Source organism: Armigeres subalbatus, chromosome 3 (genome assembly GCF_024139115.2).
Source record: "Armigeres subalbatus isolate Guangzhou_Male chromosome 3, GZ_Asu_2, whole genome shotgun sequence".
NCBI lineage: Eukaryota > Metazoa > Arthropoda > Insecta > Diptera > Culicidae > Armigeres > Armigeres subalbatus.
This window is the reverse complement of record NC_085141.1, coordinates 172501677-172621382: the sequence shown is the minus strand read 5'-3', so window position 1 is coordinate 172621382 and position 119706 is coordinate 172501677. Positions and strand designations below refer to the sequence as shown.

The following is a 119706-nucleotide window of genomic DNA, read 5'->3' as shown; positions in this document are numbered from 1 at the left end:
TTAAGACGGTTCTTGAAAACAGATGCAAAGATGTTCTAGTCAAAAAGCCAGTACACTTTGTTGAAATCTGTGGTTATTGCAGTGATGGGTTCGTTGAGTCCATAGTATGTTTTCCGAAAATCAGTTCGCAATGGATCTCTCGGTCGTATAGTAACAGATGGAGCGTTATAGTTCAGTTTTTCTAGGATGTACGGAGCATCAACCACAGCTAACAATAGTTTCCCAGCAACAAGTGCTCTACTGGACGCTCGTCGATCTTGTTTCATACGAGGGCAAATTTGCAATGTCATTCCACGGTAGTAATCTTAAGGTGGTTATACAACAAAGCCACAAATCAGCCATCTTGGAAACCACGTGTTTTTTCTAGTGATTTTTCAAGAGCACGAATTGAGAGAACCACAACACCCATGGGGATGAAACATCCGTAGATCGTTTGCTTACTTATGCTAATCAATCGACTTTAATTTCAGCATTGTGCGAAAATTATCACGCTAGATTTGAACTGTTGATAATAGGAGTATCAAACAGTGTGGTGAATTTAAAATTCACCACATGGCTTGATTGTATAATCACCTTAAAGCATATTTTGTGAACTTTGCTTGAATGGCTTCAATTCGCCTTATATAGATATCAGCATATCCTAGGGTAACCATATAAATTTTTTCCAAAGGAGGACAATTCACCCAAATCGTAGCGAAAAGGGAGGATGAGATTTTTGGAGCTTTGCGCACTAATGTTTATTGGAAAAAGTTAGTATTTTTACATATGGGATGTTTTCGGGATTTGAGCATGAAAACAAAAATCTCGGCCCCATTTAAAATAGACGGGCAAAAATCCGGCGGACACCCTTAATGGTAAGATTTTAGCTTCAACTAATTTTAAAACCAACAGTGAACAGAATTTTAACAAGAACATTGCATACAATTCTCAAAATTTCTCAAAAGATAACTGACCGAACACAAGATGCTTAGTAAATCAGTAATATTTTTTCTCTTGAATGCCATTGAGAATCACAATTTAAGGCATGTGAATGAGAATGATATCGTTAACTGTTTCAACAAGTTCTTAGCCGAAGAAATTTGAAACTGTTGAGATTTAGACTAAAGAAACTCAACTCAGATTTGTTCAGATTTCTATTCCATTCTAGGCATGGCATAGTAGCTGCTCTTTGCCGCACATATTCAAGAAACATACCGTGCGGTGCGTTCCAAATGCAATTCGGTGGGTGTTTGCTCGTAGAAAATTTTGGGAAGCATTTGCATTTTTCCTAATCCATTTTTCCCAATTCCGATTCTTTTGTTATCTTCGACACCTGTGTTACTGTAACTCAAGCATTGAATTTCCGATATTAACATTGATTTTATTCAAAAACCTAAAGGAAAATATTAAAAAGCAAAAAAAAAAAAACAAATGTGTGCAACGATTAATTTGCGAATGGATCTATGTCGCAGTATTGTTTATTAAACTAGAATGACTACAGAAAAAATTTATAAATTCAACTTTATATTTAAAAACATCTAAAAAGGAGGACATTTTACCGCAAAAGGAGGACATTTGAATTTTAATGAAAAAGGAGGACATGTCCTCCTTTAGGATACCATATGGTCACCCTAGCATATCCCAAGTAACATTTCAGGTTTAATTCCGCTCTATAAGTGTGAGATATGACGAAGTGACCCTCTCTAGATAACCGCTATAAGCCTGTTAAGGCTGTGAACTATTCCACCGATTCGTTTAACTTTTAGTTAAAATTTGACACTTCGATGGTTATTTTCCCATCGTGGTTAAAATTTTACTCCAAAGCCGACCCATTTGAGTTTTGACAGATTAATAGTTATTCGGAGCGAAATGGATTTGGCGCCAATTTTCTCGCGAGCAAAGTTTAACTATTGAACTGTCAAATCTAACCATGCTCCGGAGCAGGGTTATTTTTAACCACGGCGAAATAACCATCGAACTGTCAAATTTTAACTAAAAGTTAAACGAATCGGTGGAATGGTTCACAGCCTAAAAGAGTATTTAGAAATCCTTTATAAATAAACCACCTGCAAAAAAGGGAATTTGGCTGCGGCAGCTGTCAGAAACCTTGCTTTGAAAAAAAGGGAAACAAAACTTTGCAGAAAAATAATAACAACATAAAATGTTGATGAAAATCATGAGGATGACTACTAAATAACTTTATTTTCGGATTGTTTTACAATGTGCTTCCATTGGGATGATGTGCGCGTTCAATTTTATGGTGAAAACTAGGAAAAAAGTAAGATTGAACACCACGCGCTCTCAAAATAATGTAGTTTAAGCCATTATATTTATAATAATTGTAGCAGCAATAACCCTAATCTCCCTTGAATATATTGATATTTCTCCCCAATATATTTCTAATGAAAATCAATGATCAAAAAAGTGTTTTACGCGGTGAAAACATTACCTAATCATGCATGTCAGTGATAAATTTTACCGACTTGAAAATGCTTCTCCATTTTCAATATGGCCACCATAAATTTCGATTAGTAAAATGTTTCTCTTATTAAACACCTTTATAAACTCTTTGCAATGCAAATATTCTTATTGGGGTTACTCATTTCACCACGTTACGACCAAAAATTTTGGTTTTGAAAATAGGATTTATCACGCTCTCCATCACAACTGTAGAGTCGCTCATACGGTCAATAGGCTTTTGACGTTTGAAGCTTTTTAAGCATATTTATGAGAGGTTTATTGATAGCAATAAGATCGACAATAAAACTGCTATTATAAATTGCTATAAGAATTAAATAACTCCAAGAAGCTTGGAAATTGTTACTTGGGATGGGCACCAAACCACACTTGCAGCTTCGAGCGTGCACAGATAGAAAAAGTTGTTGAAATTTACACGAAAGTAATGCACATAAAGGGAATGCCAAAAAGAGCGTAAATTTAAACGATATTATCATCTGAATGTATGCAATTTGTATTGCATTATGTCACTTTTTATACGAATAAGTGTCATAATGCTATGTAAATTGCATACATTTAGGGCGAACTATTTGAGAAAGATCCATGTACGCCCAAAATAGTGTAATTTTCCACGTCTTTATTGTTTACGCGCTGATTACTTTTCATTATTTTTTTCTGTGTGGAACGAACGAAGGAATAGTACAGATTAATATCCAGAAGTACTCCAAGGTCTTTGACGACTGTAACCCGTTCAATTTGTGTTCTGCATATTTCGTAATCCCATACAATAGGTAATTTTTTCCGGTTTAACGATAAAACTGAACATTTTTGAGCGCTTATGGTCATGCGGTTTCTATACGAGCTCGGTGGTCTAGTGGCTACCGCTTCTGCCTTATAAGCAGGAGGTCGTGGGTTCAATTCCAGGCTCGTCCCTTTCCTACTTTGTATTTTTATCTTAGTTCTTTCCGTGTTTCACGTTCTACCAAAACGATTCCTACTGTTATAACCTTCCACACAATCCCAAAACCTACCGTGGCACCTATGAGAGGTCGTAGAGTTTTCTGCATCTTTCTTAAGTAGGTGTGCGGTGCACAACGTCACAAATGGGAACGGGAAATGGATTCTTCCTTCCGGGGGTGCAGTCAAAATGTTGCTACTGGCCAACACTCAACAGGCCAGAGAACAACATGTAATCCATGTGCAAGGCGAACCGATATCCACAAAAGATTACCGGAAGGGTCTTATAGTGGATCGGCTCGCTGGGACACAATGTTGTCTCTTGTTGAGGCTCCAGCAGCGGGATCTTGACTGAGGAAAGCAACAGATTGTCCGTGTGCAGTCGAAACGGTGTCCACATTAGATTACCACTGGTGGGGTCTAATGTGGATCGTATCGAAGGGACAATTCTTGACTGTTGCTTCCTCCTTGGCTTCCTTCGACGATGCTCCGATGAGCGGCAGAACGGGTGGACTGTATGGCAGTGGATCAGCAGCAGCGATCGGCTCTCCGGCAGCAGCGCAGTGGAATCTGGATCGGGAGGTGCTTCTGGTAGAAAAAACTCCGGGTTTCGCTTTTCCTCTAGGTATTTATTCCGTAGCGACAAAATACAAAATCAAAATTCACTGCGCAGCAGCGGCTTTTTTATACATGGTTTGCTTGTTTGTGTGTGTGTCAATTGACACCTAATAAGCTCCACCCATTACGATGGCAACCCCAAAAAAAGAAAAAAAAACCTAACCTGGTGGATGAAGCTTGCATTGGACATGACATACAGGGAAGAGGCAAGACGGTGTTTACAGTTATTTTTCATTTTGGGAATAGGGGAAAAGGGCTATAGCAATGTATGGCTATTGGATTTTACAAATTATTAGGGGTAATGGTTTCAAATCACGTATGGGAAATTTACAAAAACAATACAAAAAAAAATAAACATAAATTACACGTTCGGAACCGAACATTCTCCCCCCGGGCTGATATGTGGATCTGCAGGTGCGAGAGCTTTATCGTTTTCATCAATTGGAAGAGGTGCTAGTCTAGAGACTGAGCGACGGTATACCCCGGTAGATGTTTTTACGTCTACCACCCTTATCACCGAATCATTGCCAGGATACACTTTCAAAATCTTACCCAATTTCCAAGACTGAGGGGAAGATTGTCTTTCTTTATCAGGACAATAAGCCAGAGAACTACATTTGGAGATCCTTTAACCCATTTTGAGCGAGCTTGTAATGTGTTCAGGTACTCATTTGACCAACGTTTCCAAAACTTTTCACGGAGAGACTGGAGATACTTCCAACGGGTCAAATGATTTACAGGAGTTCCTTCAAGAGTAGGTTCTGGAACAGCGACCAATTCTCTGCCGATTAGAAAATGTCCAGGGGTTAAGGCAGACGGTTCATGGGGATCCAAAGAGTTGGCGAAAAGAGGACGTGAATTTAGCACTGCTTCAATTTGGGTGAGCACAGTGTAAAACTCTTCGTACGTAAGACAGGCGTTGGACAGAACCTTTTTTAAATGGGTTTTTGTGCTCTTCACCCCAGCCTCCCACAAACCCCCAAAATTTGGCGAACGAGGTGGGATGAATTTCCAGACAATTTCACGGGCACAGCAAAAGTCGTTGATTTTTCCTTTGGCTTGATCATCACGGAACATCAAATATAAGTCGTGGAGCTCTGACTTTGCTCCAGCAAAGTTTGTGCCATGGTCGGAATGGATTTCGTCTACTAGACCACGACGGCTAACGAATCTTTGTAGAGCTGCTACAAAGGCCGCGGATGACAGGTCGGATACTAATTCTAAATGTATGGCCTTGGTCACGAAACATATAAAAATGCAAATATAGGCCTTTACTCGTACGAACTTCCGAAAACCTACCCTTATGAATACTGGTCCGGCAAAATCCACGCCGGTTCGGGAAAACGGTGCAGCTGGAACTACACGTGCTTCGGGTAGACGTCCCATTACGGGCTGCAGACAACGAGGGTTGGATCGGAAACAGGTAACGCACTTTCTCAACACCTTGCGAATGGTTGATTTGGCGTTAATCAACCAAAATTTTTGACGCATGAGCGACATTAGTCCGGATGGTCCTAGGTGGAGATTTTCCAAATGCATATCACGTATAAGCATTTCAGAAACATGGCTTTTGTTCGGTAACAAGATTTGGTGTCGAGCATCATACGGCAAGCGAGAGTTTTCTAGTCTTCCTCCTACTCTCAGCAAGCCATCTACCAATACAGGATCTAGTGCTGCTAAACGACGGCTGGGCTTTCCCAAGGAAATTAAGTCAAATTCATCGGACAATTCAAGGCGTTGACACAATCCAACAATAGCAATCAGCGATTTGCGCAATTCAGATACTGTCAAATGGTTATGACATACTCGATCTGCGCGATTGAGTCTGCAGTTGTTCGCAAAACGTAAAACATAACCAACAACTCTCTGTAGTTTTCGGAATGAACCAAAGGTTTCGAGAAAAGGAACGTCTTGTAGAACAACTGGAACACAGGTAGTCGGTAACATCGGAATCATGTTCGGTACTTCTGACTCTGGTAACGAGTCTGGAACGGCGACATCATATTGGTATAGGTTCAAAAAGGGTGGTCCGTTCCACCACAGACTATTCATCGCAAGACTCTGAGGCAACTGCCCTCTAGATACCACATCTGCCGGGTTGTCTTCGGAACGGACATACGACCAAACGCAATCATTGGTGGATGAATTGATCTCCGTCACACGATTGCGGACAAAAACATCGAGTTGGCTGGCGGGCTTTTGTAACCAAGCGAGTACAATTTGGCTGTCAGACCACAAACAGATACGCTGAATGTCAATCTTCAACGATAATACACACTTGGGAACCAATCTGGACAACAATAAGGCGGCACACAACTCCATTTTGGGAATTGTCAATGGCTTAAGTGGGGCAATCCTTGACTTGCTGCAGAGTAGCGAAACTTTAACATCAGTGCTAGAAACAACTCTCACGTAAATAACTGCTCCATAAGCACGACTGGAAGCGTCGGCAAAACCATGTATTTCGATACATTCAGCGTCCACCAATCCAACGAAGCGAGGAATTATTATCATTTCAACGTACTTCAAGGATTGTCTAAACGTAAGCCAAGACTGCAGAATATCACCTTCCAAGCGGTCGTCCCATCCTACTTCATCCTTCCATAAACGTTGCATGATCTCCTTCGCTAGGACGATCACGGGAGCAACCATTCCTAACGGATCAAACAACCGAGCGATTTCAGAGAGTACGATACGTTTGGTTGGCGGTGTCAAAAGTTGGAATGGCAATCCACAATGAAAGCGGAAGGAATCGGCATCAGGATCCCATAGTAGGCCTAGAGTTTTATGACTTTGTTCACATCAGAATTTTCAAATTCCAAATACTTCTCCCGGTCTTCCTCAGCGACGGTGTCCAGGATGGTTGCATCGCTTGCACACCATTTATGAACCGAAACCTCCTGACATCATCAAATTCGTCAAGTCAGAACGAAGCTGAATAGCTTGGTCGATGGTATCTGCTCCTGTTACCACGTCATCTACGTAGACGTCTTCTTCTACGATCCTTGACGCTATTGGGAAACGCTGGGATTCATCTCGGGCAAGTTGTACCAATGTTCGAGTAGCCAAATACGGGGCGCTGGCAGTCCCGTAGGTCACGGTTGTCAATTCGAGGATCTGGAGTGGGTCATTGGGATTATCCCTCGAAAAAATTCTCTGTAGACTGGAATGCTTCTCATCAACACGAATTCGTCTATACATTTTGGAAATGTCGGCTGTTATTGCGAAGCGATGTTTACGGAATCGAAGAATTATGGAAAACAGGTCATCCTGAACAGTGCGACCGATCATTAGGACATTATTTAGAGATGGTCCTGTTGTTCGTGCCGAGGCGTCAAAAACAACTCTTAAACGGGTGGTGGAACTGCTTGGTTTTAGGACTGCGTGATGGGGCAAGTAGTGAACCAACTTTCCAGGGGGGACGTCAAAATCGGAAACTTGCTTACAATGGGACAAATCCTTGTACTCATTAATGAAGTCAGTGTACGCATTCTTCAACTCAGCATTTTTGGATAATCGTTGCTCTAGCATGTGAAATCGTTTCAAAGCTAACGTTCGGTTGGTTCCAAGCTCGCTTACTGATTCCTTCAACGGTAGTTGGACAGTGTAGGTTCCATCCAGGTTACGAATGGTAGTGGAATTGAAGATTTGCTCACAATTCTGCTCCTCCTTGGACACGGCATCGACAGACTCAACAGCCTCAACAGACCAAAACTTCTCCATACATTCTGATAATGGCCGTAGACTGGCTGTATAGCAATGCTGATTATCATCCACATCGTCAGCACCACCAGCAACAACCCACCCCAATCTGGTTTCCTTAAGAATGGGTAGCCTGTTGCCTAGCATCAACTGTCCGGGCAGCATCAAATGGAAGAACAGTTTAACTCCAATCAATAATTGGATTTCACCTGGGATATGGAAGGTAGGATCGGCAAGCAACAAACCAGAGGGAATTTTCCATGATCGAGGATCCAATTTTTGACCAGGGAGGGTACTTGTCACCACATCGGTGACCAAACACTCGATTTGAGCTTGGTAGTTCATACAACGGGAACGGAATGTAAGTGTTGTTTTCTTATCAAGTACCGATCTTTTACCGGCTGCTCCAAATACTTGCACATGGGTGGGTAACTGGCTGATTCCCAAACCTTCCACAAAGGAACGGGAAACTAGATGTGGTTGGGAACCACAATCGAGGAATGCGCGACAAGGGTGGGTATTTCCATGGCAGTCAAGGACATCAACCATGGCCGTGAGCAAAAGCGTGCCATCGGAACGAGAAACCTTATGTACGGGATTGGACAAGGACGAAACACTTTCAACAGTGGGCGGAACATGAGTACTTCCAACAATTTGGGTGGGTTCAGGTTTGGATCTTGGCGACTCAACAACGGGCTTTGGATTTGGTTTGGCAAACTTGGGCTCATGAAGTAGTGTATTGTGTCTGCTTTGACACTCCTGGCAAGATTTTGTCGAAGGGCATTTTGAGGCAATATGGCCTTTCCTCAGGCAATTGAAACAAATATTAAGCTCTCTTACCTTGATTCTACGCTGGGGTACCGTCAGGGATAGGAACTTGTCGCACTTGAAATTGGGGTGGCTCGCACTGCAGATCTCACACATTGTCTCACTATTAGTTACCGGTGTAACCATAGCGAACGATCTCGCCGGTGGGGGCTTCGGGATGGATTTCAGGCTGGACTCCTTAGCTGATGTCGGTCTCGGATGGCTTGCTTCACAACGCTCCAACAACGAACATCGTTCCTTCAGATACTGCACGGTGTCTTCGTATGTCGGAATTTCCTTATGGGGAATGGTGGCTTCCCACTGCTTCCTCGTCTCGGGATCGAAAGCATCGGACAGAACGACGACGACAAACCTTTCAGAAACGCCTTCCAAATCCTGCTTCAAAAGCTTCAATCCCTCGACGTGGCGGGTTACTTCGTTCAGCAGCTCCCTCAGCTGCTTGGAACATTCCTTGCTCATCCGCTTTAGGCTCAGCAACCCATGGATGTGAGCATCGACTGCCTTCCTCTCGTCCTCCAAAATGTCAAGCAGCAGCGCCCAGGCGTGGGTGAAGTTGCCTTCGCTAAGTGTTTTCGGGTCGAGAATCTTGGCAGCTGAGCCTCCCGCCAATGCTCTCTCAAGGTGGTGTAGCTTCACTGCGTTGGAATCCTTCGATCGGGCCATGATATCCGAAAATATTTGTTTGAATCGTGGCCAGTTTTCCGGCTTCCCATCAAAGGAGGGGATGGGAAGCGGAAGCGGTTGCTGCTGAACAACAATCTGCAACTGCTGAGCACCTGAAGGTTGGACGGGAGTGACTTGCGGGGTTGCGGATTCAATTAAAGCTTCCACCATCGTTGCGGTTTCCATATGATGGTTCTCAAACTGGATGTACGTTGCGTCATTGTCGTCTAGCTTCTCCGGTGATAGCATTGCGGTGATTTGGTGATGAAAATTGAGGTACTCCTGGAAGTGAGACTCCAAATTCCTCACATACACCCTCAGCTTGGCGAGGGTAAATTGAACGACACCGGCTTCTTCGACACCTTCAACTGCTTTCCGGATCCTGGTCACCTTGGCCTTCGCTTGGCCACGGAGGTGCACAAGTGTTTTCAACTCCGCCATTTTGTCGTTAGCACTTTTCTGGGGCGTGTGCTTCAACGACATTGATGCACCACACACTCACTTCACTACTTTACTGTCTCTATCTATCTTCGCCCCAAGCGGGCACACACAACTATACTGTCTTGGCCGAAACTTGTTCGGACGTGTTTCAATTTTCACTTCACTCGCGCGGACTGTACTTTTCGGAACGCGAACGATGCCGATCGGATGGTCGGCTCACGACGGAAATACTACCAGAGCCAAAATGGGGAATTCCTACTGCAGCTGCAAGGCACCGATGCTGCTATCCGGGTCGATTTGGACCAAACAATGTGCGGTGCACAACGTCACAAATGGGAACGGGAAATGGATTCTTTCTTCCGGGGGTGCAGTCAAAATGTTGCTACTGGCCAACACTCAACAGGCCAGAGAACAACATGTAATCCATGTGCAAGGCGAACCGATATCCACAAAAGATTACCGGAAGGGTCTTATAGTGGATCGGCTCGCTGGGACACAATGTTGTCTCTTGTTGAGGCTCCAGCAGCGGGATCTTGACTGAGGAAAGCAACAGATTGTCCGTGTGCAGTCGAAACGGTGTCCACATTAGATTACCACTGGTGGGGTCTAATGTGGATCGTATCGAAGGGACAATTCTTGACTGTTGCTTCCTCCTTGGCTTCCTCCGACGATGCTCCGATGAGCGGCAGAACGGGTGGACTGTATGGCAGTGGATCAGCAGCAGCGATCGGCTCTCCGGCAGCGGCGCAGTGGAATCTGGATCGAGAGATGCTTCTGGTAGTAAAAACTCCGGGTTTCGCTTTTCCTCTAGATATTTATTCCGTAGCGAAAAAATACAAAATCAAAATTCACTGCACAGCAGCGGCTTTTTTATACATGGTTTGCTTGTTTGTGTGTGTGTCAATTGACACCTAATAAGCTCCACCCATTACGATGGCAACGCCAACAAAAGAAAACAAAAACCTAACCTGGTGGATGAAGCTTGCATTGGACATGACATACAGGGAAGAGGCAAGACGGTGTTTACAGTTATTTTTCATTTTGGGAATAGGGGGAAAAGGGCTATAGCAATGTATGGCTATTGGATTTTACAAATTATTAGGGGGTAATGGTTTCAAATCACGTATGGGAAATTTACAAAAACAATACAAAAAAAAATAAACATAAATTACACGTTCGGAACCGAACAGTAGGTGTCCAACAAACTATCCTTCCCCTTCCTCAGCATTCGCAAGGACGTGGCCAGGACAGATCTCGACTATTGGAAAGTGCATTGCTCCCATCTAAGGGCGAAGCCAGAGTAAACGCGACGTGCGATGCGACGAATATATCTGTGGTAACGAATGAAAAGTGATGCAACTCTCATACAATAGTCTTGGCTTGTACCACCTACGAATTTGTGCGAAATGCTCAATGCTAATGCTAATGCTTATGATCATGCGGTTTCTTAGACACCAATTCTGAAACAGATCAATCATGTGCTGCAGCTCAATACAATCTTCCATTTTACGAACGGCAATAAACATTTTTAGATCATCTGCATAAGCAATGCGAAATCCAGCTGGAAGTAAGCAGCATACATCGTTGATAAATATTGAAAATAGTAACGGTCCAAGGTTACTAACTTGAGGTACCCCTGAGCGGTTAGTAAAGTACCGTCAACTGGGGGGAAGCTGATCATTTTTGAGACAAAACATGCAATAACAATGTGTGTTTACATTTTAAATCGAAACAAATATTTTCAAAACATGTACTGCTATACGTTGCAATAATCAACAACTTTAGTTTTCTGAAATGCATTCGCATTTATTAAAATAAATTAAATTATCACACATTTTTTGAGTAATCTGGTTTGGGGTGAAGTTGATCAAGACAGCTCTACTAAAATCATTATGACCTAGTAGTCAAAATACACTAGGTTATTTGTATGAATGTTGAATTTACTACGTAAAGAAGTCTACGAAGTGAATATTTGAAACGAAAATAGCGTCATTTATGACTATCTCTCTCTTTTTTCCACAAAATACATTTTCATGATTATAATCGAAAAACTCGGATTTCTACCTAGCGGTAATATTACTTGAACGGAGAATATTGTTGACTACCGTTTCATAAAAAAAATTGGCACTTTTGACTGACACATCAAATGATCATCTTCACCTCAATGATCATCTTCCCCCCAGTTGACGGTACTCCGATTGTGTTGCGCAAATTTTAACAGATAACCGACGTTCAGTCAGATACGAGTCAAGCCAGCGTGTCTTGATGGAGCTCCCAGGCGATCGAATTTAGAGAACAGGATAACATGATCAACTCGATCAAATGCAGCTTTAAGATCAGTGTAAACTGTGTCCACTTGATTACCCTCTTCGATATTTATCAGACAGTGAGTCGTAAACTGCACAAGGTTGGTATCAATCGAACGACCAGGAAAATCCAGGCCATGCTGATCCGGAGAGTTGTATACAGCACAGAGTGAAGTAATACTTCTGTAGTTATACGCGTTTCGTTTATCTCCTTTTTTGAATACAGGAAACATATAGGACTCCTTCCATTTTGTCGGAAATTTCGATTAAACGATTGACCTGTTACATATGATGGTGAGTGGAGTACAAAGTGCCATCGCGCATTTTTTCAACACTATTGATGGTATACCGTCAGGACCAAGAGCCGGCGAAGATTTCAATTAAGAACATCATTTTGAGAGAAAATGCATCTGCTAAAGTTAAAAACATTACGAGGGACATCAAGCAAAGCTTCATAGATTTGATCAGCAGACACCGATTCGTTTTCGAAAACTTTTTTTTAATGGCGGGGTCAATCTTGCACCAATATTTTTGGGGGATCATTAATGTTTTATAACAAATGATCAACATATCAACTTGTATGATTCAAGTCTCACGCTTAATTGAAATTTTTTCTCTCGTTAGACAAGGTCAGTACATCAGTACTGGCGGCCTGAATGCCTAGTATCAAGCCTGGGGCAACAGTCGCCGCAAGCGAAACAGCATGGAGGAAGGCCACTATACGATCATGAGCCCGTTATCCCCCACTCGGCTGAGTCGGTCTGGCGAAACTATCATCAGGTCGACTGCACTCCCTAACCATTGATACACTCACCTAAGATTTGATCCGTTTAGAAATGTCACTTGCAGGCAGTACCAACGTACTGGGTTACCTGCGCTTAGGACAAGTTGAAATCGCTTGACAAAAATGATACAGGCCAGAAAGATCCGCACTCTCCCAGACTAATTGACTAATATTCTAAAACCCATCACTTTGTCAGCTCACATAATCTTGGACAGAACATCGTCAGTTTATACGAAGCAGCCATTATCGAGCATGCTAACTACATCCATCTAACTCCTAACAACTTCTCGGAGGAGTTGGAGATCTCAGCTGGCGAATTACCGGCCTAAATAATATCATCGATAAACATGAAGGCCCTGGTCTTCGACAGCTTCCTGATTCTCTAACTAAAATATATGAGTGCTCCGTTCTTCGAGCACCTTCCGCTGATATTTTTTAATCAGTTTCTCCGTCTCAGCTACATCCCATCGTCCTGCTAAAGGCTCCCAAAAGCAGTGTTGGTAAAATCATTCATAAAACTCAATCATTGAGCGCGCCCGCGCGAACTAACTCGTTTGCGAGTTTGAAGGAATGCATCATGTCTGAGTTATTCATGCTAAAACGGATCATTTCACTCATGTCCCAAAAAAAACCATTTCGCTCTAAAAAGTGTTTAAAAACAAATAGGGGGTAATTTATTGTTTACACACGCAAGAGTATATATTGTTCTATGTGTTGAACGTTAATTTAATGTTAATTTACGAAGGAGAACAAAAGAAAGCCTGCGATGATTCAATTGGATGATTCAACTCAGCCATGATTTTTTAGGTGCTGAGTTGGGTGCGTCTTAACTCACGTTTGATTTAAATCGTTCGTGAGTTTTGATATTTTGAGTTTTTCCCAACACTGCCCAAAATTAATAGTCCCACCACATCTACTGTCATCTGCCAGAGTTTTTTGACTAGTTTGCCCTGCTAACTTAGTTCCTCATCGAATGCAGAAATGTTTAGGGGCGAGCCATCGTAGCCTTGGTCGAAGGCTGCGAGTTGTGGTTGTCCGCACTCGGGCTTGTAGCTTGGATCCGACTGGCACCGATGTAGCGTTGACAGTGAGCATGCTCCTGGAAGGTGAAAGGACCCGATGGACGTGTGGCGAGCAAATAAACTTGGAGAGTGTCGTGATCTTCCACCTTGGGTGGGGAGGTGGGGATTGATGAAATTAAAATGTTTTGGAATTGTTTTGACATGATATATATTTTTTTTGTTAAATATATTGGCTGTACATATGCACAGTACATGTTTCGAAATGGACAAATTGATATGAAATTTGCGAAAAAGAATCCACGTGTCTTGGAGGGACTCGAACCCTCAACCTCCTACTCTCTAGATAGGCTTGATTACCCCTACACAACAAGACCACTTAAAGGTCACGTTTGCGGAAAAGCCATCAGAAACCGAGTACCAACCTCTACCGCGGTTAGCTCTGTTTTGCAAATTGAATATCTTTAGGATGCTTGATTTGTCCAATCTCACATGTGCTTTACTGTTGCATATCCACAGTCAAGCGAGTGCACATTGTTTATTAAACGAGAGGATCGCACTCTATGCCCCCAACAACGGGCTGGGCGGATTTGTATAGAGTGCGAATCAATCACACTCTGCTGTGCCAAAGGCTTGCTTGGCTATAGCATTTGATAAGTTTGATTGCCCTACGCATGCGGTCGCGTGTACTCAGACGACTAATGACGGTGGAAGACTGACACTTGATTACAATTAATTTTAAATGCCTATAATGCTGCCATTTCTCAACGGATTGTCATTACATTTCTGCCCTGTGGACACAACTTGGTTGAAAAATGAATATCCGTGTTTCCTATTTTTTTTTAAATTTGGTTATTTTATTACGTAACGGTCCATAAATCCCCTCTCCCTCCTGTATAACTATAATATAAGTGTTGGTTTTCTCAACCACCCTCCCTCCCGCTCATGTGTTACGTAATTTGTGCCCAAAGCCAAACTAAAAGACTGATGCTCAAGCGTTAATTTCCTGCTATGACCGATGGTTTTAATCCATTGCAAGCTTCGTCGCCATAGTATATAAAAAAACTGCTATCCACCGCAACAATTGTCCACCTTGCAGGAGCATAACAACTGCAGAAATATACTCCTTTGAATTACTTATTGACTAAGCCACAATGTTATCAGTGGACGAGAGAATCTCCACAGATCAACTGTGTTACTTGCATGGTCGGACCCGTCTAAAGGTCGGACATGCCTGTCCACCGGTGGAGTATTTTTGTCGCACCCTCAAAACAGCCCAAGCTGCACAAGTCAAGCGAATATGGTTGCAGCAACCTAATTGTAACTGAACCTTGTCATATATAAGTTACTGTGATCTATGTGTAACATGAGTGTTGCTCGAGAGCCTGACAGGTGTTGGCTTCGTGGTCTTCGCACACCTCCGGCAGAGTTTACTACGGTCAGGTCCCTGGCAAGTATATTACTTATGGTCATAGGAGTAATACTTGTAGCATGCCTGGAGTGCTTGATGTAAGCTCATCGAAAGTACCGGGTTTTAGCACCTTCTTGGCTTCTTGGTATCTGTAATTAGGGTATCTGCTGGGGTCCGCGTGCATCTAGTACATAATCTAATTGCGGTGTCCTGGATCTCGACTTCATACTGATATTTCAGTGCCTCAACTAGTTCACCGACTTCAAGCCCTTATGTTAGTTGACTTCTACTAGGCATATGGCTTTGACATGAATCCCAGCACCTAGAACCTGTTCAGTCTTTTTTTTGTACGCAGAGCTTTTCTGTGCAATACCTCACTTCAGGACGAGAATTATGTCACCTTTCTGCGTCCTACGGATGCAGTTAACGTCTTCTTCCAGACCAGAGAGCTTTTGCACTCATCTCATGGCCTCCAGGACATTCGCATAGCTCTTTTCGTTATGGAACGTACACACGGTCAAGCAGTTTGACCAACATTGACTCCACCTCTCGTTTATTCAAACATCCATCAAGTTTTATCAACAGCGGCATGAACAATCAATTTATTCGACCAACAATATCACACACGAACGACAGAAGCGCCAACTTGAGCACCAACCATCAAAAAATATATGGGGGTTTGTGCAACTTCTCTACAAATGCTCAAACATGTTCGGCGAACCTTGACTCCACCTCCGACAACTCAAATCAAAATTAAACCATTTTAACTTTTTTCCAACCGACCCGCCAACTGTCAAATGGTTGTTCGAACAACTTCACACACGTTCAAACAAAGCAGCAACCGAAGCGTTTTCTTGGGGGCGGAGCCAATGTTCGTCAAACTGCTTGACTGGTGTGTACGTTGCATTAGCTTTGACAATATTAGGACACTTTTCAAAATTGTTCCAAAATTCCCACTACCATATTTATATTAGCATCTTTTTGATAATTTGAGGGTCCTGCCAAAATATTCGGCAATTTGGTGGCGATTTATGGGTGGCAGAAAGGCAATTCATGTTTATATGGAAATTTGCATGGAAAAAACTTAAAAATTGTTTCTTTTACAACTATTAAATCGTAATGAATTGAAATATAAATCCCCAGCCTTCCTTTTTTTGGTATCTATATATAAAGAAAACCAGCGAATACCTTTTTATTTTTTCACGAATGAATTTGTGTTGCTTTCTTTGCCACAAGACGTACACAGTAATGGAAGGTGTGGAGACTTGATCCCCGGGAATACTTGATCACCCCCTGTTTTATCGAGAATCAAAGTAGTTTTGTTCTAGCATATTTTTTAGTATTGATCATCTAAACAAATTACCTTTATGTGGTGAGTTATTGTTTGGATTGACAACCTTATTTATTCTGCAGGGCGGTTTGTATGTTTTGACCTTCCTAAAGATTTTTTTATTGGCCACCCAAAATTTGAACAACTTTTCATAACAATGACCAATCCCTTTTTTTTCCCAGCACAAAGACATAAATATGGTTAATGATCTGTACTGATAAAAATGTCAACATTCCATCAAAGTTTTAGGATATTTAGATTTGAAGCAATTGTCTCAATATGGGGACAATTGATCCCCCATTAGTCACCCATACAAAAATTTGGCGAAAAAATCTAAAAAAAATATAAAGGAGGTGTTAAATATCTTGGCTGTGCATATGCACAGCATATGTTTCGAAATGGACAAATTGATATGAAATTTGCGAAAAAGAATCCACGTGTCTTGGGGGGACTCAGACCCTCAACCTCCTACTCTCTAGAATAGGCGTGATAACCCCTACACAACAAGACCACTAAAGGTCACGTTTGCGGAAAAGCCATCAGAATCCGGTACCAACCTCCACCGCAGTTAGCTCTCTTTTTGCAAATTGAATATCTTTGGGATGCTTGATTTGTCCAATCTCCAATCAAGCATCCGAAAGATATTCAATTTGGCAAAAGAGAGCTAACCGCGGTGGAGGTTGGTACTGATTCTGATGGCTTTTTCGCAAACGTGACCTTTAAGTGGTCTTGTTGTGTAGGGGTTATCACGCCTATCTAGAGAGTAGGAGGTTGAGGGTTCGAGTCCCTCCGAGACACGTGGATTCTTTTTCGCAAATTTCATATCAATTTGTCCATTTCGAAACATATGCTGTGCATATGCACAGCCAAGATATTTAACAAAAAAATGGTTTTCGTACGGCCGAGTTGCCGAATAATATGCAATTAATTGTATAAAGGAGGTATTAGTAGATCCACAAAAGAAAATATATTTTTTTAAATTGATAATTATGGGAAATTTAATGCTTTAATATATTAGTCAATAGATAAACTAATAAATTTGCTAACAACAATGAGATAGATGTCATTTAACATCAACAATTACCGAATATTGCTTGCACCACTATGGGTACACTGTTCCTTTAGTGGCGGTAAAAATTAATTTTGGTTCCTATAGTGGTTTCTTATGAGACTCGCCACTATTGGTACAGTTGCACCACTATAGGTGCAAGGGAGTCAATTTTGTTAAGGAAAATCATTGTTTTCAATAGTTTTTCAAGCGAAATCTTAACATAAGTTGCATTTAACAGGCTATTTAAAGCACGACGCATCAACTGAAACCATCGTATAAATATGATAAATCTCATTAAAACACCACTACCTCCACTATTGGTGCTACCTCCACTAAGGGTACGGTTACCCTATATTCTCAGGCTTTTAATATTTTGTAGATTTGATAGGTTTGGTGAAGGGTTGGCAGAAAAAAAAATTTATTGCGTAGATATCATAGAAAGGGCATCAAGTCTTCCCAAATTTTAAAATTAAATGTGCTGTCGAATTCAATAACAAAAAACGTTCATGTATACACAAAGAAATTTGAAAATTCCGCGTATTGTAAAGGAAAAATATTTATAAAATCTGAGGGCACCTTTCTAATTTTATCAAAGCAAGTTCTTGCAGAGGAATCAATTTCCCCCGAATCGATTGTATATCAATAACAACAATAATTTAAGGACTGTCATGCATCAGTAAAGTTAAATTTAAATAGGTACTATATTTCTTAGAGAGTCTGTGTGGAAATCGCGTATGTTTATTTATTTTTGGCTGTGATACATCGGAAATCAGTAAAGGGGATCAAGTCTCCCCAGTCTCCCCTACTACTGAATTTAATTTCACCGGTGTGCACCTTTATTATTATTCATTACTTTTATTATTTATTCAGACTAAGGCCCGAATGGTCTCTGCAGTATATAGAAGCCGCCTCTATCCAGCTTGTTCAATATCTGCTCGTCGCCAACAACCACGTAGTCAAATTGATGATTTTTTGTAAAGTCGTGGTTTGACGAAATTATGTGCAATATTAATATCCTGGGATGCAATTTGCGTTTTATTGTGAAATGCTCTCGTACACATTATAGCACTTTTCATTAAGCTTCCCAGAAGCTGTAATTTATGTTGGGAAAGCTTTGAAAGAGCTTTTATAACATAGCAAAAATGTAATGCGATGATATTAAATGCTTCTTTATATAGCTGTATTAGTGAATAAAACAAGCCAGAACAAAGAGGAAAAAGATGCATGCAAATATTACCTACATACCGAAACTCAGTTATTAGACCGGATGGTTAGAGCAAAACAATCCGAGGGAGAAACGATGGAACCAAAATGGCAACGTGGAAAACGTGGTACCATTTGTATCGACGTTTCGCTTGTTTACAAACATAACAGCAATATTGTATACGTTATGTTATGGCATAAGCTGAATATGCTTTTAGTTGTATCTAATCATTAATAATGATAACACATATTTTTTTGCATAATATGTGTAATTACTTTTTCATTCTTTTAAGATTGTTTTTCTTTGCTCAACGCTTTTATTTTTGTTTTTGTTTTCCATTTTATCGCGATCCAGACCACGCCAAGCGGTGGACATGCGCACGAGCTGTTTGTATGAATTATTTGCACAAATTGAGTGTTGTTGTTGTTGATAAACGTGTGATTTTTTGACTGGAACACACACCATGGCGCTAGATTGCTTGACGGTGTTGGAGTTCATTCACTCGTTGAGACTGAAAATAATAACACGTTTTGCGTGGTGCAGGTGTGGTGGTGCGATAGCACGTTCGGACAAGTTCGGAATAAAAGAATATTTTATATTCATCAGAATCGTAAACATCGATGACTCGAGTCATTCATTGTCATACCATAGTCTGTGCGATTCAAAGATGGCCGTATAATGTTTGTGCTCCGCATGTGATAGCGTGGAAAGAAGCAAGCTTGAAAGTGAAAATTTTTCTCTAATTGAGTTTTAAGAACAATTAATGTGTACGACGGGCTATTAGTTGGCGTTTAGAAGTGTTATGAACCAGTTTTATGATACTCTGCTTATCCTGAACAATCATAGATCAAAAATTTGGTATCTATAAAAACATTGTTGGAAAAATATCCAATTGGAAAAATAATCCTACAGTTTTCTGTGTCCATATTTTGAAAAATAAGAACTGTGAAATTTGCCAAAACAAAACAGATCAGTGCACTTACTGGCGGAAGTGGTCGACGGGGCATCCCACCTCCGGGAGCCATATTTAAAAATAAAAACAAAGGAAATCATCTGTTTTTCCTTTGCGGGACAAGTTAAAACGTGAAACACGTTAATCTGGATGATATAATCGTGCTACTTTTTTCATCATCATCATAGTACAACACTGAGTAAGTATATATAACTAGTTAATAGTACTTCAAATACATATTACAATAATATTCGAATACGATTTCTCATCCAGGAGCAAAATATAGTCTTCTAGTTCGAGGATTCGACTACGAAAACATACGATATTTGTATTTATCTGTTTGGTAAACATACCAACAAGCGTACTAATACCCACGGGAATGTGGTTTTGGATTGAGCTGGCTGGCGATCATAACATTTCGCTAAAAACATCTACGTAACTAACATCCTAATACTAGCTGATGTCAGCAGGGCAAGATGGGTGGAATGTTTTGGTTCGTTTTATCGATTGTAATATTAGTGCCCACTCTAGGAGTGTGCTGCTACTAAAACCTAAAGCGAACCGATATTGATCTTTGTTGTGCAACGGTTGTGGTGGTGTTCATTCCAATAAATATATGCTAGATTTGCAAGATTAAAATGAAACAAGTATTGTGAGCAGCGGATTGTTGATTTGGATTGATTTTTTTTGCCGTTCGTCCACATATATGTCTAGATATCCTGCTGCAGGGAACAGGAGATGCTACAGTTTCGAGAAAAGTTTCGTGTTGAGTTACTGGAAACATTCTTGGATGATGTATGTAATGCGAGAGTTTATTATTCATTACAATCTGGATGACAACACACCCTTATCATAACAAACAAGTTGTAAATTGTAGATTTTGAACAGAATAAGAATATGTTTATTTTATAATCATATTTTATATCTTTTAAGTTTGATAGGGAAGTAACCTGTTACATCATGGGTATAGGCAACGCCCGCTGAATGTTTACAAGAGATGTCCTGGGATAATATGATGGCTTAATAAGATTTTATGTATGCAATTTTGTAGATGACAAAACCCATTTGTTTTATAAACATTACTAGAAGTAGTCGTTATAAAAAGTACTTACGAAATGTTATGTTGTCCAGAAACTCGAGCCAATGGTCGGTGCGATGGCTAAAGAGTCATATACTAAACCAGTCGCTAACGAAGCCTATGCCTCCACAATTTGCTGTTCCTTGTCGCGTTAATGCAGGGCTCGGGCATAGCCGACAATTTCTTCCGTGCTACATGTGAAAATAAAATTAGTTCTAAAAAATATCGTTTAGTAATGCGTCTACTATCGTTTCATTGAGACAGAAAGGCGGATTGCGATAAGGTGATATATTTCTCAAAGATTGGCGCTCCAATCATCGAGAAATTTCCCAAAGTCATCAACAGGGATGATCACGAAGTTAAAGGTAGTGGGCGCCCAATATTTAAAATGATTGCGCTACTTAACACTAGACACCAATTTTTTTTCGCCGAAAATTAGCAAAATTTGGCTGAATTTTGCTGAGCTGAAAGGTCAGCAATCATTTCAGCAAAAAAATATACTGAAAACATCAGCAAAGTGAACTGTCATTGTCGTTGAAAACTTTTTCCTGAATTATCAGCAAATTCAAAAAGTTTGCTGAAAATTCAGTAGATTCGGACAGTGCAGGATTTGACAGCATATTACTGATGTTATTCAGCAAAATATTGCAAATTGCTGATATCTTCAGTTTTTACCACGTGAAATATTGATGGATAAAAAGAAAACATCTTTCTTTAGGTTTTTCAATTTATTTGTCCGATAATAAGGTTATGATACATGAATCACATAAACAATTGTGTAATAAATAACTGTAAACTGCAAGTATCTTGAGTAAAAATAGTTTTCAGATGTTCGAAAACTTCAATTGGCATTATGTGACGTCCTCTTCTATTTCTTGGTATTGGCTGAAAAATATGATTATTCTTCACTAGTTCAAAGTTTGATATGAAATACTTACAGGTTTCATCGTGTATTAAAATGATAAACACTACAAAAATAATAATTACAATAATTAAAAAATAAATCACCAATAAAATGGCTACTTTTTCCTAAAGTTTGACAGCAGTGCCAGTCGATGAAAAACGCTGAACAATCAGTAGTCTAGAAAAGAATGCTGATTTTCGGTAGAGACAAATCAGTTTACTGATTTTCAATAAGTTTCAAAACTGCTGATGGCTTTTCATTAAAGCATTTTGCTGAAAAACTTTTTATGATTTTGGTGTGTAGGATTCATTTGTTCAGAAAATCGTTGTAACTAAATTTTCAAATGGCTATATCAAATTATTCAAATGGTTGTTCCTTTCGAATGGGAAACGCCGCGTGGAATCTTGTGCAAATACGCTTTTGGAAACATTACAACAGCCGCGCGGTGTATCGTATTGTCAGCACCCTTCAATATGATGTTCTAGGATCTCCGAACTGTACTGGAATTTGAATCAAATGGTCTACCGAATCAACCAAGGATTCCATGATGCCCCCAGCCGCAGTATCAACCCAATTATGTCCTCCGAGTATTTGTCTTTCACTTGCGTCTCAAATCCAGGCATTTGTCCTGAAGTTTGAGTAAAATGGTCCATCGAATCAACCAAGGCATCCATGATGCCCCCAGCCCCAGTATCAACCCAATTATGTCCTCCGAGTATTTGTCTTTCACTTGCGTCTCAAATCCAGACATATGGGATGTTGTAAGATCTCCAAATTGTCCTGGAGTTTGAATCAAATGGTCTACCGAATCAATCAAGGCTTTCATGATGTCCCATACCGCGGTATCAACCCAATTATGTCCTCCGAGTATTTATCTTTCTCTTGCGTCTCACATCCAAGCATTTGAGATGTTGTAAGATCTCCAAATTGTCCTGAAGTTTGAGTAAAATGGTCTATCGAATCAACCATATGATTATTACATATCTGCAAAGTAAACAAAGTATACACGAATGTTCACCCGAAACCTTTACACAATTTTAAACACCACAAATAGGGGCCGTACACTTATTACGTAAGCATGTTTTCTGTGTTTTTCGATCCCCCCCCCCATGTAAGATTTTTTTCATACAAAAGATTTTTTATTTATATGGCGCGTAAGATATTGACAGACGCCCCTCCCTCCATATGTGCTTACGTAATATGTGTACGGCCCCATAGTTGCTTTTATCAGGCTTCCCGGGAAAGCTGTTCTCGTTCACGATTTCCATGACTCAAAGCAGTCTATACTATCTTATGTTACCTCGAAAGCAATGAGAAGATGGTGCTTTGGGACATAATATTTACGGCATTTTTTTTATTATCCGTATTTAGAGTAAAGATCAGGTCCTTTGTTGTGCGACCGTCTACGATGCCCGCTTGATAACTTCCTACAAAGAAGACGGAAGATTATGGAAGATGATCTCGGACTTCATAGGCGACGTATGAAATGATAATAGCTCTCACACCTTGTCTTTCTCCAACCTTGTCTTTCTTGTGGATGTGTCATACGATTTTTCCTTTTCATTTCTCCGGTTAATGTTCTGTTTCCCAGATTTATACATCACTACATCAGTCTGTGTAGACAAGTGGCCAGCTATTTCGGGGCCATCTTGGTGAGTTCAACTCCAATTCCTCCCTCATAGCCGCATTTTTCAGTTTTTTTTATTAACGCGTTCATTAATTAAATTCTTCAATCGTCCGCCATTTTGTTTTTGTTGCATGGTATCAGGCTTTGCAGAAATCGCTCTCAATAGAAAAGAAAAAGGCATGCACTGTCATGATAGTCATGATAACAAATTTATTAAACTTGTATACAAGTGCGAAAAAGCAGAATCGGATGGGCAGCCCCCACAGAGAAGTGATAATTCTCGCTTTGTTCTCGCTCATGTTGTGTTGGGGACCGCACAGCCGCGTAGAAAAAGTTGAAATGCATCATCAGAACCAGTGCTCCCCGCGTTTGGAGCAAAATACCTTAGCAGTGCCATTGCCATTATGAAACACTAAGCAGTGGTATGTACCGGTACGAGAACTTAAACTATGTTATAGGTACTTAACAAACCAAGACACAATTTTATTATGTACACAGAACTACACCCCACACGCTAGTCTCTTTTCGTCGCTGTTGTCTGCGCCGATTGGTCTAAGCCCTATGCTCTATTTGATTATTAGTTGCTTGTTTTTCTAAAAACTGTCTTGCCTCTCTGATACCAACCTCCATTGTTTACGAACGTCTATTCCCCCTACATTTTAAAATAGCGTAACAGCTAAATTTTTCCTTCTGATTCTTAGTCCACATATACAGCTTTATATGTTAACGAAGATTCAGAAGGAATAAATTTTGGCTGTTACGCCCTTTTCAAATGTTGGTCTAGATTTTTGCTCAGACAACCTCGCTGGCACTTATTTAGCGACCAAACGCACGATCAGATTTGCACCTCCGGAAAGAAGCATTCGACTAAAGTTTTCACCGGAGTTTGTTACCCGATCTTTCCTCAGGTTGTTCGAACCCCGGCCGGCACTACGGGGAGGTAGGAAAGGGCGGGAGGCTTAGGACCGCTCAATGCGGTCTATTTTATTTCTTCAGGCACGAGAACTACCAATACTACAAGGTACACAACATTTTATTCCAAACACTACGTTTTAAATTATGAAAAGCATCCAAAACTCACTAATTGTATAATTTCGAAGAGTTTTTCTTATTATGCAATTCATCACAACATCGTCGCTTCCAATGGAGCAAACCACATTACAGCTTGAACAGCGGAAGAAAACATCTGCGCATGCTTATGTTTTGACTCCCAGAATTCGTGATTTTCCAGTTCAGGTCAAAACAAATAATAACCGCCCACCCAACACCCATTTCGACGCGTCATCTCGTTCTACTGCTTGGGTCGGGAAAGTTTGGGAGGAAATGCACTCGAAGAGAAATTTGCAGATAAAATAGAAAAAAATCTATTTTTAGAAATTTGAGGAAAAAGTGGTAGAAATAGGAAAAATAGAATATATATTCGTGCCATCGTATATCAACAATACACAAGTTTTTGTGTGATTTTTTTGGCGGTTGTCTTTTTAACCGTGTGTCCTAAATTTACCAAGAAAGTCCATATGCAATTTGCAGATGAATTTCATTGCATAAAAACGCAAGACAGTCAGAAAACATGCTCTAAATCCGCGATTTCTCGGTCCGACCGGAACAACTGGAAAGGTTACTTTCATGAACAGCCCACAAACGGGATTATGTTAATACAGCGCTCCTTACGAATATAATTACTTTTACCTGTCTGCTGCTGCTGGGTCACCATTCTTGTACAAGTAAATGGGAATTGCAGGTTCGAACCCCTTTCAAGTTTTGCTTCCTTTCTATGAATAAAATCGCCCCCTTGACTGGTGCGCTCTAAAGACGTGAATCCTTCTCCTGAGGTGGAGGGTAAACAGTCAAAATAGCGAAGAATAGTCGCGAAGGGGATTTCGAATTTGGGTTTATAGAACAGCCAGGTTAAGCATTGCGTTTACTTGTTGGGGTGTGGTAAGTGCAGTGGAATTTATTCAACCCCTCTGTTGATTCTAACAAGAATTCAGCTCGGAAGGGTGCCGTGATTCATTTGCTTTGTGTATCGGTATGAATTGAAAATTCGGCTTGGTCATGATTTGTGAATGGTTTAGGAGTTATATAACTTCGATGCTTTTTTTTTACTATTTTCTTATATGCGAGAGGTTGACGACCTGAGCGGAGGGTTAGTTCCAAGCTCGAACAATGCTCAGGTTGTATCAAGGCTATAAATAGCGAATCAGCTAAAATTGTTATCTTCAAGATAATGTTTTAGTTTTTAACATTGTTAATTATCACCATTCCTGGACAAGATAAGACTCCAAAAAACTGTGGAATGTCTTCGAGCTCGTCTCTCAAATTTTGGGCATTTGTGTTGCACATGTGTGATTTATTACTGTAATATGATAAATTTATAATATCTCGAGCCTAATTAAGTAACTCTAGTTTTCAATGCAATAAAGTAATTATTATAATTTAACTTCATTATAGAGATTTGCAACCCTTAGATGAACAAACAAAATAATCTTTCTAGGATAACATATTGTGGGACGAACATGTTAAGTACAATCACCTCATTTTTCTACCGCAAAATAATGACTAGAATTATTTGAATTATTGTCGGCGTAGCACTAAATTAGAATTCGCCAGTCGGAACTTCCGAACCAAACTTTGGCTGGCCCACCACTTCCCCCACACCAAGAAACTCGCACAGAGAGCTTCCTGGCAATGGACGCATCTAATTTCTAAACAAGGAAGACTAACATAGAAATACAAATAAATTTAAATGCTTAGGTATGTGTGATGAACAATTACAACAATAAGTTAATCAAGGTGTACCCAGTTCCTTTTAAGGGATCCCTATAAACACTAAAAGTATACATATACAGTTGGAAAAATGACGAAAAATTATAATAAAAGTACTTTAAGGATAGTTCATGGTTAAATGATCATTTCAAAGATATTCACATATTTAATGTTTTAGATACAGTTTCAATCTGGCTTTAAATATGTTTGTATTCGAGACTTAATTCAACTCGTTAAGTAATGTGTTGTACTTTTGAGGATCATTAAAAGTGATTCTTCTCTGTCCAAGATTAGTTTTAGCCTGGGTTCGGACTAAGTGATGTGCTTGTCGTGTATTCTGGAGTTGATTATTCAATGTTATGGGATAGTTATTATAGATGCCTGTGTTATATATTATATCATGCACATAAGTACATGTTTGAAGCTCACAAAGACCACGAATAGGAAGAATTTTATGACTTTCATTATTATATAAGCTGATAAGCAAACGAGGAAGATTGAAAACATGTTTCAAACAACGATTCTGCAATGTCTGAAGCCGTTTGAGTTTGGATTTACATGCATTGCCCCATACTATGTTCAGATACTGTAATATGAAGTGAATGCAAGCATAACAATAATTCAATAGAGCGGTCTGCGATACAAAGGACTTAACTTTCCTGATGACACCACATAATACTGATATTTTCTGCTCAACATTCGCGATGTGGTTATTCCATGAAAAGTAGGGTCCATGATAATACCAAGGTATTTGAATGCATTGACTTGTTCGATAGTTATATAATATATTGTGTTATTTTGGATAGTTTCTAAGAGTTGATTTTTTTCGTGGTGAATGAAACAACATAAATTTGGTTTTAGACAAATTAAGTGAGAGGAGATTCGTACAAAAATAATCATGAAGGATGGCAAGGTCATGCTCAATTTTTTGGACGATGACATCAGAGCACGACCCAGGAAAAAATATAGCTGTGTCATCTGCAAAGAGTCTAGGCACACCTTTTAGATTTAATCTACCAATATCGTTAACATAAATAAGGAAAAGAAGTGGCCCAATATTGCTTCCCTGAGGGACACCTACGTTTATACCTAGTTTTTTCGCCATGAATTGTTACATATTGTTTTCGATTCGATAAATAGCTGCCAACTAGCCGATTTGCAATTCCTCTGACACCATAACGCTCAAGCTTTGCTAAAAGAATGTTATGATTCAGCGTATCAAAAGCCTTTTTTAAATCTATGAACAGTCCTCCGACAACATTTTTCGCTTCAATTTGTCTGGTAACATAATCAACGAGTTCTACCACTGCTGTGGTGGTGCTACATCCACGTCGAAAACCATATTGCAACGGATCCAAAACATTGTGTTGCTCTAAAATGTTATATAATCTGTTCACGAGCAGTTTTTCGAAAAAAATTGAATTCAATTGTTTAGCGCATCTTTAGACGAATCCAGCGCAATACTTCCGAAGTTGGGTAAATTGCCCGTATCTGAAGAACAATTCAACTTCGGTATAAATAGCGTACTAAGTTTGTTCCGGATGGACAATATTATGCTCAAAAACTCGGGCAACCTGTCATCTGCAGATGCTATGCACGCTATGAAACACACATTGACACATTGAGTGGGTCAGTCAATTTACTAGTTTCTTTAATTTTCTTGTAATAAAAAAAGTGAGACAAGACAGTTTATAGTACTGATTCTGCCAGAATAATTAAAACTTTTGTAGTATACATACTTTTTTTAGTGCATGTCTTTTTACTCCATTGCCATTAAAATCAAATGACAATCGTTTTTTATTCAGATATTTCTCAAACTTATTATAAATTCACTTTAGAATTTATTAGGGGCCCTCCTTAGCCGTGCGGTAAGACGCGCAAAACCATGCTGAGGGTGGCTGGGTTCAATTCCCAGTGCCGGTCTAGACAATTTTCGGATTGGAAATTGTCTCGACTTCTCTGGGCATAAAAGTATCATCGTGTTAGCCTCATGATATACGAATGCAAAAATTGTAACTTGGCTTAGAAACCTCGCAGTTAATAACTGTGGAAGTGCTTAATGAACACTTAGCTGCGAGGCGGCTCTGTCCCAGTGTGGGGATGTAATGCCAATAAGAAGAAGAAGAAGAAGATTATGAAACCGCTATACTATACACCGTATACTTAAAACCTTCGAAAAATGGCGTACACAGACTTTCGAACTTCAAACATGTTTGTGCCTTCTCTTATGATATATATATCCGAATTAGTTTTTGTGATCTGATTTCATTGCATTTGGTATTTAGGAATCTCACCTTTACATAGAGCTCATATCAGTCAGATTGTTCAACAGAAACCAAACTTGTATCCGTTTCTTTTCTAATTGATGAGCGCACTGGATCTTGAAGATTCATGTCGTCAGCTTTGAAGCTAGCCTAAGGTTAATTGAGTTAGGTTTTTATAATTTACTCCATTTACTCCATCCACAAGTTGGAACAGGTGGGTCATCTTATAGTAAACTAACGTCTTTCCATATTCTTCCAACCATCACACATAAGTATTAACAAGAATAGACCTTGAGCATCTTGCTCCGTAACACACTACGTAAAGGTGTCTACCCAGCGTTACGAGAAATATTTTGTAGTTTGTTCGATGTTTGTAATAAACGTTAAAATTCTCAGAAAACTTCCATACAAGTTGTATGAACCAATTTTTGGCACTTACTCCACTTTGCGTTTGACCCCCTCAATTGAAAGCTCGGACAAACATAAACATATTTTTTCTCAGGCTCATTTCCCGAAACTCAAATTAAGTTAAAAGTGATGGTTGATTAATTTCCGAATAACGCTGCTCACACAACAAGATTACTTTGACATATATATTGAATTGTTTTGAAAGGTGTTTTATCGGTCTTATTGGACTGGGTGATTTTTGATATTCGAACTGTCACTTTCAAGTTTAATTTAATTTCAAATCAAGAAATTTGTTCAAAATATTTTCTGATCGAAAATTGAGAAGAAACCAAATTTTTAATTCGTATCGCTAACTGTCATTTTAAATTCATTTATCACTTGAAACCTTGGTCAAATATAGACCAACAGGACTGTGCAAAAAAAAGAGAAGAAAAGAAAAACCAGGAAACGAGATGCAGTCAAAGAAGTTCAAAGTTTTTTCGGGAATTCAAGGATTTGCTTCTAGATTTCTTTGGTGTTTTGGTCTGGAATAATTTCAGATTTTATTTCAAACTTCAATTAATTTAATCAAAAAGATTGTTTTAAATCTTTATATGTAAAAATAAAATGGTCTGTGTCCGTATTCGCATAACTAGAAACGGATGAATGGATTTTATTCATTCCTTCAGCAGATAAGTTCATTATAGTTTCCTCCGTTCTTGGAGGATTTTTGGAGTATTCCTTGTGGAGTTGCTTGGAGAATATCGAAATAAATTTCCGAAACAAGTTATTTGAGAACCTAAAGAGAAACTTATAGAAGTTTTCTTGAAGTAAATTCCGCAGAAACTCCTGAAGAAACTCAGAAAAGAAAAGGCCGGAGGTATTTTGGAAAAATTTTCAAGGGCGTAATTTGGGTGGAAGGAAATTAGGAACTTTCGGAAGGAATTTCTATAATGCTTCTGGAGATTACCGGGCGAACTTCAAATATATAATTTCCAGAGGATTTTCTAAAGAAATGACTGAAGAACTCTAAAACTATTCCTGGAGGAATGTTTTGGGAAACACCTGGAGGGATTTCCGGTTTAATTTCTGGAGGAATTCGCAATTGAATGTTCATAAGTATACCTAGAAAAACTTCCGGGATGGGTGGGAGTAGCATTAAAAAATCTTTGTGAGATTCGAAAGAAATTCAGTGAATATTTTTGGAGAGTTCTCGAAGTAATTTAGGAAGAATTCTTGGAGGAGTTTCTGGAGGAACTTCAAAGAGAATTTCAGGAGATTCCCTGAGCAAAACTGGTGGATATTCTAGAGGAATATCCGTAAAAAATCCAAGTTTCTTGAGGAATTCGCGGGTATATTTTGTAATAGCTGCTATGAAATATCTGAACTCCAGAGAAATTTTAAAAACGGTTTTTGGGGAATTACTTCAGGAGCTTCCGGAAGAATTCCTGCAGTAATCTACGGAGGAATTATCTGAGGGGCTGCCGGACGAACTCGCTTGAAAAACTTATGAAGGAATTCTTAGAGAAACTGCTGATAAAAATCTTAAAGAATCTTCCTGGAGAATTTTGTATGGAAATTTTGTAAAATTCCGGGAAGAATACTTAGAGGAACTTCCGCAGATATTTCCGGAGAATTACCTGGAGGAGCTTCCGGATGAATACCTGAATTAACTTCCAGAGGAATTGCTGGAGGAACTTCCGGAAAAATTCCTGGAGGAACTTCCGAAGGAACTCTTGGAGGAACATCCGGAGGAACTCCTGGAGGAGCTTCCGGAGGAACTCCTGAAGAAACTTCCGGAGGAACTTTCTGAGGAACTCCTGGAGGAACTTCTGGAGGAACTCTTGGAAGAACTCCTGGAGGAATTTTCGGAAGAATTTCTAAAGAAACTCCCGGGCGAATTCCTGGAATAACTTCCGGAGGAATTCCTGCAGGAACTTTCGGAAGACATCCTGAATTAACTTCCAGACAAAATCCTGAATAAACTTCCAGACGAAATCCTAAAGCAACTTCCGGACAAAATTCTGGAGGAGTTTCCAGATGAAATCCTGGAGGAACTTCCGGAAGAATTCATAAGAAATATCTTAAGGAACTTCCGGATAAAATCCTGGAGGAACTTTCGCATGAAATCCTGGAGAGACATCCGGACCAAATCTTGGAGGTACTTCTGGACGAAATCCTGGAAAGACCTCCGGACGAAATCCTGGAGAAACTTACGGACGAAGTCTTGGAGAAACTTCCGGAAGAAATCCTGGAGAAACTTCCGGGTGAAATACTGGAGGAACTTGCGGACAAAATTCTTAAGGAACTTCTGATCGAAATCTTGGAGGAGCTTCCGGATGCAATCCTGCAGGAACTTCCAGACGAAATCCTTGAGGAACTTCCGGAATAACTCCTGGATAATATCCGAAGAAATATCTGGAGAAATGTCCAGAGGAATGTCTTGATGAACTTCCTATCGAACTCGTGTGCTTTTCTTGTCACTTTTTTATGTGTTTCACGGAAAGGGTACCATCACCGCTAGGTAGATTATTCTGTTTTTTTTTTTTTATATTTCGATCTATTCATCTTATCCAATTAATTATCTTATTGGATGTGAAGTAACAATCCTGCAAATGCTCTTGATACTCTCATCAAAATGTAGCATTTTGCTTCTTGGAGCAATTGAATCTTGCATTTTGAATCTTGAATTCAATCTTAAATTTTAAGAGTTTCAGAGATACAGATTTTTGAAAAATAATGTTTCCCCATAGAGACACCGTGTAACGCAGATCTAGCTGCGTGAAACGCTTTGTCTAAACAGACTCTAAATTCATCGAGTTGGGCGACATTCTAACGCAACGTTTTGAGCGAGAGCAGACAATTCCTGCGTTCTACCAACGTTCTACCATTTCTTCTCTTGAAGCTTTTTCCGGTGGTTTTAGATACTCTTCTCCCCTAGCGTGAACAATTGCTCACATAAAATCAATAAAAAAGTTTGATCCGTGTATACTCGCCATACGTCCCCTACTACCTAAACTGCCTTCTTAGCGTAATAATGTGTGACGATGAAGGTGGAATGGTTGGTTGAGTAACAGACTTGTTTCACAAATGTTGTTCTTATTTTGATAATGTTATTGATTAGAAGTCAGCAGAAAAAAAATCAACAATGTAATAAATGCACACAATCCAATTATATTATTATATGTGATGACAAGAACCTGTTTCACATGCAGACACGCCTTTGATTCTCAGCATAGCTGGCAAAGTAATGTCATTCATGTATCATGTGGCTAGCACGAATATTTTCATGCTCCAGGGTTTCGAGAGAATTTTTCACCCAAAAATTTAGTACAGTTGCTGAGTGCTGAGCCACGGAAAGTCCCTAATTCAAACGGATGAAGAAAAACTTACGAACACAATAATTTGCTCTTAAAACATTTGTTTCATATGAAAGAGTTACTGTTACTGCTGTAAAATGTCATTGGCATTCATTTATATTATTTTCAGAAAACTTTTTTCAGAAGCCAATTCATGACGCAACGGGGAACTTATAGCGCCCAAATATTCATGTAACTTTATAAAATAGAACGTTTTTCTTTATATCTGTTGCCTGAGACATGAGAGTCAAAATGTCATTCAAATGACATTATGTCAAACAACACGTGACATTTCGAAAAGATTTCGCTTTATTGTGTTACACAGTTAAAAATTCTGAAAATTATGCGCAATGGAAATATTTGAATCGATATTGATGTGTTCAATAGCATCTACTATAAACCTAATTTTGTGCGAAATATTGAATAGTAGCAGTAATTCAATGTAATGGAAAAATGTACCGAATCGAATGTTACATAATATATGTCGTAAAACTTTCATACCGTGTAGACTTTATATTTATAGCAGCATTCTGTTGGATAAAATATAGTTATTCAGGCGTTATGTGCTTGAAGAAAATTTTGTAATGAAGAAGAAAACGAGAAAGGCAAAAAGTTCATCATCTTACTTCGGAGGCTTATATTTTGGTTTTGAACTAGATAACTGTTCTGAAAGCACACGAAACGATCTCTATTGCCGAAGGAGTGTAACCCATTTTGTTCCATGGCTATTAAATCAAATTAAATTGCTTGTGTCAGTGTTTTGCATCTCAATAAATGTAGGTTTGCGACGAATCACTGCGAAACAATGTTCCCGATTGAATCAATTAGTACAGTCAGCTTTCGGGTTACATTGCAAACACGTTTTCTTACTTCACTCTTTTATTCAACGCAAGAACTGGAACACGATTCATTTTCTTGTAACTTTTTGCGAAATTATGACGAGAACGCTGTAATTCAAGTCCATCATCGGTAAGCGATTTGTTGCTTCTAGGCTTTTATTCCCTCCCTTGTCAAAATCTACCAGACAGTTTGGGGACAACGTTTCTTCGAAAGCAGCACGGGGCGAACGACCAAGTTCATGGCCATTCGGCATCCATTACCCTCGCGTTGCAAATCGACCTGGTTAATTTTCGATCACGCTTCAGTTTTGGACTATTCTTGCTTGTTCGAATTTCATATTGGGTATTGTTACAGTCCATCAGTCATCGCGGCATGTGCATGGATGGATTATGTCTGAAAATAAACAATTTGCCGATGCTGTTGACGTAGGCAAACAACATGCGCGCAACTGAGCAGCACCACAATAACAAGCTCAAAGGAAGAGATGCGTTGGCGTTTGAGGGAATGGGATAAAGAAAAAAAATGTACAATCGGAGGGCGGCAAGGAGGTTAGTTTTCAAGGATATTGGGGCACGTGCAATTGTATTATCCTTGTCGAGCAGACATCGTCATAGGGATTCGGAAGACCCGTGGGTGGTATTCGTTAGCGGTGTTTGCCATTGATAAAGCGCGTCGCCCACGTCGATATGTAGCTGTAATGTTGTTTTGATAAATTCATAGCAATGTACGTAACGACAGTTGGGCTTCGATAACATTATGCATAGAATAATAATGAGAGGTTAAACATTATTGGATTCATGGACATTAATCCCTGTTTTCTTTTAAAATTAATGCATTACCACAATAATAAGAATTACACCCAGCGTTTTTTTATTCAAATTTTCCAGGCGCTTACAAGACACCTCGAATTTCTTAAAATCTAAAAATCTAAAAATCTAAAAATCTAAAAATCTAAAAATCTAAAAATCTAAAAATCTAAAAATCTAAAAATCTAAAAATCTAAAAATCTAAAAATCTAAAAATCTAAAAATCTAAAAATCTAAAAATCTAAAAATCTAAAAATCTAAAAATCTAAAAATCTAAAATCTAAAAATCTAAAAATCTAAAAATCTAAAAATCGTAAAATCTAAAAATCTAAAAATCTAAAAATCTAAAAATCTAAATTATTAAAAATCTAAAAATCTAAAAATCTAAAAATCTAAAAATCTAAAAATCTAAAAATCTAAAAATCTAAAAATCTAAAAATCTAAAAATCTAAAAATCTAAAAATCTAAAAATCTAAAAATCTAAAAATCTAAAAATCTAAAAATCTAAAAATCTAAAAATCTAAAAATCTAAAATCTAAAAATCTAAAAATCTAAAAATCTAAAAATCTAAAAATCTAAAATCTAAAAATCTAAAAATCTAAAAATCTAAAAATCTAAAAATCTAAAAATCTAAAAATCTTAAATCTAAAAATCTAAAAATCTAAAAATCTAAAAATCTAAAAATCTAAAAATCTAAAAATCTAAAAATCTAAAAATCTAAAAATCTAAAAATCTAAAAATCTAAAAATCTAAAAATCTAAAAATCTGAAAATCTAAGAATTTGAAATTCTAAAAATCTAAAAATCTAAAAATGTAAAAATCAAAAAATCTTAAAATCTTAAAATCTTAAAATCTTAAAATCTTAAAATCTTAAAATCTTAAAATCTTAAAATCTTAAAATCTTAAAATCTTAAAATCTTAAAATCTTAAAATCTTAAAATCTTAAAATCTTAAAATCTTAAAATCTTAAAATCTTAAAATCTTAAAATCTTAAAATCTTAAAATCTTAAAATCTTAAAATCTTAAAATCTTAAAATCTTAAAATCTTAAAATCTTAAAATCTTAAAATCTTAAAATCTTAAAATCTTAAAATCTTAAAATCTTAAAATCTTAAAATCTTAAAATCTTAAAATCTTAAAATCTTAAAATCTTAAAATCTTAAAATCTTAAAATCTTAAAATCTTAAAATCTTAAAATCTTAAAATCTTAAAATCTTAAAATCTTAAAATCTTAAAATCTTAAAATCTTAAAATCTTAAAATCTTAAAATCTTAAAATCTTAAAATCTTAAAATCTTAAAATCTTAAAATCTTAAAATCTTAAAATCTTAAAATCTTAAAATCTTAAAATCTTAAAATCTTAAAATCTTAAAATCTTAAAATCTTAAAATCTTAAAATCTTAAAATCTTAAAATCTTAAAATCTTAAAATCTTAAAATCTTAAAATCTTAAAATCTTAAAATCTTAAAATCTTAAAATCTTAAAATCTTAAAATCTTAAAATCTTAAAATCTTAAAATCTTAAAATCTTAAAATCTTAAAATCTTAAAATCTTAAAATCTTAAAATCTTAAAATCTTAAAATCTTAAAATCTTAAAATCTTAAAATCTTAAAATCTTAAAATCTTAAAATCTTAAAATCTTAAAATCTTAAAATCTTAAAATCTTAAAATCTTAAAATCTTAAAATCTTAAAATCTTAAAATCTTGAAATCTTAAAATCTTAAAATCTTAAAATTTTAAAATCTTAAAATCTTAAAATCTTAAAATCTTAAAATCTTAAAATCTTAAAATCTTAAAATCTTAAAATCTTAAAATCTTAAAATCTTAAAATCTTAAAATCTTAAAATCTTAAAATCTTAAAATCTTAAAATCTTAAAATCTTAAAATCTTAAAATCTTAAAATCTTAAAATCTTAAAATCTTAAAATCTTAAAATCTTAAAATCTTAAAATCTTAAAATCTTAAAATCTTAAAATCTTAAAATCTTAAAATCTTAAAATCTTAAAATCTTAAAATCTTAAAATCTTAAAATCTTAAAATCTTAAAATCTTAAAATCTTAAAATCTTAAAATCTTAAAATCTTAAAATCTTAAAATCTTAAAATCTTAAAATCTTAAAATCTTAAAATCTTAAAATCTTAAAATCTTAAAATCTTAAAATCTTAAAATCTTAAAATCTTAAAATCTTAAAATCTTAAAATCTTAAAATCTTAAAATCTTAAAATCTTAAAATCTTAAAATCTTAAAATCTTAAAATCTTAAAATCTTAAAATCTTAAAATCTTAAAATCTTAAAATCTTAAAATCTTAAAATCTTAAAATCTTAAAATCTTAAAATCTTAAAATCTTAAAATCTTAAAATCTTAAAATCTTAAAATCTTAAAATCTTAAAATCTTAAAATCTTAAAATCTTAAAATCTTAAAATCTTAAAATCTTAAAAATCTTAAAATCTTAAAATCTTAAAATCTTAAAATCTTAAAATCTTAAAATCTTAAAATCTTAAAATCTTAAAATCTTAAAATCTTAAAATCTTAAAATCTTAAAATCTTAAAATCTTAAAATCTTAAAATCTTAAAATCTTAAAATCTTAAAATCTTAAAATCTTAAAATCTTAAAATCTTAAAATCTTAAAATCTTAAAATCTTAAAATCATAAAATCATAAAATCATAAAATCTTAAAATCTAAAAATCTAAAAATCTAAAAATCTAAAAATCTAAAAATCTAAAATCCAAAAATTTAAAAATTTAAAAATCTAAAAATCTAAAAATCTAAAAATCTAAATATCTAAAAATCTAAAAATCTAACAATCTAAAAATCTAAAAATCTAAAAATCTAAAAATCTAAAAATCTAAAAATCTAAAAATCTAAAAATCTAAAAATCTAAAAATCTAAAAATCTAAAAATCTTAAAATCTTAAAATCTAAAAATCTTAAAATCTTAAAATCTTAAAATCTTAAAATCTTAAAATCTTAAAATCTTAAAATCTTAAAATCTTAAAATCTTAAAATCTTAAAATCTTAAAATCTTAAAATCTTAAAATCTTAAAATCTTATCTTAAAATCTTAAAATCTTAAAATCTTAAAATCTTAAAATCTTAAAATCTTAAAATCTTAAAATCTTAAAATCTTAAAATCTTAAAATCTTAAAATCTTAAAATCTTAAAATCTTAAAATCTTAAAATCTTAAAATCTTAAAATCTTAAAATCTTAAAATCTTAAAATCTTAAAATCTTAAAATCTTAAAATCTTAAAATCTTAAAATCTTAAAATCTTAAAATCTTAAAATCTTAAAATCTTAAAATCATAAAATCATAAAATCATAAAATCTTAAAATCTAAAAATCTAAAAATCTAAACATCTAAAAATCTAAAAATCTAAAATCCAAAAATTTAAAAATTTAAAAATCTAAAAATCTAAAAATCTAAAAATCTAAATATCTAAAAATCTAAAAATCTAACAATCTAAAAATCTAAAAATCTAAAAATCTAACGATCTAAAAATCTAAAAATCTAAAAATCTAAAAATCTAAAAATCTAAAAATCTAAAAATCTAAAAATCTAAAAATCTTAAAATCTTAAAATCTAAAAATCTAAAAATCTAAAAATCTAAAAATCTAAAAATCTAAAAATCTAAAAATCTAAAAATCTAAAAATCTAAAAATCTAAAAATCTAAAAAACTAAAAAACTAAAAAATCAAAAAATCAAAAAATCTAAAATTCTAAAAATCTAAAAATCTAAAAATCTAAAAATCTAAAAATCTAAAAATCTAAAAATCTAAAAATCTAAAAATCTAAAAATCTAAAAATCTAAAAATCTAAAAATCTAAAAATCTAAAAATCTAAAAATCTAAAAATCTAAAAATCTGAAGATATAAAAATCTAAAAATCTAAAAATCTAAAAATCTAAAAATCTAAAAATCTAAAAATCTAAAAATCTAAAAATCTAAAAATCTAAAAATCTAAAAATCTAAAAATCTAAAAATCTAAAAATCTAAAAATCTAAAAATCTAAAAATCGGAAATCTTAAAAATGTTAAAATTTAAAATCTAAAATCTGAAAATCTAAAAATCTAAAAATTTAAAATCTAAAATCTAAAAAATCAAAATCTAAAATCTAAAAATCTAAAATCTAAAAATCTAAAATTCAAAATCTAAAAATCTAAAAATCTAAAATCTAAAAATCTGAAAAATCTAAAAATCTAAAAATCTAAAATCTGAAAATCTAAAAATCTAAAAATCTAAAAATCTAAAATCTAAAAATTCTAAAATCTAAAAATCTAAAAATCTAAAATCTAAAAATCTAAAAATCTAAAAATCTAAAATCTAAAAATCTAAAAATCTAAAATCTAAAAATCTAAAATCTAAAAATCTAAAAAATCTAAAAATCTAAAATCTAAAAATCTAAAAATCTAAAAATCTAAAAATCTAAAATTCTAAAAATCTAAAAAACCTAAAAATCTAAAATCTAAAAATCTAAAAATCTAAAATCTAAAAATCTAAAAATTTAAAATCTAAAAATCTAAAATTAAAAATTTAAAAATCTAAAACTTTAAAAATTAAAAATTAAAAATTAAAAATCTAAAAATCTAAAAATCTAAAAATCTAAAAATCTAAAATCTAAAAATCTAAAATCTAAAAATCTAAAAATTCAAAATCTAAAAATCTAAAAATCTAAAATCTAAAAATCTAAAAATCTAAAAATCTAAAATCTAAAATCTAAAAATCTAAAAATCTAAAATCTAAAAATCTAAAAATCTAAAATTCTAAAAATCTAAAAATCTAAAATCTAAAATCTAAAATCTAAAATCTAAAATCTAATATCTAAAATCTAAAATCTAAAAATTTAAAATCTAAAATCTAAAATCTTAAAATCTTAAAATCTTAAAATCTTAAAATCTTAAAATCTTAAAATCTTAAAATCTTAAAATCTTAAAATCTTAAAATCTTAAAATCTTAAAATCTTAAAATCTTAAAATCTTAAAATCTTAAAATCTTAAAATCTTAAAATCTTAAAATCTTAAAATCTTAAAATCTTAAAATCTTAAAATCTTAAAATCTTAAAATCTTAAAATCTTAAAATCTTAAAATCTTAAAATCTTAAAATCTTAAAATCTTAAAATCTTAAAATCTTAAAATCTTAAAATCTTAAAATCTTAAAATCTTAAAATCTTAAAATCTTAAAATCTTAAAATCTTAAAATCTTAAAATCTTAAAATCTTAAAATCTTAAAATCTTAAAATCTTAAAATCTTAAAATCTTAAAATCAAAATCTTAAAATCTTAAAATCTTAAAATCTTAAAATCTTAAAATCTTAAAATCTTAAAATCTTAAAATCTTAAAATCTTAAAATCTTAAAATCTTAAAATCTTAAAATCTTAAAATCTTAAAATCTTAAAATCTTAAAATCTTAAAATCTTAAAATCTTAAAATCTTAAAATCTTAAAATCTTAAAATCTTAAAATCTTAAAATCTTAAAATCTTAAAATCTTAAAAATCTTAAAATCTTAAAATCTTAAAATCTTAAAATCTTAAAATCTTAAAATCTTAAAATCTTAAAATCTTAAAATCTTAAAATCTTAAAATCTTAAAATCTTAAAATCTTAAAATCTTAAAATCTTAAAATCTTAAAATCTTAAAATCTTAAAATCTTAAAATCTTAAAATCTTAAAATCTTAAAATCTTAAAATCTTAAAATCTTAAAATCTTAAAATCTTAAAATCTTAAAATCTTAAAATCTTAAAATCTTAAAATCTTAAAATCTTAAAATCTTAAAATCTTAAAATCTTAAAATCTTAAAATCTTAAAATCTTAAAATCTTAAAATCTTAAAAATCTTAAAATCTTAAAATCTTAAAATCTTAAAATCTTAAATTAAAATCTTAAAATTCTTAAAATCTTAAAATCTTAAAATCTTAACATCTTCAAATCTTAAAATCTTAAAATCTTAAAATCTTAAAATCTTAAAATCTTAAAATCTTAAAATCTTAAAATCTTAAAATCTTAAAATCTTAAAATCTTAAAATCTTAAAATCTTAAAATCTTAAAATCTTAAAATCTTAAAATCTTAAAATCTTAAAATCTTAAAATCTTAAAATCTTAAAATCTTAAAATCTTAAAATCTTAAAATCATAAAATCATAAAATCTTAAAATCTAAAAATCTAAAAATCTAAAAATCTAAAAATCTAAAAATCTAAAATCCAAAAATTTAAAAATTTAAAAATCTAAAAATCTAAAAATCTAAAAATCTAAATATCTAAAAATCTAAAAATCTAACAATCTAAAAATCTAAAAATCTAAAAATCTAACGATCTACAAATCTAAAAATCTAAAAATCTAAAAATCTAAAAATCTAAAAATCTAAAAATCTTAAAATCTAAAAATCTAAAAATCTAAAAATCTAAAAATCTAAAAATCTAAAAATCTAAAAATCTAAAAATCTAAAAATCTAAAAATCTAAAAATCTAAAAATCTAAAAATCTAAAAAACAAAAAAACAAAAAATTAAAAAATCAAAAATCTGAAATTCAAAAATCTAAAAATCTAAAAATCTAAAAATCTAAAATCTAAAAATCTAAAAATTTTAAAATCTTAAAATCTAAAAATCTAAAAATCTGAAAATCTAAAAATCTAAAAATCCAAAAACCTTAAAAATCAAAAACCTAAAAATCTAGAAATCTAAAATCTAAAAATCTAAAAATCTAAAAATCTAAAAATCTAAAAATCTAAAAATCTAAAAATCTAAAAATCTAAAAATCTAAAAATCTAAAAATCTAAAAATCTAAAAATCTAAAATCTAAAAATCTAAAAATCTAAAAATCTAAAAATCTAAAAATCTAAAAATCTAAAAATCTAAATTCTAAAAATCTAAAATCTAAAAATCCAAAAATTTTAAAAATCTAAAAATTTAAAAATCTAAAGATCTAAGGATCTAAGGATCTAAAAATCTAAAATTTTAAAAATTTAAAGATCTAAAAATCTTAAAATCTAAAAATCTAAAATCTAAAAATCCAAAATCTAAAAATCTAAAAATCTAAAAATCTAAAAATCTAAAAATCTAAAAATCTAAAAATCTAAAAATCTAAAAATCTAAAAATCTAAAAATCTAAAAATCTAAAAATCTAAAAATTTAAGAATCTAAAAATCTAAAAATCTAAAAATCTAAAAATCTAAAAAATCTAAAAATCTAAAAATCTAAAAATCTAAAAATCTAAAAATCTAAAAATCTAAAAATCTAAAAATCTAAAAATCTAAAAATCTAAAAATCTAAAAATCTAAAAATCTAAAAATCTAAAAATCTAAAAATCTAAAAACCTAATAATTTAAAAATCTAAAAATCTAAAAATTTAAAAATCTAAAACTTTAAAAATTTAAAAATTAAAAAACCTAAAAATCTAAATAAAAATCTAAAAATCTAAAAATCTAAATATCTAAAAATCTAAAAGTCTAAAAATCTAAAAATCTAAAAATCTAAAAATCTAAAAATCTAAAAATCTAAAAATCTAAAAATCTAAAAATCTAAAAATCCAAAAATCTAAAAATCTAAAAATCTAAAAATCCAAAAATCTCAAAATCTAAATCTAGAAATGCAAAAACCTAAAAGTCTAAGAATCTAAAAATCTAAAAATCCAAAAATCTAAAAATCTAAAAATCTAAAAATCTAAAAATCTAAAAATCTAAAAATCTAAAAATCTAAAAATCTAAAAATCTAAAAAGCAAGGTTTGGAGCAAAATCCAGCACAGTGAGCAGTGTTGGGTCTCGAGTCGTCGCCAGCGCCAGCGAACCGGAAGTCTTCTGCCAACCGGAATCGTCGGACCGACCTCGGCACTCGAACCGTCAACCTGCTGAAGAAAGAAGAAAGAAGAAGGAAGTGCTTCGGGTATGTAGGGCACCGCCAGTGCGGACGTTATCCACCACCGGAACTGTCGGACCACCTCTGCAACCCGAAGACGAAGTCGGCGCAATGCGCGAAAGCGTCCCCTGCGATAGCCGCCGGTAGTCGGGGCACCATCAGTGCGGAAGTTTCCTTCACCGGAACTGGTGGACCACCCTCGACGCCGGGGAAGTCAGGAGGATTCGAGTGAGGAAGTTTGCGGCACAACCGCCGAGGGGTCGAGACGTAGCAGTGGATCTCAGCAAGCCAGTCGGCGAACTAGCCTAAGCTAGGGGCCGGAATTTTAGAAGAAGTGCATGAGCACAGCCCCCCCCGAAGTAGTCGCAGCATCCAGTGGTCCCGGGGGGATCGAGGCAAGGAGGATAAGGGACCCGGTTTATCCGGGAGGCACATTTTTAGCAGGTCGGGAGGAGCCCATCCCTGTTCGCCTTCGAGCATAGTGTGGATGCTCGAGGTGTCTGTCGCGCAGATTTTTGATGGCCTTTAACCCTTGAAAAAAAAAAAAAAAAAAAAAAATACAGACAGACATCATTTCAATTCGTCGAGCTGAGTCGATTGGTATATAACACTATGGGTCTCCGGGCCATCTATAAAAAGTTCATTTTTGGAGCGAACATATAGCCTTTACGTATACTTTGTATACGAGAAAGGCAAAAATTAAAAACCTAAAAATCTAAAAAGATGTAAAAATACAAATAAAAAGCTAGAGAGTCCTAAATTTCAAAATAATACTACGTTTCAGCGTTTGGTAATTTGTAATTAGCCCCTGTTGCGTTTAAGTCGAGCAAAATGCATAAAAATGATTTGCTGTGCAATCTTACCAAGATACAGTATTGAATCAAATATGCTTTTCATATCTATTTTTTATTTCAATAAATTCTACGCAAAGTTGTTCTTAAGTATGTAAATTGGATACCTATCAGAATTCGATACCAATATCAACCGTCATTCTGCCACTCGCAAAATCTCCTGGAACATTCCAACCTTCTACAAGTTTAGCAAAATAACAACAGCTGCTTTCAGACTTGTGTGTTGATGTTTAGTAGCTCGATAATAGCCTACCACGCGCACCCCTCTACGATGACGTCAGCAGCCGTATGGCGTCTATGTGTTGGTTGGTGGATTGCGCGAAAACAAAATAAGAAAATAACAACTATAACCGGCGGAGCTATTTGCCAGCTTGAAATGACCAACCCTTCAACTGGGTTGCTTTCGTGAGGGTTGAACTAGAAGCAAAAACTGTGGAAAATACATCACATGAGACTTGATAACTTTTGCTTAATGATGTAGGTGATAGTTAGACTGCGCCAGCTTTAAAGAAAAACAAATTGTTTTGAAATAATTGCAGGTTTCGGTTAAGTGTGGCGGAATTACATTTATTATATTATCCACTATTCGAATTACAAAATGGAAAATATAGTTGGCTTAGTTTAAAAGAGTTATTTGTCTTTCCTTACACCCAATCAGCAACTGTTAGATTTACTAACAATTCTGCATAAGAACCTACCTAACCATGTATACGAACTGGGCATACACAAAATTGTCAGATTCTTATACAAAGCATGTAAGCTTACAAACGAATATTGCAAGAAAAGCTTGCAAAATTATAAAGTCTCATACAATATTTGTATAAGAATCAAACATTTTCGCAAATGTCCAGTTCTTATACAGATTTTGGTATAGGTTCTTATACAGAATTGTTAGAAAAACTAAATTCAATTGTGTGAATCAAATTGTCGTAGCGAACCCTCATCATAATATACTTCACTACCAAACGTATTGATTCATATACGTGATAAAAATTCCCAAAATGCATTTAAATCTCAAAAATACCATTGAACATAAATTTTCAGATATGGTTCATGAGAAAGCCTTACCGGAGAGGGATGTGTTTATAACTGACATAGAAACTACTTTATTCCTGAGCCAGTCTAGTGTCCATTTACCTAATGGTCAAAACAAGAATGACTAGAAGTTTGCTTTGCTGTTGACTACGTTTGCGATGAATGTTATGTTAGCGAAAGTGATTGAAAGATGGGAATAAATGAAAGTATAGCTCACAAAAATGGGCAAACGAGTGTGTCTAGACATTCTTGACATCTTGCATTTTTCATGGCGCTCCGATATCTAGTCTAGCTGTAGAAATTTATTATAGTGCGTTATTATCTGTTCTATTTGTCTGCGCAACTGTCATTTTCACAATGACAATAATGTTTTCCTGCATATCAGCATTGATGGTTGAGTGGTTTCTATAATATGGCTTATTACGTATTTATTTGTCGAATTAATGTTTGTTGAGTGTTAGTAAGTTCTTATGGTGAATCATAAGGCTCACAGCTCGAGAAGATACATGGTTTTCGTTAGTCAGGTTATTAAAATTACGAAATTGTTATTAATTATAAGTTATTGAAATACGAAATTGATAATAAAACTTAGCTTAATAGATAGATAGTTGCCAGCTCTAACCGGCACGTATAAGGGAGGAAATGTATATTTTAAAGCTAAAATTTGGTTGATAAATGTGAAATAATAAAAGAAATTCCAACTGTAATAGCTTTTTTATTTGAAACAGATCCAGAACGCATTTTTATGAATGCAGAATTTTCTGCAAGTAAATAAACAGATGCTATTTTCCAAGTCAATGCAAAAAATGGGAAATACCCAAACGATCTCACTCGAGAATCTCAACACATTCGAAAACGTTAGTTGTGTGCTATCCAAATAGGAGTTCTACCAACCATCAGTAAAGAGATAGAGCTCAGCGGTTCTCGTTTCGCGAAATCGAGAGCACTCTTGATTTTACTTTCTTAATAGTTTTGTTTACACATTTTTGAATCGCTCTCAATACTAATTCGTTATGCAGGTATATTTGCGGACACCACAGTACTAGTTATGTCGCACATTTTGAGTGTTGACTTGTCGTTGTGAGTAGTTGATAAGTTGTTGACTATCTTGTCTAGTCTATCGCCGACTTTGTGCCCAAGCTAATGAAAAAAGCTTTGGCTGAACACGTTGTCAGAGACTAAACATGCTGATTGTATGAATGAATAAGTGGCTTTAATGTACGGAAGGGGAGAGTGGTATGTTACGTGTCAGAAAAAATAAAAATAAAAATTTTGGAAGATTTATCAGCTACACTGTGAAATGTCACCGATATGTAATTGTAAGACGCGCGGCTACAAAGCAAGACCATGCTGAGGGTGGCTGGGTTCGATTCCCGGTGCCGGTCTAGGCAATTTTCGGATTGGAAATTGTCTCGACTTCACTGGGCATAAAAGTATCATCGTGCTAGCCTCATGATGATACAAATGCAAAAATGGTAACCAGGCTTAGAAACCTCGCAGTTAATAACTGTGGAAGTGCTTAATGAACACTAAGCTGCGAGGCGGCTCTGTCCCAGTGTGGGGATATAATGCCAATAAGAAGAAGAAGAAGATGTAATTGGATTGCTACTGTTAATTCGCTCATAACTTTTTCCAAAAAAATATTAACGATTTCGGTTTTTTTGATAAACATGTGGTGCTTAAAATACCTTATTACTTTGTTCAACAGATCATTGATCTGAAAGCAAAGTAAGGGCGAAATTACGAAAATGCCATGAAATGTCATGACATTATTAATGTCATTTGACAGTTTTGACATTTAGCTTTCACGCTTCCGATTTCAGATTAAGAGCACTGACATGTATAACAAAGTAATAGAATCCTTTAACCTTCCGGGACTCGCTTGGTCCTAGACCGCTCACGCAGTCCCGCTTCTGTAGTGAACGAGAAGCGTGCTTTTTTCGAAGGTGTTGTACTTTTTACAACGGCGCGAGTCCCCGAAGGTTATGCGTAACTTGTTAATAAAATAACGAAAAATTATATTTTGAAAAAAGTTATTAACAAGTTAGTTCCATGACACCAAAATAAACCTTTAGCGCACAAAAAAAGAATTTTAGGTTTTAACAATATAAAGTAACAGTAAGTTTGAATAAAATAGCGCTTATTTCTATGCTAAAAATATGTACATGCAAATAGATTTCAAGTTTCAACATATTTATATCTGTGTGTTAAATAAATAAATAAATGAATTACTACGTCTCAGATAATTCTCTACAGCTTCTCATGGGCGCAAATTTTGAATTGCGTTTTAATCATCCCGAAATATTCATTAAAAACAAATCGCTGTTTGATTGTACACAGTGTACTGTTAGTAAATATATTACGTCGTGGGAAAATATATTCAACAAATCATGATCATATTTCATTCTAAATATGTATTTGACCTGCTCAAAAGTGAATAGTACGTAATAAAAACCATATAATTAAATTGTTATAATTATTATCGCGTTTGAGATTTTAGAAAGAAGAAAACTACTTTTGGTTAAAATAGTTTTGGAGACGTTTTTCGATGGTTGTTTCAATGTTTCAATTTCAGTGAATACTTTATTTTTTGTTTGAATAAATTATCAACATTCATGTTTGTTTGATGTGTGGATGGTCGGAGATTCACGCTTAGTTCTTAACTTGTGCATCTACTACCTTTGTATATAACTTTCTAAATTGTGTGTATCCAAATGAGCAAACTTTTATCCAAACAGTATAAACTTCAAGCAGCAGCGGGATATCCTCCAGCACCGGACACCTCCCATTACCGGACACTTCAAAAAAAAACTTGCAGAGGTCGCTTCACCATCATATTTAGTACAAAAGGAAGCTATTAAAAAGTCCTTTACCTGCATCTAATATCAGATCCTCATATTGTAAACTTTGTATAAAAATTGAAATTGAACAAAAAATTTTACTCATGTAACAGGAACTTTGTCATATGTATTTGAACATGGTGCAATATAGTGTACGGTAATAGGGGACACTTTTCTGAAACGTGAAAAATTTTACCAAAATTAATCTTTAAAATACAATGTCGAAAAACGTGTAAAATAAAGTTTGTGTGAATCAGTAATGATCATCAGTAAACATAATCCAGCAGGTTAGAGAGTTTTTCGTGAAATGGCTTATCTGGGATATTCCTTTGAAATAAGCCGAATATCAGTTCACATCGCTTTTATGTAATGTTGACCATAGATAGTGGAATATATAGATGAGCGAAGATAAATCCTCTGTCTCCAAACGAACTGTCAAACGTGTCTCCAAACGCTCATCTATAGATTCTACTATCAATAATGTTGACCACCCCTGTTGAAAACATTCTCTTGAAAACATCCCAGAGAATCAAACTCGCCATCTCCGGATTGACAATTACACCTTTCATTGGCTTGCAAGCTCCAGGTATCCAGCAAATCAAATACTTCTTTTGCCGCATTCTCACCACACAATTTCTCCGAGTTTCTGTCGGAAATCACTACTGGAAGTCGCTCAACTTTTGTGCTGTATAAAAGTTAGTTAAACATCTAAGTTCTTTTTTTTGCAAATATATCATACGTACCTGAGCTATCTGGCAAAATTTTCCCATCCCAATGGACTACCAAGAACTTGATTTATAATTTTCTTTTTGAATAGTAGCAAAATTTCTCCTGGCTTTGCTTCGAGCTCTCCCTATTGTGGTTCTTGAAACAGCTGCTGCTATGGGGATGATAATCCTAACTGCCTGACGATCCGATATTTTATCTCGGTCCAGAGCACTTGTAACACATGACGTTAGAACAGAGTCAGTGTGGTTTTCAATTTATATTCGCTTAGGGGGACAAGATAGCACATATTCTTCATCTTTATCAACTGTCTCATAGTCATCTAAAATAAGATAATAGCCATAATTATTGCATTAGTAGTTGATAACAACTTATGACTTGCTCAACAACAACTTGCTCATTCAATATTTTACCTTCTGGAGGATCAGGCATGGGAACGTTTGGTATTTCAACGTTTTGCTCGCACCCAAATTTACAGAAAGTCAGTATGGTTAATGTTAGGAACCGTTGGCCATCTTGATCTGCCAAAAACTCCATTTTGCGTTCTGACAAAACCTTGTGTTTGTTGACAATGTTGAACAGAATATCAAGCTTGTTCATGAACTGATGATCTTTTTGTAACTGCAACTCTGTAACGATATGCTTATTCTTTTTGATCAGTAACCACTCCGAATGAGTTTTCTGCAGTGTTTCAATTATACGCTTCTTCGTTTTGGATGCTAGCTCCGCGCTAGACCATAAATCGCATAGTTCTTCAACAGTGCGGTGAAGTGCTTTGCGTAATGTTTTATACATGAATAAAAGATGATGAAACCTCGCAAAGTTGGAAGCCGGTTGAAACGAGTGATCGGCACACATTCTCCGTGTCCAATCAAATAAATGATGTCGGAGCTTCGTGTGCACGTCATTTAAACAGAATTTTATGAAAGCTGTAATACGTTCAAAAATATAATGGTCATATGGATATTATCATCTACTATTTACTTACAATATAGAAATAAAATACTTAAAAGAAAATTTGAATCGTCGCGATCCTGAATGAATTGTTTCTCATTATCTAGGAACTCAGTGAGATGTTAATGATAATGACATATTGTAAATGATTTCCAACTGGTCCATATGTTAAGCATCGGTTACTAAGGTATGTTGCTTGAAATATTTTGTTGCGTTACGCCTCGAGCGAAACCAACCCACACATATGCAGCCGAAACAGTAATAACTTTTCGAATTCGCCTCGAATCGACTTGTGGTCTTCGGCATCATCTTCATTACATCCTTTTCGACAAGTGAATTGAATTAAAGAACATTTGGATATGTTTAAGTGTGCTAAAATGGGAAAGTAAAAAAGCTTTGCAATTTCACATATATTATGAAAGATTCTCCCATGTAAACTTACAACAAGTTTAGCTTCGCCCAAATGTTAACCGATTTGGTTAAAATTTTGTCCAGAGCATCAGGCCGTCAAACAGTATGAAATAAAAAGGCAAATCAACAAAAAATTGAAAAAGGTTTTTTTTTGAGCCACCTCAATGTTCAATCACGAACTCCATTTCGTTATTTTTTGTCAAAAGTTCAAAAAAAAATCTCAAAAATGAGAAACAAGCCCATGTGTCTTCCAGTCATTTCGTTATGATAGAAAAATTTGACAGGCACTTTTTTGTCTTCAAACTTGTTCTGTAACACAGCTCAACCAGATTTTGTTCTCAACACCAAACAATGTGTGCCTGCAAATTATCCGTACAACAAGACAGGTTTTTAAATATTTTTTGGAATAAATTAAAGAACCAGCATGCATTGCATGTTATTATAATAGGGCTACATAAACCAAGCTGAATTTGTTCACATTAAAATGACCCCTGTATCCTGACCCCTGTATCCTGAACGCCTTCAATCGTGTTGGAAAAAAACACGATGGCCGCACGTTTCTATACAGATACTTTTCACACATTTTTGACGATTGTGACATGATTTCAAATGTCTCGATAATATGTTCGGTGTTTTGATGGCTGTTGATTTCAACATGGACCATACTGAATGATAAATTCAACCCAAATCGGGTGAGTAGGAAGGCAATTCCTTTTTGTTCGGAAAACCGGAAAAAAACCATTCACAAAGATTTAATTTTTTTATACATGGAATGACGCTCAGTGTTCTCAGAATATAGGGGAACGGTTCGGCACTTCATCCCATAGCTCATATTTCCATCCCATCAAAAACAAAGCAATGAAAAGGAATTTGGCTTGTTTCTTATTTTTGTGATTTTTTTCACCAGTGAGCACGCGGGTTAGCAAAAAGAAGCGACGAGATTGATGTTGTATTACTTTGTTTTGCGATGAGATGAACATATGTTCAGTGAGATGGAAAACGGAACAGTTCCCCTACATCTGTTACAGCCTGCTGAGTTGTTATGCCCATATAGCTACCGATTCAGTCCATTATTGTCTGTTTTTGCTTTGTAGAAGCAAACTGTCAAAATCAAACGGGCTTGGTAGTCATATGGCTACTGCTTCTGCCTCATACGCAGGAGGTCGTGGGTTCAATCCCAGGTCCGTTTCATTCTCCTACTTTGTATCTTTCTCTATATTTCTCATGTTCCAGCAATCGCTAGAACTGGAAATGGGCTTCTACACCGTTTCCGTTTCTCTATCCTAAACCTTCAAATTGACTATTCTAGCAATAACTGCTAGAATTGGAAATGAACGAAAAAAAAAGTTCGTTTTCAACATCCAATTAGAAATTACATCAATTGCTTTCTCCTATCTATCACATGGCAACTCGTTAACCAAGACGAACCTCTGCCCCTCGAACCTAACCCAAAAATTCCAATAAATTCCGCATGAACTCGTGGCAAGTGCAGAGGTATATTCGGCTTGCAGTGGGCGAGTGATTGCATCATCATTTCCTCCCCCTTCCTTACATTGACTTGCATTCTGACGTGGCAGGCGCCAGTGTGACCTAACAAATGAGATCACCAGTACTTGTACATTGAAGATGAGTGCTAGTCCCAAGCAAACATCTGTTGGTTCTCTGTGCAAGAACAGCTGATCTGGTCATAATGGAGTAGCAACTACGGGCAGTCAATCAAGCTCAAGCTCAAGCTGTAGAAGCAAACTATCAAAATCTGTACGGATAATTTGCAGACACCCTGTAGATGGTGATGGTTGTGAATTTTGAGCAATTTAAACATAATAAGAGTGCACTTGTCATAAGACGAGTTTGTACAATCCCTTTGAATTCCACCACTTAATTGTATCTTGACAGATACGTATTTCGTGGACGTTAGGCAGAATAACAGCGATTTCAACAATGCTGTTCTCACAACTGGCCCTCTACTAAAAATTTCAATTTCTGTTCGCTTCATACTCGTCGCTCGCTTGTGACACCTATCCATACTGTTCTTCATTGTTGCGCTCCCTCTTACTTGAGCTTTAGATGTTGTACTCACCGATAAATGCCAACAAATCAATAATGATTGAGTCATGTACGTTGATCAAAAAAACTTTCCCAATTAGATACGTATTTCGACCTCAACCATAAGGCCGTCTTCAGTGTCTCGTACTTGAAACGATTCGAAGTCGAGTCAAGTACGAGACACTGAAGACGGCCTTACTGTTGAGGTCGAAATACGTATCTGTCAAGATACAATTAAGTGGTGGAATTCAAGGGGATTGTACAAACTCGTCTTATGACAAGTGAAGACATTCCACTAAAAAGCTCAGAATAATTTTCTTAATAAAATAATAAGAGTGATTTTTCTATAATTTTGGTTAGTGAAAGTTATATAAAAATATGTTTTATGCAAGCAACCTTCAAAGACTTGTATACAAGCCTGGTTATTTTCTGTGAACGGTTTTGAGAGGAAATAAACAATAATTCAATATAATAGTTTGTCCAAGCAATAAAATAATATGTTTTCATTGAAGTAAGTTCTATTCAATGTAAATATGATGTATTTCACACGACAAAATGATAAACAATTAGCTGTGCAATTTACGCATGGAAGAATGTGTTCATAACTAACAAACAAATACTTTAATCAAGTACCTGAAAGCCTTCCGTTCAATGGACTGCAATATGTCGCTTCATCCACAACGGTACAAACCACAACACAATTTGCAACATGATAACAGATTACGTGTGGTCATTGGAAGTAGATTGATCGAAAAACAAAACCGGAAATCGAGCAGAATAATATTTTCAGAGGGGGGGAATGTTGAGCATAAAATGAAAAATAATGGATATTTTTTAAAAGTCGAATGAAACAAACTGACTAGTTTCTTTATATTTCATTCTGGCAGCAAAATAAAATATCCATGAAGAATTGAAATTTTTTGATAAAAAATTAGGAAATTGTCATTAAAGAAGTCAGGGTATGAACAATAAATAAATATAAAATTTCCACAAATAATGTAAAATTTCCATAAACAATTGAGAATTTTCCACAAAACAAAAATAAACAATAAAGCAAAATTTGCAATCATAAAATAAGAATTTGAAATGGAAATTTTGCATTATTTGTGGAAATTTTATATTCATTTGTTGCTCATACCCTGATTTCTTTATTGGCAATTTCCGTATTTTATATTTATATTACTAAATATCTAATTTTTAAGGGGAAGTTTTTATTTTAGTCATTTTGGTCTACAGATTTATATTTCAGTTCCTCTGCCCGCATGTTGTTGAATTTTTGGTGGCTCCAAACTGGCGTTTACATGCAAGTTTTTTAAACGGACTTGCATGGAACATTTTTAAGTTAAATTCACTGAACTTAAATAAAAGGAAAACGCGTATAACGCGCAAATTTGAAGATAAATCAATAGATCAGATGTGCTTATATCGTTTCGGGTATTGATTGACCTAAAATTCGGTTCATAAACTACATGACGCCAATTTCTTCAAATTTGCGGTCTTCATCTAGCTATATCTCAAAACTTGGACGTGTTTTAGCATTATCTGAGCACAGATTCGGATTCAGCAAGCCAAAATCTACTAAAAGTGAGAAAAAAAATGGATGATAAGGGATCGAGAGGATAAGAGATTCAATAAATCCGAATATGGCAACATTAAAAATGTTTTTAATAATTTTCAATAATTTTTACATTTTGACAACTTAAAACTAGAATGTTCATTAAAGAAATGCAATTTCGGGTACTATGAAAATGAATACACGCTTTTAACATCGTAAATAGAAGAAATGAGGAATAACATCCGCCCTCTCTTTATTAAGCTTCCTCGAAGATGCATTTAAGCTCTTAAACCCCACAAACAAGCGTGAACCACCACTACCGCCATCACCGAGCAGAGCACACGCGGTTCCGATGGTTGTTTCATGTTTGTCGCGGCTTTCCGTGTGTAGGTTGACCGCGACCGCGAAGATTCGCGATCGTTTTCGCTTAGCGCAATCCCGTCAATCAGTCGAGTTGAGACGTTGATAAATACAAGTCGCGTTTTAGTTTTTCGTACAAACAGGCCTGCTCTTTGTGTAGTGTTCTGAAGTGCTTTGCGTTTAAATTTATTTTCGGCGATTAAAACTGTTGATTGTGGAAGAAGTCGTAAGCCGTTTGAAGAATCTGAATCGTACGTTGCGGCGTTCTACAGCTTCGCAACTTTTTATCTACTATCGATCGGCCCGCGAGGGCACGTGTGCGGGTTGAGACATATACATTTTTTGGAAGTGAGTATATCAGCCACATCCCAATTTGGATGGCTTCATTTTTGGAAAGTTTGGTAGGTCGTCGGCGCGACATATAGAAGTGCTACTTAAATATGCACTGTTTCGAATCGTTGCAAATTTGATTAGCGAATAAACATTGATTTGAGAAGGCGAAGCGCAAACAAGAGATTTCGATAGAAGTGTTTGTGAATTAAATGGCTGCCAGAGGAAACATTTGAAGACCTGAATGGGCTGATGTGTGCCAATTCGTGCCACGACTGATAACCGAACGGTCTCCGCTTATCTTATCAGCGCCAGCAGTGAACGTGAAGGAGTGCAAAAGTACAATAATTGCCAGTCTGCGTGATGTGATTAATTTGTTATTGTTTTGAAAGTTCGCCTTAGCGCGGAGCACAGCCTGTTGTACAACAAAACAGAATCGTAAAATGTTACAAATATTTCGAGACGAAAATCTTTAAAAATAGAACATGAACTAAATGCGGAAATAAAGTGACCCCTTGTGAAAAGTTGAAACCCGTGAAAAAATACCCCAAGTGAATGAACATATACAGCTAGTGTTTGTACATATCCGCCGAGATATACATAAAGAAGCAAAACAAGAACCGCAGCGTCGAGAAGTCGCGAAGAACGCTAAGTGGCGAGTCAGACCAACCTCATCGGCTAGCCGCTGCCACACAAGCGTGCTTAGCACATTTGTGTTGGAGGCTTGGAGGTGTTTATTGACCAGAAGCAGCCAGTTGATGTAAGTGGGGTATGGCCGTCGGCGGTCAGTGGATGGCGGTGTGTTAGGATAGGAATTTCTGCCACTCTAATTTGAAATAATTCGATCTGAAAGGGCGGGGAGGGGTGTTTGGTATCCGACATCACAATATAACACAATATGGTGACTTGCTTCTGATCTGGTTAGACTTGTCTATAACGTCACTACTGTGGCACATGCACGGCGGTGATTGGATGGATGATAGTGTTAACAAACTCGTTCAAGGATGTTTCGGAAAGATTTCAAAGCTAGTAGTGTTCGGTGAATTTGCGGAGGCATTCTAATCAGTTATTTTAGTGGCAAATGTGACTCACTTTAAGGAAATGATTCGCCACCAGACAAAGGTTATAATACTATAATGTCATGTCATATCATTTACATAACTGGTTGCATATTTTCATCCGCGGAACATTGCGAACACAACAGTATCACGTCCCATGTAAATGAAAGTGATACGTCTCTGTTGACCTAGTTTTCACTTCTGGTATTAAGTGTTGCTGAATTCAGAAAAGCTTATCTATGATAAGAGTACGTAATGGCATTTCATGATTATTAAATGGTAGGTCTTCAAGGTTTAGTCACTCAAGACGTTATCATAATAAATTCTGAGTGCTAAAAGTGGTGAAATATTCTGTGCTGAAAAACAGAAAAAAAAACAAATCGAAAAAATTACGAAAATAAAATTCATCAATTTTTAAAAATTAATTCCTCTATTTTTTATAATGAATGTTTTTCATTTCTTTATTATGTAAGGTGACTTAAAATTTTCTAAGCTTCATTAAGTTTGCCCGCCACCTCATACGGAATACATTTTCACTCACCAAATGTACATCTATTGTTAAGAGGTCACATTACAAAAAATGCAAATAATTTGGATTTTTTGGCTAAACAAAAGAAGTAAATTAAATTTTGTTGAAATTGTTTCTGAAATCTTGAAGTGCAAAAACTCAAGTTTTGCTGTTTGAAAAAATGATGGCTCTGTAGAATTTTCCCGCTGATACGTTTTCAGTGCTCCGGCCTACGGGCGAAGACCTTGAAAACTTTGAAAAAACTTCCACGTTTAAAAAATTGTACAGTGGTGTAACCTCTTTCTTTCAAATATGTTGTTATGCATCTTTTCTCAATTTAATAAGTTACTCTATGTGGAGTTCATAATGGTTTTCTTATCATGGCACTTCCATGCATTTGATTTACATTTTGTTTCATATGAGCAAAATCAGAGCCATATGTCACTTTACGGTTTTCTAATTATGTGAAGTATTTCAACCTTAATAGATACATAATATTATTATAGATACATAACTTTCTTTTGAATATCTTGTATGTATTTTTATGGTAAACAGTATGTTATTGCTGTATAACAACAGGTGTAAAGGTGACAGCATCCACGAGGCGAGAAATTTGTGATACATTTTTGGGAGGAATACAATAACAATAGACTAAGTAAGAGTCCTACCATGAATAGCCTTTTCTTGGAAATATTTGTTTTGGGATGTGATACAACGTCTCCACATCTATGTACTTGATTGGGCGTACGGCTGGTAGGCGAACCCACAATGGTCATTATGGTTCATACTCGTGTTTCGCATTTTATCGAAAGGCTAAAAATAAAACGACGACAGTATGCTTAGTTAGCGACAATGACATTATACTTAGTTAGCCAAAGCTTTTTCTCCACCTTTTTTCGAATCCACCAGTAAACTTGATTGTATAGATAGGAAAAAATACTGTTCTATATATTATGGTAGTGCTGATTCAGCTTGTTTTTGGTTACAGACTTGAATTTCTATGAATATGTATAGATTGTTGGAAGAAGCTGGTAATGTGAGGTTATATCTCATTACTAATCGACAAAGTGGGAAGAAGAGGTTTATTGAATAGGCCACATTTAGCAGAAAAGAAACACACAAAAGTGAATATGTTATTAAAATTGTTCGTGTCTGTGAAAAATACTGAAAGAAGATAAATGGCAAAGCAATATTAATTGTAAAATTACTCAGTCAACAGGGATTCCTTTTCTTTAAGAAATGACGGATAAGTCCAAATGGATCGGTAGTCAATATAAAACTAACTTTATTCCTCTTGCAATATACAATTCAGTAGCATGTCACTCAAAGCTCTCATTACAGTTCGAGAACCCTGCAAATGGGTTCGGCGATTTAACCGAGTGGAACTTGCCACTACAGCTTCTTCCCTCTTTAGTTAAAGCTAATCTCAAAGCTAAACTTTGTTTTTTTTTTATTTCTTATTTTAAACTTATCAAACGAAATTCAGAGAGCAAATATCAACAATTTACAAAATCGAAGTGGTGGTTAACAATTATATTGAAATTCTTAGCTAGAAAACAATTCGAATGTTCCTCTAATTCAATAGTATTTAAAATCCTGGATTCTACGTTTTTTTCTATTTCTCACGCTACGCCTAACTTGCACATTATTCTGAATTGCCCGATCGGCCACAGGTTGCTCCTCAATTACATTGCTCTTACGGATAGCACCCGATGATGCATCCACATATTCAGAGGCTCCAGTTGGCGCACTTTGGACATCCATCCTTGGATAGTGGTCCTCAAACAAAAAGGAATCGGCAGCAAAGCCGTAAAAATCTGAATCTGAATCATCAGACATATCTTCCTCAATTCTTCTTCGCTTGTTGCTGCTTGATGTACCAGTGCTAGTACTTGGCTCAGTCAAAAGCTGCGTCGTGATCGGACTCTCTCCGCTCAAAACAAAACGACGACGAAGCCGGTGGCGAGAGTCTTCTGGGATCTTGAGTTGACGCTTATGGGCTGAGACGATACGGCCGCTCAATGAAATTTTTGATTTCTAAAATATTGTCTTCTCTCTGGTCGTCCATAGTCACAGCATTAACAAGCTGAACTGGTCTAGGTTTGGAAAAAAATGTTTCTCCATTTACCATAGAAAATATCCAACCAGCTACGACCCATTAGCGGTACGAAGTCTCTGTCTCCCTGCAGCACAATTAGATAAAGTTCCTCTTTGATTCCATTTAACTTCACTAGAACTCTGATTCTGCCTAAAATGCTAAGCTTATTGCCATCTATTACATAAAGCTTTTTTCGACTGTCTTCAATAGGACATTGGCTGAAATTTCTAATGAATTGTGCCTCGGAAATCACGCTTTCAGCGGATCCACAGTTTACCTCCATGGTAAGACGACGTTTCTGAACTGATGCCTCAACATAACACGGCTCACTCGTCTTATTTGTCGCAGAAATCATTAAGCAAGGAGACTCTTCATCTTCGGAATCGGATGCCAAATCCTTTTTCAAGCGTTTGAAAAGGCCAGACGTTTGGGAAGACAAGGGTTTTGGAGAACTTATAAATTTCACAAATGGTTTGTTTCACGGACTCTTTCGTGGACTCCTTCTCTTTAACCTGTAACAAAACTTCTTAGTGTGCCCCGTCCTATGGCAAAACGAACAGGTAAAAGCTGTAGGTTGTTCATGCCTTCTGTCTCCACCTCTGGCTTTGGGGTTATAAGCAGGACTACGGTTAAAACTTCTACTTCTGCTTCGGTAAGATTGTTTGCTTGGAACACGGTCTACACGTCTTCCCAACCTAGCTAACACACTAACCCGTCTTTCATCGTCACGGTTAACAAATCTAGTTCTGTCGGTAGACAATTCTTGACTCACGATTAATTTCTCTGCCTTAGCAGCTGTTAGGTCATCTTCATCGAACAATCTCTTTTGCAACTGTCTGTCATATGTACCAATAACAAGTGCATCGCGGATGGCACGATCCTTGAAATCCCCAAAACCACACAACTCAGCCAATTGCTTTACAGCCAAAACAAAATCTTCTGATTTTTCGTGCTGTCCCTGTCTTCGGGTCCAAAATTTGTAAGTATGGATCACATCCGAATCTTTCCTGTCATATCTTCTCTTCAATTCATCGGTTATTTGCTTGTATGACAAATCCCTAACGCTCTGACCCGGGAATAGAAGCTTCACTTGATTATACACCTCGGTGCCGCAAACGGCCAAAAAGGATATTTTGTACTTATCAGCGGAGTAATTATTGTGTTCAAATAAAAACTCCAACTGCTCCAAATACTGGGAAAACGGGATGCTACCCGGTACATATGGTTCCGTTGTAGTAGTTAAATACATTCTACAGTAACAAAAGAGCGATTCCAAGCAACAGCATCAAAATTTAAGAAAATTTTTAATTCATGATTTTCTATTGAGTTGAAACTTTGCACAGTTTTCAATTTCATCTAAATCGTCATTTTTCGATATCAAATCTTCATATTGAGTCACGACTAACTTTTCAAAAGGGTGTATGTGAAAATGGTTCAAAAATATTTAAAAAGCTGCACAGCAAAAACGGAATGTTCGATTGTTATGATTTTTTCAGCAAAGTTAGACAACAAAATGGTGATTCTTAAGAAAATGTGCACAGTAAAAAAAATTTTTTTTGCCTTTAAAAATATCATTTTTGTCACAAAAACTCAAATATCTCAAAACCCTATCTTTTTTCGAACGTAATTTTTTAGGGAAAACGGTCCATTATATTAGCTATCTACCATAAAAATTTGGTGATGGTAAACTAATAAAAAAAAAGTTATGACATTTCAAACATTTCACAATTTTCACATATAGTAAACAAAAAAAAATTTCCGTGTATTTTTTTTTTCAAGAATCGCAGTTTGATGCTGATTTTATTGTTAAGGGCCTTGCGTGAGTTAAACAAGTTGTTTGTATGATATTCCATATTTATGTATTCATCGATATTATGTATATTATATTATATGTATAAATAAATAAAAATGAATTAATATTATCCTAAGTATTAAATTAAATGTGGCAGTTACACAATGTTGTTATAGAAACTCTAAGAGTTTTGGGTTTGAATTTTGGTATGGGTTATGATATCATGAAAACAGTTTATTAATACTTATTTTTTATTTTTTTTTATTCAAATTTTTTAAAATATCGAACACTTTTGAATTATTATCAGCACAGTTTGAGTATAGTTTTGCTTTAATTTTATTTTCCGACAATGGAATGAAACAGTGAAATTTTTGGGTTCCTTGGATCGTTTTCGCGTTATTAAATTGCTCGCTGAGCTCTGAAGCCTTTATTTCGTACTCTTCAGTAGTAGTAAAACAAAATGATAATTTGGTTAAATCTTTTTCTTTTCTACGATTTGCCCAATCAACAAGTTCTTTCGCAGTTTTAATTGGATGCTCACGTTCTTTGGCTAAACTTGCTCTTGTGGCCATGCGCTTTATTGTTCCTCCAATAGCATCACAAGGACCTTTGCCATGTGATGTAGCAAAAAAATGCCATTCTGCATCAATTCCGTACATTGATTTAAATTGACATAGGCTCGAAAAATTCTTACGATTTTTGTACTGCGACGCTGCTCCATCAGACATGAAATATATCTTTTTGACTTCTTTATGCTTATCAACGCGTAAAAAGTTAATCATTTTTTCAATGAACAAGTTTACGGATACTGAATCGTGTCTTAAATCTTCGGAAATTATAATAAAACTTAAGTGTTCAATTTGCGTACTTCCATTAAAATAAATAACGAATGGATGAATTGTAGCTTGTTGTACGTTCCAGTGATGGGACTGCACTTCATCTTGCAATACAAAGCTGTAATTTTCAGAAAAATCACAAATGACTAAAAATTCACCATTTTGTAATGTATTTTTCGTATTTTTAAAGCTGGATTGTTCTGTTTTAATGAAATCGTGAGGGATTAAACTTTCTAATTTCAAGCAAAAATATGACACAAACTCATCTACAGGTTTTACAATAGTTTCTATGTCACACCTATCCGTGGTCACCCATTGCTCAAATGATAACTGATCAATATATTTTTCTTCAAACTCAGCGAATAAAGTATTTTCCAATGATGAAGAATCTGGACAATCCGAACAAGATCGTAGATAGCAATTTGATGTTGTATTTTCACACAAAAGACTACCAGTTAACATTTTAATATCCTTTGTTAAATTGATTCTTTTCAAACTATGTAAAATAAGATTAATATTCTCATGGGTTGTGCGCACACACACACATTATGTGTTCCTGAATTGGAAACAAGCTTACATTGCCTTGGCCGAAGGCTTGCAAATGAGGAAAAACCTATTTTAATATTATCGTGAATTTCCTTGAAGCGTGTTTACGCTTCTTTCAAAGTCGTCATCATTAATCGTTTTTTGGATTGACCAGGCATAGCTCGACTTACTTCATCATCTTCAAAATATTGAACTACTATTTCTTTTGTCTCATCTGTTAATGCAGTACTAGACCTAGTATTTTTGGTTGAAAGACAGTTATTCTTCAATTGTTTTGCCTCTTTTACTGTATTTCTATTGGTTTTGAACTCATCAATGGCATCCTGAATAGACCACGAACTTGGCAGCATCGACAAAATCAATAATTTTTCTTTCCTTGTCGTGGCTGCATTCGAGAACCTTTCCTTCATATTTATAATTACCTCATCGTAGTCTGTATTTTCCACATCATCAGGTCCTAATTTGAAGAGGTTTCTTCGTACAGCTTCGTTTATTTCACGGTATTTTTCTCCGGCTAATAAACGTAGTCCATCTTACTCCATTTAATCGGAGTCACTTTTATCCCAGCTATGCCCTCGTTAAAGCGTTCGATGTTGACCTTTTGGATACACTCATCTTCCGATTGATTTGTTGAAACAGATTTCGGTGGCAAGGCACTTAATACTTCTGGTAATTCCTCAGTTGTTGTCGATACATCTGGCAATTCCTCAGTTGCTGTCGTTTTCGAACTTCCTGCGCTCTGCTCAACCGATGATATACAGATTGCTCTTTTGTCAACGTTTAGATGGCAGGACGTGCAAATGCGTAAATTTGTATTCAATGTGGACATTGGAGCATAACCAGTCGCTTTCAGTTTATCTATGGTGCTTTCGGTGAGATTTCGTAACTCTTTTGAACACTTTTTTCCATCAAACGGCCTACAACAGTTGAGAAAGCGGCTACTCATGTTGTTCGTAATATTTCAATAAACAAAATCACTTTTAAGTTTCTACTGACTAGTTTGGTGTCATTTGCTTGACTGAAGAAAAAAATTACTATAAGATCTTTAACAACCTTAGTAGTAGTAATTTTTTTGCTTTTTCGTGAGCATTGTCATGGTATGTACCTATCATGCATTTGTTGTTGTTGAAGATACCCGTTTCCTCCCGATCATAAAGTCTATTCTCTAAGAGGTATATTTTTTGCAGGTAAACTATAGACGTACACGTGTATATAAATCTTTGATTTTGCAGCTTTTGTCTTAAAAATAACATTTCTGATATGTTCCTATCAACGTTATTATCAACAGGTTTCAACACTATTAAAAGAATTTTTCGCCAGTCACGTGCAATGAAAATTATGACACTATCAATACTTTTGATCACAACACTGGATCGTGTCTAAGTTTCTTATAGATGCTATGAATAATTGCATAAATGAATAGAAATCAAAATATCATGAAAACAACTTGTTTAAATCACGTCCCTTAACAATAAAATCTGCATCAAACTGCAATTCTCGAAATAACTTACACAGAAAAAATTTTTTTTTTACTAAATGTGAAAATTGTCAAATGTTTGAAATGTCATAACTTTTTTGTTTATTAGTTTACCATCACCAAATTTTTATGGTAGATAGCTAATATAATGGACCGTTTTCCCTAAAAAAATTACGTTCGAAAAAAGATAGGGTTTTGAGATATTTGAGTTTTTGTGACAAAATGATATTTTAAAGGCAAAAAAATTTTTTTTACTGTGCACATTTTCTTAAGAATCACCATTTAGTTGTCTAACTTTGCTGAAAAATCATAACAATCGAACATTCCGATTTTGCTGTGCAGCTTTTAAATATTTTTGAACCATTTTCACATACACCCTTTTGAAAAGTTAGTCGTGACTCAATATGAAGATTTGATATCGAAAAATGACGATTTAGATGAAATTGAAAAACTGTGCAGAGTTTCAAATATTTTCGAAATGGTCGCTCAGGATCGACTGACATGCCCCCGTGGAATGCCTCAAAAGTAGAAGTAAAAGCACAACTCGAAGCTAATCAATTTCCTTTGTACACAGCAATGGAAAGCAGATTCACCGCAAAAACCCAGATCAAACCAATCAAAAGGCTGGCATCGAAATAAAATCCAATCCAAAATCTCGTAGCACTTGGGTACAGCAGCCAATAGCTCCACAACAACGAAACAGCAACAGATCCAAACGCAGCTCAACAGTAACCTCCTCAACAGCAACAGCCAAATGCAACCACGAATTCATCTTTGAACAAAATCGGCAGTCATCGAAAGATGCAAAAGGTCGATGAACTTTCTGTACACTGCAGATCCAATCTTATTCTGCAGCAACCACCAAAACACCAAGCAGACACAAAATGCACTTGCACCACAATGCTAAACTTCGGCGCTTTTCACTTCCTCTGACATATGAAGTGCCAGCCGGCGGGCCACAGTATAGCAAAAATAGTCGATGCTTGGTTGTCTCAATTTTACCGAACTGTCGTCACAGTTGACTGATACTGCATGAGTACTGTATTGTTACAATCGGCGTCCTCCTTTTATGGCCGATAAAATTCACGCCAAAAGTACAAAGAACCAGCGGTCGTGAAAAGCACGGAAAGTTGATAAAAATCCTTCCTCGTCGCCACTGTAAAATTACTCAGTCAACAGGGATTCCTTTTCTTTAAGAAATGACGGATAAGTCCAAATGGATCGGTAGTCAATATAAAACTAACTTTATTCCTCTTGCAATATACAATTCAGTAGCATGTCACTCAAAGCTCTCATTACAGTTCGAGAACCCTGCAAATGGGTTCGGCGATTTAACCGAGTGGAACTTGCCACTACATTAATCAAATTAAAAAAAATGCTTCTTATATCTTAAAAATGCGAAGTTAGAGAAAAAACTGATCATATGATAACATGGAAAATTCTTTGGTAATCAATATTCAATCCATTATTTAGGGTAAAATGCCCAATAGTGGACCCCCTAGTAGCAGAATTTTGCTCTTCCTGTCATAAGGAGTAGAAATTTTTAACATATTAATTCGGTTTGGTATCTACTAACAAGTTCTGCATCTCCTCTTCACGATACATACATAAAACACTCAAATACACGACGTTATTCGTTGAAATTAACATTTTAAAGTCTGACTGAATTCGCCCTATAGTAGACCCCCTGGGGGTCCATAATAGGAAATTGCTTCCCTATAGTCGACACTTCATTTGATTTTCATGTTTCGTTTCGGGACGTTCTTCTTCCCTATTATGGACCCCCCAGAATATTCCTATAATGGACACTCTCGTGTTTGTTTTTTATAGAATTGTAAAAAATCATCTAATTCTACTTTCCATAGCATTTCCTATGCATGTAATCAAATCATAGGATTGTAAGGTAGGTTCTCCCGATGAAATTTCATAGCAAAATGTTTACATTGGGCTGTAATAATGCAAAAATGGTTGGAGGGTCCACTATTGTTTGGGGGTCCACTATTGGACACTTTACCCTATTTGGTAACATTGTGCATTGTGCGAAAACTTATCTTTCAAAAGGCTCAATTGTGATTTAGTGTCGTGTTTTATGATACGTTGCCATCCCCACACACCTAAAAATAATCATGTAATTTTAGGTGCTGTGACACCGACATATACGAGCGTCATTTTTGACGTAAAATTAGGTGGTACTTTAATTTTACATCACAACTTTATTGACAAAAAAATTAATTGATCAGAATGAGAATCGAACATAAGTCCGCTGAGTGAGAGCCCAGCACGCTACCACTCAGTTATCTCCGTTTCTTGTAAGAGGGATGATCGAAATAAAACTGGTTCCACGATTTGCACTGAACAAGTATTTCACTGCATCAAGTCATTGACTGCTTGTGCGTTAGGTGCGTTGCAACGGGTGCTGCGTTTAGGTTCCGTGACATGTAATTTTAAATCTCCTGACATTGAAAAATATACGATTCTGTTTATGTCATGTGGTTTTGTGTCATTTTATTGAAATACATCACCTGTAATATTCATAATTTTTTGGTGTGCAGGAGCAACAATGCAAAAAAATGTATGTTTTCTTTTACTTATGTTCATACAAATAAAAATATGTTGATATGTTGTTTGCCATACATCAATGCCTACTTTAATCATGGAGAAGCAAGGTTGTTTATTGTACTATTAAAAATGTACACTGAGGAAACTGGTCGTAAGAACATCATACCTATCTCCTTTGAAATTTCGCCACAAGAAAATGTATTGATTTTCATACGACTCTCTAATGGAATGCATTTTATACGACAATCTTATGAAATATTTTCAGTTTGTTAAAAAAAGTGTAACCTGGGTTCGAACCATGCATGGACGTCCATGGACGTCGTGATTAGGAGGCGTGCGTTCACACCACACGCCCACCGACGCTTCGAGAAACTGTCTCGTTAGATACCCAATAAAGAGATAGAATTGATTGAAAAAAGATCCTACAATTTTCATAGTTCAATTCGTATGAAACATTCTCATAAGTTTGGTCGTATGAAAATCTTACGGCCAGAATCCTCAGTGTACCCAAGCAAATCTTGATATCATAAATAGAGCAAATTGAAAACATGGTTCAATGTCGGCATCAAATTGGGGCCCTCCTTAGCCGTGCGGTAAGACACGCGGCTACAAAGCAAGACCATACTGAGGGTGGCTGGGTTCGATTCCCGTTGCCGGTCTAGGCAATTTTCGGATTGGAAATGGTCTCGACTTCCCTGGGCATAAAAGTATCATCGTGCTAGCCTCATGATAATACGAATGCAAAAATGGTAACCTGGCTTAGAAACCTCGCAGGTAATAACTGTGGAAGTGTTTAATGAACACTAAACTGTGAGGCGGCTCTGTCCCAGTGTGGGTGGGGATGTAATGCCAATAAGAAGAAGAAGAAGATCAAATTGAAATCACGATTTGTTTTCAAACACTTATTTTGTTAGCGAAAACCAACATCAAAATTAGTTGTCAATTTGCTTTTATCGAGAGCAGGAATAGTTTTCCATTTGATGTCACAGTAATATTTTTCGGCTATAGATTTTGATTAACCGTTAAAACGATCAAAAGGATTTCAACCTGAGTTATCAAAATTAGACAACAAAACTAGTTATCGATTTTCTCTCAAGCTTTGTTCGGGTACCGTAGCAACCGTCACCTTGTTTTTTTTCAAAAAATATAAGGCTATAAAATATAATGGCTGGTATTAATGTGTCACGCGAAAGGTTTTATTTAATGCTCTTTAGAACAAATATGAATGTGTACCTATTAGAATATGTATTTCCCAAAACTGCTCAACAATAATAGGAACGCAGGTACCAGTTCTGACAATTTTCTTTTTTTTAGTTCCAATGAATACTTTGAGCGGCACAGTTAACTTTCGGAAATCAGTATGGCGAAAGGCATCTAAAGTTTAATATCCCGAAAATAATCACCTTAATCGAAAAAAATATTTGGTAGGCATAGTAGCAGACACCTTCCTACATAGCTGGTACCAAATAGATTTTCGGGAAAAGTTCCTGCTGTTGAGAAAACCTGCGTAGACATCGCCATACAAACTTCAGGTGGTTAACTCTTAACTCTTAACTAACTTAACTTAACGTTAGCGCCTGGATACGGCAGTGGCGAGTAGGAAACCAACCACTGTATGTCATTCATTGTAGCGAATCTCATTGTTTTCTAATGGAAATGACCATAATGGGATTGACCATACTGGGATTACTAGTGCAGCATCTGTTGCAAAGGATACTAAAAAATAAACAAATCCAGTTTCTACAATTTTGTTTTTTTTAGGAGATTCAAGATGTTATTGTATCATATGAATTGGTTCACTTATCAGAACACGTTTTGATGTGTTATTTGGTGTATAATGCCTTAGACGGACCATTGGTGCTATAACCACGACTGGTACCTCTAACCTAGTTCTTTGAAGGGTTTTGACAAGGTGTTGTTTGTGGAATTTCGTATTTTCGATGATTTTTAATGGTAAGACCGATACAAATATTAAATAAAACGAATGTGTCTTCTGATGTTTTGCCCAAAAATACTAAGTTGAGGGGGCAACACTATAATTTTCGGAATATTTTGATAATTTTGAAGACACTCTTTAACAAATCTAAAGTGTTTATTTATTTATTTATTTTTTCGTTTTAATATGTTTTTTTTTTATTATCCTCCCTTGACATTTCGAAGACCGGCAGGACAAATTTTTTATTAAATATTTCTAACGTCCTAATTAGGATCTTTGGCCGCGACTGCGGTTGAGGTGACGCACCGTCAGTGTTAATGATTTCCGTTTTATGTCGCAGGTTCTTACCCAAATGGTATTTAATCTGGTTTGGGAAACTGAAAATGATTAGCAAGCTCATCTAGTGCGTTATGTGGCACTCTTATAGCAACGTATTGGCACGGAATCAAACCATTTGCTTAGAGAAAAGTACATCTTTTATTTCGGCCCCGCAAATGCAAGTATGCGAACAAAGAGAACCCACTAGGCCATCGCTCACAGGGAAAGTAAATAAATAGAAATAGCTAGTGATATAGTTATTAACAATGAAAATACAAACTAGTATTACCGTGTGGGTGGAAATAGGGACGCGTGTTCATTCTACAGCGGCGGCACACTGCCGATTACACAACGTGCGCTTTTTATAGCTTTGCCGCGAACGCCGCCGCTTCCTGCCCAAACTTCCCGCTTGGTTACTTTCCTCCAAGGAGACGCCGTATGCTCGTGCCGTACCTGCGAACATACTTTCATGTGGCGCTGAAGTTCAAGGCTTTTGCTTGCGTATACGAGAGGAATTTATTGTTTACCGCCACACGCTGCGGTCGGTTCGGCAAGTTTCTAACTACCACTGTCCGAGATTTTTTAGAGCAATATTTGCCGTTGCCATCATTGGGTCCGATTGGGCTCGTTCTAACTACAACCGGTAATGTCATAGTGAGATATTTTTGCTTGCGTATTATTAGCTAATTGATATACATATATATTGTCTTCACAGAGAAACAGACATAACACATTGAATATTCTTTGATAGAGTTTTTCGGCGGGCGAACTCGACTCGCGCGCTTCGAGAGATCCTTTGACTAAATAAAGATTATTTGATTCGAGCGACAAGTCTGTTGGTCTGTGTTTACTTTGTAATGTTTCTGATTCTTTTGGCTGTGAGGTTTCTAAGCCAAGTTACCATTTTTGCATTCGTATATCATGAGGCTAGTACGATGATACTCGAGTCGAAATAGTTTCCAACCCAAAAATGTCCAAGTCCGGACCAGGAATCGAATCTAGCCACCTTCAGCTTTGGCCTTGCTTTGCCGCGAATCTAACCGCGCGGATATGGGAGGACCCAATCAATCAATAATGGACATTTTTGTTATCTTAACTCGAATTACATTTCATAAATATACAGACACCCAATCATCCTGTTCTTTCACATTCTGACATTAAATTTGGATCAAAAAGTGGTGACTTCTGATGTTTTTTTTTAAACAAAAAAAAGCAATGAATCATGTACTCTTACTTTTTTTTGTTTTAAAAAAAAAACATCAGAAGTCATCACTTTTTGATCCAGAACGTGAAAGAACAGGATGATTGGGTGTCTGCATATTTATGAAATGTAATTCGAGTTAAGATAACAAAAATGTCCATTATTGATTGATTGGGGGCCTCCCATATCCGCGCGGTTAGATTCGCGGCAAAGCAAGACCAAAGCTGAAGGTGGCTAGATTCGATTCCTGGTCCGGACTTGGACATTTTTGGGTTGGAAACTATTTCGACTCGAGTATCATCGTGCTAGCCTCATGATATACGAATGCAAAAATGGTAACTTGGCTTAGAAACCTCACAGTCAATAACTGTGGAAGTGCTGAATGAACACTAAGCTGCGAGGCGGCAATGTCCCAGTGGGGAATGTAATGCCAACAGGAAGAAGAAGAACAAGATTATTCACTTATTTGTAAACATAAACATGAAAATTTCCATCGTGGGGTTCGTCGCTTTTTTCTCCTATAAATCCGTTGACGTTTCTAGCATATTATATGGACAACAATTGAGTACCGCGAACATCATAATTTAAGCATAAGGGAAATCAGTTAAAAAAACATCCACTTGCTAATACAAGTCACTGAAATTTCTTGGTTAATAGACTGAATAAGGTTACAATACCAATGACAGCTGATGTCCAAACATGTTTTCAGATTATCAAACTAAAAATGAACATCTATAATAAAATATCGAAAATTTTCTTCTGTTTGCCTCGCAAGCAAAGGCGTAGGATCGATTCCTTACTCGCTGCGCACCGTCGAATCGTTGACGAGAACAAGTTGGTTACTGTCCGACATTCTTACGATTTTCACGGCATGACCGATGGATGGTTCTCCCAACAGCTGATCCAAATCTTGGTTCATTCGCATCCTCCACGTACCGTCCGCCATCTGCACTCCACTATTATAGTATAATATGTAGATGGTAAGCAGTACTATCATTTCGAAAACTCCAAGTACACGTAGGTCCTCCACGAAAATTGTTCAGATCTGGTGTCCGTAGAGGACTGTTGGTTTAATAAGCGTTTTGTAGATAGTCAGTTTGGTATGGCAGTGAACTCTGTTCTGTTCCAAAGTACGTACGGTTGCCTGCCACGATGTGTCTCCAAATTGGCTAACGTTGTCTTCTCTCGCCTTTCCTATCATGTACCTTGTCTTCGATGTCATAGTGACTAGTCCGATCCGTTTAGCTTTCCTCTTCAGTCTGATTCAGGCTTCCTCCATCTTCTCAAACTTACGAGTCATAAATCATAATATAATATTACTGTCGTTAGATCGGAATAAGGATCCATCATTGTTCAATACATTTTCAAGTGTATATTTCATTGATACATTATTTGAAAGCTATGAGTCATGAGGCCTTTTATTTAAGAATCATTTACATCCACTGGCGGAGCTAAGCTGGGGCACGTTGAGGCACGTGACCCACCAAATCGAATATTTTCCTTGAAATTTAATTATATACGCCAAAATTGCTCTAAAAAAAACTGATTTTCTTAGAATTTCTTAGGGTTATTTCAGAAAGAGTTTTCGGATAAATTTTGGAATTTCTTTGGAAATTTTGATAAGTATTTCTTCGAAAATTCTATTGGAAATTCCTTCGTAAATTCATGTAAGAATTCCTTCGGAAACAATTTTAGCAATTCCTACAGAAATTTCTTTGCGAAATCTTTTCGAAATCTTCAAAGTTTTGCATTGGAAATTTGATTGAGAATTCATTCTGAATTTTTTTTTATTCGTATATTTATTTGGTAGGCACTCTGTGTTTTTGACCGCTACTGTGCCGTGATCTACTATGGTATTCTGCTGTACAGAATCCACACAGAATCTATTTTTAGATGTCCATTATTCGTTATTGTTGTCGTTGCCAGTTCATCTTGTTGTGAGTCCATTGTGTCCGTTTGTCCATGTCGTGTATCCAATGATCGTTGCATTGTTCGGTTGCCATTTATTCCGGGTAACGTTGGAGGAATGTCTCCGAGAGTTGTCAGTGGTCATCAGGCAGCCACGACGGTAAGGCGCGTACCCCAAAACGCCACCGTATGGGCTGCGGAAGTCGGACGCCGCGGCTTAACATTGGGCGGCTACAAGATGGTAGACTAGCCCAAGAATACGCGCAGCAGCTGGAAGTGGCACTTCCAACGGAAGAGCAGCTAGGCGCAGCGTCTCTTGAAGATGGCTGGAGAGATATTCGATCCGCCATTGGTAGCACCGCAACCGCTGCACTTGGCACGGTGCCCCCGGATCAGAGAAACGACTGGTATGACGGCGAATGTGAGCAGTTAGTGGAAGAGAAGAATGCAGCATGGGCGAGATTGCTGCAACACCGCACGAGGGCGAACGAGGCACGATATAAACAGGCGCGGAACAGACAAAACTCGATTTTCCGGAGGAAAAGCGCCAGCAGGAAGATCGAGACCGTGAAGAAACGGAGCAACTGTACCGCGCTAATAACACACGAAAGTTCTATGAGAAGTTAAACCGTTCACGTAAGGGCCACGTGCCACAGCCTGATATGTGTAAGGACATAAACGGGAACCTTCTTACGAACGAGCGTGAGGTGATCCAAAGGTGGCAGCAGCACTACGAAGAACACCTGAATGGCGATGTGGCAGACGAAGATGGCGGTATGGTGATGGACCTGGGAGAACGCGCGCAGGACATAATTCTACCGGCTCCGGATCTCCAGGAAATCCAGGAGGAGATTGGCCGGCTGAAGAACAACAAAGCCCCTGGGGTTGACCAACTACCAGGAGAGCTATTTAAACACGGTGGTGAGGCACTGGCTAGAGCGCTGCACTGGGTCATTACCAAGATTTGGGAGGAGGAAGTTTTGCCGCAGGAGTGGATGGAAGGTGTCGTGTGTCCCATCTACAAAAAGGGCGATAAGCTGGATTGTAGCAACTACCGCGCAATCACATTGCTGAACGCCGCCTACAAGGTACTCTCCCAAATTTTATGCCGTCGACTAGCACCAACTGCAAGGGAGTTCGTGGGGCAGTACCAGGCGGGTTTTATGAGCGAACGCTCCACCACGGACCAGGTGTTCGCCATTCGCCAAGTACTGCAGAAATGCCGCGAATACAACGTGCCCACACATCATCTATTCATCGACTTCAAAGCCGCATATGATACAATCGATCGGGACCAGCTATGGCAGCTAATGCACGAACACGGTTTTCCGGATAAACTGACACGGTTGATCAAAGCGACGATGGATCGGGTGATGTGCGTAGTTCGAGTTTCAGGGGCATTCTCGAGTCCCTTCGAAACCCGCAGAGGGTTACGGCAAGGTGATGGTCTTTCGTGTTTGCTATTCAACATCGCTTTGGAAGGGGTAATACGAAGAGCAGGGATTAACACGAGTGGTACAATTTTCAATAAGTCCGTCCAGCTATTTGGTTTCGCCGACGACATTATGATATTATATATATGGCACGTAACTTTGAGAAGATGGAAGAAGCCTACATCAGACTGAAGAGGGAAGCTAAGCGGATCGGACTAGTCATCAACACGTCGAAGACGAAGTACATGATAGGAAGAGGTTCAAGAGAAGACAATGTGAGCCACCCACCGCGAGTTTGCATCGGTGGTGACGAAATCGAGGTGGTAGAAGAATTTGTGTACTTGGGCTCACTGGTGACTGCCGAAAATGACACCAGCAGAGAAATTCGGAGACGCATAGTGGCTGGAAATCGTACGTACTTTGGACTCCGCAAGATGCTCCGATCGAATAGAGTTCGCCGCCGTACCAAACTGACAATCTACAAAACGCTAATTAGACCGGTAGTCCTCTACGGACACGAGACCTGGACGATGCTCGTGGAGGACCAACGCGCACTTGGAGTTTTCGAAAGGAAAGTGCTGCGTACCATCTATGGTGGGGTGCAGATGGCGGACGGTACGTGGAGGAGGCGAATGAACCACGAATTGCATCAGCTGTTGGGAGAACCATCCATCGTTCACACCGCGAAAATCGGACGACTGCGATGGGCCGGGCACGTAGCCAGAATGTCGGACAGTAACCCGGTGAAAATGGTTCTCGACAACGATCCGACGGGCACAAGAAGGCGAGGTGCGCAGCGGGCAAGGTGGATCGATCAGGTGGAAGATGACTTGCGGACCCTCCGTAGACTGCGTGGTTGGCGACGTGTAGCCATGGACCGAGCCGAATGGAGAAGACTCTTATATACCGCACAGGCCACTTCGGCCTTAGTCTGATTAAATAAAAATAAAATAATGGGCTGCGGATCCGGCGACTGACGAGGGTTTGGTGAGGGGGCTGGGAATCGAACCCATGACCATTCGCTTATAAGGCGAACGTTCTTCTTCTTCTTATTGGCATTACATCCCCATACTGGGACAAAGCCGCCTCGCAGCTTAGTGTTCATTAAGCACTTCCACAGTTATTAACTGCGAGGTTTCTAAGCCAAGCTTCCATTTTTGCATTCGTATACCATGAGGCTAACACGATGATACTTTTATGCCCAGGGAAGTCGAGACAATTTACAATCCGAAAATTGCCTAGACCGGCACCGGGAATCGAACCCAGCCACTCTCAGCATGGTCTTGCTTTGTAGCCGCGCGTCTTACCGCACGGCTAAGGAGGGCCCCTTAGGCGAACGTGTAGCCAACTACGCTACGGGACCCCCCTATTCTGAATTTTCTTCAGAAATTTCTTCGATAATTTCTTTTGAAAAACCTTCAGAAATTCTTTCAACTCCAAGAATTCCATGCAGGAATAATTTAGAAAACTACACCGTTTACTCCTTTTGTCATTCCTCCAGAGATTCCTTCGGAAAATTCTGTGAAGTTGCCTGAGTTTATAATCATCCGGATATTCCTTCGGAACTTTATCTTGCTTTTAGTAAAACCATACAAAATTCCTTTTGAAATTCAATTTTTTTTTGCAATTTTGAAGGAATTTTTTTTCCGTATTTATTCTTAAAGAAATTTCTGAAGAGGTTCCGAAGATATTCCAAACAAATTTCGAATGGAATTTACAAATTTCTAAACGAATTTAAAAAAAAAAATCTTAAAAGAATTTACAAAGGAAATCATGAAGGAACTTTTTGAAGCATTTCCGAGGGATTTTCTAAAGGAATTTTCGAAAAAAAAAAAATCGCAAAGTATTTCCGAAAATAATGTGGACTTTTCAAGGATTTTCTGAAGAAATTTCTGAAAATTTTCTCCAAAAACAATATTTGAAGGTATTCTTAAAAAAATCCGTACGTGATCCTTAAACAATTTCCGTAGGTATTCCTGATAGAATTATCGAAGGATTTTCCATAGGTATTTCCGAACAATTTTCCAAAAGAATTTTTAAGGAAATTTCCAAAGGAATTTTTAAAGCAAATATGTCAAGGAGATTTTAAACGGAACTTCCAAATTAAATTCTGTAAGAGTTTTCGACATTCTTAATTTTCTGCAAGAATTCCCTCGGACATTTCTCCAAGAAGTTTTCCGGAATGTCTTGCGATTTATTCTGAAAATCCTCCGGTAATTGCATCAGAGATAAATCCAAAAATTTTTTTGGATATTCCTTCGAAAATTCAAAGAAGGACGACTACTCTACCAACTCATTCATTTCATATTGATGTTTACCGTTGAAAGTGCATCGCGGATGAAAATCGGATTTAGTTCTATGTGATAAATTACTTTACTCATTTAAAACGTGTACAGATGTCAGATTATTCATCAATTTGTAGAATGTGCATGAATATTTTACCAAATACTGACAGTCCAGAGCCGAGTATGAATGTGTCTGGAAGTGAACTGACAAGTGAAGAAATGTGGACTTCACCAGAAATATTTCGTTATTTCACACTCTGGTAATTTCTCAAGAAATCCCCTTCCTCCCCTCCCTCTAAGGATGAAATTCTTGAAATTCTTTCGAAATTTCCCTAAAAAGTTTCTTCAGAACTTCCTCCAGGATTTCTTTTGAGAATTCCTTTATACCATTTCCATTTGAAATTCCTTCGTAATTTCTTTTGCGCATTCTTTCGGGAATCTCTTTAGAAAGTCCATCAGATTTTTTTTAAAGAATCCTTCGTAAATTTTATTTGGAAATTATTTTGGGAATTTCTTCGAGAATTCTTTAGTAATTCCTTACGAAAATTCTTCAGGAATGCCTTCGAAATTTTCATTGGAAACTCATTGCCTATCTCATTCTATCATAATTTTCCGGATAATTTTTTACAACAAAATTTCCGGAATGTTTCATGCATACATTTTGGAAGAAATCTTACATTTGATTTTCTGGAGAAATTTACAAAGGCCTTTCGGGAGGTTTCACGAAAGAATACCTGGAGGAATATCCAAATGAACTACAGGGGAAATTTTATAAACTGTTCCTGAAGGAGTTCCCGAAATATTTTTTGGAGGTTTTACTGGACAAATTTTAGAAGAAACTCCTGGATGCATTTCCAAATATATTTCAGGAAGAATTTCCGAAGAACAACTTGAATAGATTTGGGACCAGAATTTCTAAACAAATTTCTGAAGGAATTATTGAAGCAATTTCCTTAAGAATTTTTGAAAGAATCCTTCGAAGAATTTCCAAACAAATTTCTAATAATGTTTTTTTATATTTCTACAAGATTTCCTTCTGGAACATCTGAAGTTTTTTTTTCTGGAATTCTGCTAGGAATTTCTCCGGAAAGTCTTTCGAAAATTCGGACAGCTATCAAACAAAACCCTGTTTTGAACGGATATTTTCGAGAATTCCTAGGAACTTACTTCAGAGGTTCGTTCGAACATTTCTTCAGTATAGGATATCCCAAAAAGTATAAGTACAATTTAAAAATAACATTTACTACTTTGTTTATTGAAAAAAAAAAAGATTATTCTTTCGCTATTATGTCCTTTACTATGCTTTACTGCAATTCAGCATCATTTATCCAAGCCCTTTTAATCGTACGCCAAGGAGTGGAATTTTGATCAGATGGTACCCATTAGCTTCTGCACGGACCATTTGTCAATGATTTAGGTCACATTTTCAATCTTAAAAAAAAGTTATGATGGAGTCCACTTTCTTAAAATGCTTTCACAAATGTGCCTTTGTCAAATCCCAAAAAGGTTCTATAGAAATCTCTTGGGAATGGTTTAGAGGAGGAAGGGTCGTTTGGCCGAAACACATTCGGCCGAAAGCTATTTGGGCAAATGCCACTAGGCCGAACAAACCATTAGACCGAAACCCATCTGGCCGAAAGGGTCATTTAGCCGAACGAGTCATTTGGCCGAACTGGTCATTTGGCCGAAAGGGTCATTTGTCCGAAACACTCATTAGGTCGAAAGGCTCATTAGGCCGAAAGGGTCATTTGGCCGAAAGGGTGATTTGGCTGAAAGGGTAGTTTGGCCGAAAGGATAGTTTGGCTGAAAGGGTAATTTAGCCGAAAGGGTCATTAGGCCGAAAGGGTCATTAGGCCGAAATGGTCATTTAGCCGAAAGGGTCATTTGGCCGAAAGGGTAGTTTGGCCGAAAAGGTCGTTTGGCTGAAAGATTTATTTGGCCGAAAGGATCGTTTGTTCGAAAGAGTAATTTGGCCGGAAGGGCCATTTGGCCGAAAGGGTCATTTGGCCGAATGATACATTTGGTCGAATAGGTCATTTGAATGACCCTTTCGGCCAAACGACCCTTTCGGCCTAATGACCCTTTCGGCCAAACGACCTTTTCGGCTAAAAGACCCTTTCAGCCAAACTATCCTTTCGGCCAAATGACTTTCGGCCTAATGGTTTGTTCGACCAAATGGTATTTTCGGCCAAATGGATTTCGGCCGAATGGCTTTCGGCCAAACGATCCTTCCCCGGTTTAGAGGATCCATCTACTTTTGCTTTGTACCAGATTACCGTGTCCATCGTGTAACACACTTATATTAAAACAAGCCTAAATAGTACCGGGTTATGACAGCCTGTCTTGGTACAGTGATCACCACGTCACTATCCAAGCCGTTCCTGGGTGGACGTTAGGCAGAATAACAGCGATTTCAACAATGTTTGTTCTCTCATATGGCCCTCTGCTAATCTTCAGTTTCTATTCATTTCACACTTGCCGCTCGCTTGCGGTGTCAATCGAATCTGTATCTTCATTACTTTCATCTACTCCCTTTCGCTTTGAGTAGTATAATTATCACCGAAAAAAGCCAATAAATTAATTTCGATACTCCTAAAATAATGTCTACGGAATGTCCTTCAGACATTCGTTCGGCATTTTTCGAATTTTTTTTTTGAATTACCTACGGAAATTGCTTCAGGAAAATCTCCTGAAATCCCCTTAGGAGAACTCCTTTAAATAAATTCTATCTGTATTCCAAATATTATTATTGGAGTTCTTACGAAATGTCTACAGGTATTCATCAAGGAATTTTTTCGATTTTTTTTTCAATTCCTTCGGACATCCCTCCGGAAGTTCAATTAGAAATTCTTCAAGACCTCCCGATGTTCCTTTAAGTTTTTTTTGGGAGTCATTCATTCAGAAATTCTTTTGGGATCATGCGGAAATTACTTTAAGAGTTCGTTCGTAAATTTTATCTGGACATCCTTTAGAAACTCATCCGAAAATTCCTCAAGTATTTCTTATTTCATACTTAAATAAATTATCGGATAAATTTTTCCAACAAAAATTCCGAAAAAGTTTCTGCAGGTATTTTAGGTATTAGAATTATTAACCCTTAAAGGCGCAAGGCGATTTTTTTAGAAATCGTCGGAAATATTTTTAACGTAAATAACCATTGAAATTATTAACATTAAACGTATTTTCGGTTTGTTGTTTTAAAACAACACTGCGCATTTAAGGGTTAAAGGATTTTCTGGAGGAAGTTTCTTAGGTATTTCCCAATTTAAAAGAAATTCCCAACCGAGTTACCAGAGAAATTTTTAAAAGAATTTCAGGAGAAATTTCTAAAGGAATTCGTGAAGAAATTTTCAAAATAAAAAAAAAACGGATTCTTGTACTGTTTCAATTAAGTTAGGAATTTTGTTAATTATTTCATACATAATTTCAACAACCAATTCAAATTCCAAAAACCTTAATTATAGATCGGTATGATTTGTGGAGATTAAGGATAATATGTATCTAGGGTTGATTAAGTTATAATCTGCGTACAGACAAACAAGTCGAAACACTGATGCTATATTTGACCATAGATCATAAGCGTACACATCACGACGAGATAACCCACTCATTATGGAGATTTAGTTCAGTATTTCTGAATAACTGTACTTATCTTTTGAGACATATTCAAGGACTTTTCATATTAAGTTTATCTATCTTTGCAAAAGTGATATTTTACTGTTGCCAAATAAATATGATTTCCAACTTTGCGAATCTGCTTCTCTTATCATTTTTTTTTATTTGTTACCGTAAAATCTCTTATCTTTCCGATCCCAACTAAGCGTTTCACGTTTCCTTTATCATTGCAGATAAATTACTTGAGTCACCAACGGTTATCAGCGAAGTTCCTGCCACAAACTTGGATATGAGCGGTATCGGAAACGCTCAGGGCACTAATGTCGGTTTCTCCATCATTCCGGAGTTTTATGATCAGTCGAGCCTGAGCAACAGCAGCACCATCAAGCTTGAGTCCGTATCACCCAGCCCGTCCTCCAGTAGCACATCCATGATGGACGCACTCAGCAACAATCCGATCCTGACGACGGCTTCCGTTCCCATTCCGTCACGCCACGCAAACCAACGAATGATTACCGATCCAACTGATTACTTCATCGAGATCGACCAATCCCAATCGCCACACATGCTACAGGACATCAGCTTTATAACTACGTCCAGCAATTCTAATATGTGTGCTTCCACTCCCGTGGATACGATTTTCACTTTGCAGAATATTACCGACGGAGGCCTCGTCACAGAAGGCATCCAAATCGGCACAATAAATATCAACGGGTTCGGAAATACTGAAATATGGAATACCGATTCATTTGGACAAATTATTTCGCCCTCTTCGACGATTTCTTCCGCCACGAATGCAGTCGGTCAGCAGGGTCATTTTCACATGGACGAAGACGATATCTATCAGCTGGATAAAGATGAGCTAATTGGTGATGCAACGCTAAGCGATATCTTCGCACACGATCTGCTGCAAGAGCATGAAGACCTAATGCTGTTGAACCCTCCTCTGAGCCAGCCTTCGCCGAACCTCAGTGCTGACAGCGGCAGTGGCAGCGCAATTCATCTCTCACCCAGCCTACCGCAGCAGATTCTTCGTTCTAATCCAATCTCAACTACCAACAACAACTTGATATTGACGATCGGATCCAATATGCAGCAGACAAATGACCTACACGTTCCAAATATGTGCGATCTGTATGACGATCAATCTCGAATTTCCACCTCTCCTTTTGCAACCACCACTAATATCAGCTCACCTGCAACTTTCTCTCCTGGTAGCCATAGCTCCAGTCCATCGCTAGGATATTCACAAGCACAAACCCCTCCATCACAGAACAGGATCCATCAGCAGCTACAAATGAATGCCATGAATAACAATAATCGCTTAATGAAGATGGATGCCGCGGAGAAGACCAATAATCAAAATATAACGAACAACAACTTCAATCGGAATGCTGGAAACGTGGGACAGGTGCAGTATAATCCAAAGTACTCGACATTGCAGCAGCTATTGATGAGTAATACGGCGGAGAGGAGCGGTATGATGCTCGGTCAGTCGGTGCCCGGAAGCTCTACCGCATTGCTGAGCGGTGCTTCGCTCAGCCCAGGAGGCTTCAGTGGACGACGGATGATGCACAATATGCAAGCCCAGGCCGGTTCTAGTCATTCGGGTATTGGTGGCGCAGGCAGTGGTGGTGGCACAAGCGGCGGTACTATGTCGCGATTGTCCTCATCGGCACCGACCCACATGGGAATGGACGTTATGATGTGGCAACGTCGGGAGCCGAGGCCTCATTTGTTGTCCACGGGCAGCTTGGCGGAAGCTGGTTCGACCTCATCGCTCAGCACCGGTAGCGTTCTCAGTCCAGAGGCACCTGATTTTTCGCACGATGAGGGATATTCGGACGATAGCGACCATTACGAGGATTTTTCCAGCGGCGATGGTAAGTGGATTCTAGAAACAGGCCGAATTATAAAGCAGTATGATTGTATCAAAAAAAAAAATGAAAAATTAAGCGATTAAATAGGTCAGCACTGTATCCTTAATCTTTATACTTAATAACTTCAGACGATAAATTCCTATTTTCATTTGGGGTTTTATGTAGTTTTTTCAAGATCATGATTTGTTCTATAATACTGACTATAAAATCTATAATTTTTCTTTCGAAGAGCGATATTTGTATGCATTAATGATTGGTGATATCTATAATGGAACTTCTCCCTAATAGCCACTCTAGCAGGCGTAACATACTCATTAGACCCTATCCGCCGTTACAGAAGGCTCCGATACGGAGGATGTTACCCAGGCATCCGGGAGCACCCCTGGCAGCTCCAAAGCAAAGCGATACTTCTGGCAGTACAACGTGCAAGCCAAGGGCCCGAAGGGTCAGCGGCTGGTCATCAAGACGCACACCGAGGATCCGCACTTCCTGAACGAGGTCACCGATCCGGTCTTCAGCCCCAATTGCTCTGTACGCGGCATAAAGGTTTGTAGCCTAAATCAGCAATCAGCACACCACGTGTTCGCTGCCGATGGCCGTCGTCCCATCTAGACGCTGATGGCCACCGTCGCGCTGTCTGGGGATCCGATGCCAATTAAAACTATTTTTTCTTGATAATTCTCTTAAGAACCTTCGTTTACAGCACAGTGGCAAGGCACGCAAGGGCGACGGCAACGATTTGACCCCCAATCCGAAAAAGTTGCACAGTATCGGTAAGGAGTTGGACAAGCTGGGCCGGGTGATCAACGACATGACTCCGGTCAGTGAGCTTCCATTCAACGCGCGTCCGAAAACCAGGAAGGAGAAGAACAAATTGGCTTCAAGGGCTTGTCGCTTGAAGAAGAAGGCACAGCACGAGGCAAACAAGATCAAGTTGTACGGATTGGAAACGGAACATAGTAAGTTCCAATAAAGTTACTGGAATAGCTCGGATGAAAATAGTTTATGTTTTATTTCAGAACGTTTAATGAATGGTATCAAGCAGATGAAGCATAAACTTGTGACCAAATGCAGTCAGGTGCCAACTGAGTCAACGGAGGAACAGAAGCAAAAGATGGAAACTTTAGTCAGTTCGGCAACAAGTGAGTTGATTCAATTGGACATTTGTTTCGTGTTTTTTTCACATTTGATTACTTTCAGAATTAAAAATTGCCGGAAATTCTACGGAGTTTGTGAACAAAATCTTGGATATTATTAAAGCTGGACATAGCGTCAATATCGACAAAGTGCTGGAGGAGTTCTAAATTCGCCTTAGAGGGTATTGACGGAAGACGAAATGAAACGATTTGAATAATGAGACTGTAAGATAATATTAGATGTTAAGGCAAGAGACCATTTATAAACTTGTAATCACTAGCGTAGAAGCATCGCAGAGAACATTTGCATCTATATTTATGAATACTTCCCTCTTTTTGTATGACGCAAAAAGGAGCACAACATAGCCACTCGTCGGGACATCTGTCCACGTAAAATGATTGAAGTGGCTTATATCAGGGAACGAAATTATTGTTCTGTGACGATCCAACGTGACCCGAAGAGTCAGTGTAACTGGCTGATTGATTGTGGTGATATCTGGTAGCGGTTCAACCGGGTGATAGATTCAAGAAATTGTGGTAAATTTGAGCTCAGGACTATTTTGCACATAAGGTGAAAAGACATGCAAACAGTGCTCCTTACATTTTGCTGAGATTAGATGCTCGAAAAAAATTAAATTTAACGTTGTGTAACAATGTAATAACCTACTGTATTGAACGAATGGTGAATCGCTGCGTTGTAGATTTGAACCGCGAAAGGTTTGAATTCAACCAAATTCCAATATGGAATCAAGATTGATTGATAAACTGCTGATGGTAACATATGTACCTTATATATTCATATTATGAAGTATGGTTAAATATCAAGTTTGCATAATTATAACAGTAAGAAGATTTATTTTAACCAAGTCCGAGTGATAAATTTAAGCACAGTTGGTTCGAGTTTTATACAGTTGGCAAATCATTACTACTATTGATATTCACATTTAGTTGATCAATTTGTTGAAAAAAATAAGTCCAACACAACCATATTTTTGAACATATACAGTAGATAAGTAGTTTTTAGAAATTCATTTACTTCAAAAAAGTGAAAAAATGCGTTTTGTTCTGTAAATTACAGAGAGCTAATATTAAAAGTGTACCAATTATGGCTTAACAAGAGTGTGGAATGGCGAAGGACAGTTTTCACTTTTTTGGAAAATGCGTTTTTGGCTAGGAGAAAGTTGTTTCGTTCGCAGTGATGTCCGCCGGTTTCAGTGGTTTGCATAATCAAGTAGAAGATGCAAACATTTTCCGCATATTCGGCACAAATAGTTTATACCTTTCCGAAGTAGCGACAAACAGTTCCACCTTGCATTTATGATGTCATGCTGCTGAAACACTTTACTCACTTCCAAAAGCTGTAAACATTTTTATAACAGTCATTTTGTTCATGTTTCCATTTCTTTTTTTTTCTTTATATACAACATCTGTGATTATCTTTGTTAGTGGGTGTCTTTTTGTTTTCCCGTTTATAGAAGTAATTAGAAGTTAAGTTCATGAAATGTTTGCATAATGTTAAATTAGGCTTACCGAATCCAAAACCAATTGGCACGATTCAGACAGTACCAATTATTTGAAACAAAGTTACATAGGTTGTTCCTCAAATTGTATCTGATTCTCTGAACTTTCGACTTCCGAACCATTGTTTATTGCAGTTTATGCTACGATATTGTGTTTAGTTCACTGAGCTGGCCTCTTACTAACATAGGACCCGCATTTCACTCTGTATTTTGATCCGATTAAATATATCTGTTATCTATTATCCTCTCACTTTCACCTTTAAGTAAAGCCAAACGAGATTGCAGCAGTGAAAACACATGGCGCGTGGACTGAATGGAACAGAGAACACTAATCTTTTTTTAACGAAATCCATATTATAGGTACCTGCATGCTGAAAACAAGTAACAAAGCAGATTGATTGTAGTGATCTGTCGCTAGGATTAGTGTACACTGGTATAGGAATCTGGTCGAAAATACTACCTCATAATTGAAAAAGTAATGATAACGCGATAAAAAGAAGGTACCAAAAGTAATGTAAAACTTACTTACAAAGTATATAAACGAAAAATAAAAAAGAAAACAATAGTTTTGATCAGGCTTGAGAACATGTGAATTCGTTCCGGTGAACAGATTACGAGTATATGTAGATGCCATAATGAATGTGACGTTTTGAACGCACCAAACAAGACTTGACACTTTCTTAAACAGTTTTCCTTAGGGGAAACATATGCAGTTCGAACTAAATTTTCAAACCAATCACACCCAGCAGGTTTAACCTCTGAAGTATCTGTGGACCTTAACACTTACAATTAATATCATGTCTCCAATCGAGCGTCCAAGCATTGGCGACACTTAACCTTTGCTGTCGCCATATTTTCGCGCATAGTTCATATTTTCCGTAATGAATGATTCTATATTTCATACAAAAAAAAACGAAATCTGTAATAGCTGTGCTTATGTTATTTAAGATCCAACAAATATTTGAAATAAACAGTGGAAAACCTGACACAATACTGTTCTTTTTTATTACACGTGAACGAAATTCTATTTATCTTTGTTGGTTATCCACTCTGGAAGTTCATAGGTGGACCATATTTTCGTTACGAATTCTTGAAACGGTTTTCAGATCTCAGAATAAACCGGAATAAAACGCGAAATATTGGAACAGACTAAAACACGTGATCTTGTTATTTCAAGGTTATCTTTTTAATCAATACATATAACAACATAACATGAATTGTCAACTGGTGAGAATGATAAGAGCACCTACATTATTGGTGATGTAGATGGAAATGTCTTGCTTATATGGGTTGCCTCCTATGTAGCTTTAACTCCAACAGAGAATCACCCAACACAGCTCGATGTCCTTGCACTCTAGAATCCTCCTTACAACTGCCAGCAGTAATGGCTTTTCCTTACATGCATAGGGTGCGCAAGGGATTTCATAGACTGATCCATGTTATAGACTGATTCATACCACACATCTTCTCTCTTCTCTCATAATCAGTGCATAAAACTAAATCGCTCGCAAACTTACTCATTCGCTAATTTTTCAATTCCAACTATTCTGCACTTCGGGAAAAAACATGAAACCAATCATCACCGATGAGAATTGAAGGAAGATTGAGTAATGAAGAAAAGCCAAAATCGCGAACAAAAACAAAAGGAGACGGAATTTTAGCCCATCAACGACACTCGGCTCTGGAAAATAAAGTAAAGCACTCAAGTCGACGGGACAAGCGATAGTGGACGGAATCTCTTGCCAACGAAGATGAGAAAACCACAGCAACAGGGGCGAAGATGAATGCAACGATTCCTGTGAAAGACGCGATTAGTCAGCTATTGACCGACTCAATTGGCCTACAGAAAAAGAGGTTCGAACAGCTGTTTCTTAGTGTCAGCCGGGCCACCACCACCTTGGCATGATCTGCCTATCTGTTAGTACCGAAGCTTTATCACTGCTAGCGATCCAAACATCCATCCAATGCATGAAATCGAACAAAGTCCCAGGTGTTTGTTTGTTTGTTTTTTTTATTTATAATTCATCTGATATTCAACAGTCTTAATGAATAACATGAATATTAGCTTAAATTAGGTTCTGTCTTTTTAATCTATTCATTCACGAACTGGGATGTGGAAATTCCGAAATCGAATGCAGCTTCAATCGATGAAAACAAACGAATCATGGTACATATGGGCTGGTTATAACCAAATAGAGTGCGATGAAATCCAGTGTGCAGCATTGTCCGCTGTCTCAGCATTCTTCCAGGTACGCGGAATCCAACCAACGAAAGGAGATGGGAGCAATCGATTTCTCCATTCAGCAACTTTATAATAAAAGTAGCCTGCTAGGTATCAAGACCAAGCAATTGGCATCGTTCGGGATAGGCAGGAAGATTCGCGGGGTCCCGCCACGGAAGATGTCTCAATGCCAGCCTGATGAATCGTTTTTGGATACGCTCGATTCTCAGATTCCATGTTACGTCGTTCGGCGCCCATACGATGGATGAGCTTTCGAGAATTGGCCCTACAAGGGAGCAATACAGTGTCTTTAGACAATGTGGATCAGTGAATTCCTTTGCAATTTTAGTCACGAAGCCAAGTTGATGATTGGCTTTGAAAATGATCGACGCGTGAAAACTGAGCTTTGAATCCAATACAACGCCAAGATCTGTTATGTGGTCCAACCTATTGAGGCAGCAGTTATCGATGTAGTAATCAAATATTATCGGATCCTTAGAGCGATGGAAAATCATCACAGCACATTTTGGAACGCTGATCACAAGGTTATTTTCTTGACACCAGAGAGCAAACCTATTAATCAGCGTTTGTAGATGAGAGCAGTCTTCAATACAGCGCACTACCATGTATATTTTCAGATCATCGGCATAAATCAGCTTGCATCTAAGTCCAAGAGAAGTTGCTACGTCGTTGAAAAATATGACAAACAGTAACGGTCCCAGATTGCTTCCTTGTGGGACACCTGAAGAACAGGTGATCGGTGAAGAGATACCAGCTCTGTACTTAACGTACTGGCAGTATTCTGCCAGACAGGTATGATGTAAACCATGCAACAAGTCTATCCGAAACGCCCAATCGCGACAATTTCCGAAGGAGTATCTTGTGGTCAATTTTATCAAAAGCCGCTTTCAAATCCGTATATATAACGTCCACCTGCGCTTTTTCTTCCATTGCTGTCATACAAGTAGTCGTGAAATCAAGCAAGTTTGTACTAACGGATCTGCCGGGCATGGATCCATGTTGCTCGTTAGAGATATAAGCCTTCGTTGCGCGCAAAATGTAGTCACTAACCATGACTTCTAATAGCTTTGAAGCGGCACACAGACTAGTGATTCTAGGTAGTTTATGACATCACGACGATCTCCACTTTTGTGTACCGGAAACATATAAAAATGTTTCCAGCACATGGGAAAAACCCCACTTTCGAATGATTTGTTAAAAACAAAGGCAAGCGGTTCTGCAACAGCAGTAGCACAGCGACGAAGTATGGCAGCAGGAATACCATCCGGCCCAGGAGAAAAGGATTTTTTCAGCTTTTTAGCGGCTTGGATGACCATAGCAGGAGATATTTCAAAAGTATTCAGATCCACAGCGTCCAATGGAACGTTTGTCGTAGCAAGCTCAGCCTCAACGTCAGATGATTCCGTCTGGAAAACAGATGCGAAGTGTCTGGCGAATAGATCACACGCTTCAGATTCACTTGTCGACTCACTATCCTCATAAACCACATTAGGAGTGACAGACGTATTCTTCCTCTTACTATTAACGAAGCTCCAGAAAGATTTAGGTTCACGACGTAAATTATTCTGCACTCTTAGAACATGACTTTTATACAGTGCAGCATTCAACCGCCTGTAATCGTCACTAGCGCGTTTGAAATACAATCTTGCAAAGGTCGAATGATGAATTCTCAAGTAACGATGCCAACGTCTTCGACTGCGCTTTAGTTTTTTCAGTTGAGGCGTATTCCAGGGAGGTTTCCGGTTTCCTTTTCATAGGAGCATTTGCACTTAACCAATCACAGATTGCATCGCTGAATTTAACAGCCATATCATTCACATCCTCACTGTTGTAAATAAAACTCCATTCCAGACCAAACAGGTGAGCAGGGAGGAGGTCAAAGTCAATTTTGCGATAATTTAGTTTTTTCTCGAATCTATTTGCCTCTTGAAGAGGCAGTTGTCTGTTGCCAGAAACATCACAGCGGACGCTAAGTGGTGGATGGTGGAGATCGACTGGTAGCAAGGGATCTTCTGCAGCATGTACCAAAATACGACTGTGTATTGGAGCGAAAATCAAGTTGAGTGTACGGCCTAAACTGTTGAGTTGAACATTTGCTTGGAATAGGTTCAGGAAATCCATTCCATCTAGCAAAGCGGTTCCTGCTGGGGTCACAGAAGATGAATTGTCAGGACGGATTCCGTTCTCATCAATACACCAAGCAATTCGAGGTTGATTGTAATCACCACACACGAACACGATGTTATCATCGGACGCATTTTCGCAAAGCTCACGAACGGTGGAAATGTGCTCATCCATCAAGTCAGCATTTCGGCTTTTGTCCGGAGGAACATAGATAGCGCAAAACCGGAAACGAGTACCTCCAATGTTGGCAGCAACACACACCTGTTCAAGCCTACTACCATGACACGCAACAATTCGTGAACTGCAGTGTGTAACCTCTCATTTCGGTTTCATTTGTCCTCTTTATGATTTTTGTACATAATTAATTATTTAACTCTATGATGGTAAATTAACTTAAAAGAAATTAAAATTAGAACTAAGCATAAATTGAACTGAACCTAAAATAATAATTGAACTTGAAATAAAACATATATAAATATCGATACCCTTATCCACCTGAACACCCCAATTCCCCGATCAACACTGCACCCGTCATTATCAAGCCACAGTAAATCCTAACTGCCGTGCACGCTCCCACACACTGAGAGCGCACCCCATAAAACCGGTTGTCATCGCTGGAACCACGATCAGAAGGTAAACGACAGTGCGACAATTACAAGTTTTAAATTTGATAAGTGGTGTTTCTCCTCCTCCATTAGGGAACAAATTTGACCCGTACCAGTACAACTGAGTGGAAAAGTGCGCCTTTCGTTAAGGGCCAGAAAATCGCTGTTCGCGGGTGAGCATATCACCAAGAGTGCCCCATCCGTTGTGCCCTGAAGAAGAAACCGCCGGGGAGAGTGAAGAAACGCTAGAAGAAGCCGCCGGTTGTGATTAAGCTCGGCAGATCAGTGATAGTGACCAAGGAACCGTTTTTGATTCGTCCGGTTGCTTCACCGCCCTCGCAAGAACAGAGCCGACTAGTGTGCCACGTTTTCGGCGGAACCGTGTGTGCTGCGCTTCGTCCGGTTAGTTGCCCCTCCGCCAAATAAAAGCCAGCTGGTGTATTACGTTTTCGACAAGCGGCTTTTGTGTGTAAAGCAAAAGAACAAAGACGAGCCTCCCAGCTATGACAGCGGACACTAGGTTCATGTGTTCAGGACACCGCCATCGCTTAACTCGGAAGTCATCGTGCCAAGGACCGCCTAAAGGTTCCATTCATCTTCAGATGGACTGGTAATATGTAATACCCTCCCATTTATCCCTTTCCGCATCCATTCCTAAGAATGTACCAAAAGTATGATAATTAAGAATATAATTAAATAATGTTAAGTTAAATTATCTGATTTGTTTAAAATTTATTCAACGCATTCCTTTTTCTCTCTACTCTTTCGAACTGTTCACCTTGGTTTTTTAAAGGGAAGCTTATCCGACCAATTTCCCAAAGGAGCCATAGCAGACGACCCTGACAAAGTAAGTAAGCCACGGCCTATCTAAAGAAATATATTACAAATGGCGCTCAACGCAAAACTAAAGAAAAGGCTTCCATTTTGACTCAAAGGTGGAACCCTTTTCAATTGTGCTCAGGAGGAATTGGTATCCTTTCTCCCAATTGTTCTTTTCAATCGTGAATGGGTTGTGATCAGAATAGTATTGGCATCAGTGAAAGTGAATACTCTTGGAATTGTTCGGATGATGATAAATGCTAAATTCAATTGATTTTTCTTTCTAATCATCGTCAGAAATTTAACCTTTTGTTCTTGATAATGCTTTTATATAATTAGTTTAATTAGTAGAGATTAATGAACATTTAGTAATAAACTTTCATTTGAAATTTACACTGTGGTTCAAAAGTCAATTTTTTCATAAATTATTTCTTTTTTTAGTTTTAAAACATTGAATTTTGATAGATTATAATATTTTTCGCATTTTCCTGTTAATTATGTTTCTTTTTTTTCTCGATATGTACCGTTATCATTATTTAGATTAGTTCGGATTTAATTGGCGCTCAAGCGTGCAGTCTTCCCAGAATTATGCACACGTGGATGGATAATAGCCACTTTTGCTGTATATTTTTCTTAAGCTTCGGCGTTTTTGTATATTTTATTTCTATGGAATTGTAAAAGTTGTTCGTTAATTTGATTTAAGTTTAAATTTACTTTCATTTGGTATTTTTTTTACATTTTCTTGTTTTTTCCATAAATTTGGACACCCACAGAAGAGAAATGGCGGAAGCACTTGGAGAATACACACAAGCATCCGAAAAGATTCTTGAAGGGTACCACAGCTTGAGGGTAGATCATTTAGCTTCCGATGAATTGGAATTTGAATTAGACATTCGCTCGATAGTAATTCGAGATGACCCCACATACTCGAGGAGGCGAAGATGCCTTCGGGATCTTTTGAAGAGTGAACGGGAGAGCAATAAGTTAGTAGAAGCGCAGCTTGAGGTAAATTGGGAAGAAACCATTCAGTCATGCCGACGATATTACGACGAGATTTCTGCGGGTCTCCAGCAAAATGATAAGAATTTGAAAGTAAGAGGTCAAACAAAACTTTTGCATTTTGGGCATCGAATTATCCTTTTGGTAAATAATGTTGGGAATTCAGGGGAAGCAGAAAGCTTTTTGAAAGCGATGCTTATTGACGTTGTTAAGCTGTTAACGAAGTACTACTATGCTGGCCCTGTGGTATCCGAAACGGTTAATCGTAATAATTTGGAAGATCATACTCTGGTAGATCTGTTCCGCTCTGATGGAGATTGCTCAGTCCAACCTTCGCAAAACATAGCGACAGGTACAGGAGTGTCAGAAGTAGAAGCCAGACATCTGGAGAATGTTCCTTCGAGTTCGCAGTTTGAAAGTAGTGATTTCGTGCGTTCTTTACTAGCTCGTGTCAAAGAGCTTGAAGCGGAGCTGGCTAGCAGAGATCAGCCGCGCGAAAAACAGTCGCAACAGAATGAATCTGTGGTTCTGAGTGGAATCCAACAGTCGATGGCTAATGCACGACACGAGTTTCCTGGTTTTTCTAATCAGCTTCCGCACTCAGTTTCTTTAGTACACTCGCAGATCCCAAGCAGTCATAGTTCTTCTATTGGGGCTTTAAGGCCAGCCACTAATGTCACTTTCTCGCTTCCTCAATGTTATCCCACCCGCAGCCCCAGTGGTCTTCTTCGTGGCAGCATCACCTTCAGAACACTGGAGCCCCGCCTTTGAATACTACAAGTACTGTCAATCCGTGGCAAGGAATCCCAACAATCGGAAGTGTGCCAGTCACAACCCCTTGGCAAAGTGCCTCAGCGTTTAGCAACGCAACGATTTCCAATCCCTGGGTTGCAAATCCTGTAATCAATTATGGACAGTCGTCCAATCCGTGCACAGGAACCTCAGGTCCGAGTTCAAACTCATACGCGAATCCTTCGTTTGCCACTTTTAATCCAATCCTGCCAGGTAATCAGGTGCGCCATAGCCTACCTGTATCCAAGTGGACAATCTCCAAGTACGATGGAGAGGATCAAGGTTTGAAATTAAACCAATTCTTAGGAATGGTTCATGCTATGGCTGTTGCTGAGCACGTTTCGGATGTTGAGCTATTTGAATCGGCTATCCACCTTTTCAAAGGGCCTGCTTTACAATGGTACATGACCATGCGCACTTCAGGTCGTTTGGGGAGTTGGCAGCATTTGGTTCTAGAGCTTAGGAAAACTTTCATGCATCCTGATCTAGACACGCTGATAAAAATGAAAGTATATCAGCGCCGTCAGTCTCGAAACGAAACTTTTCTACAGTATTACCACAGCATGGAGGAGCTCTTCGGAACCATGAGCACTCCGCTGCCAGATTTAGAAAAGTGCAAATTCTGTTGCAGAACATGCGGATAGATTACAAGAAGCAACTGAATTTCCTTCCCATAGCTGATCTTCCGACTTTAGTATCCGCAGGTCAGAAGATAGATGCGGTAAACTTCTCGGTTTACCAAAAGGTTTTTGGATCAGAGAAGTCAGTGAACGTTGTTGAGAGTTCTGAACCCAACACTAAGCCAAAAAAAGACTTATCTAAGGATAGTCAAAGTCAACCATCTTCGTTGCAACAGCCGTCACCCAGGAACAATGTCAAGCCAAAGCCTGCTCAATCCCAGCTGAATCAAAGAAGTTCCCAGTTCGGAGCTACTCCTTCTCGTGGCTCCGCGCGTACACTCACCACGTTGGAAGAAATGATCGAGTTTCATCAACCGCTGTCCCGGCGTCATTGTTTCAATTGTGGCAAGTTTGGACATCAGATGGATCGATGCATACTTCCTAAAGGAGTTCTTTGTGAGAATTGTGGTTTCCGGGTTATCCGTCGAATAATTGCCCATTCTGCATAAAACGCCTTAGCAGCGAGCCAAACCGCCGCTCGCTGAATCCAAACTCTCAGGCGTAAACCTTTCTCCATACTTCGAACCAGCTGCGGAAACTCTTTATCCGAGAGCTCCGGTTTCGTATAGTATTTCATATCCGCTCCCTAATGATAATCGTCCATATACGTCCGTAAAGGTGTATGGAGTAAAGTTCCGTGCCCTCCTTGACAGTGGAAGTAACCTTACACTAATCAATGATTCGATTTACCACGCCCTCAAACCGAAGCGAATATTTCAGCTTCGAAATCCTCTAAACTTGCGCACGGCCAGTGGTGAAACGCTCAGTGTGCGTGGACAAGTTTTCTTGCCGTTTACATGGAACGGCATTACAAAGGTAGTTCCGACTCTGGTCATCCCCAATCTAGCGATCAACTGTATTTGCGGCATGGACTTCTGGAAAACTTTCCACATCCAGCCGACCATTACCGATTGCGCTATAGTTGAGGATGATAGAGAGAACGAAAGTCCTAAGCCATTACCTTCAGCATCTGTGCTGACAGCGTCTGAGCAGCGGACGATAGAAGCGATCAAACAGTTGTTCATACCAGCTTGCCCAGGGAGACTTTCTACCACACCACTGGCGGAGCATAAAATAGAAATTTCCGAAGAATGGCGGAAAAAGCCTCCAGTTAGACAGTTTCCGTACGTAATGTCTCCTAAAACGCAAGGTTTGGTGGCAGAGGAGTTGCAAAGGCTGCTTAACGCAGGCATTATCGAGCCTAGCAACTCTGACTGGTCACTAAACTGCGTACCAGTTGTAAAACCACATAAGGTTCGGCTTTGTTTAGATGCGCGCAAAATTAATGAACGAACTGTTCGTGATGCTTACCCCTACCGCACCCGTGTCGAATATTAGGCCAGCTACCAAAGGCGAAGTACCTATCGACAATCGATTTGTCAGAGGCTTTCCTTCAAGTACCATTGGAGAAGTCCTCGCGAAGGTACACTGCCTTTAGCGTGCAAGGTAAGGGGTTGTTCCAATACACCAGAATGCCTTTTGGCCTGGTTAACAGCCCTGCCACCCTGGCTCGACTGATGGACCAGGTTCTTGGCCACGGTGTATTGGAACCGTATGTCTTCGTTTACCTTGACGACATAGTCTTGGTAACGGAGACATTCGAGCATCACGTCCAGTTACTTCGCGAAATTGCGCGCAGACTGAACAAAGCCAACCTCATGATTAACCTCGAAAAGTCTCAGTTTGGGGTACCGGAAATTCCCTTCTTAGGATATCTCCTCAGTTCAGAAGGTCTTCGTGGAAATCCGGACAAAATCCGGCCGATTGTCGAATATGAAAGGCCGAACACGATTACCAAACTAAGGAGATTCCTAGGGATGGTGAATTATTATCGGCGGTTCATCCCAAACTTCAGTGAGACCTGCGGGCCTCTGTCGGATCTCCTGAAAACTAACACCAAGGTCATCGGCTGGAACGAGGCCGCAGAGGGAGCATTCTGTGGCATAAAGGCGAAGCTCATCTCGGCACCGATTCTGGGAAGCCCCGATTTTTCTCGTGAGTTTGTCATTCAGACAGATGCGAGCGATGTAGCTGTGGCTGGGGTACTAACTCAGCAGCAAGAGGATGGTGAACGGGTCATATCTTATTTTTCCCGGAAGCTCACCACCCCACAAAAAAACTACCACGCTGCAGAGAAAGAAGCCCTTGCAGCTCTTCTCTCAATTGAAGCGTTTCGAGGATACATTGAGGGCTATCACTTCACCCTGGTGACAGACTCGTCGGCGCTGACTCACATCCTTAAGACTAAATGGAAAGTTGGTTCCCGTTGTAGCCGGTGGAGCTTGGACTTTCAGCAATTCGACATGACAGTGGTTCATCGAAAGGGCAAAGAAAATGTCGTACCGGATGCACTGTCACGAAGTATTGCTGTAGTCCAAGCTTCGGCAGCCTCAGCGTGGTACACTTCTCTTATGGAAAAGGTCAACAGTCGCCCAGACGATTTTGTCGATTTCAAGGTCGAGAACGGCAGATTGTACAAATTTATAACTGCCAAAAATGTACCGTACGACTCTCGGTTTGAGTGGAAGGAAGTTCTTTCTACCGACGAAGTTCCCGATGCGTTGAAAAAAGCTCATGATGACCAGTTTCATCCAGGATTCGATAAAACCCTAGCTCGAATCAACCAGCGCTATTACTGGCCTAAAATGGCAAAGGACATTCGAGCCTACATACAGGCTTGCCGCACCTGCAAGGAGGTCAAGCCCTCATATGTCCAGACTACTCCAGAAATGGGTAAGATGCGATGTGCATCCCGGCCGTGGCAGATCATTTCAATGGATTTTGTGGGTCCTCTGCCACGTAGCCGAATGGGAAACCAACACATTCTAGTCATATGCGACTATTTCTCCAAGTGGGTGATTATTCATCCTGTGAAGAAGCTCGAGAGTTCAGCCATGTGTGTGATTTTAAAGAACCAGTGGTTCTATAAGAATTCTGTCCCTGAAATCATCATCACAGACAATGGCAGCCCATTCGTATCGAAGGAGTTCAAAGGACTTCTAGAGAACTTCAAAATCACACACTGGCTGAACTCCCGATATCATTCCCAATCAAATCCAGTCGAACGTGTTAACAGGACAATAAATGCGGCAATACGCACGTACGTCCAGCAAGACCAACGCGTATGGGATACGAAGATCCCGGAGATAGAGCTGATGTTAAATACCAGTGTCCATTCGACCACTGGATTTACTCCGTACTTTATCACCCACGGACACGAGCTAGCGGAACAGGGGTCTGATCATCGTCTTTCTCGTCACGGCGAAGAGCTATCTGTGGAAGAAAGAGAGGAACGACGTAAGCAATTGTTTTCCAAGATTCATGAAATCGTTCTTAAGAACCTGGAAAAATCTCATGACGTGTCTCGGAATCGCTATAATTTGCGAAACCGCACTTTCGCGAAATCCTTTTCGGTAGGACAACTCGTCTACCGAAAGAATATGAAGCAGTCATCTGCAATCGAAAATTACAACGCCAAACTTGGGCGGCAGTATTTACCCTGTAAAGTGAAGGCAAATTGGCTCGTCTTCCTATGAATTGGAAGACCTAAGTGGAAAAATTTAGGAGTATGGCCAGGCGTTCACTTAAAACCCGGGTGACACTAAAACAACGGGATTATAAGATCATCTGTCTTCCACTGAAGCTGCTCCTTACATTTCCCGATCAAATAACCACTGCAAAGACCGTATACTTACCTGTAATTATGCCTTCATTGATGCCTTGTCGGTGCCCTCGTCAGAGCGAATGTTGTTTTTAATTTCTACCGTACACTTACCTGTAAACATGCCGTCATTGATGCATTGCCGGAGTCGTCGTCAGAGCCAAGCTAGTTGGTTGTATTTCTTCCTCCTCATCCTCACGTTCTTCTTTTTCTTATTCCCTTTACCATTTTGAGAGAGATCCCAGGGTCGGACTAAGGGAATGTTTACAAATTTAGTAACGCCTCCCCAGGTGGCGAATTTCTTTCGATAAATTTAAATTCGTGAACGGGAAATCTAATGCGAGATCGCTAACTTCCCCAACATATTTATTATAAGGGTACCCTAGAATCGTTATTTAATAAAAAGGTGTGTAGGTATGAATGAAACAGTTGTTTTGGTGTGCCAGCTTTTTTTGAGCCAAGCAACTATTGAATGAGTTGCGAATGTATGAAAGTATTGGAATGAATGGTGGGGGTATGAATGAGTGAATGAATGAGTAGCTTCTATTCCCGAATTGATTTTCGGCGATAATTAAACGCGAATGATGAGATTACCACATGTTTCTTTCTCTTCTATTAGTAAACTAAGATTTAGAAGTAAGTCATCAAGTTGTTAAAAATGAAGGATAATTATTTCTGAAGGTTGAGAAGTGAAGGAATTTTCACAACGTATTTATTCTGACGACCACTAAATTACCAAAGGACATCACTTTCTGATTCGCTATTCTGATACAACACAGTATTTTTCCCGTTATGTCCACCCATGATATGCAGAAAGTACAATGGTTAGGCTCGCGGTGTTATTTCACGTAATTTGAAGGAAAAGAGCCTCCATTCTTTGCGATCAATCATTGCGCCAAATTATAACTGAAATAGCAGGGTAGAGAGCCACTGTATGAGAACTAGCATCCACTATTTTGTTACGATTTTAAGAAGCAGCAAACAGGACAATTCCTTGTTCGCAGTTTCACTTCTTCAAATCGATCCAAAATTGTGAAGACTAACCTCTCCCAGTAATTTCTTCGAACTTGGACGGAGAATATAAATCTCGAAAAGAAGAGCTCTCCAAGAGAAAAATCACTTTTCCAGATTCGAAACTCTTACAACTAAAAAGAATTACTGCGATTTGTTTATCCTGGGTGGAAATATGATTGTAGGTTCGACAACCAGAACTCCTGACCTGACCTGAGTGGACAGTCTCTATTGTTAAATGTTTAGCAATTTCGCGAAACAGAGCTCCTCTTCATGGAAAAATCGTTTCGCCAAATTGAAGAACGTTCAACAAGAGGAGGGCCACGCTTAAGTCCTATATTGAAATCCTTTTAGTGGACAGTCTCTATTGTTAAATGTTTAGCAATTTTTCGAAACAGAGCTCCTCTTCATGGAAAAATCGTTTCGCAAAATTGAAGAACGTTCAACAAGAGGAGGGCCACGCTTAAGTCCTATATCGACATCCTTTTAGTGGACAGTCTCTATTATTGAATGTTTAACAATTTTGCGGAACAGAGCTCCTCTTCAGGGAAAAATCAATTCGCAAAATTTAATGAACGCTCAACAAGAGGAGGGCCACGTATAAGTCCTCTCTGTGGACAGTCTCTATTATTGAATGTTATGTGATTTTATGGGCAGTGCTTTTCCTCAAGAAAATATCCCAATAAATCAATCAACATTCAACAAGAGGAGGGCCGCAGAGATCCATAAAATCTTTCCCATTCTTCCCTGAAAAAAAAACCAATGGTTTTTATTATGGAGAGAGGGATGAATGTAACCTCTCATTTCGGTTTCATTTGTCCTCTTTATGATTTTTGTACATAATTAATTATTTAACTCTATGATGGTAAATTAACTTAAAAGAAATTAAAATTAGAACTAAGCATAAATTGAACTGAACCTAAAATAATAATTGAACTTGAAATAAAACATATATAAATATCGATACCCTTATCCACCTGAACACCCCAATTCCCCGATCAACACTGCACCCGTCATTATCAAGCCACAGTAAATCCTAACTGCCGTGCACGCTCCCACACTGAGAGCGCACCCCATAAAACCAGTTGTCATCGCTGGAACCACGATCAGAAGGTAAACGACAGTGCGACAATTACAAGTTTTAAATTTGATAAGTGGTGTTTCTCCTCCTCCATTAGGGAACAAATTTGACCCGTGCCAGGACAACTGAGTGGAAAAGTGCGCCTTTCGTTAAGGGCCAGAAAATCGCTGTTCGCGGGTGAGCATATCACCAAGAGTGCCCCATCCGTTGTGCCCTGAAGAAGAAACCGCCGGGAGAGTGAAGAAACGCTAGAAGAAGCCGCCGGTTGTGATTAAGCTCGGCAGATCAGTGATAGTGACCAAGGAACCGTTTTGATTCGTCCGGTTGCTTCACCGCCCCTCGCAAGAACAGAGCCGACTAGTGTGCCACGTTTTCGGCGGAACCGTGTGTGCTGCGCTTCGTCCGGTTAGTTGCCCCTCCGCCAAATAAAAGCCAGCTGGTGTATTACGTTTTCGACAAGCGGCTTTTGTGTAAAGCAAAAGAACAAAGACGAGCCTCCCAGCTATGACAGCGGACACTAGGTTCATGTGTTCAGGACACCGCCATCGCTTAACTCGGAAGTCATCGTGCCAAGGACCGCCTAAAGGTTCCATTCATCTTCAGATGGACTGGTAATATGTAATACCCTCCCATTTATCCCTTTCCGCATCCATTCCTAAGAATGTACCAAAAGTATGATAATTAAGAATATAATTAAATAATGTTAAGTTAAATTATCTGATTTGTTTAAAATTTATTCAACGCATTCCTTTTTCTCTCTACTCTTTCGAACTGTTCACCTTGGTTTTTTAAAGGGAAGCTTATCCGACCAATTTCCCAAAGGAGCCATAGCAGACGACCCTGACAAAGTAAGTAAGCCACGGCCTATCTAAAGAAATATATTACAAGTGTCGGTCTGCTACAGCTATCAGTACACCACCAAAAGAACGCTTATCACTGTTCAGTGGGCTCCGATCACACCGATAGACGTTGAAAGAGGTACTAAACACCTGCAGCGAGTTGATGCTGTTGTCTAAACCAGTCGTAATTACAGTCGATCGAAGCAAGGAAAATGTCGTCTAATTTAGTCCTCAATTCTTTGATATTTTGGTAATACATCGAACCACGAGCAACATCCTTACGGCTAGTAGACGCACATCCTGGTGACGACCCCAATACCATAGATGACTGACAAACACCCATAAGCATAGACGTTGAAAATCAGCGATCGGTCGAAAGTTGAGGAAGCGAATAATTCGAAACGGATGAGTACTTGCCTGCGCTCGGAGAGCGGAAGCCCCATCCTCCGATCTCAAACACAAGACCGGGATGACTGCTGGACGCTGGAAATGCCCATTTTCGAACAAATCGGCGCATTTATCGCACATCCAAAACAGATTTTTCTTATGCGAGTGAAATAGTTCGTCATTGCGCGTGTAACACCACCAGAGCAAGTATTCATATGAAATGATTCTCCACAGTAGCCCCGACAGCGAACAACATCAATACCAGTAATGGGATCGACACATTTTGCGCATAATTTTGCCATGCCGTCGACCGCCTTCGAATAGGCAACGTGAGCGCGTGTATGTCAAAAGCTTGTCTATGGAGCTTAGCGCTGAATATGTTCAGTAGTTTCCGATGTATTCTGGTAGATGGCGCTTTTGCACAAATCGTAGAGCGTGAGGGCAGGGAGCTTTTTGATTTATTATGGTAGTACGGGTAGTGCACAAATCGAAACACTTCACAAACACGTTTTTCGACGACCGACCGACAAAACAGAAAAAAACATCCAACTACCGATACACTAACGCGATAAAAGAGCACACAAAAACGAAATAATAGATTCAAAAAAACAGTTAAAATCGGGAATATATCAAGAGGTAAAAGTCCGCACGTCATATAACATAGCAGTGATGCCAGATACAGATAGTGTGTGAGACGCCAATTCCATAACATTCGCTCAACTGTTATATCGTCTACTCCGCAATAACTGGGACATAACAAGTTTCCCGGACGACCGGATGCATGGTATCTCAGTGAAGGCGCCCAAAACTGAGACCGACTGTATGCGGCAAGTGGCGAGGCATCATGCTGCTGTATAATGCTTGTCTTCAAGGTTCCATGCAAAGTGATCCCAGAACAAATCCAGGAGAATATCCGAGTCTCCAACGGCAGCAGGTCGGGTTGTATGTGGGAAGATCCTATGTGTCTATATTGTCACGCTCCTTATCATTCTGGAGCTAAGGATTGGAGGAGGATTTTTCAGCTAATAAATTGGCTTATTCAGCTTAAATTGTTTGTTGGGTGGGCATCGTCCTGGATGCAGATCTTTCAAGTCGGTGCTTTGCATCAATTGGTGTGCACATTACCCACAAATAACTTGGTAAGTTAAATGTAATTTGGATTATCTGACCGAATTTCAAAAATTGAAAACAGATCACTGCTTAGTCCTCACAGCAGCACACCGCAGAAATTACTATTCGACACCTTGTCTATCCAACCACTCTGCATTGCTCCAGCTCTAGTTACCCCACATTGAGAGCGACCAGCCACTCCAAGTAGCGTGGCCATCGTAAGTTACGCCCTACATATTTACATCGCGGTCTTCCAGATCTCCCTCTAATACCTCACCGCGGATTTCATAGCACGATCACCCTGATCCGTTTCCAACTTATCATTGCGCGGTGATACCAATCTGCTTTTAAATTTAATTACGTGGTCATTCCAGACCGCTGCCTGCATTACATTGCGCGGTCCTCTAGATCCACTTCCCAAATTTCATCGTGCGATCATCCCGATCCGCATCCTAGATTCTATTGCGCGGTCATCCTGATCCGCTTCCTGAATTTCATTGCGCGGTTATCCCGATCCGCTTCCTACATTCAATCGCGCGGTCATCCCGATGCACTTCCTAAATTTCATTGCGCGGTCATCCCGATCCGCTTCCTACATTCCATAGCGCGGTAATCCCGATCTGCTTTCTAAATTCCATTGCGCGATTATCCCGATCCATGTTATAGACTGATTCATACCACACATCTCCTAACACTCCTGCTCAACTGCTCAACCCCTGTAGTAACCCAGCCCAATGCTAGCACAGTGCTTCCAAAAAACAGCCACGAATAGACTCTTAAGGCCCCTACGCAATAGAGCGGAACGGCCACGGAAACGGAAAAATTGACAGTTAGTCCATATATTGTCTGTCAAATTTTCCGTTTCCGTCGCTGTTGAATTGCGTTTGGAGCTATCATCTCCAACTCTTTTCCATCCGCAAGTTTGATAACGTTCCTTCGTTGTTTAATGCTTGTAAAAAATTTTCCGATATAAAATTACGTGATGCTCCAGAATATATCATCCATCTCTGATCCGCATGCTGTAATTCGACTGCAGAGAAACAGATCGATCGACTAAGACCAGTCTTCTCCTGAATCGCGATCTTCACACTCATTTTTCGCACTAGACGCACTAGACATGTATGATTTTGAACGATAACAGCCTTTATCTTTCGATGAATTTTTGAGATTTATATATCAATCGACTCGGAAACTATCCAGCAATTTGTCAATTTCATTGAAACTTTTGATTATTAACGATTAGCTATTAGAAATTTCAATTCTTGTCCTACTCAGTGAAAATATCAGAATCAACCAATCCCGTTCCTCCACAGAATCCACGGAGAGCGGTCAGAAAGATGGCAGTCAAGGCGGTGTTTGCTGCATCTGTAGCGGCTCAGCGGCAAACAGACTATCGTCGGCGTCATCGTTTGTCGCATGGTTCAGTAGGGTAACGGTACCAATATTGGAGGTATTAGTAGATCCACAAGAGAAAATATTTTTTTAAAATTGATAATTATGGGAAATTTGAAGCTTAAATATCTTAGTCAATAGAAAAACTAATAAATTTGCTAACAAAAATGAGATAGATGTCATTTAACATCAACAATTACGAAATATTGCTTGCACCACTATGGGTAAACTGTTCGTTTAGTGGAGGTAAAAATTAATTTTGGTTCCCATAGTGGTGCTATCCATTGGTTTCTTATGAGACTCGCCACTCGCCACAGACTTGGTACAGTTGCACCACTATAGGTGCAAGGGAGTCAATTTTGTTAAGGAAAATCATTGTTTTCAATAGTTTTCCAAGCGAAATATTAGGATAAGTTGCATTTAACAGGATATTTAAAGCACGACGCATCAAATGAAACCATCGTAAAGTGTATAAATACGATAAATGTCGTTAAAACCCCACTACCTCCACTATTGGTGCTACCTCCACTAAGGGTACGGTTACCCTATCTGGATTTGTTGCAGTTAATTTGATAGGCGCATTATTCGAAATTAATCGGTTCTTTTAAGAACCTCAATTTTCCAAAAGAAAAGGTTGAGCAGAATACATTTTCATCAAAGACAAAAATCACCATCGCTTAGCCACAGCGGCAGCAGAATCACAAGCGCGCGTCGGACTATTGAGTGGTTGCTGTTAGTGATTCGAAAGGCGCATTATTTATATTATTCGGTTCTTCTCAGTGTAGCATCTAAGTAACCATTTGTTATGACATAACTGACCATCATCTGGAAAATATATCATTATCTGTCCAACCCTCTACAAGTGTAGTTCACTCTTCTACATTTGGCGACGAGGTGTGAAAATTATAACTATAATTAATATCGGCTTATTATAACGGAAGCTTTGCCCGTGCAATCATCGCTAAAGAAGATTGTGAATACGAATTTATCGAAGATCTCATGAAACCGAACTCATTATCAAGGTAGAATCTAGAACAGAAAACTAACGTTCCACAAACACATCACACGGAAAGTAGCCCAAAGATGGCGTGGCCGATGGTATGCTCATCATAGCCATTTTTCGTTATACGTAGAATTTGATGTTCATTTGTTAGTATTCGTCTGGTAGTTTTGTACAGAAACAATGTTTTACTTAGAAATATGCAACTAGAAATTCAGGATGCAGTACGATGTCTGAATGTATAAAGATACTCAGAGCTTCGGATCCTGAAAGTTGATATTTCAGTACACTATATGAAAAAAAGAAAGCTGTTGAGACCTAAATGGTGCTCAAAGCAGGAAAGTTTGGGTTGTCTTTTGTAGAAATGGTTCTTCAATACAACAGAAACCAAACAGATTTGAATATAGTACTAAAATAGGAGATACGTGGAACTATACATATATACCTGTATTCAAAAGGGAATAATTAAAATTTGTTTGATATTAGGTCAATCCTCTTATCCCGCCGTTTGTCGAGAATGCGGAAGGAAGCGTCGCAGTCCGTTGGGAAGACTGGCGGAAGCAGTTCGATGCGAATTTGGACTGGAGAGGTATTAAAGACCACGATGTCAAATTTAAAACACTGGCATTGTTTGGCGGAGCAGATATCCGAAGGCTGATTGATCAAGTGAAAGCGGATGACGATCATATAATTGGAAACCGTTACCATCAAGCTGTGCAAACACTGAATAACTATTTCATTCCTCGGATCTCGATCGCATTCCAATTGCAGAAATTCTGTCAAGCTGCTCCACAACCAGGTGAAAACGTCGAAAAATTTGCTTTTCGTCTGCGGAAGCTTGCAGAGCATTGTGAACTCGGCGATTAAGCAGAAAAGCTGGTTGTTAATCAGATAATGTCCACAACAAAAGATGAAAAGCTCAAGGCGAAGATTTCGAAGAACGACTTGCCATTAGATGAAGTTATTGCTATAGCTCGTGCCCATGAAACGCTGCGGTGCCAGTTATATCAATGTGGATCAAGTAATGTCCAAGACGTATCGGACGAGAAAATCCTGAAAATTGACACCTTCAATCGAAAACCAAATGACGCATTTGAGAACTCTCCTGGAAATGCGTTGAAAAGTTACAAGCAAGGAAGATGCCGCCGCTGTAACGGACGTCACCGTTTCCGTGAGGATAATTGCCCCGCAAAGGATCAGAAGTGTCGTATTTGTGGAGTTGTTGGCCATTTTGCTCGTTGTTGTCGCCAAATCAAGATTAAACATACTATCAGACCAGCCAATGCCAGAGGGCCAAGTACTAGAGAGAAGCGTTATATAAGAGAAATTCAAGATGCGGCCGAGACGGAGCCTGAACCTGAAGTATTTGATCTATTCCACCTCAACTAAAAAAAAACGGGATGTCGTTGTTTCCATTGGCAGAAACATGATAAAATTCATCATAGACACTGGAGCGGATGTTGATGTATTATGTGATCGTGACTGGAAAATATTGAAGCAGACTGGATTTATGGCGTATGGTATTCGGAAAGGCAGCAGGAAAATATTCAAAGCGTACGGAACCACCAACCATCTAAAAGTTCTCGGGGAAGTCGACACAGAAGTGACATGGAAGGAGACAAGACTTGAAACCACGCTTTATGTTATTGAAGGAGGGAAGTGCTCACTCTTATCCGGAGATACAGCGGAAAAACTAGGAATTTTGAAGTTTGTCCAGGCAGTGGAAAACACAGTTTTCCCGCATATGAAAGGTAATATTTAAATTCTTTTGTTCATTGTAGAAGATAACACACACAATCATAAACAAAAATAAATAATTCTTAGGAATTGTGGCTAACATAAAAATTGATAAGACTATCCCTCCCGTCCGACAATCTATTAGACGTATTCCATTCCCGTTAGTAGAGTTAACCATGAAAAAGCTCAGGGAATTACTTGCACAAGACATTATTGAAAAGGTAGATGAAGCTTCTGAATGGGTTTCTCCAATGCTGGTCAAACGGAAAAGTTCTTCAGAAATAAGGATTATAGCCGATCTGCGGGAAGCAAATAGAGCTGTTATCCGAGAAGTACATCCTCTACCTACTATAGAGCAAATGACATACAAAATCGGAGGGAACAAATTTTTCACGAAGCTTGATGTGAAACAAGCATTCCATCAAGTTTTGCTACACGAGAATTGTCGGTACATAACTACATTCGTATCCCCACTTGGTCTGATGCGATATAAGCGATTAATGTTTGGCCTATCCGCTGCTCCTGAACTTTTTCAAAAAGTGATGGAAACTATTTTTGCCGACATGCCGTGGTTGATTATTTTCATTGATGATATATTAATACCAGCCAAAGACAGCAATGAACTTTCCAAGCGAACCAAGCTTGTTCTAGAACGTTTACATCACTACAACGTGCTATTGAACAACGATAAAATTATTTCAAACGTGAATGAAATCGATTTTCTGGGCTACCTAATCTCTGATCGTGGTATCTCTGTTTCTCCGAAGAAACTAGAAGCAATACAGAAAATGCAACCGCCACGTTCATGTGCTGAAACTCGAAGTTTTCTAGGCTTAGTAAATTTCGTTCATCGTTATGTACCTGACATGGCTACACTTACATTTCCATTGAATAGCCTTACGCGGAAAGAATGTAAATTTGTTTGGGAGGCTGAACACCAGGAAGCGTTTGATAAAATCAAATCTATATTATTGAAACATGAGACACTTGGTTTCTACAATCCTACTGACGAAACATTCATAATTGCTGACGCCAGCCCCGTTGGATTGGGGGCAGTACTTATGCAGAGGAAGAAAGGAGAACACGGTCGTATAATTTGTTATGCATCAAAAACACTCTCTCCCGTTGAAAGATGATACGCTCAGACAGAACGTGAAGCTCTGGCCTTAGTTTGGGCATGTGAAAGATTTCATGATTATGTGTATGGTTTATCTTTTTGGTTGATTACGGACCACAAGATCGTTTGAAACCATTGATGTCCTTCAACTATAACGTTATGTATCGTCCCGGAAATTCAAACATAGCCGATGTTCTCTCCCGTCTCTGTCAAAGTAATGCAAACATCGATCAAACTTTCGATGAAGAATCCGAACGAATAATGCAAATATTAGCAATTGACACATGTCCAAAGTCGATATCTATGGAAGAAATTCAAACGCACACCAAGACTGACATTGATTTGCAAGAGCTGATAAAATGGATACAATATCCTGCAAAACGTTGGCCCAAAACACTGTCCAATGAGAAAGTTGCAAGCTCCTTGACATTTGCTGGAAACATATTAATGAAAGATAACAAAATTATAATACCACGAAGCTTACAAACTAGAGTTCTGCGTATTGCTCATGATCCTCATCTTGGCATAACATCAATGAAAAGAAGGTTACGCTTAAAAGTTTGGTGGACCCACATGGACCAAATGATAGGAAATTTTGTTCGGAGCTGCTCCGGTTGCGTTCTTGTATCTGAACCCAATGTTCAACCAATAACCAGAACCGAAATGCCAGCTTATCCATGGACTAAACTGGCCATTGACTTCATGGAAATAACTGGCGGGAATCACTTGCTAGTGATTACCGATTATTTCTCTAGGTTTCGGTATCTAACTAATTAGAAACATAATAATAAAATATACTAACAATTTATTGTTTAAGATTTATTGAAGTAGCCAATCAAACTACAATGACAGCAGAGATAACAATTACAAAATTACGTGAAGTATTTGCGCGATTTGGTTATCCTGAGAAAATCGTTTGTGATAATGGGCAACCTTTTGCATCTGAAGCATTTTCAAGATTTTGCTCAGTAAATGGAATCGAAATACAACATTCGGTGCCCTACGCTGCTTTTCAGAATGGACTTGTTGAACGGCAAAACCGGAACCTCCTGAAAACGATCAAGATTAGCGTAGCTACGGGAAGAAATTGGAAAAACGACCTTCAGGATTTTCTACATTCGTACAGAGCAACACCACACACATCGACAGATTTCAGTCCTTCTGAATTATTATTTGGATGGAATATACGAGACAGATTACCCCATGTTAGGAGAAAAGTAGATCTATCGCAAGCTCGAAACAAAGACAGAGCCACAAAGGAAAAGGGTAAACTGTACATTGATTTGAAGAGAAAAGCGAAGGTTTCTAGCACAGACGTTGGTGACCATGTATTAGTCAAAAACATGATGAAGAAAAATAAACTTACAACTAATGTTGCTCCTCAGACACACATTGTACTTCAGCGCCAAGGTACACGACTTCAATTGAAAAATTTAGAGTCTGGCGTTATTACTGACAGGCACATTAATCACACAAAAAGAATTGTAAGTAATAATCCCATAATGAGTATTATACCATCAGCAGTTACAACAGAGGAAAACAGAGAAATTGAAAAACGACAACATCCAGAAGAACAGTACAATATTAGATCTAAACGTATAAGAAAGCCTCCAAAGCACTTCACAGATTATAATTTATATAATTTAAATATGTAATTATGAAAACTAAAATAGACAAATGAAGAGAATGTAGCATCTAAGTAACCATTTGTTATGACATAACTGACCATCATCTGGAAAATATATCATTATCTGTCCAACCCTCTACAAGTGTAGTTCACTCTTCTACACTCAGGACCCAACATTCTATAAAAGGGAAGGTTAAGGAAGAATTAGGTTCAAAGTGAAAATTAATTGCTTGACAATCGCAGAAAGTTCCCGTCCGTAGCACGCGTCGGAGGGAGATGCTGCCGGATGGATCAATATCAGTAATGTGAAATTTTATTTCAAGATATTGTATTTTGCATTGAAACTTTTCGTTTCGTTACTGAAATCATTGACACTTGTCTTCAGCGACTGCTTCCGCGATAGAGCATTTGCACATTTTATTCACTCATACATCTATATTACACTCAGCCAAGAAAACTAGTGATAATCATACGAATGTCTTATGTTTTTTTGCTATAAGAATTACGTATAAATTTTGTACGATTTTCTTATGATCTGTGTGTTATTTGACCGACAATGATTTTTATAAGTTTGTCTTATGAAAATATAAAGATTTGTCGATAATGGAATTCATAAGAGAATTTTATAAACATCAATCATTCTTGCATATGAGGGTCATAATGTTTTCTACACGATTTTTGTATATGCTGTGCCACAACTCATTTTACAACATGGTATTTTATTTTTCTCTAAATAATAATCACATTCTACCGTCTAAGACGAATTAAATGGAGTTACTTAATTCGTCTTAGACGGTTGAATACATTCCACTAAAATGAGCTTAAAATATTTTTTCTGAATCACATTCTCTTAATGCACTCGATTTATGTTTCGTCGAGATGCATCGCACCAAGTAGGAGACTCGAGAATAGTCTCATTGTCGGTATTCCACTCATTCGCTTCTTGCGTCAACAAAGTTCTGAAAAATATGAAATATTATTTCAAAAGTGAATAAAAACGCCTATCATTTACTTACATTTCTGATCCTAACAACCAACTGCTATCGAACGAGATATTAAAATAAATCCCAGTTGATGAACGATAAAACGCAGCTTACAAGCGCGAATGTCGATAAATATGTCGAGAATATATCTGCGATGAGAATTAGTTCGTCCACAACATACTCTGCCATGTTAACTTCTCATTTCATAAGATTTGTCTTATGAGTTTTTCACATCAGAAGTAGTGATGAAAATCATAAGACAACTCTTATGTTTTATTTTATCTATAGATCACTCCCATGAACTTTATAAGATACAAGAATGAGTTTCATGAAGAGTAAGTCATTATCATAAGAAGCTCTATGAAAATGAAATTCGCATATTTTTCCACGCTTCATAAGATTAGGCTTATGATGTTCAAGAGATAGTTTAGTTGAGTGACTGTCAAAATGTGCATTTGACAATTAAATGTTTAGCTAAAAGCTCTATTTTTTGACACCGGTGCACTCACACAACCAATCGACATCAGTTGCCAAAAAATCAGGAGTACCAACTTGACGACTATCTCCTTATCGCCGTGTCTGGCGCTGAGTGCTCGGCGCGGAAACCCAAAGGTGTGAATAAAATTTTGGGGCTTATGCGCAATACTGATTTGGTTTTGTTGCTATTAGTGTTCGGAAAAGCGCTGCATCAGTAAAAGAGACTGCATCTGAACTACGAAAACACAACCAAAACATCAGACTCCCGATAGAGACACGCGGAGAGAAAAAATCAATTCTGGCTTCACGGCCCGCAGACAAAAACAATCCTGTGCGATTGGCAACATATAAAATTGTGAGAACTTGAAGTGACTCTCAGTATGAGCAGTTATTTCATATTGCCTATGATAAATTTTTCAGCAGAGGGAAGGAAATAGCAAAGAAAAAGTACCTATTAATGAGTAAACAATTTTACCGGCCTTACCGCACACTCAAGATTTTTCCCACCCAGGTATGAGTAAAGAAATATCATATGGTCATAACTAATCTCTAATGAGTCATTTTATATTATCGTGTAAATCAACAAAGCTGCCATCTGTCGACGTTTTCAATTGTACTAAAACTTGACTGCAAGTTAACTATGCAATATTGCACACAACATTTCGCGTACAACTTCCAACTTATATTATGCCTGAAGGTAGTTGTTCGATTAGGTCCTAAAAATTACAAAATCAGAGCTGGGGGCAGAAGTTTTATTATTTTTATAAGGGCGTTTATTTGTCTTTTAGTTAATTAGAAATAAATATTTACATAATTGTTTAAAGTACGATATCTAAAAGAAAATTCAGCTCATTCATATCCACTAATCCTTTGCACTTGTCAATCAACGCGATATATTCGCTTAAAATTTTAAGAATTTTTCTTCGTGTTGGTGTGGCAATATTGATTGTACAGTGAGTCCAAAAAGTATTCGTCTAGCTGTGTGTTTTCTAGAAAATGTCAAAGATAGAATCTAGTAAGCTCAAAAAAATAAAACTATCGATTACATTGTGTAGTAAATTAATCAATTCATCTTTATTGTTTAAAATCAAACAGAAAAATAAAACAATAACAAAAACAAAGGTAATAAAAGATAACAATTCATTAAATACGGGCTCAAAAAGTATTCGTCTATGAGTTGTAGAATAAAATTCAATATTTCGTTGGATTCCCCTGTGTATCTATGGCGGGCTATAGTTCTTGTGGCATGGAACTGACCAAATTAGCCGTAATGGGGGGCGGAATATTCTTCCATTTTTCTTTCAACACTAATTTCAATTCGTTGTTGTTCGAAATATGACTTTCACGAATTTCACGAAAAGTTTGTCGTCCAGAAACTTCCAATGGAGTTAAATTGGATATATATCTGGGATCTGAGAAGGCGTTTCGAGTTGATTGGGGTATTATAGAGTAGCTCCAGCTTAGTACTTTGAGCTGTTTGCTTGAGGTAATTATTACCCCGTAAGATGTATGTTCCATGTAAGCCCAATTTCTCAGCACTGGCGTTCAAATTTTCTTTCAAAATGCGGATGAACATTTTGTTATACATAATTCCTTCAATAATGTGAAATTTTCGCACACCGGTTGCGCTCAAGCACCTCAGAGACCATGACGGAGCCCCCACCATGCTTTACTGCTCAAAAGAGATTCTGCGACTGTATCTCAATTTTCCTTTTCCGCCATACCATACATCGGCTATTCGATCCAAATATACTGTACTTGCTTTCGTCAGATAACATGACTTGTTTCCGAAAGTCATCCTTCTTCCAGCGATATTTTTAGCGGAAATCGAGCTGTTTTTTGGTAATTTGATAGCTCACTTGAATTTTCTTCCGTGATACTCGCCCATTATACCCATACTTTTCACAGGTATTTCTGTTCGAATTGGTTCATATCTGAGCACTTCTTCTCTTCAACTCACTTGCCTATATGGTTACCCGTTTGGTCACTCGTTTTTAAAGATTTTTTTTATTTTCCGCGCAATAAATCGCTCATCGTTATCAGTTTACCATCGCTGACGACCACTCTGTTATTTGTTTTGATAGATTTTTGTGGCGCTGATGCGATCGATCACCAATTAAATGGTTGAATTCTTGCTACCCTTGGTCTACCCACATTTCTTGCGAAGTTTTAAGTCAACTTGCACTAATTATGCAGGCTTAGAATAAGTTTTTTTTTATTTGGACTCATATTTTTACTTTTCCCACCCATGGTGCTTCTATTTCCCGCGCCAAGGCCAAACAAAACAAAAACATTATTTGATCTGTCATTGAATATTGACAAAAATGTTGCTAGATATCACTAAAGTGTGCTAGTGTAACTACATGCGAATAAAACTATTATATTCGTGTTTCACTCGATTATTTTCTAAATAGACAAATACTTTTTGAGCGAGCGAAATTGAAGAAATTTAGATATTCTCTACATACCAGAAAAAGTAATTGAAATTTCTATTTGTTTTTGAATAATAATCATGTGTTGATAAGATTTCTACCAAATTTGGAAGAAAGTTTTTTGATCTCACTTCTATCACGCCTAAGTTTTACATTTTACTAAAGAATATGCAGCTAGACGAATACTTTTTGGACCCACTGTAGATAAACTTGGCAAATAATATAAAAAATGTTTGCAGAGATCCAACTGCTCTCGGATCTGCTGCAGAAGCTCCCCAGAGAATTATTCGGAAATTTATTTGGGAATTTTGACGTAAGTTCAAGGAAATTCTTCAAAAACAACCTGCGGAAAATCTTCAGAGCCTACTTGCAGAAATGTCTTCATGAGCTCCAGCGGAAATCGCTTAGAAATTGAATAAATTCCGCGGATATTCTTCCAAAAAAATCATTATAGCTTTTCGTAGGTTTTAAATGCTGCAAAAATTCTCTTTAGTCTGTGGAAATTCATTTACAAGGAATTTATACAAAAATCCCTATTCTTCTGTTGATAATCTTGTAAAATACCATCGGAGTTATACAAAAATATTGCAAAAAACCTTAAAAATAACTTTTGAGAATCATCTTTTTATTTTTCAACGACTTTCTGCGGTGGCACTTGGAGCATATGGATCAAATCCAAATCGAAGAACATTTTTATGTTTTTAATTGTTGAATAGATCATTCTAGAATGTTATGAAAACAATATAAAATGACGAGTTTGTATAATCCCATTGAATTCCACCACTTAATTGTATTGTATTGACCTCAACAGTAAGGCCGTCTTCAGTGTCTCGTACTTGACTCGACTTGAAGAAAATGATCGCAGCTTACATTATTTATACTATGCGTAGGTATAATAAATTATCTAGGTACTTATCTAGGTATATTAACTACGGTGCTTACTTCTACTCGCTTGTTGCGCTAATGCTTAGGTATAAACTTGAAGAGCCAGGAGCTACCATTTTCTTGATCTTTATTCAACAACCGCTCTTGTACCTGTTGGGAGATTTCCAAGCTCTCAGCAACATCAAGTTTCCACGGAGAATGTTTGATGTCGTAATTGAATGATTTTCCTGATATACATGTTCAGTAGGGTACAGGCACTGAGAGTACAGGCAGTGAAAGTCAAGGCAGCGGAAGAGATGACAACGTCAGTTCAGCGGACGATGGAAGCCAACCAGCCCCCACCTTGAGGGAAGTTAAGGATGCCATTCAACAGCTAAAGACCAATAAAGCAGCTGGTAAGGATGGTATCGGAGCTGAGCTCATCAAGATGGGCCCGGAAAAGCTGGCCACTTGCCTGCACAAACTGATAGTTAGAATCTGGGAAACCGAACAGCTACCGGAGGAGTGGAAGGAAGGTTATATGCCCCATCTACAAGAAAGGCGACAAACTGGAGTGTGAGAACTTTCGAGCGATCACCATCCTTAATGCCGCCTACAAAGTGATATCCCAGATCATCTTCCGTCGTCTGTCACCATTAGTGAACGAGTTCGTGGGAAGTTATCAAGCCGGCTTCGTTGACGGCCGCTCGACAACGGACCAGATCTTTACTGTACGGCAAATCCTTCAAAAATGCCGTGAATACCAGGTCCCAACGCACCATCTGTTCGTTGATTTCAAGGCGGCATACGACAGTATAGACCGCGTAGAGCTATGGAAAATTATGGACGAGAACAGCTTCCTGCGAAGCTTACCAGACTGATCAAAGCAACGGTGGATGGTGTGCAAAACTGTGTGAAGATTTCGGGCGAACACTCCAGTTCGTTCGAATCGCGCCGGGGACTAAGACAAGGTGATGGACTTTCGTGCCTGTTGTTCAACATTGCGCTAGAAGGTGTCATGCGGAGAGCCGGGTGTAACAGCCGGGGTACGATTTTCAACAGATCCAGTCAATTTATTTGCTTCGCGGATGACATGGACATTGTCGGCCGAACATTTGCAAAGGTGGCAGAACTGTACACCCGCCTGAAACGTGAAGCAACAAAAGTTGGACTGGTGGTGAATGCGTCAAAGACAAAGTACATGCTTGTGGGCGGAACCGAGCGCGACAGGGCCCGCCTGGGAAGCAGTGTTACGATAGACGGGGATACCTTCGAGGTGGTCGAGGAATTCGTCTACCTCGGATCCTTGCTAACGGCTGACAACAACGTTAGTCGTGAAATACGAAGGCGCATCATCTGTGGAAGTCGGGCCTACTACGGGCTCCAGAAGAAACTGCGGTCGAAAAAGATTCGCCACCGCACCAAATGTGTCATGTACAAGACGCTTATAAGACCGGTTGTCCTCTACGGACATGAAACATGGACAATGCTCGAAGAGGACTTGCAAGCACTTGGAGTATTCGAGAGACGGGTGCTTAGGACCATCTTTGGCGGTGTGCAAGAAGACGGTGTGTGGCGGCGAAGAATGAACCATGAGCTTGCCCAACTCTACGGCGAACCCAGTATCCAGAAGGTAGCTAAAGCCGGAAGGGTACGATGGGCAGGACATGTTGCAAGAATGCCGGACAGCAACCCTGCAAAGATGGTGTTCGCTTCCGATCTGGCAGGTACGAGACGGCGTGGAGCGCAGCGAGCGAGATGGGCAGACCAGGTGCAGAACGACTTGGCGAGCGTGGGGCGTATCCGAGGATGGAGAGATGCGGCCTCGAACCGTGTATTGTGGCGTCAAATTGTTGATTCAGTGTTATCTGTTTAGATGTTAACTAAATAAATGAATGAATGAATGTTCAGTAGGGTGGCTCAAATTAGTATGGGAAAAACTTTGTTCAATTTTTTTGATGGGCCGCCCTCTTATTCGGTTCTATTTAATGCCCTGATGCTCTGGACAAAATTTCAGCCTAATCGGTCAACGTTTGGGCGGTGCTAAACTTGTTGGAAGTTTATATGAAAAAATGTATGCAGAAACATCCAAAAACAGTAAATTGCAGCTGGACTACACAACTTACGATGAAGAACCATGATACTCATTCAGATCTTGGAGAATTTAATACAGAATGTTATGCAGAAAACCGCGAGAAGATTAGAGTTTACCCGGCTAAGTTATTAGCATTTCTCTGCAGCGGGGTTTGAGCAAATTTCGTTTCTTTTACCTTTGAAAAGAAATAAATTCACCCCTACAACACTCCAGTAAAATGCTAATATCTTTGCGTAATAAACTCTTATCTTCTCGCGGTTTTCAGCATAACATTCTGTATTTTATTTTACAATAGCTGAATGAGTATCATGGTTCTTGATCGTAAATTGTGCCGTCCAACTGCAAATCACTGTTTTTTGATGTTTCTGGATACATTTTTCCATATAAACTTCCAACGAGTTTGGCACTGCCCAAACGTTGACCGGTTTGGCTGAAATTTTGTCCAGAGCATCAGGAGGAATAGGAGGGCGGCCCATCCAAAAATTTGAAAAAGTGTTTTTTGAGCCACCCTAATGTTCAGCTACCTTAGACCTAAATTCATAATTTAATCCCTTATCAGTTTTGTAACCTCTCATTTCGGTTTCATTTGTCCTCTTTATGATTTTTGTACATAATTAATTATTTAACTCTATGATGGTAAATTAACTTAAAAGAAATTAAAATTAGAACTAAGCATAAATTGAACTGAACCTAAAATAATAATTGAACTTGAAATAAAACATATATAAATATCGATACCCTTATCCACCTGAACACCCCAATTCCCCGATCAACACTGCACCCGTCATTATCAAGCCACAGTAAATCCTAACTGCCGTGCACGCTCCCACACACTGAGAGCGCACCCCATAAAACCGGTTGTCATCGCTGGAACCACGATCAGAAGGTAAACGACAGTGCGACAATTACAAGTTTTAAATTTGATAAGTGGTGTTTCTCCTCCTCCATTAGGGAACAAATTTGACCCGTGCCAGGACAACTGAGTGGAAAAGTGCGCCTTTCGTTAAGGGCCAGAAAATCGCTGTTCGCGGGTGAGCATATCACCAAGAGTGCCCCATCCGTTGTGCCCTGAAGAAGAAACCGCCGGGGAGAGTGAAGAAACGCTAGAAGAAGCCGCCGGTTGTGATTAAGCTCGGCAGATCAGTGATAGTGACCAAGGAACCGTTTTTGATTCGTCCGGTTGCTTCACCGCCCCCTCGCAAGAACAGAGCCGACTAGTGTGCCACGTTTTCGGCGGAACCGTGTGTGCTGCGCTTCGTCCGGTTAGTTGCCCCTCCGCCAAATAAAAGCCAGCTGGTGTATTACGTTTTCGACAAGCGGCTTTTGTGTGTAAAGCAAAAAGAACAAAGACGAGCCTCCCAGCTATGACAGCGGACACTAGGTTCATGTGTTCAGGACACCGCCATCGCTTAACTCGGAAGTCATCGTGCCAAGGACCGCCTAAAGGTTCCATTCATCTTCAGATGGACTGGTAATATGTAATACCCTCCCATTTATCCCTTTCCGCATCCATTCCTAAGAATGTACCAAAAGTATGATAATTAAGAATATAATTAAATAATGTTAAGTTAAATTATCTGATTTGTTTAAAATTTATTCAACGCATTCCTTTTTCTCTCTACTCTTTCGAACTGTTCACCTTGGTTTTTTAAAGGGAAGCTTATCCGACCAATTTCCCAAAGGAGCCATAGCAGACGACCCTGACAAAGTAAGTAAGCCACGGCCTATCTAGAGAAATATATTACAAATGGCGCTCAACGCAAAACTAAAGAAAAGGCTTCCATTTTGACTCAAAAGTGGAATCCTTTTCAATTGTGCTCCGGGAGGAATTGGTATCCTTTCTCCCAATTGTTCTTTTCAATCGTGAATGGGTTGTGATCAGAATAGTATTGGCATCAGTGAAAGTGAATACTCTTGGAATTGTTCGGATGATGATAAATGCTAAATTCAATTGATTTTTCTTTCTAATCATCGTCAGAAATTTAACCTTTTGTTCTTGATAATGCTTTTATATAATTAGTTTAATTAGTAGAGATTAATGAACATTTAGTAATAAACTTTCATTTGAAATTTACACTGTGGTTCAAAAGTCAATTTTTTTCATAAATTATTTCTTTTTTTAGTTTTAAAACATTGAATTTTGATAGATTATAATATTTTTCGCATTTTCCTGTTAATTATGTTTCTTTTTTTTCTCGATATGTACCGTTATCATTATTTAGATTAGTTCGGATTTAATTGGCGCTCAAGCGTGCAGTCTTCCCAGAATTATGCACACGTGGATGGATAATAGCCACTTTTGCTGTATATTTTTCTTAAGCTTCGGCGTTTTGTATATTTTATTTCTATGGAATTGTAAAAGTTGTTCGTTAATTTGATTTAAGTTTAAATTTACTTTCATTTGGTATTTTTTTTACATTTTCTTGTTTTTCCATAAATTTGGATACCCACAGAAGAGAAATGGCGGAAGCACTTGGAGAATACACACAAGCATCCGAAAAGATTCTTGAAGGGTACCACAGCTTGAGGGTAGATCATTTAGCTTCCGATGAATTGGAATTTGAATTAGACATTCGCTCGATAGTAATTCGAGATGACCCCACATACTCGAGGAGGCGAAGATGCCTTCGGGATCTTTTGAAGAGTGAACGGGAGAGCAATAAGTTAGTAGAAGCGCAGCTTGAGGTAAATTGGGAAGAAACCATTCAGTCATGCCGACGATATTACGACGAGATTTCTGCGGGTCTCCAGCAAAATGATAAGAATTTGAAAGTAAGAGGTCAAACAAAACTTTTGCATTTTGGGCATCGAATTATCCTTTTGGTAAATAATGTTGGGAATTCAGGGGAAGCAGAAAGCTTTTTGAAAGCGATGCTTATTGACGTTGTTAAGCTGTTAACGAAGTACTACTATGCTGGCCCTGTGGTATCCGAAACGGTTAATCGTAATAATTTGGAAGATCATACTCTGGTAAATCTGTTCCGCTCTGATGGAGATTGCTCAGTCCAACCTTCGCAAAACATAGCGACAGGTACAGGAGTGTCAGAAGTAGAAGCCAGACATCTGGAGAATGTTCCTTCGAGCTCGCAGTTTGAAAGTAGTGATTTCGTGCGTTCTTTACTAGCTCGTGTCAAAGAGCTTGAAGCGGAGCTGGCTAGCAGAGATCAGCCGCGCGAAAACAGTCGCAACAGAATGAATCTGTGGTTCTGAGTGGAATCCAACAGTCGATGGCTAATGCACGACACGAGTTTCCTGGTTTTTCTAATCAGCTTCCGCACTCAGTTTCTTTAGTACACTCGCAGATCCCAAGCAGTCATAGTTCTTCTATTGGGGCTTTAAGGCCAGCCACTAATGTCACTTTCTCGCTTCCTCAATGTTATCCCACCCCGCAGCCCCAGTGGTCTTCTTCGTGGCAGCATCACCTTCAGAACACTGGAGCCCCGCCTTTGAATACTACAAGTACTGTCAATCCGTGGCAAGGAATCCCAACAATCGGAAGTGTGCCAGTCACAACCCCTTGGCAAAGTGCCTCAGCGTTTAGCAACGCAACGATTTCCAATCCCTGGGTTGCAAATCCTGTAATCAATTATGGACAGTCGTCCAATCCGTGCACAGGAACCTCAGGTCCGAGTTCAAACTCATACGCGAATCCTTCGTTTGCCACTTTTAATCCAATCCTGCCAGGTAATCAGGTGCGCCATAGCCTACCTGTATCCAAGTGGACAATCTCCAAGTACGATGGAGAGGATCAAGGTTTGAAATTAAACCAATTCTTAGGAATGGTTCATGCTATGGCTGTTGCTGAGCACGTTTCGGATGTTGAGCTATTTGAATCGGCTATCCACCTTTTCAAAGGGCCTGCTTTACAATGGTACATGACCATGCGCACTTCAGGTCGTTTGGGGAGTTGGCAGCATTTGGTTCTAGAGCTTAGGAAAACTTTCATGCATCCTGATCTAGACACGCTGATAAAAATGAAAGTATATCAGCGCCGTCAGTCTCGAAACGAAACTTTTCTACAGTATTACCACAGCATGGAGGAGCTCTTCGGAACCATGAGCACTCCGCTGCCAGATTTAGAAAAAGTGCAAATTCTGTTGCAGAACATGCGGATAGATTACAAGAAGCAACTGAATTTCCTTCCCATAGCTGATCTTCCGACTTTAGTATCCGCAGGTCAGAAGATAGATGCGGTAAACTTCTCGGTTTACCAAAAGGTTTTTGGATCAGAGAAGTCAGTGAACGTTGTTGAGAGTTCTGAACCCAACACTAAGCCAAAAAAAGACTTATCTAAGGATAGTCAAAGTCAACCATCTTCGTTGCAACAGCCGTCACCCAGGAACAATGTCAAGCCAAAGCCTGCTCAATCCCAGCTGAATCAAAGAAGTTCCCAGTTCGAGCTACTCCTTCTCGTGGCTCCGCGCGTACACTCACCACGTTGGAAGAAATGATCGAGTTTCATCAACCGCTGTCCTGGCGTCATTGTTTCAATTGTGGCAAGTTTGGACATCAGATGGATCGATGCATACTTCCTAAAGGAGTTCTTTGTGAGAATTGTGGTTTCCGGGGTTATCCGTCGAATAATTGCCCATTCTGCATAAAAAACGCCTTAGCAGCGAGCCAAAACCGCCGCTCGCTGAATCCAAACTCTCAGGCGTAAACCTTTCTCCATACTTCGAACCAGCTGCGGAAACTCTTTATCCGAGAGCTCCGGTTTCGTATAGTATTTCATATCCGCTCCCTAATGATAATCGTCCATATACGTCCGTAAAGGTGTATGGAGTAAAGTTCCGTGCCCTCCTTGACAGTGGAAGTAACCTTACACTAATCAATGATTCGATTTACCACGCCCTCAAACCGAAGCGAATATTTCAGCTTCGAAATCCTCTAAACTTGCGCACGGCCAGTGGTGAAACGCTCAGTGTGCGTGGACAAGTTTTCTTGCCGTTTACATGGAACGGCATTACAAAGGTAGTTCCGACTCTGGTCATCCCCAATCTAGCGATCAACTGTATTTGCGGCATGGACTTCTGGAAAACTTTCCACATCCAGCCGACCATTACCGATTGCGCTATAGTTGAGGATGATAGAGAGAACGAAAGTCCTAAGCCATTACCTTCAGCATCTGTGCTGACAGCGTCTGAGCAGCGGACGATAGAAGCGATCAAACAGTTGTTCATACCAGCTTGCCCAGGGAGACTTTCTACCACACCACTGGCGGAGCATAAAATAGAAATTTCCGAAGAATGGCGGAAAAAGCCTCCAGTTAGACAGTTTCCGTACGTAATGTCTCCTAAAACGCAAGGTTTGGTGGCAGAGGAGTTGCAAAGGCTGCTTAACGCAGGCATTATCGAGCCTAGCAACTCTGACTGGTCACTAAACTGCGTACCAGTTGTAAAACCACATAAGGTTCGGCTTTGTTTAGATGCGCGCAAAATTAATGAACGAACTGTTCGTGATGCTTACCCCTACCGCACCCGTGTCGAATATTAGGCCAGCTACCAAAGGCGAAGTACCTATCGACAATCGATTTGTCAGAGGCTTTCCTTCAAGTACCATTGGAGAAGTCCTCGCGAAGGTACACTGCCTTTAGCGTGCAAGGTAAGGGGTTGTTCCAATACACCAGAATGCCTTTTGGCCTGGTTAACAGCCCTGCCACCCTGGCTCGACTGATGGACCAGGTTCTTGGCCACGGTGTATTGGAACCGTATGTCTTCGTTTACCTTGACGACATAGTCTTGGTAACGGAGACATTCGAGCATCACGTCCAGTTACTTCGCGAAATTGCGCGCAGACTGAACAAAGCCAACCTCATGATTAACCTCGAAAAGTCTCAGTTTGGGGTACCGGAAATTCCCTTCTTAGGATATCTCCTCAGTTCAGAAGGTCTTCGTGGAAATCCGGACAAAATCCGGCCGATTGTCGAATATGAAAGGCCGAACACGATTACCAAACTAAGGAGATTCCTAGGGATGGTGAATTATTATCGGCGGTTCATCCCAAACTTCAGTGAGACCTGCGGGCCTCTGTCGGATCTCCTGAAAACTAACACCAAGGTCATCGGCTGGAACGAGGCCGCAGAGGGAGCATTCTGTGGCATAAAGGCGAAGCTCATCTCGGCACCGATTCTGGGAAGCCCCGATTTTTCTCGTGAGTTTGTCATTCAGACAGATGCGAGCGATGTAGCTGTGGCTGGGGTACTAACTCAGCAGCAAGAGGATGGTGAACGGGTCATATCTTATTTTTCCCGGAAGCTCACCACCCCACAAAAAAACTACCACGCTGCAGAGAAAGAAGCCCTTGCAGCTCTTCTCTCAATTGAAGCGTTTCGAGGATACATTGAGGGCTATCACTTCACCCTGGTGACAGACTCGTCGGCGCTGACTCACATCCTTAAGACTAAATGGAAAGTTGGTTCCCGTTGTAGCCGGTGGAGCTTGGACTTTCAGCAATTCGACATGACAGTGGTTCATCGAAAGGGCAAAGAAAATGTCGTACCGGATGCACTGTCACGAAGTATTGCTGTAGTCCAAGCTTCGGCAGCCTCAGCGTGGTACACTTCTCTTATGGAAAAGGTCAACAGTCGCCCAGACGATTTTGTCGATTTCAAGGTCGAGAACGGCAGATTGTACAAATTTATAACTGCCAAAATGTACCGTACGGCTCTCGGTTTGAGTGGCAGGAAGTTCTTTCTACCGACGAAGTTCCCGATGCGTTGAAAAAAGCTCATGATGACCAGTTTCATCCAGGATTCGATAAAACCCTAGCTCGAATCAACCAGCGCTATTACTGGCCTAAAATGGCAAAGGACATTCGAGCCTACATACAGGCTTTTCTGTTGCACCTGCAAGGAGGTCAAGCCCTCATATGTCCAGACTACTCCAGAAATGGGTAAGATGCGATGTGCATCCCGGCCGTGGCAGATCATTTCAATGGATTTTGTGGGTCCTCTGCCACGTAGCCGAATGGGAAACCAACACATTCTAGTCATATGCGACTATTTCTCCAAGTGGGTGATTATTCATCCTGTGAAGAAGCTCGAGAGTTCAGCCATGTGTGTGATTTTAAAGAACCAGTGGTTCTATAAGAATTCTGTCCCTGAAATCATCATCACAGACAATGGCAGCCCATTCGTATCGAAGGAGTTCAAAGGACTTCTAGAGAACTTCAAAATCACACACTGGCTGAACTCCCGATATCATTCCCAATCAAATCCAGTCGAACGTGTTAACAGGACAATAAATGCGGCAATACGCACGTACGTCCAGCAAGACCAACGCGTATGGGATACGAAGATCCCGGAGATAGAGCTGATGTTAAATACCAGTGTCCATTCGACCACTGGATTTACTCCGTACTTTATCACCCACGGACACGAGCTAGCGGAACAGGGGTCTGATCATCGTCTTTCTCGTCACGGCGAAGAGCTATCTGTGGAAGAAAGAGAGGAACGACGTAAGCAATTGTTTTCCAAGATTCATGAAATCGTTCTTAAGAACCTGGAAAAATCTCATGACGTGTCTCGGAATCGCTATAATTTGCGAAACCGCACTTTCGCGAAATCCTTTTCGGTAGGACAACTCGTCTACCGAAAGAATATGAAGCAGTCATCTGCAATCGAAAATTACAACGCCAAACTTGGGCGGCAGTATTTACCCTGTAAAGTGAAGGCAAAATTGGCTCGTCTTCCTATGAATTGGAAGACCTAAGTGGAAAAATTTAGGAGTATGGCCAGGCGTTCACTTAAAACCCGGGTGACACTAAAACAACGGGATTATAAGATCATCTGTCTTCCACTGAAGCTGCTCCTTACATTTCCCGATCAAATAACCACTGCAAAGACCGTATACTTACCTGTAATTATGCCTTCATTGATGCCTTGTCGGTGCCCTCGTCAGAGCGAATGTTGTTTTAATTTCTACCGTACACTTACCTGTAAACATGCCGTCATTGATGCATTGCCGGAGTCGTCGTCAGAGCCAAGCTAGTTGGTTGTATTTCTTCCTCCTCATCCTCACGTTCTTCTTTTCTTATTCCCTTTTACCATTTTGAGAGAGATCCCAGGGTCGGACTAAGGGAATGTTTACAAATTTAGTAACGCCTCCCCAGGTGGCGAATTTCTTTCGATAAATTTAAATTCGTGAACGGGAAATCTAATGCGAGATCGCTAACTTCCCAACATATTTATTATAAGGGTACCCTAGAATCGTTATTTAATAAAAAGGTGTGTAGGTATGAATGAAACAGTTGTTTTGGTGTGCCAGCTTTTTTTGAGCCAAGCAACTATTGAATGAGTTGCGAATGTATGAAAGTATTGGAATGAATGGTGGGGGTATGAATGAGTGAATGAATGAGTAGCTTCTATTCCCGAATTGATTTTCGGCGATAATTAAACGCGAATGATGAGATTACCACATGTTTCTTTCTCTTCTATTAGTAAACTAAGATTTAGAAGTAAGTCATCAAGTTGTTAAAATGAAGGATAATTATTTCTGAAGGTTGAGAAGTGAAGGAATTTTCACAACGTATTTATTCTGACGACCACTAAATTACCAAAGGACATCACTTTCTGATTCGCTATTCTGATACAACACAGTATTTTTCACGTTATGTCCACCCATGATATGCAGAAAGTACAATGGTTAGGCTCGCGGTGTTATTTCACGTAATTTGAAGGAAAAGAGCCTCCATTCTTTGCGATCAATCATTGCTCCAAATTATAACTGAAATAGCAGGGTAGAGAGCCACTGTATGAGAACTAGCATCCACTATTTTGTTACGATTTTAAGAAGCAGCAAACGGGACAATTCCTTGTTCGCAGTTTCACTTCTTCAAATCGATC

At 38.2% G+C, this 119706-nt stretch overlaps 2 protein-coding genes across 6 annotated transcripts; one reads left to right on the top strand and one right to left on the bottom strand.

Moving 5' to 3' along the window:
- Positions 1-6894: 6894 nt before the first annotated feature.
- LOC134222138 (uncharacterized) lies at positions 6895-9687 on the bottom strand. The gene has a single exon (XM_062701281.1). It carries the CDS (start codon positions 9685-9687, stop codon positions 6895-6897), a length of 2793 nt encoding a protein of 930 aa, XP_062557265.1.
- A 9678-nt stretch (positions 9688-19365) lies between these two features.
- Positions 19366-81781, top strand: LOC134219278 (protein CREBRF homolog). Of its 5 annotated transcripts, none has more exons than XM_062698001.1 (6): positions 19366-19901; positions 76488-78137; positions 78472-78680; positions 78823-79093; positions 79154-79276; positions 79335-81781. In XM_062698001.1, the coding sequence occupies exons 2-6, from the start codon at positions 76544-76546 to the stop codon at positions 79436-79438; spliced, it is 2301 nt and encodes a 766-aa protein (XP_062553985.1). In that variant the 5' UTR covers positions 19366-19901; positions 76488-76543; the 3' UTR covers positions 79439-81781. The 5 variants fall into 5 exon arrangements, with proteins under 5 accessions (XP_062553985.1, XP_062553989.1, XP_062553987.1 ...); XM_062698005.1 differs by having other exon boundaries at positions 19369-19901; positions 78838-79093; XM_062698003.1 differs by lacking the exon at positions 19366-19901 and adding an exon at positions 52435-52702.
- Positions 81782-119706: the final 37925 nt, after the last annotated feature.

Bases quoted from the DNA above. Each gene is read 5' to 3' on its own strand.
- LOC134222138 (XM_062701281.1), bottom strand. From the start codon at position 9,687: ATGTCGTTGAAGCACACGCCCCAGAAAAGTGCTAACGACAAAATGGCG.
- LOC134219278 (XM_062698001.1), top strand. From the start codon at position 76,544: ATGAGCGGTATCGGAAACGCTCAGGGCACTAATGTCGGTTTCTCCATC. The intron at 79,094-79,153 runs GTAAGTTCCAAT...GTTTTATTTCAG, and splicing joins CGGATTGGAAACGGAACATA to AACGTTTAATGAATGGTATC. The intron at 79,277-79,334 runs GTGAGTTGATTC...GATTACTTTCAG, and splicing joins TTTAGTCAGTTCGGCAACAA to AATTAAAAATTGCCGGAAAT.